At 42.7% G+C, this 144,179-nt stretch overlaps 1 protein-coding gene across 4 annotated transcripts; it reads left to right on the top strand.

The window, feature by feature from the left end:
• The first annotated feature begins 35,299 nt into the window (after nucleotides 1-35,299).
• On the top strand, nucleotides 35,300-125,978 carry PIK3C3 (phosphatidylinositol 3-kinase catalytic subunit type 3). 4 transcript variants are annotated; one of them, XM_054178105.1, is made up of 25 exons: nucleotides 35,300-35,429; nucleotides 37,198-37,386; nucleotides 37,875-38,018; nucleotides 40,177-40,306; nucleotides 41,793-41,879; nucleotides 46,088-46,183; nucleotides 49,389-49,460; nucleotides 50,511-50,615; nucleotides 70,012-70,104; nucleotides 70,736-70,921; nucleotides 71,851-72,005; nucleotides 74,085-74,124; nucleotides 75,277-75,344; nucleotides 76,883-76,988; nucleotides 77,809-77,925; nucleotides 79,284-79,415; nucleotides 80,882-81,010; nucleotides 81,335-81,404; nucleotides 82,342-82,406; nucleotides 83,100-83,184; nucleotides 84,373-84,447; nucleotides 96,059-96,227; nucleotides 101,891-101,981; nucleotides 116,171-116,296; nucleotides 125,199-125,978. In XM_054178105.1, the coding sequence occupies exons 1-25, from the start codon at nucleotides 35,362-35,364 to the stop codon at nucleotides 125,211-125,213; spliced, it is 2,613 nt and encodes an 870-aa protein (XP_054034080.1). In that variant the 5' UTR covers nucleotides 35,300-35,361; the 3' UTR covers nucleotides 125,214-125,978. The 4 variants fall into 4 exon arrangements, with proteins under 4 accessions (XP_054034080.1, XP_054034079.1, XP_054034081.1 ...); XM_054178104.1 differs by having other exon boundaries at nucleotides 74,037-74,124; XM_054178106.1 differs by lacking the exon at nucleotides 49,389-49,460 and having other exon boundaries at nucleotides 74,037-74,124.
• Nucleotides 125,979-144,179: the final 18,201 nt, after the last annotated feature.

Below are 144,179 nucleotides of genomic sequence, written 5' to 3'. Positions count from 1 at the left end.
GACCCTCCCTGTCGTGTGAGCCGACTCTGAGGGCCGACCCCACGGGCTGACCTGGACCAGGACCGATCCCTGTTGTCTGGAGGGAATCGACCAAGTCCTGAAGGGAACCTGCTTCCGAGCTAAGCCTAGGTTCCACCATTCCCTCTCCACTGCTGCGGAGAGAGGAGCCAGTAACCCAACGCCACTGTCCAGCTTGACTAGGAACCAGTCCAGCGACAGTAGTCTTCCAGACCTCCACTTTGCTACAAACAACAGCTACAGAGTATCTTCCATGGGTTTTCCATCCACTAGCACTCAGTTCAAAGTATCCGCGTCTAGCAGAGTAATTGCTGACATATAGAAAGAGGGGCTCGACAGGCTGGACAGATGGGCAGAATCCAACAGCATGAGATTTAACACATCCAAGTGCCGGGTTCTGCACATTGGCCACAACAACCCCATGCAGAGATACAAGCTGGGGTCAGAGTGGCTGGAGAGCAGTCAGGCTGAGCGGGACCTGGGGGTGCTAGGTGATGGTAGACTGAACATGAGCCTGCAGTGTGCCCAAGCAGCTAAGAGGGCCAATGGCATCCTGGCCTGCATCAGGAACAGTGTGGCCAGCAGGAGCAGGGAGGGCATTCTGCCCCTGTACACTGCACTGGCTAGGCCGCACCTCGAGTACTGTGTCCAGTTCTGGGCCCCTCAGTTTAGGAAGGATGTTGACTTGCTGGAACGAGTCCAGAGAAGAGCAACAAAGTTGGTGAGGGGTTTGGAACATAAGCCCTATGAAGAGAGGCTGAGGGAGCTGGGGTTGCTTAGCCTGGAGAAGAGGAGACTCAGGGGTGACCTTATTACTCTCTACAACTACCTGAAGGGAGGTTGTAGACAGACGGATGTTGGTCTCTTCTCCCAGGCAGCCAGCACCAGAACAAGAGGACACAGTCTCAGGCTGCGCCAGAGGAGGTTCAGGCTAGATGTTAGGAAAAAGTTCTATACAGAAAGAGTGATTGCCCATTGGAATGGGCTGCCTGGGGAGGTGGTGGAGTCGCCATCACTGGAGGTTTTCAGGAGGAGACTTGATGGGGTGCTTGGTGCCGTGGGTTAGTTGTTTGGGTGGTGTTTGATTGGTTGATGGGTTGGACGCGATGATCTTGAAGGTCTCTTCCAACCTGGTTTATTCTATGTATATGTATATTCTATGTATATTAAAATGAGATCCCATTGTGCATAGCTCCAACAATGCACAGTCAACAATGCTCCAAAAGAAAGCTAGTCTTAATAACCTGTTTTGGCAAGTGGGGATGAGGACTTTTATCACAGTATCACAGTATAACTAAGGTTGGAAGAGACCCCAAGGATCATCAAGTCCAACCTGTCCCAACAGACCTCACGACTAGACCATGGCACCAAGTGCCACGTCCAATCTCCCTTTGAACACCTCCAGGGATGGCGACTCCACCACCTCCCTGGGCATGGTTAAAAGTCCATGGTTAAAAGTGCATGGTTAAAAGTCCATGAACTGATGAACAGACTCCCAGAGCCTCTCCAGACACATGGTACTCTGTTTACTAGACTAGTTTTAACTCACTGTCTTCCCACATGACCCACACCTTTGTTACCATCATTTACTACTTAAGTCTGAGCATGACCATTACTCAAGAAAATTAAGGGAAAGGACTTATTTAACATGATGCTCTTCATGTAACGGGTATGGCAGAGCTTATATGCCTTGGAGACAGATAAAGATCTACCTGGGTAACAAAAAAAAAAAAATCTCACAGAAGGCAGGTAATTGCGAGATTGTGAGATAAAGGTATCATCTCTGCACATATTGAGGAACGGAGTATAAAAATGGCAAGGGGTGACTCAAATAACTTCAGGGAAGAAACATGCCTCTGCCTTGGCCCACAGGAGGGCCTCTGCCTTGGAGAGCATCACCCCAAGATGGTGAGTCACAGGAACGCTTCTCTTGAGCACCACTAAGACAGAGAGCACAGGGTCCACAGGAAGAGTGTTTTGGGATGGAATGGGACTTACTATGGCATGTTTAAGAAAGAAAGGAAAAATTGAGAAAAAAAGAAAAAGAAAAAGAAAAAGGGGGAAATGGAAAGATCAACGTGGTTTGGGAGAGCCAAACAAGGGACAGCTGAAGGAAAAAGGCAAAACATGGCTAGCTGTGAGTATGTAGTTCAGCACAGACTGAGTTTCTGAGTTCAGACACTGGAGAACTCTGGTTTTATACATATGTGTATATTTTGCACTGATGGACTTCTAACTTGGTCAGCTGGAGCATGGAAATGATGGGGCTGATTGTGCTGATTGTGTTTGTAATCACAGTATTCAAGGTCAGAATTTAGACGTTTGGAGAGGACACTATACAGCAACACCATGTTGGTAAGTTTCACCAGCTAGATCTAAGGATATGAAAGAGAAAATGTGGTACCTTTGGACAGGCCTGGACAACTGCTGGAAACAGTGTATGGTGCAAAATGTAACAAATAAGAATCTAAAGTAGAAGAACTTTTCAGATAAAAACACACTTCTCTCTTTCCACAGGCTGATGTTGGTGCTTTCATTTTCTGACAGTCTTTACATCGAAGCTGACTGAGATGTCTCTTGATGATGGCACTGAAACAAGTAGCAGTTGGGTGTCTAAATACCTCTGGATATCTCTGTAGATGTAGCTCTGAAGATCTCAAGCACTCAGAATTCAAAATGGGGTTACATTTCTCCAGATGTGGAACATAACTTTTATAGTCCTTTTACCCAGACAGCTTCAAGTCCAGAATTTGAGTCTTTAATGAGACATTTAGAGCAACTGAAGTCATATTCTTCTGAATGAGGACAGTCTGAAACCCAGGATATCTCACTTTTTGGCTAAATAGCAAGATGTGTACTCTTTATGAAAGGAGCCCTGACTGAAGTGTCCTGGTTGGACATGACTAGGCCTAAACCAGGTTTTAGTAAGAGCCCTGAGGAGCTGGGGAAGATAGACAAAGGAAAAGATGTACCAATAAAAAGCCAGCCAAATCTGTTTGGCTGTTATCCTGACCACTCACCGCTGTGCTGATGCCCGGAAGGTGATTGGCGAAGTTTCAAATTACTTTTCTGTCAGTGGTCAGTTTTGTTTCAAAACAGCAGTTAAATAGAGGGGTTCTTCAGTAACCCGGCCCTTTTTTTTTTCCCTTTGGCTCTGGCTTGTCTTCAGCCTGCGAGGTGTGGGCTACTCGCCCATCCCCCCTCCACCAGCATCCAGTTTCGCTTTCAGTGTTGGGCAACATGCTTGGATCCTATCTTTTTACTTTTCCTTGGCTTTACAAAATTATACTGAGAACAGAGTTCTGGATTATAAACTTCTCTAACTGCTGCTCTCAACATCACATCTTGGACTGATTCAGAATCTCCGGACTAAATATTGCTTCGTAAGTGATTCTGATTATTGAATTCATAAAGCATAATGGATATTAATTTCCTTCTCACCCTCTGCCTTTGCTCCACCAGGGAGCAAAGGAAACCAAATTTGTTACTGAATCAAGAATTGCGGCTCCTCGCTCTCCCTTCGACTGTGAGTTTGATATCAGGAGTATAGTTACTCTAGATCGAATCCTTCCTCCAACTAAAGTGTTCACATCATTAGAATTACCAACATTTTGTGTAAGTGATTCCCCACCGGATACCCGAACCTAAACAAATTGTAAATAAGTTTATTAACGTTTGGCGTGGAAAATTGTTATTAATAAATTAATCCCTTCTGTTAATTGATCATCCCACTTATCAAGCATTAGTAGCCTTATTTTCTGAATTAATTCAATTCATGAAGTAAGGCTTTATGCTGAACTTGAAGACATCAGGAATAGTTCAAGTTGTACCTACTAGGTCCAGATGCTTAAATTTGCCTAATTCCTGGACTTCACAGTAACTGAGGCAGAGGTTGGCCAGCTCTTCAGATTTAGGGATGCTCAGGGAATCTTTTCAGGGTAAAAGCATGGACAGACAGAAAGTTTATGATTCTCATGGATGAAACAGTTGAAAGAAGGTGTGGCTTGGATAACAGTTTGAGATGACATTTGTCACCAAATTCATTTTGGGGAGTGCTCCTGAGATGTATTTGTGAGCAACAGAGCAATGAGCTTTGTAAGCACTATTTGCATCTAGGAAAGGTTGCATCTCACCTAGTTTTTCACATTTCACTGAGTACCACTGAACCTGGAGCTACCTAAAGTCATCTGAGCTCCGTAAGTGACGCAGGAATGCAGAAAGGACTCCTTCTTCTGTAGGCTACACAGCATGAATTATCTTCTTCACACTTTTGTCTCTCTCCTGTAAGAGGGATGTTACTATAGGAAGATCCCCTATAAGCTGGGTGCTCAGCTTAGAACAACAAAAGGGAAGGCAGAAAAAAGGAATCTTGCTCAATACAACACTCTTGACCCAAAGCCCTGTCCTAACTGGCAATGAATTTAAACTAAAAAAACCTGATCATTCATTTCAAAATCTTATAGTATAATTGGAAGGTGTTCACTAAAACAATACAGCTTGTTAATTACAAAGCAGTAAACATGCAAGGCCATATCCTGACATCTTGACAGTGATGGCAATCTCGTATATAAATAGTCCTGCTGCAATAAATTGGACCATTTGTGCAATGGGATCTACCCAAGGCTACAAGTGACTCAGTATGAATCCAAATCTAACACCTAGTATTTATAACAGGGGACCAGATGACTCAGGGCTTCATAACAAAACACAAAGATTTTCAGCTTCTGGCTACTTGCTTTAATCTCTCCACTGTCGACTGTGACAAAAAGTCAGCACCACATGACAGCTGCTCAGAGACATCCTAATGAGCTGATGATGTCAGAGATCCTGGTGGACATCACCTGAAAGCAGTGCTATGCTCAAGCCTCTGCACTGGCAGATGCAGCAGAGGAGCAGTGCCATCCAGGTCAGGGTTGGAACATGTCAGGTGGCATAAAGAAACTGGCACTGTCACAACTCTTAGAGCATCTGCTTGAGGAGAAAGACATGTCTCAGCTCTCTGGGCACAGCGAGGACAGAGCTTCCTATCAGTATGCACAACTAAAAATAATCCCAACTTTGGCTCACCAGTGAGGCCTAAACCATGTATTCTTCAGGGAGCTCAGCAAACCCGGAGACCATAATTAAAATATGTTAATCTACATTGGGCACTTACCCATGGATAAACACTTCCATTTGGCACAATTTCCAACGATCTTCTTCTGAGATTTGAGATGATCTCAGAAACCCACTCCTTTCCCTCGACATTTTTTGTCCTATTTTTGAGCTGAAAATACCTTTTAAATAAACAGACAAACAGACAAATAAATAAATAAGGAAGGAAAATGAGAGAGAGAAAGAAAGGAAAATAAAAATCAACACTTGTTTTCTTCACAAGCTTTGTAATTTCAGTTTGGTTTTATTGGGTGTGGGGAATGATGCAGCTAAACTATGTGTTCATTACAGCCAGAGGGAAAAACGAGGTTGGCTCCCAGTTTTGCTTGTGTTGTTGAAAGAGCCTCTGAAGCTGCAGTTCTGGAACAGGTCTCCTCTTTCGTTGAAAGCATGCTGTTTGATAGACTGTCATTTGTCCCCTCCTTTCAGAAGAGCCAGCTGGCAGCTAAGTGCTAAAGCCAGTGACTTGCATGTGTTTTTCTGACATTTAACAAATGGGAACAGCTTGCAAATCTGCATTAACTCACTCCGTCTCACAAATAATCATCGACTACGTGGTGTAGACATTCGGAACATTAGCACAAACAAAAAACAGAGCAGGAGTCTGTGGAAAAAAACAAGCTGGCAAATAAAAGATGTTTTACTAAGGGACAGATCCAGCTTTTTGGTTCAGATGGAGAGTTCAGAGATATAGATCCAGGAGGGTGGATGGAGGCAGAAGAGAAGTGTAGTGAAGGGATCTAATCCTCTGCCTCAAACCGTAGGGGACGCTATCAGATTTGCACCTGAAATGAGAGCTCCTTTTGCCTACCATTCATAAGTGTTTATCAGTGGAGCATTATAATTTTGCAGTCACCACCTGAAACACTCTGAAGAAATTATAGAAAGCATACCTAAAGACAAGTTGTTTCATCATTAATATGGTAGGTTATGCATGTCCCTGAGTTTTTCCCTTCATGAATTAACCATAAGAATCTGTTACTAAGATAATGAATACTATGGCATGGCTCAGGTAATACAGGAGCAGGGATAAATCTAACATATCATCAGTTCTGAAGCTAAACTACAGCAAGCAAAACTTCTACTTTATAGGCTTACATCAGACATTTTGAATTTTCACTTGAAAAATAAATGGAAGCTTAATCCTTTAGCTTATCTGAAAACTATGGCCACAGTTTTTAAAAAGTGAAAGAAAAATCCAGCTGTTATGTCACCTTAACTGCTTTTTTTTTCACTCTTCTGGGAACTGAGATAGGCACATTGCAGGTAACAATGTGGACTTTTCCCCCTGCTCTAAAATAAACTTTCCTTTACAGGTTCACACTCTTTTAGGTCATGAGGAGATATAAACCATATGTAAAATAATAGAAAAGCCTCACATACAGGCCATATTAGTTTTTATTATCTTCCTTTGAAACAGCATGCAGGCTAGGACTTCTTCATTTAGGCTAAAACACCTCTCTTGCTGAAGCTAAGTCTTGTGCCTCAAAGTCATCACACACTTGTGGCACCTACAGTGAGTTGCAACAGACTTTGTCCTTCTCCTAGAACAGAAGAAGAAAACTAACACACCACTAGCACAGCTGAGAGAATGCTGAGGCAGGTTATGATGTTAAATAGACCTCTGTTTAAAGAGTGCTTCCAAAGGAAGATCAAATTCATACCTTGTGTAACTGCCTTGATGTCACTCAAGTTTTACCATCATAGATGAGTTTGGCCCTTTCAACCAGGGCTCTGCAGTGGTTACAATTTATACATGAAACAACCCAAAAGATATTCCTTTCCAGACTGTGAAGCAGCAGATCAGGCAAACAGAGCAACAGACAGACAGGAACAGATAGGATTTGTCCCGAGAAAAAGAAATGGAGAGTACTTTCATGGATGAGCCAGGAGTAATGTAGTTCTGGGGGGGAAAAAAAAATGGAAAAGAATTTCAGGGACTTGGAGGCAATTATTGAGATAGAAGTTAGCAGATGGAAGTAAAAGCAAAGTATTCTTAAATATGCTTGCATTGCTTCCCATGCTTGAACCCTGTGATGTTAATAAACACCAGTGTGTGACTTCTGAAGATGCTGTAGTGCATCTTTATAAAATATCACAGAACAAAATAAAAACTGCCCAGAACTTTACTTCTGAACAACCTTGTTTCTGGAAAATAAGAAACTGCCTGCCAGCAGTTGGTCAAGTTCACAAATTGCAGAGTGAAATTCCCATTCAAAGATTTCACACATGGGCTGAGAGAAAATCTCAGACATGAGATCAATGCTACAGCTATTCCTGAAACTTTGTTTAGTGAAAAAAAAAATCCTACTCACAAATGCTACCATGAAGAAGCAGACAGAGACTCACTTTTTCCTGTAGAAAAGTTAGGCCTTAGTAACAGTCATTCTCTCCTAATCCTCTGGATGATCTAATGCTTTATAACTTTTATGTGCACCTTTACAACCTTAATGTCATTCACAGCTGGGTTTGTTTGTTTGTTTGTTTGTTTGTTTTTGTGTTGGATAATAAGGGATTCCAAACAAATATTTGAAGGTTTTAGAGCTCAATGGCACCGTGTACCTCAGAGACAAGCCATTTCAGATACTGTTAGAAAAAAAAAAAATTAAAAAATTTAAAGAATAAGAATCAGTCTAACCTTTTCATGTACATTAAGCAATAGTATTGATCTGCATACCTCTGAGAACAGTTTATAGGCAGGAGAGATCATGCAGAAATGCTCCCAGCTGCACAGCAGGGTGTTCAACTGAAGGAACTACAAGGAGGTATTCATCATTCACAATTTTCTGGAAAATGTCACTGATCTCTCTTGTACTCTTCCTTACCATAAAAAATTGTGTAGGGAATGAATGCAAACCAAAGCACAAAATGAAACTACGGGTCCTAGGATGGAATGGGAGAGGTTACCCAGCACAGAGTGTATAAAAGTTTTGAGTACTAATGCTATAAAGTTTGATTGAAAGTCCAAAATCTGCAGCCAGTGTACATTTTCAAATTTTCAGTTATCCACTGTAATATATTGTATCATTCCTACTGATGGAAATGTTTCCCCCAGCCACTTCTGGAAATAGATTGTCCTTTCTGGAAAAAAAAAATAGCAGCTGCAATACAGCCATAGTTTATCTAGATCCTATTCCCTACCTCTTCCAGCCTTTTCCCCAGAAAATTTAACATTTGTGAAAAGTCAAAAAGTAACACATAGGCACTTATGGCTGTGTGGCATGTGTTTGCATGCTAGTGAAACAGGGAGATGGGGAGAGGATTCTTGCCCCTGAAGTGTGATTAAATCCAGAGCAGGTTGATAAAGGATCTTCTGTACTAGAATGTATTAAAAAAGGAGAGTTATTGCTTCTTCCCAGCTGATCAAGGTGATAAAGTAACTGATCGCACAGAAGAACTGCTGGAACTGCATCCAATTCTACTCTATGAGTAAACAGAGTCTTGTGGCTCATTCAGGAAGCTATAAATTAAAGCTTAGTATTTCAAGTCTATATCTAAAGAGTGACAGAACCTCATATCTCCTGATTTATCCAGAAAGAATGAATCATCTTTCTGTACCAACCTAATCAAGAACATTGTTGCCATGTCCAATTTCTTTTTAAATCAAAAAAGAAGCAGGAGAGGTTTGTTCTTTTCTCTCTCTTGGTTTTTTTCCTCCCTTCTTTTTTTCTCCTATTTTTATTTCACTTTTATTATTTTTTTTTCCTCCTGGGTACGGGAAAAATAAAACCAACCTCGATACAGGTACCCTGACTACACTTCACACATTTGAGCAGTTAATTTCAACCCTGTGCTTTAAGTGGCATCTAGTGGTTACAAATATATTTGCATGTCTGGTGGAGATTGGATTCAAATTTCTAGATGAACTGGTCTCACTGTTTTCTGAAATTAAATTAAAACAAACAACAAAACCAAGCATTTATCATTTATCTTTCATTAAAGAAACTAAAATCTTCATATCTTTACCCACCACACTTCCACCAGAAGCATTGTAATATTTTGCAACTTCACAGAAAAAAGGGTTCAAGAAAATTATACTTGTACCTTTTTTCTTTCACAGAGAGAATATAAATGTTAATTTATGATCTTTGATCTTTCATTTCCTTATATTAAAAAAAAAAACCAAACCAACAACAAAACAAACCACCAAACTTTTTTTTTTTCATTAAGAGTTCAACTCATATGTTTCTGAATACACCTTTGAGAATTGCTTAATTTTGAAAGCATTGCTCTATCTGTCCATCTTAAATTAATATCACTTTATGTATGCTCCTCTTTCCATGTTGGCCTGCCATCTCTTATATGATCACTGAGAGATGATGCTTGGTTCATTTGTTTGGTTAGTTACATTGTTTTCTGTTTCAGTAGACATTGGTTAAACATACCTATGGTGTTGTTCTCCTGGTGTCAGCAAAGTAACACCATAGACATGCAGAAGCGATCACCTCCTTCTTTCCAGCAAATCTATGTGATTCTTTCCTAGCATAAGGCTCCAAATGTTAGCTAAGTTTTTGCCAGTCCCCTTTAAATAGTTGTTTGCAAGAAATTAGATTCTGTATCATAAAATAGCCAATTATGATAAATTAAATTTAAATGTTGCTTGAAGCACCTGTGTTTTCTCTTGATTATAAAGGGAGCTCATTGATGCAGATCATGTGAAGCCTGTTGACTATGATTCAGTGCACCATTATTGATGTCCAGCATTGGTCAAGCTCTCCCAGTCAGGAAAGAACTCTCAGGAGATGTGCCTTCTCTCTGACCAGTAGTTGAAAGCCAGAGGGTACTAACAGTATCTCAGAGGGCCTGAAATCTAACAGTCTGAGTTAAGTCATTTCATGCCTAGGCTCACCTTACAGATAAGGGAAGACCTGTAGGTGCAGCCTGTAGAGACAGGTGACAATGCCACACAACAGGCCCAATAGCTCCCTAAGCAGCACCAACAAGATCCTTAAGCTATAAGGACAGCCTAAATGACAGCCTGAGCATAAACACCCGGAGGTCTCTAAATTGAGGTATTCTACCTATGTACACCCTCCCACTTAATATTTTAGACAGCTAAAATCTGGCAAGACAAGTTCCACCTTGAAAGGTTGCTAATTTCACCTGGCAAGTCTAACTGGTAAGTGATGTGAAAAAAATAAAGAAAATAAAGCATTTATCATTCTCAAACTGCCTCAGCACAGGTTATTACCCTCTCAGAGTTTGTCCCCACAAACATTCAATTTGGTGTTTGTCACAAGAGATTGAGCAGGACTGTGTAAAGAAGGTCCTGCTGCTGATACAAAATATTTCTGTCTCTGGTTCTTGGTCCCAGCTGATTATTCCCTTTTCCCAGCACTGGGGATTTCCAGTCAGTTTTTCATGTAGTCATATTGTAGCTCTAGCAATATCAAGAATCATAGAATCTTAGGGCCTGGAAGGGACCTTGAAAGATCATCTAGTCCAGCCCCTCCCTCCCACCTCTTTAGTCAGAGCAGGAACACCAAGAGTAAGTCACACAGGAGTACGTCCAGGTGGGTTTTGAATATCACCAAAGAAGGAAACTCCACACCTTCTCTGGGCAGCCTGGTCCAATGTTCTGTCACCCTTACAGTGAAATTTTTTTTTCTTATGTTTGCATGGAACTTCCTGTGCTCCAGATGACACCTGTTGCCCCTTGTCCTTTCATTGGGCATCAGTGAGAAAAGCCTGGCTCCTTCTTCCCGGGATTCACCCGTCAAATCTTTATAAACATTAATGAGGTCACCCCTCAGCCTCCTCTTCTCCAAGCTAAATAAACCCAGCTCCCTCAATCTTTTCTCATAAAGGGAGATGTTCCACTCCCTTAATCACACAGAATGTGTGCATGGAAGGAACTCTTATATGATAGTTTAAACAAGTCAGTTAAGTACCTAACTGAGAAAAGCCAGTATCAATTAACTAATTTCTATTTGATAAAACTTAAGAGACTAGCTCTTTTCTTGTTAGAATTGCTGCCTAATGTTGAGCTGTGAAGTTTCATCCTAGGAATTCTGCTGGAGAAATTTTGACACACACAGAAGATTTATAGCTGGACAGCTGGTGGATCTGATGTCTGTCATGACAGATATTCTTTTTTCAAATGAGCATGATGACACTAAAAAGAACATGATCAACCTTAACATCTCTGAAGTCTCTTTCTGTGAGTTGCAGTTGTGCCCACATGCAGATTTCTGGGGAATCCCCATCAGGCGATGTAGCAGCAATCACATAAGGTTATTGAACAAGAAAAATGTACATGTTTGTTTTATCAAGCAAGTGCATTTTGCTTGTAGGAATGAGGGGTGGGAGCATGTGCTGGGGTCCCAGACTGATATTAAACCAGTGGGGAGGTCTTGCTGTTACACTAGAGGATATTGCACATCTACACGCTAAAGCACAATTCTGTTATGCTACCCAGAGAGGATAGTTTATTACGTATCATTACCTCTGAACAACAGATGATCAATTCGGTTGTGTCCTTATTTACCTGGACAAACACTGGAAGGCTTTGCAATTTAATGGCGTAACTGTTTGTTAGAACAAATAGACCTATTCAGTTCTGAGATCACAGTCAATCCGACAGTTTATAGCTGGTTGGTTTCTGCTTTTGAAGTGTGAAACCCTGATTTGTTTTCAAGGAGTAAAATTAGCAGTAACATTTTCACATGCTAACAGATAAATCCCTTATTGAAACATATGACTGCACTTGTTCATTGCAGAGTGAAAATAGTCTTGCTCAAAAACCCAGCACAAAGCCTGTGGCCTGCTTGAATGTCACAAAAGCCTTGATGTGATGGCAGGTGTGAACTGACCTGAACACTGGCTGTGTGCACAAAAGTAAATTTCAGCTATTAATTTACAGATTGAAACAGGTTTTCCATTCATTATTACATGGTATCATTTGTATACAGCTCTGCAAAGCACCAATGGGTTGCTGGAACCAGACATGGGCCTTTAAAACAGAAATTTTTCATTTCATCTCTGAAATTATTGGCCTTGGTAAATCATTCTGAACTCTAAAAAGGAGTGTTAAATCATGTCCCCTTGGTTTAGCAATACATTCTACCTTGTGCATTACACCAGCATAGATAAGCACAAGGGTGAAAAAATAAGAAATATCTCAACACAATCCTCTGCCTTCAGATCTTGGAAGTCAAAGGAGTCAGAATAACATATAAGGAAAGGAAAAGCAACAAGGGGAAAAATGCATTTTGACATGTTAATGTGTTGGTTACTATTTTCTGTTTAGTTAGGTAAGCCAAGCTAAATATTCATAATCAGAGAGACAAGGTAAATTTTGAAAATACCGAATTACCCTTCAGCAAGAGAGCTGAGGACGGCAAAAGAGAAAGTCTGGCAAATGAAGCAGGTTGCAGAAGCAGCAGTTTCAGTGAAAAGCATCAGGTCTGGAAATATGCTTTTTTGGTCAGTGTGGAATTGGTTGCTGTTTCCAGTGGAAACATCAACTTATCCAGCAAAATCCCTACATTAATCTGTTTGTGAGACTTCATTGGAGTTTGGACTTAAGTTATTCAGACTTCTAAAGAAAACAACGCTTACTGGGATGCACTGAGTTACACATGTGGTGTGTGTGTGATAAAGAGATACTACAGAATATACAGTGATTTTCAAAGAGAATGGTTCCAAGTGCCTCCAATACTCTGTCCAGAGGACAGCTGCACCCAGCTATGCAATTTACCTGCACCTATCGGCATTTGTCATTGTTTTTCGTTAACAGGACTATCTTCTTCCTCCTTCCAGAGATTTATCTCCATGAAGAAAAATAATTACACGGTAGTAACACTTCTTTTCTACCTTGCCTTGCCCCTTTTGGTTTCCAATCTTTCTACATAAAATAGATTCTATATTCCCATCTTAATTTAAATAGTCCTTCTCTATACCCACTCCATTTTGGGTTTATACTTTGTGGCCATCAGCACCTCCAACTTGCTGTTAGAATTGTTTTGTACTTACCTTTCTTTTAGCTGCATCACTTTAATTATGGACAGACATCAGCCAAGTTCTAGATGGGCAAAGTGTTTCACCTTTCTCAGTAATAACTGATTATACCTCTGTTTAAACCAGAAATGGCAACTCCTTTGATGCTTGTGAATGATACCACAGACATTGTTCAAAAGGGATCTTATCAGCAACTTGAAGGAAAGGCCTACATCCAACAAAATGTTTTGCTACGTTCCACTTAGGTCTTGGGTGTCTGACCCTTGTCCATGCTGAGATGGATTACTCTTTATTTAATAAATGTTCCTACTTAAATCATAGAGATTGAATATAACAATTTGTTGAATTTTGTGCTACTTAATCACTGATCTACAGAGCACAGATGCCATATTTGATATATAGCAAGCCCCTCAAGGAGGTTGCATGTGAGAAGTAAAACTGCACAAGACTCACAGAATGTAACTGTCCCAGTGGCTCTAACTCAGACAGAAGCATTCATGAACTTTGAATTCTTTATTGCCTTATTGAATTCCCAGTGACATCATGGTATCCTGGGGTGCATTAGTAAAAGTGTGTCCAACAGATTTAGAGAGGTTCTCCTCCCCTAGTACTCTGCCCTGGTGAGATCACACCTGCAATACTGTGCCCAGTTTTGGGCTCCCCAGCTCAAGACAGTAATCTACTACAGAGAGTCCACCAAGACCTATGAGGATAATATTGAGGAACTTGTGAATATCTCTCCTATGAAGAAAGACTGAGAGAACTGGGACTGTTTAGTCTGCAGAAGGCCGAGACGAGATCTTATTAATGTCCATAAACATCAAAGGGGTGGGTGTCCAGAGGAAGGGGACAAGGTCTTTTCAGTGGCACCCAGTAACAGGACAAGGAATAATGGGTATAAACTGGAACACAGGAAGTTCCACCTCAACATGAGGAAAAACTTCTTTACTGTGAGGGTAAAGGAACAGGCTACCCAGACAGGTTGTGGAGTCTCTCTAGAGAGTTTCAAAGCCAGCCTGGAAGTATTCCTGTGAGGCCTCCCCTAGGTGATCCTGCTATGGCAGGAGAGATTGGACTCAATGATCTCAGGAGGTCCTTTCCCACCCCTAACATTCTGTGATTCTGTGATTAACATCTCTGTTTAATGATTCCATCATTTAATCATAAAGCTATTACCCACTGTCACTTAGATTTCCCCACCACAGAGGCTGAAAACACTATGAATCAGTGGTATTTTGCTTACTCTTCTAACACCTTATATATTTTTTTATTTTCAATCTTTAACATATGCAATCATATTTGTCAGTATTTTCTTGCATTTTCAATTGAAAATTTTCATCAAGTGGGAAAATTCTACAGTAAATACTTCTTCTCTTATTACCATTATCATTAATACTGTCATTGTCATTACCTAACACAGAAATTAAATGCTTTAGCTCTTTTTACTAAGGCTTCTTGCCTCAGAATATCTGAGTGCCATAGGTAAGCCTCTTAGTGGTGCCTCTGAATAAACTTCCAGAAACATTTTTGGACCAGAGTGCTATGAGGATTTATTGAGTTATTGTCAGGGATTCATCTTTAAATTAACTGTGCCTTTTTAGTACTAAAATTCTGGGTTTTTCATTAGTGACATAGCTAAATTGCTTCATAATCAGTGGGGGAAAAAAAAAGAAAGAAGAAGAAAGAAAAAGAGAAGAGTAGCAAATACCTGCCTGACTTACCCACATTAAGCAGCATGGTGCAGAATATAACTTAACAGTCCAGTGAACTGTCGGTGGCAGAAGTAATTGGAAATTGGTGGGATAGTTCTTCATATGATGGGGATGGGAGTTTTTCATGACTATTTTTAATGGGCAAATAGCTCTCAGGGCAGCTTCGTATTCTGTCATTAATTTGTAAAGATCCCGTATAGAAAAGTTAAGATAGCAGGAAAAAAAAAAATCCAATTACATGTTTAATGACTTGGCATTTGTGGTAATGCTATCTAGCACTAATTCACCTGTTAGAAAACAGTCTATCTTTTATCCCCTGGGGTTAATAGAGTGCAAAAGCCTAGTCTTATCAGAAGGTGGGAGAAAAGTGATTAATTTTTTCCTAAAAGTAAGAAAGAAAAGCAAGAATGACAAAACTGATTATGAGTTTTCAACTTGCTTTTTGAGCTTAGACAATTTATTAAATTTCTAAGAAAACAGTGTCTATCTTACCCTCAATATTTTGCAGGGGGGCATAGGAGACTTCAGTCCCTCTGTACCCAATGCGAACGTCTACTGAAGTTAGGCATATACCTGTGTCATGCTATGGGGCTGCAGCAATGATACTATATAGTCTGCCATGGAGGTCAAGACCTTCTGTCCTTCTATATGGAAATGTGATCCATAATAAAAACTGTAGCTTGTTGATCAATAGGTAGACACATGGATTTATCTTGTCCTCAGCTGCATACTCATAACTACAATGAAATCAATAGCAGGTGCTTAAATGTAACTAAGAGTAAAATTTGGTCTACAACAGCAAGAAAATACAGTTTACATAGACATCCATATTAATTTACATGTCTGTCTGTATCAGTCACTGCTATATTTGCATCTCACCCTGGATAAAAGGTTAACAAAGGCATTTGTAATGAATCCTTCCATTTTAAAACATTTAAATAGCCTGTCCTATAAATTACAAATTCTAAATAACTGCTCCAGTGCGATTTTTCTGAGTCTACTGAAAGGAAGTGAGGCAGTATTTACTATGCTTATGCACCATCTTCCTTTGCTTAATACCAGATTTGTCTGACTCAAACCTAAACCAGGATTAGCAGCAGAAATACAAATTTATATTAGAATTAATTCATGCAGATGTGTCTAGCTCATGTAGAACATGGAGATACTGGTAATATTAAAAAAAAAAAAAAAAAAAACAACCACCAAACAAGCCAAAACAAATAATTGTCATCAGTCCAATCTCTAAAACTAGGAGTTTCACATTAAAGATAAGTACTGTCAAATGGCTGGAAAACAAGCCCCAAAATCAAAGCTTATCTCCTCTGTTCCTAACTCAGCTCATGGTTCACCTGTCAGGAGCTAATGAAAGGTGAATACTGAGTATCCAGAATACTGAAATTCAGTGATTTTGTCTGGAATGTTGAAACTTTGTGTTGTCTTTTAGCATCAGTTATGGTTTTGTCATTAGCTTCTGTGGTGGTTTAGGCTGGGTGCTGGCCCAGATGCCACTGCACAGGCCACACCTGGGAGGTCCTAAGGGGTGGGCCCAGCCCAGGGGGTGGGCACAGGAAGCCAGGTATTGCATTTCCCATAATGCCCTGCTCCCCTATAATAGATCAGCATGGGGTCTTCACTTCCTCTTTCGTCCCCTGCTGCTGCCTAGGTAAAATGAGCCGCCTCCCTTGGGCCTGCCCAGGCCAAGGTTGGGTTGGGGGGGGGGGGAGGAAAGAGCCCTGGGGGGTTTGGGTGTACTCCCAGGTGGGGATGGGATGTTCTTGGGTATGTTCTGGGATCTCTCTCTCTTTTGTCACGGTGCTTGTGGTTCTCTGTAAAACTTTCATTGTTGTTTTTTATTGTTTTCCTATTTAAACTTTCCATCACTTTTGCAATCCGTTTATCTGAGTCGTTATTTCTGCCTGTGGTGGGGCGGGGATCTGCCCCAACCCATTACAGCTTCATATGAAGAAGAATCCATTAAACCTTATGTTTCCCACACCTCAGCACCTCCTATCTGTGGCATGCCAGCAACAAACAAAAAAAATTTGTATGTTTGGTGCCTACTGTCCTGAAGGGTCAACCCCCCAAACATGCCCTAGCCCAGGCAATGGGCTAAGCACCTGCAAATGTGCAAATCTGGACACTTCCTGGGGTCCCAATAAACATGCACCATGTGTAATTAACTTTGTAACACAGCTATGAACTGTGTGTGCCCCTGGCCATGTTCGGATATGCCCCATCCCATAGGTCCCGTTATCAGGGTTCTGTGTTACCAAATGGAATTAATTGTCTTAGGACAGTATTTAAAACAGCCAAGAAGTCAGGCAGCTTGCCTTGTTCTCATCCAGCAAGCAACTAGAGCCAGATGCTGCCAGAGTAGCAGATGAGGGCCACCTTAGCACAAAGAGACAAGAGCCAAATGCTGCCCAAGTAGCAGCTGGAGAACCTGCTCTAGCAGACCAACAACTTCACCCAGGCCTTGCACCTGGACCAAGGCAGAAAGGGGAAAGCTCCAAGGGAAATTAATCCCAGAAGAGGCTACAGCCCAGTGACAGAGCATACAAGAGAGAGGCCCCCTAGCCCTCTCTAAGCACAGGGCAAGCTCCAGACTGTACTGGGCAGAACAGAGAGAGGCTCCTTCTCCCTCTCCAAGCCAAGGACTGCTCAAACCATAGCCACAGCATCTGAGGAGATACCAGACAGAGGAGCAAATCGTGAGTACCTGGCCAATCTGCCATGGAATCCCATTTGTGGGAAACCCACAGATCACAGCACCTCTATTTCCAATTTGAATTGCTGTATTGGAAATGTTAGATCTGCGCTGAAATCATTTAACTGTCTCTATATGTGCAGTGTAAGACCCACAACCGAATAATTGAACCTGTGAATACATTTTGTAAATAAGTTACAGTGGTGTTTGAAGATACCACCACCAGGAAACATTGACTATAAAATATTTTAAAATATACATTTTTATTACACCCACAGAACTAACACTTGCAATGTGCCCTTTACAGATCTGGTAGCGACAGACAAAACCCATGAATTTTCACATAAGGTTGGGATTTACCTCATTTAATATTAGCCATATCATATCACATCAGTTTAATACAAGTAGGTCATCTAGGTTCCTTTTACAATTTTTTGAGAAACGGGATTGTAAAAATGGAGTATCACAGACTCACACAATTATTGAAGGTAAATGTGATTACATTGCTCTTGAATGCTACTGTCTTCTTCCCTTGACTCTAAAGCAAGTGGATGGTAGCCTAGACAATTGCATATTCCAATAAAGTAATTTAATTTTAAAGAACTGAATAATCCTTTCTTTATGCCCTGAAGCCTTATTTGTATTCAGATACTAGGAAAATGGAGTTCTTTGTAAGTGGATGGGTAGATGGGTGGGTTAATGAACAGACAGTTGGATTACATCTTGTCTTTACATGTGTGGTCAAAACTTGTAGGTTTTGTTGTTGTGGTGATTGTTTTTAAAAAAAAGTTGCTACTATTGTTGCTTCTTATTTTGAACAACTTATAAGAGATGTTCAGCTACTTTGGGGAAGCATGGGGTACATGTGAAAATGTGACCCACACTTAAGAGTCAAACTTGGTTTTCCTAAGTTAGTTGAAAGTGATGTGCCCTCATTCCTACAGCATGGAACATTTCCTTTCATACAGCTGACAAGTTTTTCAAGGTGTTTCTGCACATCCTGTAGGGAAAGCAAATTGTCATCAAAATTGAAAATTCAGAATATGTTTTTTTCCCCCTGAAGGTCCTTAGGGCTCTTGAAATGCTAAGTAGAAAACTGTGCTCAATGCATATGGAGGAGATTTTCATATTTTAAAAGACAGACAGTGTCAGCCAGCAGACGCAGCAACTCCAAGAATCTTCAAAAAGGCAGAAGCAGAAAAGTTTACTGCTTGTTTAGTGGACACATTTATTTTAGCCTGCGTTCTGCAGATTGAGAGGCAGATTGCCTAGGGTCAGAGGGTGACCCTGCCCTGAATTGTAAGTATTACCACCTTTTGGGGGTTTTTTATGTGCAAATTTACATTTGACTGCAACCTGCTCTCTTAATGATGGATCAGCCTTTTGTGCAGGTATAAGCTCTGATTGATGGTGCACAGGGATAGGACAGGAGAATGGAGAAAACAAGTTTATAAATTTGACACAAGATTTGAATCACAGCAGGAACTGCCAGTCTCCTTAGGCATAAAATTGGACTGGCTGGAGATACGTACTGCATGTGTGATGTTTCGGCACTTATTGCTTTCATTATATCTTCACATACTCGGTTAACAGACTACTGAACTTGCAAAATGTGGCAGACTGGACTTTTTAAAATAAACTTTATGATGGGAGGGGGAGGATGAAATTTAAAAAAAGTTGAAAATTACCTATGAGATCTTCATCTGGTGTATTCCATTATCATTTAATTGATTTCACTGGAGTTACACTGATTTTCTTCAGCTGATGGCCTGACTCAGAACTTTTTGTTGTTGTTTTGGGGGTTTTAGTTTGTTTGGTTGGGATTTTTTCTCCTTCAAAACAGGTTGTGTTAACATTTCATGTTACCTTCTATTATTATTATTATTTCCCTTTCTTTATTTTGGGAATTATATGTCTTATTAACACAATTAAAAAACAAAAGTTAATGGGCCACACTCTTCTCTGGTCCAACTTTATAGAGTTCAAGTTATCCAGAGATGGATGCATTCAGAGTCTCCTGCAAAGAAGGTAATAGCAAAGGCTGATTCTATAATAAAAAGGGAGTCCACAGCTTTGTTGTCATTTTGAAGAAAATTAAATCATAGAATCAATAAGGTTGGAAAAGACCTCAAAGATCATCAAGTCCAACCTGTCACCCAAGACCTCATGCCTACTAGACCATGGCACCAAATGCCACATCCAATCCCCTCTTGAACACCTCCAGGGATGGTGACACCACCACCTCCCTGGGCAGCACATTCCAACAGCGAACAGCACTCTCTGTGAAGAACTTTCTCCTCACCTCGAGCCTAAACCTCCCCTGGCACAGCTTGAGACTGTCATCTTGTTCTGGTGATGATTGCATGGGAGAAGAGACCAATCCCCTCCTGGCTGCAAGCTCCCTTCAGGTAGTTGCAGACAGCAATAAGGTCTCCGCTGAGCCTCTTCTCCTCCAGGCTAAACAATTCCAGGTGCCTTGGCCTCTCCTTGTAGGCCTTGTGCTCAAGGCCTCTCACCAGTCTCATTGCCCTTCTCTGGACATGTTCCAGTAGCTCAACATCTTTCTTAAACTGAGGCGCCCAGAACTGCACACAGGATTCAAGGTGTGGCCTAACCAGTGCTGAGGACAGGGGCACAATGACTTCCCTGCTCCTGCTGGCCACACTATTCCTGACGCAGGCCAGGATGTCATTTGCCTTCTTGGCCACCTGGGCACACTGATGGCTCATGTTCAGCCAGCTGTCTCACTACCCCCAGGTCCCTTTCTGCCTGGCTGCTCTCCAGCCACTCTGTCCCCAGCCTCTAGTGCTGCATGGGGTTGTTGTGGCCAAAGTGCAGCACCCGGCACTTGGACTTGTTAAATGACATCATGTTGGACTCTGCCCATCTATCCTGCCTGTCAAGGTCTCCCTGGAGAGCCCTCCTACCCTCTAACTGACCAACACCTGCACCCAACTTGGTGTCATCTGCAAATTTACTGATGACTGACTCAATGCCCTCATCCAGATCATCAATAAAGATACGGAACAGGATGTGGCCCAGCACTGATCCCTAGGGGACACCACTAGTGACTGGATGTCAGCTGGATGTGGCACCATTCACCACCACTCTCTGGGCTCAGCCTCCAGCCATTTCCTAACCCAGCACAGAGTGCTGCTGTCCAAGCCAAAGGCTGTCAGCTTGGCCAGGAGTTTGCTGTGGGGGAACGTGTCAAAGGTCTTGCTGAAGTCCAGGCAGACAACATCAACAGCCTTCCCCACATCCACCAGGTGGTTCACCTGATCACAGAAGGAGATCAGGTTGAAGAGGCAGGACCTGGCCTTACTAAATCAATGTTGGCTGGGCCTGATCCCTTGGCCATCCTTCAGGTGCGCAGTTATTGCCCCCAAGATGATCTGCTCCATAATTTTCCCTGGCACTGAGGTCAGACTGACAGGCCTGTAGTTTTCAGCTTCCTCCATCTGACCATTCTTGTAGATGGGCATCATATTGGCCAGTTTCCAGTCATCTGGGACCTCTCCATTGAGCCAAGACTGGAGGAAAATGACGGAGAGAGGCTTGGCCAGCTCATCTGCCAGCTCTCTCAGCACCCTAGGGTGGATCCCATCCGGTCCCATGGACTTGTGAGTATCCAAGTGGCTCAGCAAGTCTCAAACTAATTCCTCATGGATTTCAGGGGTACTACACTGCTCCCTGACCCCATCAACCAGTTCAGGAGGCCAGTTATCCTGAAGTCCTCCTGCCTTTCTGTTGAAAATGGAGGCAGGCAAAGAATGTATTTTGAATCTCAGCAAGAAGTCCAGTGCTTTCATCTCCAACTGATATGATGAATCCTGAATGTATTAAGCACAAAAATGTAAAATTATACCTCAATTTAATAGATTAGAATATCATTAGGAATTATATAATTAATATCATTATGAATGTACTTAATAATATTTCTGTTCATGTCTACTAATTCCTTGGAACACTCTAGGTTGTATGGCCAACCAAAATGGCCATCTTCTCCACCATATGTCTACCAACAGCACCTGAAGGACAGTCTTACTGACTGATATGACACCTGTCCCAGGAGCATGATGAGACTGTGAGGATCTGGCTCCTTAAAATAGTAGAGATGAAGCACCATTGTAAATCAGGCTTAGAGAGAACCAATTCTTACAGGTGGGACTAAAAAAATCAAAGGTGGTTCCTAACCAGGAATGTTGTAGGAAAACTTTCTCATGATTTTAGTAGAGCCAAAACCTTGTTAGTTTATAGAATACATAGAATACATAGAATAAACCAGGTTGGAAGAGACCTTCAAGATCATCGCGTCCAACCCATCAACCAATCCAACACCGCCCAAACAACTAACCCACGGCACCAAGCACCCCATCAAGAGACAGTCTGAAATAATTAGTGCTGGTAATAGGAAAAGACAGGACTGAATGTGTGAAGAGATACCTGGAAGTCCTGGGTTTCTTTGAGCAGCAGAAGGCTGAGGAAACAAGAACTTGAAAAATTCGTTGTTCAGTAGTAGTGTCACTTGATGAGAAAAGACCTGGCACACATTATAAAGAAAATACTGTACTTCTTACTGTAGTGTTTCAGAGGTGAGTCTTGTAATAGCAAAGCACAGTAGAAATGCAGAACAGTAAACAGCTTCTTCCTCAAAGAACTCTAATCTAAATCTAACAGTTTTTAGTTGTGGAAAATTATAAAATCAGCTGGAAAGTGGACTTTACATTCAATTATATTAGGTAAAACATTATTGAAACTAAAGTTCATAATTAAATATTAGAGGGGTGCAATGAAACTGTTCAATGGTCTGGAGAACAGGTTTTATCAGGCATGACTGAGGGATCTGGGGTTTAGTCTGGCAAAATGGAAGATCATGCTCTTTGCTTTTTGTAGGGGCTTATTGCTCAGTGCAACTACTTGAAAAGAGATTGTAGCGAGGTGGGTGCTCTTTTCCCTAGTAACAAGTGATAGGATAAGAGGAAACAGCCTGAAGTTGTACCCGGGAGGTTTAGATTGGATATTAGAAGAAAACTCTTCACTGAAGGGGTTATTAAACATTGGAAGAGACTCCACAAGGAGGTGGTTGAATCCCCATCCCTGAAGGTGTTTAAAAGATGCACATATGTGGTGCTAAGTGACATGGTTTAGCACCAGACGTGGTAGGCAGATAATGTTTGGACTTGATGATATGACAGGTCTTTTCCAACAAAAAATGATTGTATAATTCTCTTGTGGTGGGTTCAGAGGCAGACCCCCTCCCCACAACAACCATCCTCTGCTACCAAGAATGTGCTGGGTTGAGGCAGCCCCCTCTCTCCCCACCACGGGCAGGAATAAAACACTCAGATAAACGGATTGCAAAAGTGATGAAAGTTTAAATAGAGAGCAGTGAATGTTACAGAGAACCCAAAGCGCAGTGACAAAGAAAGATCCCAAAGCAGACCCAGAGGCATCCCATCCCATTCCCACCTGAGGGTACACCCGAGACCCTCAGGGCTCCTTCTTCCCCCTCCCTCTGCTGGGCTAGTCTCAGCTGGCCAGGCCTGAGACTGCCCATCCCCCCGTGGCCTTGGGCCTAGCCAGGCCCAAAGCCAGGAGACATCTCCCCCAGTTACCGGCTGGCGGAGGAGGAAGAAAAGAGAACGTGCTAGACTCCGCACTGGATCTTATAGTGGTGCAAAGAATTATGGTAGGAAATACACAATTTCCTGTGTCCATCCCTCTGGGCTGGACTTCTGGACACAGGAAGTGAACACACCAGGGGGGCACCCAGCTCAAACTGCAACATGCCACCCCTGTATTTCATACCATAATCTCTGCACCTAAACACATCATCAAATCAGAAATCTTCTGATGACATGTCCGGCGAAGTCCACATCTTCATCTGGGTGTCCACTCAACCAGTCTCTCCTTCAGGCTCAAGTGTCAGTCCATTCCAGTCCTTCTCCTCTCATCTAATGGAGCCTCCCGCGATGCAGAGTTCACTCTTCTGCGGTGCAAGCTCTTCATGGATCCGTTGGACATCCTGGTCACCTGGAAAGAACCTCACAACTTCTCAACCAAACCATCATTCCCATTTCTATCCACTCAGCGGCATATTTCCACCCCTGGGGCAAGCCAGTCAGAACAATCAGGGTCTGCTGCTTCTCCACCCCTCCAGGAAATAGCACGCTGAGCCTCTCTCAACACCGCACGGACCTATCCAAGCCCAGTGCTGACCGCTTCCAGCCGCGGCCCGAGGCTCCACAGACGCATGCCACAGGTACACCGCCCCTCCACTGGGCGTTCGCGTACCGCAGATGTGGCAGCTCCAAGTACACAGCCCCACCCCGGGAGGGGAGGGCTGCTCCACAACCTGCTGAGAAGGAGGGAGGTGGAGCCAGGTGCTAGGCGCCATTTTCGGAACTCGTCCGAAAACGTCGGGGAAGAGAACAGGGCTGGCCCCGCCGCCGCTCCGAGTGCACGGCCCGAGCCGCCATCGCCGCTCCGAGCGCACGGCTGGTCCTCCGGCGCCGCAACCTGAGCATAGAGCAGGGCTCCAGCCACCTCTACCGCCGCGGTACAGAATCAAAATCGCCTCCACCCCTCGGGCATTCAAACGGCTCCTCCAGAGAAAGCCATAAACGCGTCCCCAGGGCCCTTGAGAACAGCTTTCGAACTGAGTTCCCGTTCGCCCTTCCTGGGTATCGGGAGCCGGGCTCGCCCGCTCCGCCGCGGCTGGCCCTACCCCGCAGCGAGAACGGACCTGACTTTGATCTGCTCGCCGCTGCCCCCTCCGCCACTTCACCCCCCGCCGCTTCTGCCGCTCCGCAGAGAGTAAAAGGTGGAGGAGGGGCAGGTCCCGCATTCTTAAGCGATGCCCCAGTTCCGATGGTTAAGAGCCACCCCTGCTTGAAATAGCAGGAGGGGCTCCGTGCCACCGGCTACGCACCAGGTATCCCCCGGCAATCCACGAGAACTCGCACAATCGCCCCAACAACAACAACACTTGAGCCCCAACTGCCAGAAAAGCCAGAACGACGCCCAGAACTAAATTTAAACTCTCTTATCTTTTGCAATCCGATCTGCAGAATGCACAATAACAAACTCCTCTCCTGGCTGGCTCGCCAAGAATGTGGTGGGTTCAGAGGCAGACCCCCTCCCCACAACAACCATCCTCTGCTACCAAGAATGTGCTGGGTTGAGGGAGCCCCCTCTCTCCCCACCACGGGCAGGAATAAAACACTCAGATAAACGGATTGCAAAAGTGATGAAAGTTTAAATAGAGAGCAGTGAATGTTACAGAGAACCCAAAGCGCAGTGACAAAGAAAGATCCCAAAGCAGACCCAGAGGCATCCCATCCCATTCCCACCTGAGGGTACACCCGAGACCCTCAGGGCTCCTTCTTCCCCCTCCCTCTGCTGGGCTAGTCTCAGCTGGCCAGGCCTGAGACTGCCCATCCCCCCGTGGCCTTGGGCCTAGCCAGGCCCAAAGCCAGGAGACATCTCCCCCAGTTACCGGCTGGCGGAGGAGGAAGAAAAGAGAACGTGCTAGACTCCGCACTGGATCTTATAGTGGTGCAAAGAATTATGGTAGGAAATACACAATTTCCTGTGTCCATCCCTCTGGGCTGGACTTCTGGACACAGGAAGTGAACACACCAGGGGGGCACCCAGCTCAAACTGCAACACTCTGATCATTACATATACCTAAGTTATTGAAACTCAAATAGCTTTCTGTTATCTGAATGAGAATCTACAGGGTCACCTTTGTGAGAGACTCAACTCTCTACAGGGTTATATGATGCCGACTTAACATTCTCTGTTAGACTTTGAACATTTGTATGTTACAAGAATAGGCTATAATTTTGAGAAGGATCAGTTTTTGGACCCAGCCGATACTACTAGGTTTAAGTCGAGATGCAAATTAATGGTTGGGGTTTGGTTTTGTTTTCACCTGCTTTGAACACTTGAAAAGTTTTGAATACTTAGAAATATGATCTATAGTATACGAATCAATGAAATTTTATTGCATCTACAACTAAATGTAAAACATATGTGATGAAAGGGAAGGTCTGTTCTTTTCTTAAATCCCATTCTTATCCATTTTTAAAGGAAATATGATAACCACCATCCTGACCACCTCTGCATTGTATTTCTGAAACCCTGCTCAACATTGTGGAATCTGAACACTGGAAACTTTCTCTGCTCTACATCCAGCATGTAAAGTCTTTCTCAGGGTATCACTAGAAGGAAAAAGGCAGTTACCAGTTCGGTTTTTTGTTTCAGTTTATTAGTGAGTGAAAGTCATTACCATGTGACAGAAGTACTAAGGCTTATGTATAGCCTTTGGTTTTCTCAATCAGGTTTCTGGTGGATGGATGTCCACATTAAGAAAAGAGGAAACAATGCAAGTCTGACAGCACCGCTACTTTGCTGAAAGTCTTTATTTACCAAGAACATAGACTTTGCTGAACATCTGATCAGTCCTTGTGCTTGTAGTGGTAGTCCCAATAGCAGAAAATAGATGGTCTATAAGGAAGCAATGCTGTTCCCTGGAAGACAGTATATATTTCTTATTAGGATTGAGAGGTTATCCATTTCTCTGTGGCTATCAATCGAATATGAACTGCAAGTGATACTTCAGCTTCAAACAAGAAAAATAGCTCCATTCCCTACAAAGAGAATTGTGTCAGCAGCAGAGCTCTCTATTCCTTCAACTGTTTTCTTGATGCTGCACCTCATCAGGATTGTGGGACATGACAAACCATCAGACTGAAAAAAGGAAAAGGGATATGGGAGATTTTAATGCATGATCACAGCAATAAAGAGTGTCAATTTCAATGCTTGCTGCAGGTTTTCCATTTACAAGAATAGCATAATATGAGCAACTAAATCTATATACAGCTACCCAGTTACTTATAGTCTTCATGAGAAAAACAAAACAAAAACCCCAAAAACCCCTTTGTGTACCTTTCTTCAGAAAGTTTACAAATCTTTACATATGTTCAATTAAATTGGTGTTTCAAGACCAAACTTGCAGGTAAATGTTAGGGTACTCACTGCAAGAATATGTGTTTGGGCTGTGCTATGGCAAAAAGACAAGAGGACATGGTCTCAGGCTGCGCCAGGGGAGGTTCAGGCTAGATGTTAGGAAAAAGTTCTATACAGAAAGAGTGATTGCCCATTGGAATGGGCTGTCTGGGGACGTGGTGGAGTCACCATCATTGGAGGTTTTCAGGAGAAGACTTGATGGGGTGCTTGGTGCCATGGGTTAGTTTTTAGGTGGGTTGGATTGGTCGATGGGTTGGACGCAATGATTTTGAAGGTCTCTTCCAACCTGGTTTCTTCTATGTATGTATTCTATGTAACAACCCTATGCAGCGCTGCAGGCTGGAGAGGAGCCAGGCAGAAAGGGACCTGGGGGTGCTGATTGACACCCACCTAAACATGAGCCAGCAGTGTTCCCAGGTGACCAAGAAGGCCAATGGCATCCTGGCCTGCATTAGGAATAGTGTGGCCAGGAGGAGCAGGGAAGTCATTCTGCCCCTGTACTCTGCATTGGTTAGGCCACACCTCGAGTCCTGTGTCCAGTTCTGGGCCCCTCAGTTTAAGAAGGACATCAAGACACTTGAACGTGTCAAGAGAAGGGCAACAAGGCTGGGGAGAGGCCTTGAGCACAAGACCTATGAGGAGAGGCTGAGGGAGCAGCGATTGTTTAGCGTGGAGAAGAGGAGGGTCAGGGGTGACCTCATTGCCCTCTACAACTACCTGAAAGGTGGTTTAGCCAGGAAGGGGTTGGTCTCTTCTCCTAGGCAACCAGCACCAGAACAAGGGGACACAGTCACAAGCTGTGCCAAGGGAAGTTTAGGCTTAAGGTGAGGAAAAAATTCTTCACCGAGCGAGTCATTCGTCATTGTAATGGGCTGCCCAGGGAGGTGGTGGAGTCACCATCCCTGGAGGTGTTCAAGAGGAGATTGGACGCGGCGCTTGGTGCCATGGTCTAGTCATGAGGTCTGTGGTGACAGGTTGGAGTCGTCACAGTATCACAGTATCACAGTACAACTAAGGTTGGAAGAGACCTCGAGGGTCATTGAGTCCAACCTGGCTCCACAGACCTCATGACTTCTCCCTCGAGAGACCTCGATGATCCTCGAGGTCTGTTCCAACCTTAGTGATACTGTGATACTACGATACATCCAGGGTTGGTGACTCAACTACCTCCTGGGCAGCACATTCCAATGCCTGACCACTCTTTCTGTGAATTTTTCCCCCCTAATATCCAGTCTAAAGCTACTCAGTCATAGCTTGAGGCCATTCCCTCTTGTTTCATCACTGATTACCTGTGAGAAGAGACCAGCGCCAGTATCTACACAATGTCCTTTCAGGTAGTTGCACACAACGATGAGGTCTCCCCTCAGCCTCCTCCTTTCCAAACTAAACAGCTCCAGCTCCTTCAGTCTCTGCTCGTAAGACTTATTCTCCAGAATCTTCATCAGCTTTGTTGTCCTCCTCTGCACTCGCTCCAGTACCTCCACATCTCTCCTGTATTGAGGTGTCCAAAACTGGACACAATACTCAAGGTCTGGCCTCACCAGAGCTGAATACAAGGGGACAAGCACCTCCTTACTTGTGCTGGACACAGCATTTTTGATACAAGCCAGAATGCCATTGGCTTTCCTAGCCACCTGGGCACAGTGCTTGCTCATATTCAGTTGCTTGTCAATTAGAACCCCCAGGTCCCTTTCTGGCAGACAGCTTTCCAGCTACACTTCCCCAAGCCTGTAGCGTTGCTTGGGGTTGTTGTGACCCAAGTGCAGGACTTGGCATTTGGCCTTGTTGAAGCTCATCTCATTAATGCTGGCCCTTTGATCCAACCTATCCAAGTCCCTGTAGAGCCTCCCTACCCTTGTGCAGATAAACACACCTGCCCAACTTGGTGTCATCTGCGAACTTACTGATGACACACTCTAGGTCTTCATCAAGGCAAAGAATTAAGTTCTCTGAAGTAAGTAAGTGAGGCTACATTTTCTGCCTGAAAGAAGCAATTGTTCTGTTTGTGTCCTGACCTTGTAAGATAAACGGAAAGGAATGTGAACTTATTACTGAAATGAGCTGGAAGTTTTGTTATCTTTAACCATATATTATGCCAGTTCTGTTAGAATGTTCTAATTAGCTCAACCTGAGTACTATGTCTTTTATGGGTTACATCAGTCTCTTAGATATACTGCATTACAAAACTTCTGCTTTTGCTATATAGTTAATTTTAACTTACTTGCTTCTATGTATGCAAAGAATTTTAGACAGGTCAATCAAAAGTGTTGTTCTATTAGAAAACAGAAAGGGGAAGCCTGCTCCTGTGCCTTTAAGACTTCTCTCTTGAAGTATGCCCAACTTTCCTGGACTCCTATATCTTTCAGGGTGGTCTCCCGGGGACTTTGTCAATCAATCTCCTGAACAGGCCAAAGTTGACCCTACAGAAGTTCAAGGTGGCAGTTTTACTAACCACCCTCCTTGTTTCCCCAGGGATAGAGAATTCAATCATCTCATGATGGCTGAACCCTAGATGCCGTCCAACCTTTACTGCACCCCCAGGTTCTTCCCTGTTCACAAGAAGCAGGTCCAGGAGGACACCTTCTCTGTTTGGCTCACTCACCAGTTGTGTCAGGAAGTTATCCTCCACACACTCCAGGAACCTCCAGGACTGCTCTCTCCATAATGTATTGTATTCCCAGCAGATATCCAGGAAGTTGAAGTCATCCACGAGAACAAGGGGAAGCGATTGTGAAACCTCTCTCAACTGCTTACAAAGATTTTCATCCATCTCTTCATCCTGGTTGGGTGGTCTGTAACAGATTCCCACCATGATATCACTCTTGCTGGCCCTACTCCTGATTTTTACCCATAAGGACCCAACCGTGTCATCACCTTCATTAATTTGCATGGTTTCATATGTTTCCCTAACATAGAGGCCACTCCACCAGCTCTTTGTGCTTGCTTATCCCTTTTGAAAAGTTGGTACCCATCAATTGCAGCACTCCAGTGTCATCCCACTAGGTTTCTGTGATGGCTACTATATCATAGTTTCCCTGTAGCACCATGGCCTCCAGCTCCTCCTATTTATTGCTCATGCTGTGTGCATTGGTACATAAACATTTCAGGGAGGGAGATGTTTTTCAACCTTGAGGTGGGGTAGAACTTCTGGTTCTATAAGATGCCAACACAGTGCTCCACAAGTGTTGGGCTACTACACCCAGAGTTCTCGGTGGCAAGGCCAGCTGCATCCCCATACCCTTTTAAAAATAATTTTAAGCCTTGTCAATGAGCCCAGCTAACTCATGTGCAAGGATTCTTGTCCCTTTATGGACAGATGAACTCCTGTCTGCTGCCAGTAGACCCAGAATCAAAAAAACTTCCCCATGGTCAAAAAACCACAAAGTTCTGTTGGTGGCACCAACCTCTAAGCCATGGGTTAATCACATGGATTTTTCTCTTTCCTTCAGTATTATTTCCTGTCACTAGAGGGATTGAGGAGAACATCACTTGTGCTCCTGAGCCTTCAAGTAATCTCCCCAAAGCCCTGAAGTCATATAGAGATGCTGCTGTGAATGTCAAGTGCCCAGAAAGATCCACAGAAATGGCAGTAGAGAGTAAATGGGATAATGTCCTTATTTAGCACTGCATCTGCTCTGTACCAAATGGCCAGGTTCAGCTGTAGTGTGCTACCTCAGTTTTAGAAGCATGGCATGTCATACAGATAATGTACTCTGTCACCTCTGGCAAGATCTGTGCTAGCAATGCAGGCAATGATTCCCACACATACATGGTATGCCCATGATTGCATTTTCAAAGCACTTCAGGATCCTTCAAGGTGAAAAATACTGTACCTGCCTCTACAGCAGTATTTGAGAACTTTACATTTATAAGTTATTAATATGTAAGAGTAGTATAAAGTGACAATTTTGACTGAAATCACACCTTTGTATGATTTGACAGAATCAAAAAATCATAGACAGGGCTGGAGGACAATTCTGCACATCACCTAGTCCAATGCAATTGGCCCTTTTGGCTAGCTGTCTTGGGAACGCCACTGGGACCAGCATGCTTAAGCTGAGACATTTCTATTTTGGTTTCTTTCTGGGGCTTTTCAGGGCAGGAGGACCTTGGCAGTCAGTGAGGACCAGCAGGATTGTCCTCTTGCGTGCCTGCTCGAGATCGTGATGTCAGTCGTGGGAAATTTAACACGCAGCAGGGCTGTCCTGTGCGATGCCATTTTGGCTAGAGAGCTAGACTTCTTGCCCGATTGCAGTCAGTGGTGCGTGCTGGGTCAGACGACAGAGTACAGAAGCCTCTGTGGTAATTCAGACAAAATATAGCAGTTAGGTGGAATATATATATTTAACAACAAACAATAAACCCCCTAAGCTAAATTTCACCTGCATGAATGGATCCAGCCATGGTAACAATGTGGCCAAAGGCTATTAAAAAAAACAGTAGGTACCCAGACAGAGTTGGTGCACAAGCATACAGGTGTGCAGGCTGCCAGCTGCAGAGAGTGCTGGAGCCTGGCACTTGGAATGGAGGGTGAAGGAGACAACACCTGTATGAGGTGTGACCAGGTGAATTTTCTCCTCAATCTGGTGGCTGATCATAAGGATGAAGTGGCTGAGCTAAAGGATGAAGTATCAAAGCTCAGAACTATTAGGGAATGTGAAAGGGAGTTAGATATGTGGGAGCAGGCATTACAGACCTCCCCTGTTGAGGGAGGTATCCCCAGAAACAGGCAGGGATGAATACAGGTCCCTATTAGGAGAAGCATGGGGAATCCATCCCAGCCCTCTTCCCCTCTCCTGTTGCCCTTGCATAGTAAGTATGAGGCCCTGCAGGCTGAGGGCAATGTGGATGAGAAGACAGAAGTGGTACCATCTGAGGGGATGCATAAAGCAATGCAGTCCCCACCAACCATCAGCTCTAGTGCCAAAAAGAGGAGGGTAATTGTTGTTGGACACTCTGTCCTGAGGGGAACAGAGGGACCCATATGTTGTCCCAACTCATCCCACAGGGAAGTCTGCTGCCCACCTGGGGCCCAGGGTAAGAAACATCACCAGGAAACTACCAAAGCTAATCCAGCCCTCTGAATATTACCCATTACTGGTAATCCAAGCAGGCAGTGATGAGATTGATAAGAAGGGCACCAGGACAAAGGAATTAAAAAAGGAATTCAAGGCCCTCAGATAACTGATTGATGGGGTGGGAGCTCAAGTGGTGTTCTGCTCACTTCCCCCAGTGGCAGGGGTGTACACTGAAAGGAACAGGAGAACCCATGCCATCAACAATTGGGTCAAGAGATGGTGCCAGCAGTGGAATTTTGAGTGCTTTGATCAAGGAGCAACTTTTACTGCACCTGGCCTGCTGGACCTAGATGGGTGGAATCTATCTAGAAAGGGCAAGAGGGTTTTAGCACTAGAGTTGGCAGGGCTCACTGGAAGGGCTTTAAACTAGGTCTGAAGGGGGTGGGTGAGAAAATCAGGCTCTTTGGAGAGAAGAGAAAGAGACATAAACTAGAGTTAGATGAGAAATCAGCAGCCCAGCTGAAGTGCATGTACACCAACGCACGCAGTATGGGTAACAAACAAGAGGAACTGGAAGTCTTGGTCCACCAGGAGAACTATGATATAATTGCCATTACAGAAACATGGTGGGATGATTCATGTATGTGGTGGTTTAGGCTGGGTGCTGGCCCAGATGCCACTGCGCAGGCCACACCTGGGAGGTCCCAAGGGGTGGGCCCAGCCCAGGAGGTGGTCACAGGGAACCAGGTATTCAATTCCCATAATGCCCTGCTCCCCTATAAAAGGTCCATGCGGGGTCTTCACCTCCTCTTTCGTCCCCTGCTGCTGCCTAGGTAAAATGGCATGAGCTGCCTCCCTTGGGCCTGCCCAGGCCCAAGGCTGGGTTAGGGGGGGAGGAAAGAGCCCTGGGGGGGTTAGGGTGTACCCCCAGGTGGGGATGGAATGTTCTTGGGTATGTTCTGGAATCTCTCTCTTTGTCATGGTGCTTGTGGGTCTCTGTAAAACTTTTATTGTTGTTTTTTATTGTTTTCCTAGTTAAACTTTCCATCACTTTTGCAATCTGTTTGCCTGAGTTGTTATTTCGGCCTGTGGTGGGGAGGGGATCTGCCCCAACCCATTACAACGTAACTGGAGTGCTGCATTGGTGGGTAACAAGCTCTTTAGGAAAGACAGCAAGGGAGAAGAGGAGGAGGGGTGGCCCTGTATATCAGAGAACCTCTTGATACTGCAGAACTTGAGGTTGAGGATGAAAGGATTGAGTGCCTGTGGGTTAAAATCAGAGGGAGGGCTAACAAAACTGACATCCTGATTCGAGTCTGTGATAGACCACCCAACCAGGATGAGGAGGCAGATGAAGTATTCTATAAGCCACTGGAGACTGTCTCAGGATCATCAGTTCTTGTCCTTGTGGGTGACTTTAACCTGCCAGACATCTGCTGGGAACTTAACTCATCAGAGAGGAAGCATTCCAGAAGGTTCTTAAAATGCATGGAGGACAGTTTCCTGATGCAGCTGTTAAGTGAGCCTACCAAGGGTCAGGCTGTGCTTGACATACTATTCTCAAATAGAGAAGGGCTGGTGGGAGACAGGATGGTAGGAGGCTGTCTAGGGTGCAGTGATAATGAGATAGTGGAGTTTTCAACATACAGGGAGGAGGAGCAATAGCAGAACCCTTACTTTGGACTTCCGGAGGGCAAACTTCAGCTTGTTTAAGCAGTACTGGGCAGGAAAGGCTTCCATTTTATGATGTTTTGCCTGGGTCATTGTCTTCTGGCTTTGTTGTTGTTGTTGTTGTTGTCTTGTGGTTTTTTGGTGGGTGTTTTTTTTTGTTTGGCTGGTTTTGTTTTTTAGAAAAAGGAAGATAAAGATCTTCCAAGCACTGCATCTGGGGGGTGGGAGGTGAAATAGTGCAGGGGTGAAATAGTCCTTCTTTCCTAAAGGAAGGGTTCCTCCCCTGCCTTGGCCCCTTCCCCATTGTTCCTGACTTGCAAGACAAGACTGCTAGGTGAAACTACATCCTTTCACACCCACTTGTTAACAGTTCTTGCTGTGAAAAAGGAGAATGTGATGGTTCCAAAGTACAATTCCCTTTTTTACGAACAGTGCATCTGGGAGAGTGCACCTCTCTCCTGATGCATCCTCAGGACTAGCATTGCTGTATAAACACCACTTTTTATAATTTTGTTCACCTCTGTTGAGTTCAGCATAATACAAATATTTCAGTTCATAAAACACAAACCTCTTTAGTCAGCCTCAGCTGCTTTCCATACATAGCCAGAATAAGCATAGGATCACACTGTTTTCAGAATGGGCTTTAACCCACTACACATGTATATTTTTGTCACTTACAAGATTCTGCAATCCTTACCAACCCTCAAAACACTAAAGATGGTTTAAAATAATCTGATTATTTATGATTTGTAAGTGTGGGTGATTTTTGATTGTCTATGACAGATGTAGAGTGATTCTGTGCTTATATTCTATAATTTTGGGTTTTATTAGGTGATGATCATTAATCACCTACTGCTGCTGACAGCTGAAGCTTCAGAAAAAACATGACAAAAGAACCAAATCTATGCACAAAGTAAGTGTGGTCGAACTCATAACAAAATCACCTCTATGAGTTCGTCAATCAACCGGTATTGTGTCCTGCACAATGTTTGCTGCACAGTGACACAAGGCAACTGCCATTTGTGCTTGGTGACATCTTCAAAGGTATTAGTAAAATAAAGGTAGACACACTGCCCCTGGAGAAACATGAAGTGTACACTATGTATGCCTCAGAGGCACTACCCACCTTGCCAGGCAAAGCAGTGTTGCCCATAAAAAGGATTCTTCACCATATGTGCAAAAATGCAACCCACAGTTGAGATTATTTGTCTTTATATCTGTTCTGCAGGCATCTAACAACAACCATCACACCCATTATTGCAAGGTAAACAATATTTATAATAGCATGTGACACTTGTTAGTCATATTTTTCTGTTTCATACAACATACATATGCATGCTTTTTAATGATTTTAGGGAGGTTCAGGGATGCTTCTTAATTAGCATGCTCATTATTCCCTTGGTAGTGTGTGTTTTAGCACTGCAATTACCCAAGGTCTCTTTTGAATACACTCTTGGCTCATCTTCTGTGTGGAAGTCATATATTTTGTTATCTTGCATCTAAATCAGCAACAAAAGAACACGTGAAACACATAATCTTGTTTCACATCCTATTCAAGGTTAGATACTTTCCACGATCCCTCAACTATGTCCCAACCAAAACTTCTTAATAAACTCTTAGGCTTGTTCTTTCAATATCATAGTCACAGCTTGAGAAGCGCGACTGTGAAATCCCAGTGCTACTGGGTCTGCCGTTAGAAATCAGCCAAGAGCAGAACCTTGAAACCTTCCAGTGTATTACTCTGCGGTATTGTCCTCTGTCCCAGCCACCTCTGCCGTCCGCTGGGACATGCTACCATCTCGTACCTAGCTGCGGCAGCAGACATCTCGCACGCCGTTCAGCAGGGTCGCGCTGGGTCCGCCCATTATGCTAACTTAGGCTGGCAGCCATTTTAGTAAGGGGCCGGTACAGCGCGAGGCGGCGGTTTCTCAGCGCCTTCCTCCAGTAAGCAAGATGGTGGCGGCGCATGCGCAGAGTGAAGTGGTGGTGACGGGGGCGCTAGGGCGGCGGACTCTTAACGCGCGCGGGTTGTTGTGGGGAAAGGTTCGGCATCCTCTGAGGTGACGGGCAGGAATTGTCCGCAGCTATGGGCGAGACCGAGAAGCTTTATTATGTTTATAGCTGTGACCTAGACATCAACGTGCAGCTGAAGATGTGAGTGAGGGGAGAAGGGGCTGGTGGCGTTCTTTGCTCCGTCGCGGCCGGTTGGGGCTGTGTGGGAAGCGGCCCGGCCCTCTGCCGGCTTTGGCGCGTGGGGGTGGGTCTACGCTGCGTGCCGAAGCCTGGCTTCTCCGTAGTTAGACGGCGGTTCTGGCTTTTTATTCCCAACGCCAGCACTGAGAGCGCCTGGTTGCCGCCGCTGCCCGTGCCTTTTGGGGCCTCCCGGCCGGGTTGAGGCAGGGAGCCGCGTCGCTGTCAGCATCCCTTGCCGCCGAGCATTCCCGGGGAGTAGGGTCGGGAGTGGTCGCGGCGGCAGCATAACCAGGGCTGTAAGTTTCACTCTACAAGCCTTACCAGACATACATGGCCTAGGGTACTACAGTGCGGGCCGGTGCTTTTTAAGTTCAGCGCTTATGTCTCCGATAACCTTTCACGTGTCACAGCTCACTTCTCAATGTTGGGGGAAGCAGATAAACTGGAGACATTTTTTACTCCTTGTTTGCTTTCTTCATTGAAAGCAAGTTGCTCCTGTTCAAGTTCATTGTGTAGGCAGGTCCGGCTGCTGTGATGTGTAAGTATATTCCTAACTGGACATGAGCAGGCACTCTTACTAGAACTGGCATTATCACGCACTGATGTATTTGGTTGTTATTTTTTAATCTTTTTTTAACCTTTAATGTGTTTTTTCTGTATCACAGCAATGAGATGTTTACATTTGTATCGGAGGGACATGGTTGGCTCTAAAAGTGCAGTACACTTAATGTTGCTACATTAAGGTGTTGGTTATTGGTGGGGTTTTGTGTGTGTGTTTTCTTTTTTTTAAACTGACTCAGCAAAGCTTGTTTGGGAATTGCCTTCAATGGCAGATGATATATGAAGTCAGATGCAGGTACCTTTTTTGCTAATTCACTTTGGCTAACAAAAATATAGCAAAGATTAAATTTTTGTTGTTTGTGCATTAGAGTGTATGTTGTTCTCAAATGTGCTGCCGTCGTTTCTTGCAACAAACTTTTTCATCTCTGAAGTGGTTTTATGGTACTGATAGATTTTTATTGGCTCAAAGATAGATTTTTACATGCTTTCTCAACACCAACACTATATTTTTTTGTTGTTGTTTTGACGTGATATTTAATATGCATGGTTGTTTTCATCATGACATAACTGAGGACTGATAAATTATATCAATTCATTCTAATACAGTCATTCTGAAAGTTGTTGCAGGGCTTTAATCAAGTTTGATTTGAACAGTTTACTTAGTTGAGCTTTGTGTTTTTTGCTGTTTTGAAAGAAAATTGGCATACAAAGCCAGTCCTATGTTTCTTATTTCATACAGCTTAAAAACAAGATTTTTCTTAATTCTCAAGTTGTGTTTGAAGAATATGTTATCTTATTGTTGCCTTGGTTAAGGTACCTCATTTGATTCTGTCTGAGAATCTACAGGTTGTACCAGAAGAAGGTATTGCCATTGAAAAAAGAAGCAAATCATTTATCTTGTCTATTCTCCCTCCACACTCCTAAATCAATATGTAATAGTAAATTCTATATTTGTTCATTACTTCACATCCTGAGTTCTTCTCCAATATTTGGATTTTGCTGCCTACTATTCATGCAAAGTGAAAATAGCCTCTGTACTGGGTAGTCTAAATTTCTATGGAAATAGAATAGGATATTTACTGGGATTTAAAAAAAAATGTGGTTTATTTGTTCTACACCCCTCCACCTCTTTTTTGGTGTTTGTTTTTTTTTTTTGCTTTCTATGTAGAGGAAGTCTGGAAGGGAAAAGAGAACAGAAGAGTTACAAAGCTCTCTTAGAAGATCCAATGCTGAAGTTCTCAGGACTGTATCAAGAAACTTGTTCTGACTTGTATGTAACTTGTCAGGTGTTTGCAGAAGGGAAACCTCTTGCTCTTCCAGTTAGAACTTCCTACAAAGCTTTTAGCACTAGATGGAAGTAAGTAACTGCCTTTCTTCATATTCTTCTTAGTTTCCAGGGTGCCAATTTACACAGATAGGTATCTGGTTCTTATTTGTGTCAAAATTATTTCTATTGTCGTCTTAAAATAACTTAGATTTCCTCAGGTCTCAATATGATTGTTTCTCTGGTAGCACAAAGCCAATGTGGTTTTTTTTGGTCATGGGTAAGTAATAAAGTTGTGGCTTATTACTTATATATTTTCTGGGGCCTTAACAAATCTACTTTCATACTACTTACTGGACAAACCAAATCTTTTGTACTTAGTCATCAGGCTAGAATATTTTTTTAATTTGGTCTCTAGTGTTTTTAACATGTTCAAAGAGAGGAATAGTTAAAACCCAGAAGAAAGTTATCTTATCTGTCCTTAGAAATTCACATTCTAATGAGAATCTCGGTTCTGTAAACTAATGTGAATTAACATGAATTCTCAAGTTTTGTGACTAATTAGAAGTGTTTCTCTGCAGCTGGAATGAGTGGCTGAAACTGCCTGTGAAGTATCCGGACCTGCCTCGCAATGCACAGGTGGCTTTGACCATCTGGGATGTATATGGACCTGGTAAAGCAGTTCCTGTGGGAGGAACAACGGTCTCACTCTTTGGGAAATATGGGTATACTGCTTTTTTTATTGTGATAGAGATTTGGGACTCATTTGTCAATAGTAAGATAGCAGTGGTTAGGAGATTTTTTTTTTTTTAATTTTTTTTTTTTGAGTCAGCTTAACAAGTCCATGGTTAAATCATCAGACACATAGATGACTTACTTTGTTACTTTCTGAGTGCAACTCCATACAAACTACAGTGTTTAAAAGAAGTATATTCTTGTATAATACCAGAATTTAGACTTTTTTTTTTTTTTAATCTGTGAGTTTGGATTTTGGATTTTAGCATAGCAAGTGCTGAAATCAGTAGTTGCACAATGCACGGCTGACAATGACTGCTTAAGATAATTTACTGAACTGTGGTGCTATTGTGGTATTATGAGGAGTAATGTATAAACTAGTAATTTTCCAATTAATCCTCTGTGATCCAGGAGAGAATGAGTTCAGTAAATTTGTGGATGATAACACTAAGATGGGAAAGACAACAGGATTACAGGTGTGCAGAAAGGTGACAGTACATCAAAAGGATCTTGAGTGCAAAGGGACTGAATCAGAAATAGGATGCAGTTTAAGGAAAGGTATGAGATGTTGGTACTATCTTGTAATTGATGGTAGTCACATGCCCTGGAAAAGAGAATAGATTGATAGTACGTTTTCAGTTTTACACAGTTCATTATCGTGATGCTGTTTTGAAACAACATCAAATGTATGAACAGTCTACTAGCACGCTCATCATGGACAATGCTGTATCCTCATTCTCTGCTTGTCTGCTTAGCTCAGATATGTTCAGTTCTGTATAACTGACTTCAGGTTGCTTACTACTGGGAATCTGAGGGAGTCCATGTAATTGACTGTCAAATCAATGTGATAGAAGAAAAGTAAAGACTAGTAAAGCTGAACAGGACACTATAGGAACGCTTTTTTGTTATGGAAATAAATAGTTGTCTTTTTTCTCTCTTCTTTCTGTTAAGTAACAGCTAAATGGAAGTGGAGGAAAATTTTAGGTTAACATTAGAAAACTTGTTCTAGTGATACTTGAATACAGAAAATTAGCGAGGCTGTATCTCTGTCATTAAAGATACTGATTTGATAGAATGATGATGTCTTAGAACAGAAAAATGAACTGAATCTATTGTATGGTGCCACATAGACTACTGGTGGTTTTTCATGCGTTAGAGCACAGTTCCTGGGAAAAAAAGACAAAATTTGTAAGTCAAATTTACTTTTATTTCCACTATGTAGGGCTTGGGGGAAGTAGATGGACAGAAAGCAACAAATAATTTGAAAACTTTTTATTTACTTGTAAATGGAAGCCCTTGTAATAGTATTCCATGAAGTGGCATATATATTTGAAGTCAGATAGTCCTTCCAATTAATACTTCTCATTTTTAATGGTTGATTATTTTTTAAAAAATGTTCCATCCAGGTGTATTTACTCAAAGTTGTTAGACTTAAGTAATCATCTTTTATTGGCAAAAATAATGCACTTGATTTCTTAGGGTATGCTTTCTTAGGTGAGTAAGCACAAATACACAGAGTTTTGCAGAGAAAGTGTGGTCAGTTACCATGCAAAGTTGCTCATCTCACATTTTTAATTATTAATTCAGATTCAAACAGATGAAGAAAATGGTGTTTTGAGGGTTGTGGTGTGGATGTTTGGTTGGTTTTTTTTTTTTTTTTTTTTTTTTTTGCAATTACTATTTTGCAGCACAGAAGGCTGCTTTTTATCAGTTTGCCTTCAAATGAAATTGAAGTAGTTGTCATTTTTGGTTTCAATTTTTTTTCATTTTTTTTTTTTTCAGACTGATAGACCTAAGGTCAATAATACAATTCGTAGGTCAAGAGGAATACTTTCTGCCACATTACAAATAATGAAATTCTAAAGGTTCATCTCTGTCTTGAGTTTGTGCTTGTAATACCCTGCTGACTTCAGGAATTACTTCAGACATTGATTTTTCTCCGAATTCTCTGTACCAATGAAAAAGAAGGCTGTAGAGGGCACAAGGTGCAGGGCACTTGTGCAGTTCAGTTAAATATGCATGGTAGTCCATGTCTATAGGTTTGGCAGAGGAAGCTAATTCATTTTCTCAAAACTTCTGCTGTACTTTGATTCCTGACAGTTGTAGTAGTTTGCATTTACTGAAGTGATTCTGCATTTATCCCTGCAGTATGTTTCGTCAAGGAATGCATGATTTGAAAGTCTGGCCCAATGTAGAAGCTGATGGCTCAGAGCCCACCAAAACTCCTGGGAGAACCAGCAGCACAGTCTCTGAAGATCAAATGAGCCGCTTGGCAAAGGTAATGGAATAATAGCAAGTAACTTTGAGATGTGTGAAGAGCTTGCACTTGACTGGAGCGAAATGAAGACAGGCTTCATATGTTGTTTTCTCATGTGAAAGCTATCTTCCTTTGATTGTTTAGGTGTTTCACAAGGTATATACAAGCAACTAAACCAGATCATTCTCATCTGCTTCTAAAGTATTGTTAAAAGGAGATATATAAATAGGTTTTAATACAGCATTCTGCTGTAAAATTTAGTGTCCTACTTCTTTGTAAAGAATTGGAGATGGGAATGTGCCTTGAAGATGATTGAAACCAAAATTTCATCAGGTTCAGTGAGAGCCACTCCTAAATTTAACTTACAAGGACTAGTTTCTTTAGGTATCCATCCTTTAGACTGAAGACTGTGCACTGTGTGGTGTACAGATGTGTATGACATACCTCTGCATTAGAAAGAATTTGAGTTGGTTGCATCCAGCATTCTGAAATCTTCCTAGGGATTATCCTTCACTCACCCTGTCCTTCCTTTTCCTTTTGTACTGTTAAGTTTCTGAAGGTGATAGAAGCTAATCTGAAGATTAAGTGTTTCAGAGTTCACTGGAGACAAAACAAATTAAAGGCTGCATTGTATACTGTTCAAATTTAAATACTGGCTGACCACAGAACAAAGCTGAGGAAGTACAAGTTGTAATGCTTCCCTTAATAGAAATAGTTTTGAGGGTCTTTTCACTGACGGATCTCTAGACAGGTGCAAACTTCTTTAAAACATGAAAGAACTTGATGTATTCAAATTCCTTTGCATGTCTTCTTGCCTACATAAAGGATTACTAATTTTTTGGGGAACACTTGTCATTTCTTAGGAGCTGAAAAATTAATCTTGCTCTTAGTCCCATGGTCCTCTGCTCAATTTTTCATAAACTATAGTGTTGGTGCATTTGCAGCTACAGATAGCATGGCTGGTGTTGTTTTCCACTCCTCTACTGTTAGGTAGTCCTTTAAGCAGCTCAATCTCCTTGCTGTTTTTAAAGCAATTTGTAGATATAGGTGTAAAACCTGAACTATTTTTAGGATGATTAAAATGAAAGGGACAATAAGCTGTCTCTGACTTCATGTAAGTCTTTGGCTGAACCTTTCCCTATGTGGAAGTCCCACTTTGAAAACTTTAGTTAATGCTAATAAAGGCATTATTAGTCTTAGACCGATTTAAAAATAGTTTTTTTGTTTGGCTTGGTAAGTTTTACTATATGAAACTTAGTAAAAGGTATCTTCATGTGACTTTGAAATACAGATTCCTGTTTTTAATGTATTAAAAAGGCAGAGCTGATGTGCTTGGCATGACTTAGCTCTTTACATTGATCTACTGTATGTGTATCACACAAGCATTTTTTCCACTTACCATATTTTTTCACCTAATGTCATGTTAGTGTCTCTTAAATTTTAACTGTCAACACACTTTTTCTTCATCTGAGTAATTTAAATACTATTATTGTTCATTTTCATGCAGCTCACCAAATCTCATCGGCAAGGTCACATGGTGAAAGTGGACTGGCTGGACAGACTGACTTTCAGAGAAATAGAAATGATTAATGAGGTAGGTTGATGAACATGAAGATATTGATGAATCATTTTATAGGCAGCTGAAGGCTGTCTCAGGATTGCCAGACCTTGTTCTCATGGGCAACTTCAACCTGCCTGACATCTGCTGGGATCTCAACACAGCAGAGAGGAGGCAGTCTGGGAGGTTCTTAAAGTGTATGGAGGACACCTTCTTATCCCAGGTGCTGCGCAAGCCTACCAGGGGTAAAGCTATGCTTGACATCCTCTTCACAAATAGGGAAAGACTGGTGGGTTATGTGGTGGTCAGAGGGTGTTTAGGGGCCAGTGACCATGAGATACCTGAATTTTCAGTACTCAGTCAATCTAAGAGGGGCAGCAAGAAAACCTCCACTCTGGAGGGTGGACTTCAGGTTACTTAAGGAACTAACTCAGAAGGTTCCTTGGGAAACGGCACTTATAAACACAGGGGTCCAGGAGAGCTGGACCTACTTCAAGGAAGAACTCTTGAAGGTGCAGGAACAGGCTGTGTCACTGTGCCAGAAGATGAGCTGCCAGGGCAGATGGCCAGCCTGGATGGGCAATGAACTTCTAAAAGAAGGGTGCACCATCTTTGGACGAAAGGTGAGGCAACCCAGAGAATGTTTAAGGATGTTGCTAGGTGATGTAGGAAGAAAATTAGGGAGGGAAAAGCCCCTTTAGAGCTTGGACTGTCCTTGGCTGTGAGGGACAACAAAAAATCCTTCTATAAATATATTAATAGCAAGAGGAGGGGCAAGGACAACCTCCACTCCTTGGTGTACACGAAGGGGAACATAGTAACAAAAGATGAGGAAAAGGCAGAGGTACTTAACACCTTCTTTGCCTCAAATTTTAATAGTAGGACAGAATGTCTTCCAGACAGCTGGCCTGCAGAGCTTGCAGAAGGAGCCAGTATAGTTCCCCTGTGTTCCAGGAGGAGGCAGTTAGAGATCTCCTCAGCGTCTTGGATCCCCACAAGTCCATGGGACCAGATGGGATCCATCCTGGGGTGCTGAGAGAGCTGGCAGATGAGCTGGACAAGCCACTCTCCATCATTTTTCAGCAGTCCTAGCTCACTGGAGAGATCCCAGATGACTGGAAGCTGGCCACCGTGGTGCCCATCCACAAGAAGGGCCAGTTGGAAGAGCCAGGGAATTCCAGGCCTGTCAGCCTGACCTCAGTGCCAGGCAAGATTATGGAACAGGTCATCTTGAGTGCAATCCCACAGCACTTAGAGGATGGCCAAGGGATCAGCCCCAGCCAGCATGGATTTAGGAAGGGCCGGTCCTGCCTGACCAACCTGACCTCCTTCCATGATCAGGTGACCCGCCTGGTGGATGTGGGGAGGCCTGTGGATGTAGTCTACCTGGACCTCAGCAAGGCCTTTGACACCGTTCCCTATAGCAAACTCCTGGTCAAGCTGTCAGCCCATGGCTTGGACAGCAACACTCTGGGCTGGGTTGGGAACTGGCTGGAGGGCCAAGCCCAGAGAGTGGTGGTGAATGGTGCCACATCCAGCTGGCAGCCAGTCACTAATGGTGTCTGCCAAGGATCAGTGTTGGGCCCCATCCTATTTAATATGGTTATCAATGATCTGGATGAGGGTATTGAGTCCAGCAGTAAATTTGCAGATGACAACAAACTGGGGGCAGGTGTTAGAGGGTAGGAGGACTCTGCAGAGAGACCGTGACAGGCTGGATACATGGGTAGAGTCCAATGGCATAAGGTTTAACACATCTTAGTGCCAGGTTCTACACACTGGCCACAGCAACCCTATGCAGTGTACAGGTTGGGGTCAGAGTGGCTGGAGAGTGGCCTGGCAAAAAGAGATGTGGGGGTAGTGGTTGACAGTAGGCTTGAACATGAGCCAGCAGTGTGCGCAGGTGGCCAAAAAGCCCAGTGGCATCCTGGCCTGCATCAGGAATAGGGTGGCCAGCAGGAGCAAGGAGGTCATTCCGCCTCTGTACTCGGCACTGGCTAGGCCACACCTTGTACTGAGTACTGTGTCCAGTTCTGGGCCCCTCAGTTTAGGAAAGCTGTTAAGTTGCTGGAACGTGTCCAGAGAAGGGTAACAAAGCTGGTGAGGGGTTTGGAGCACAAGCCCTATGAGGAGAGGCTGAGGGAGCTGGGGTTGCTTAACCTGGTGGAGGCTCAGGGGAGACCTTATTGCTGTATACTACTACCTGAAGGGAGGTTATAGCCATGTGGGGTTGGTCTCTTTTCCCAGACAGCTTGTGACAGAAGAGGAGGACACAGTCTCAAGCTGCACCAGGGGAGGTTTAGGCTGAATGTTAGGAAGAAATTTCTCACAGAAAGAGTGATTGCCCATTGGAATGGGCTTCCCAGGGAGGCAGTGGAGTCACTGTCACTGGAAGTGTTCAGAAGGAGACTGGGTGGCTCACTTGGTGGCATGGTTTAGTTGATTAGATGATATTGGGCGATAGGTTGCATGCTATCTCAAAGGTCTCTTCCAACCTGGTCAATACTGTTTTGTTCTGTACTTTGGCGGTAATGAGATTCATAGAATCATCAGATCATTTGGCATGGGAAGGACCTTTAAAGGTAATGCAGTGCAACCCCTCTGCAGTGAGCAGGGATATTTTCAACTAGATCACAATGCTGAGAGCACCCTGTCCAATCTTCACAGTATCACTAAGGTTGGAAGAGACCTTAAAGATCATAGAGTCCAACCTGTCACCACAGACCTCATGACTAGACCATGGCACCAAGTGCCATGTCCAATCCCCTCTTGAACACTTCCAGGTATTGTGACTCCACCACCTCCCTGGGCAGCCCATTACAATGGCTAACAACTCTCTCTGTGAAGAACTTTCTCCTCACCTTGAGCCTAAACCTCCCCTGGCACAGCTTCAGACTGTGTCTCCTTGTTCTGGTGCTGGTTGCCTGGGAGAAGAGACCAACCCCTTCCTGTCTACAACCACCTTTCAGGTAGTTGTAGAGGGCAATGAGGTCACCCCTGACCCTCCTCTTCTCCAGGCTAAACAATCGCAGCTCCCTCAGCCTCTCCTCATAGGGCTTGTGCTCAAGTCCTCTCACCAACCTTGTTGCCCTTCTCTGGACACGTTCAAGTGTCTCAATCTCCTTCTTAAACTGAGGGGTCCAGAACTGGACACAGTTACATGGAAAGTTTCTGGGTATGGGGTGTGTACCACCTCTCCAGCAAACTCATACTAGTATTTCACCATCTACTTTGCGAACAAGTTTTTTTTTTAGGTCTAGTCTGAATCTCCTTTTAGTTTAAAGCCATCATCCTGTCACATCAGGCACTGCTAAGAAGACTGCCCATCTTTATAAATCCCCTTTTAAGTAATCAAAGGCTGAAGTAAGGTCACTTCCAGGCAGATGAACCTGATCTCTTTCAGCCGTTCTTTGTAGGAGAGGTGTTCAAGCTCTTTGATTTTTGTGGCCTCCACTGGACCCACTCCAGCAGATCCGTCTCTTTCCTGTGCTGAGGGCTCTAGAGATACACACAGCACTTGCAGGTGGGATCTTGCCAGAGTGGAGTTGAGAGGCAGAATTGCCCTTCTCAGTCTGCTGGTCCTGCTTCTTTTGATGAAGCCCAGGATATGGTTGGCCTGGTGTTAATGACAGGGGTTATGTATAATTTCTTATTGTGTCCTACCTAGATTACTAAATTCTAAGCACTTCTTCCAGGTGAAGCATTTTGAAAATGCATGCATGAATAGATCTTCTGAAAAGAATGAGCTGCAAATTGGGTTGGTTGATGGGTTGGATGCGATGATCTTGAAGGTCTCTTCCAACCTGGTTTATTCTATGTATTCTAAGTCTGATCATGCAGTCCAAGTTTGTCTCTGTCATGATTCCTTCTAAAGTAGTGATTGATATATGTAATGGTTTTAATTATTTAAAAAACAGCGATGCAAAAATGAACACAGAAATCTGTATCAGCTGGTTATTCTTAGCTGCCTTTTTGCAGACCTTTAGTCCACAGTTGCAAGCCACTGATGAAAACAGCATGATTATATCTGCTATATGTTGATGTTTATTGCGAAGTAGGAATGTAAGGAAGTAAAAATGTCAGGAAGAAGGTGATATGGTCTCAAGTAGTGGTATGAAACGATTAGCTGAATAATTGTTACCACAACTGATAATCTAATCAGTAGGGGTGATTGCTGTACTGAGAATGTTGAAGATTGTTGTGCTTTAGTATATGATGCGTATCTGTGGTGGTTCTCTTCTCAGAGGGAAAAGCGAAGTTCCAATTTTATGTACCTGATGATTGAATTCCGTTGTGTCAAGTGTGATGATAAAGAATATGGAATCGTTTACTATGAAAAGGTATGTGCCTTGCAGGCTTTATGATCGTCTTTAAGAGCAATATACATACCTGAAATGCATATTTTTCTTTTCTACTGAGGTGAAATATTCTGCTGCTGAATAGTGGCAGAGAGCTGCTGGTGGCAAGCGTTCACATTCATACAAATCAAATAGTATAGATGCAATACGATTGAAGTCAATCATTTGTGTAATGCAGTTCAAGATGACAGAATTTAGGAAGTGTGAGCGATTAAAAATCTTAAAGATTTGTGGTACCTTCATTCATCCAGATGTACTTTTCAGAGCAGCTGTATGTAAAATTGTCAGGAGCAAATGTCTACTTTATAGATGGTAACTGTGTAGATGGTATTCAAACTGCACAGGACCTCTGCTGCTGGAGATTTTCTCTAATATGAACAAATAGAAAAGTTTAGTTGTTCATGTTGAAAGTGTTTTGGAAGTCAATTAAGCAAAAGACTTTGGGCTTGAAATGTCTTGCATCTTTTCTATCTGTTTACAAGGCAGATCTCAAAAGCAGTGCAATCAGATGTTTACATTTTTCATATATTGAAATTTAATGAATCAAAGGATTAACACTGTGCTTAAACAAACATCGGTATAGATTTGGAATACATTATTTGCCCTTCTGTGTACCTCTTTGTTGTAGAAAGACCTACTGAAATAGAAAAAATGTAGTGAAACACTGAGAAGAGGGTTTTTCTAGTTCTTGAGCTGAATAAGGAGAACTTACCAGCATAATCTAGCTACCTTTGAGAAAAGGAATTAAAAGAACAGTTACTTTTTTGAAAGCTTCCAAAAAAAAGGATGCCAGCAATGAGTTTTAAAAGAATTCTTTAATACCCAATTGCCCATCTTCATTTTAGAGGGCATTATATATATTTTTATTTGAAAAACTGGAAGGTTTCATGCATTTTTGAAATACGCAAATTTTAGGCAATTGTGCTTTTGTCATTCTTGTTTTAGTAAGTTCTGATTTGGTAATAACTGTCATAGGCTTTTAAAATGGTGGGGTAAGTATGTCCTCTTTGTCCTCTTCATTGTTTCTATGTATACTTTTTAAAGACTAATGGGAAAAGCAGATGTCATGTTTTGGGACTGTTACCAGCCACAGTCAGATTGTCTGTATTTCCTTTAAGAGTGATGGATGTGGTGTTAGTGTGATCATTTTGACTGTAAAATTGTTGCTTCAGAAAGGAATATATATAATACATATAATGGAAGTGTGTTCCTGAATGTGCGTTTAATAAGAGATTTTTCACTGTAGTCAGGAACTCAGAATTTATGTAGCTGGAAGAAAATGTTTCCTCTGATATGGCAATTCTACCTGTATGATGATGGATTATACTGTTCTTGATACGAGCCCCTCACTTCTTTTAAAGCTACCTTTGAAAAGTATAAAAGGAAAGCCATCTGAGGAGGCAAGTGTTTGGAAAAGCTGGAAGGAAAATAGAGGAGGGTGGAGGTAGAAACAAACCTGAGCAAGTTATCTCAAAACTTTATATTTTATTGCTGTGTCAACCCCCCCCCCCCCCTTATTCTGATCTTAAACTTAATCCAAAATAAATGAGGAAAAAACTCAGTATAAATACAGCATAGCATGTTCTCTTGGTTTAAGATGATGGGCCTCACTTGCAGAGATGAAGGATGGGGTCTGAGGCTGTGTACACCCCAAAGCAAGCTGGATCATACATTTTACACCATGCTAGCTAATGCCATGTTTAGTGCATGAAAGGGGTTGGGTGGCTTTCATAGCTTATAAAGTTTCCTGTTCTGGGTTCTTGTGTGTGTGTGTATGTCTTTCCCAGGTTTCTGGGATGGGTTTTGCCCTTTTTATTCCAGTTTTGGTTTGCTCACAGCAGGGTAAGTTTTTGAGGTTTTGTCTGCTGTGTAGGCTGGTAACTTTTCTCCTGCTTCCTTTGTTTTCCTTTTGTGTAGTCTGGTAGCCTTGCAGTAGAGTAGTAAACTGCTCACATCTGGGCCTCCACCTCCTTTCGTCCTTGCCCACAAGGAGAGGGGAAGGGAAGGAGAAACCCCTCATTTGAAACTGGACTGCTGGGGCTCAGCAAACAAAACAAAAAAACAACTAAAGGCAAAACCCCAACCAAACAAAACCCCACAACCCAAAAAACCAAACCCAACCAAACTGGTCAGGATAACTGGGAGAGGGAAACACTTGCTGATTTTTGTCCTGTGGTGGAAGGCTTTGTATTTTTTCCTTCCTCTTTCTCTTATTTATGCAGCAGCAGATTAGATAGTCCTAAGGAACACTAGTGGGGTCTTCTCATAGTGCTTCATAGAAGCACAGCACAAATGTCTAGAAGACAGTGGAAGAGACACAATACTTAAGTGACTTAGAGAAAGACAAGAGACTCAGTAAGTCTCTTGTATTATGCTTCTGTTTCAGTGCTGGACACAGGTAGGATCCCTTCAAAAGACCTGTGTGTCTTCAGAGTTTTGTGCAGGCTTATATACATGATGTTATCTGTCTAAAATGACAGAGGTACGTTAATATTTCACAGAAAAGGCCAGATGTTTTCTAGCTATACAAAGGTTATCTATCTAAAAACAAGTATGCATAATATCCTGATGTCTTCTACCTATACAAAAGATCATCTAAGACTTGACAGAAGTAAACTACAGAAAAATCCTGTTATTTCTTATCTATGCAAATGCTATCTGGCTAATCCTCTACCCCCTTCCTGCATTCCAGCTAACAATGAGGAGTTCCTTGTCACTTCTGTTACTGTGTTAAGCTCTGAGATTTTTAAAAGAAATTCCTGCTCATCATAAGGACAGATGTATCTTTCTTAATTTGTATTTTTATTCTATTAGGAGACATTTTCTGCAACATGGTTATTTGTGAGATAATTCTTTTCAGTGGAAGTACAAACACTGCTTTGTTTTTCTCTTTGTGGTGTAATAATACTGTCAAATTTCTTTGTCACTTCTGTGTCCTAATGTAGGGAGATGCCAATCGACATCTATTAGAATGAACTTTCATCTGTTTTCCCCCATTGTTTATTACTTAGCAAACCCAATAATAATATTTCCTATTTTCTTTTTTCCCTTTATAACTATCAAAAGTCAGCAAGATTCAATTGTGTCATTATTTCACTGTATTATGATTACCAGTACTTTAATATGACATGGGCTTTCTTTCTTAAAAATTGAGATGCTTAATGCAACATTAACTCTTGTCATTCAGGATGGTGATGAGTCATCTCCAATTTCAGCAAGTTCTGAAATTGTTAAGATTCCAGATCCCCAAATGTCTATGGTAAGTCCATATAATGCAGTCTATATTACAGTACTTTAGTTTAAGTTTTCATAAATGGAGGTGAAAGCCTACCTATATTGCAGTCTTCAGTGTTTTTAAAAATTCCAGTGGAAAGTTGTGTTTGTCCAGACATGGGTGTGATTTTTGTTTTTTTCTGCTTCTAGATTAAAATGCAAGAATTTATTTAATACTTACGTTTGTATATTCCTTTCCCTACCTAATATTCTTGCTTCTGAGGTGTAGGAAAGTAGAGAGGGGATTGTTGGCAAAAGAGGTCAGAGGGTGGGAATGCAAGGTGACAAGAAGTAGAAGACGAGAGATTTAGAGAATAGTACACTAAGTCTTCATCGCTTTGTCTGTTAAATATTTTCTCCCTACACTCTCTTATATGTTGTCTTTCATGTAGACAGTGCCTAAGTACAGTTCTAGAAAAGATTACCATTATTGTGGATGCCAATTCAGTGGGACAGGTATTGGCAGCTTTGGGAACCTTAATGTAAGTGGGCTTCTACTGGCAACACTGTTTGAGCACTGTGTAATCTAACACTGCAAGAGCAAGTCTGACTGCTGAAAACTGCCTTGGCTGCTGAAATCTCTTTGACACTGTGGCTCCTATTGTGGCTCCTACTGTTGCTAACATGGTATTAACAGTGGGAAAATTTTGGAGATGTTTTTCTTGCATAGAAAGCTTTATACTGCAAATATCAAACTAAAAAGTGTTTATGAAGTGTCTAGCACATTGAAATCACTGATACGTTGACTGAAATGCTTATGATTTGCAACAATTTACCAGTAGGTGAGATAGTGTTTGTAAACTGTATGAAACAAAAAAGCAAAACAAAACATCATCAACCCTCCCTATGGTATTAAAGGGTTTTCTTCTGAAATAACAACAAATATAAATTCAGAAGATGCTGTAGTTTAAGGTATAAGTAGTTGCCATGCATTATTCAAGATATCGGTGAGTCTTTGCTAGGTGGGTTTTGTTTCAATAGTAATTTTCTCTGGAGCTTAAGTAGTTAAAAGTACTGACTTAACCTCTGCATTTAGGAGAATTTAGTAGAAAGCAAACATCACAAGCTTGCTCGAAGTTTAAGAAGTGGACCTTCTGATCATGATCTGAAGCCTAATGCAGCTACACGAGATCAGCTTAATGTAAGTCAGTCACATGAACGTGAAATTCAGTTTTATTAGGTAGGTTGGTGTTGCTTTTTTACAAGCTAATTTCTTGAGGTAGGCAAGACGACCTGGTCCGGGGGAGGGATGGGGGATGTGGCAGCCAGACCCAGGCTGCTCGGACCATCAGCACACTGACACAATGTGGTGGATGGCAAATGGTTGTTATCACCTTTTATAACCCTGGGGTTACAATGTCACATCCGTCTGCTTACATCATGGCCTGAGTACCATAGGCTAGAGAGAAACCTTATCTTTCCATCCAGCACGAGAACTTCCGATCGCCGGTCCCTAGCTACCCACATTTCCCGCCTCCTTATGCTTAACAAAAAGAAATGTAACAATCCTAAAAACTCTATTCCAGTGTTAAATCCTTCCAGTGTTAGTACCTTATCATAATCTTAAAAAATATATGTCCTAAATCTACATAAAAATATAAAACACTCTATACCTAAATAAAGAGGTCATAAAAATGTAGTTTCACACAAGAAATATAAGGCACACTAGGCTAGTAGTGTTCAGTGCATAGCTAAAAATAGCCAAAAGTGCTAACCAGTGCTCTTCTACAAGAGTGCGTAGCTAAAATTAGCTAAAAAGTGCTAATCAGTGCTTTTCTACAACAACTGGTGGGTTTCTACTAACATAATGTTGACCTTCTCCAAATGGCTCTTGATAACACAAGCCTGTTCAATATGCAAGGTCCAAAAATCAATGCCATCATGATCATTACAATTGGCCCTGCAAGGGTAGATACCAGGGTGGTTAACCATGGAGAATGATTAATCCATGAGTCAAACCACCCTTGTTGGGCTTCCCTATCTTTCTTCCTCTTTTCTAAACCATCTCTGAGTTTGGACATGGAATCTCAGGCAACTCCAGTGTGATCTGCATACACACAGCACTCCTCTCCTAATGCAGCACACACTCCCCCTTGTTGTAAATACATAAGATCCAATCCTCTGCGGTTCTGTAAAACTACCTCTGACATCGATCTCAAGGACTTTTCAAGGGCACTTATCGATTGTTCAGTTCTAGCCAAATCTTTATCTACTGCCGCTCTAAGAGCATGAAATTCTTTACTTTGCTGTACCAATGAGGTTACTCCAGTAGCTACTCCTGTTCCTCCTAGAGCTATTAACATTGCTATTGTTAGTGTGGTAAAGGGTTCTCTTTTAGACAGGTGGTGGTCCAAAGCGACTTGTATATCATAGACAGACTCTGCAGAGTGATAAAAAATTTTGGAGACTACTGCTACTTGTACACAAAATTCTAAAGTTTCATCAAAATAATCTAAGGCTAAACAAGGTGTAACTCCCAACAGTGGAACAGACCCACTTACTGTTTTCAGCTGGTAATAACCATTTCGCAGGTCTTCTGAGCTTATCAGAACCCCTTCCATCATTTATACACAATTTTCTCTTCTCCTCAGGAACCTTACCTACACATACCCCTCTCCCTCTCACATGCGTTAACATTATTCCTTGCCTCTCTATCTTCCATTTGCATTGTGCCAGGTTGATATCGTCCATGTACCGGACTGGTGTTGCTATTCCCACGGCTTCATAAAAAGGTGGCCTTGTCCCATAGCACAGCCAACAATGTTCTGTAAGATTTGTATTTGTTCCATTTAACACGAAATAACTAACCTGCATTAATTTCCACAAAGATTCCTCCCCAAAGCTCTCATCTGAGGCTGGGACAGTTGGAACTAGGGGTGCTTATGGTTAGGCTTTTGGTGTTACTCGTAGATTCTACCATCAAAACTTGATTAGGACCTACTGGCACAGGATCATTTTCAATCGGCTCCTTCTTAATAGTAATCAATCCACCTCTGTCCTTCCCTGTTTCAACATACCAAAATCCCCAACTTCTCCCTACAAGCCAACTGGGGTTCTGAAATTGGATGACATTCAAGCTCCATGTCTTACAATCCCGCACTGCAGTGTGAAATCTTCCCTTTTCATCAAAAGCACACTCCACTTGTGGTCTGCATCCAACGGGATACTGAGCTACATTTAAATAAGGATCAAGGGGCTCTGTAATCTATGTGGGGGCAATTGTCTCACAACCCCAGTATGCACAAAAATAGTGTCCTGGCTGATTACAATATGGTCTTCCGGGGTTGGAGCTAGGACGCATGTAAAACAATGGTGTTTCTTCATCACATGCTCCCTTTGCGTTAACTAGCTCACACGGTGTAACCAGGAAGCTAGGACCCCCCACCGTTATTATGGTTCTCATGACCGATCGATCCCCTCGAGACAGTGTCCATTTAAATGGTTGATGGGCCTGGTGACTGCGGTAATCTGATTCTGCCCGCCCTACAGCAATAGGTGCTAGAATCCAAGATCACACAAAGGTATCGCAACCCTCTTTTGCAAAGGTTATTCTGCTGTTGCCTGGGTTCTGCAAGTGTTGGTCTCCCAGGCTTGGATGGTGTATCTGGTGGCTCGTTGGGCTCTCCTGACAGTGGGATACACGGGTCACGGGGGTGTCCAGTGATCCAATCCTGTGAACAGAAACGCACAGTTTTCATTAGTTTTATTCTGAAGATCTGGTTTGATAGACTTAAGTGGACACCATTTAACTCTGCCTTCTTTTTTGACTGCGGCATACCCTCGCCCTGTCAGGACTAGTTTCCACCCCTGTTCCCATTCTCCCAGCTCATTCCTAACTGTAACTGATGGACTCTCTTCCATTGCTCGAGTAGCCCAATGTTTTTGGGCAGGGCTATTCTTCTCCTCCCCTCTGGGAAATTGGTTCAGTGCTAGCAAAGCAGTTGCCAAGAGGCGTGCCTGGTCTCCTGAGGGAATGACATTGACAAAGCCTTTTGATTTGGCTAATACCTCCAATTTGGATTTTTAGGTCTGATTTGCTCATTCTACTATGGCCTGTCCCGTGCTGTTATATGGGATACCATGTGTGAGGGTGATGCCCCATTTCAGGGCAAATGCCTGGACTGATTTGGACACAAAATTTGGGCCGTTGTCTGTTTTGATCTATTTGGGAACACCAAGCCATGCCATAGCTGTCAGCCAGTGTTGGATGGTTGCTTTGGAATCTGTCTTAAGATGCTGGGTAGCTACGATCGCTCCGCTGTAAGTGTCTACCGTGACTGCTAGCCATGCTCGAGGTTTCAGCAGCTGACAAAGTGTGAAGTCCGTCTGCCACAGCTCCGAGGCTTTAAGACCTCTGGGGCTGACTCCGCTGGACCACAGTGGTGTTTTCTGACAATGGGGACATGTAGCTACCACATGTTTGGCATCAGTGGCTGAGATCCCACATCTCTTTGCTAGTGCTTTAGCTCCAATGTGGAGAGACTCGTGTAGCTGACGGGCGTCTCTGAGTGTCCACACTCCTCTTGCAGCGGCGTCTGCTTTGTCATTGCCTGTTTGGTAGAATCCTTTAATTGGGTTGTGGCTGTTGACAGGGATGACTGATATGGTACCTTTTCTAGAAAAGAGTGCTTCTTCCAGCATCAGGGCTGCTGTAGATGTTGGCATGCCAGGGCCTGACATGGCTAAGCAGAGTTTGGCCACAAACATTGAATCTGTGACTATGTTGAGGTGTTCTGTTGGGAACAGTCTGCAGGCTAGTACTATGGCCGTCGCTTCTAGCTGTTGGACTGAAAGAGCACAGTCAGTCATTTTGGTGCAGTGCCACTCCTCACCTGACTGCCATACTGCTGCTGCGGTTGAGGTTGTTGAAGATGCATCTGTGAAGACTGTTGGTCCCGGTTGGGGTTGGTCCATGATCTTCTGTGGGAGGTCGATGTCGACCACTGCTAGCATTTGAGTCCACGGGGCCTTTGCAGCGTACTGGACTTCTCCACCAAATCCGACAAGGGCTATGGCTAGGTACTCTGACATCACCACTGATTGTATTGGGAGCTGTTTGCGGAAGGGTAGATATATCCTGGTGGGTTCAATGCCTAGATGTCTCAGGGCAAGTTTTCTGCCTTTCATGATGAGCTTACCAAGGCATTCAACTCCTGGAGAGAATGCACGTGACGGTTTTTCCCAGGACTATCCACTGTATGGGTTGAGCTTTGTCAGGGGGCCCTTGGGCTAGTGCCCCTACTCCCCCGCCCTCTGTGAAATGTACATACAGATTGAGTGGTGCATCCGGGTTCCACCTGGCTAGTGTGCATGATGATACCTGTTGCTCGATGAAGTCGAGGGAGGTCATTGTTTCTGTTGTCAGGGTTTTTGGTTCTCAGGGGTTCTTTCCTTTTAGAAGATCATACAGGGGGGCCATGGTTTCAGGAGGGATCAGGATGATGTTACAGAGCCACTGCAAGGATCCCACTAGCTGTTGTGCGTCATGGAGTGTTTTGATGTCCCGACGGATTTTCACTTGGGGGGTGTTACGTAAAAGCTTGTGATTCCCACCCCCAAAAAGCTGACACATGGCCCTTTTTTGATTTTTGCACTCGCGATTTCAAACCCACTTGCTTTGAGAATCTCTGAGACTGTTGACACCAGCAGGTCTACCTGGCTTCCTGATGGTGCGGCGATCAGAATGTCATCCATGTATTGAATGATGGTCGCAGTTGGATCACTGCTCCGGACCGGTGCCAACGCCAGATCCACTGTGATCTGGCAGATGGTGGGCGAGTTGGCCATTTCTTGAGGCAGCACTTTCCACTGGAAGCATAGGTTGGGACGCTGGCTGTTTGGGAACACAACAGAAAAAGCAAACCGCTCCCTGTCCACCTCATGCAGGGGTATTGAAAAGAAACAGTCCTTAGTATCAACAACAGCACAAGGTTGTCCTTCTGGGATCATAGAGTTCATGGGCAGCAGTGTTTGGACAGGTCCCATTGGTTGGATTCTCTTATTTACCTCACGCAGGTCATGAAGGAGGTGAAAACCCTCACCAGATTGTTTGGGTATTACAAAAACTGGGGTATTCCATGGGCTGGTGGAAGGCTCTAAGTGACCTTGTTGTAACTCATGGTCAACTATCTCAAGAAGAGTATCCATTCAAGGCTTGGATAGGGGCCACTGCTCAACCCACACTGGGTCAGACAATTTCCACGTCAATCTGATTGGTAGGAGTGGGTACACAGCAGCGGCCCCTATGATATTTGTCACCTTGATCTTTAGCAAAGCTAGAGCATCCCTCCCCAGCAGGGGCATGGTACATGGCAGGACATATGGAAAAAGGGTGATGGTTTTCTCCGGTCCCTTTTCAGTGTGGAGTGTAATTGCTAGCAATTGGGTGCTCTTCCAGGCTCAGGATACTCCCCCAACTCCACCCACCATGGGGGCTTTCTCCAGTTTCCAATGTGGGGGCCAATTTGCCTCAGGGATTACTGTAATATCTGCTCCAGTATCAATCAGAAAGGGAACACTAATGGTGATGTCATGTGGGACACTGTAGAGGGAGCAGGTTCCCCACACTACTGGCAGACTGTCACATTTTACTGCCAAGGCCACCCTGGGGTCTCACCACCAAGGGATGGTTCCTGCTGTTCCTGAAATGTAGGCAGGTTCGGCTGGGCTGTTGGTTGGCCCATTGGCTGGGCTATTGGTTGGGCCATCAACTGAGCTGCTGGTTGGGCCATATAGCTGGCTGTTTCCCTCGGGGACAGCGGGTTTGTAAATGCTTTGCCCTGTCCAGGGTTGGCATAGTTGGGCCGCCCTATATTCCAAGTGGGAGGGGGCTGTGTGCGGCCCAGATACCCCCTCCCCCTCCCGTTTCCCTGAACCTTGGATCTACACTCCTTAGCCAAATGTCCCTTCTTTCCGCAGGTCCAACACGGTCCCCTGAACTGGTTTCTGCGCGGGGGGGGGTAACATTGATGGGTCCTCCGGCTGAGGGCAGTTTGCCACAACATGGCCTGTCTGGCCGCATTTAAAACATGCCATTAAATTGGCCATTGTGGCCATTACCACCTGGATCAGGGCCAACTGTTCTTCTTTTACAACATGCTTAATCATGTCTGCAAGGTTCGCCGCTGCTGGCAGTAAGATTCCTCTGGTTACTGAGTTGCTCTGCTGGCATATGCATTCCTCTGTGAGCGGACCCTTGGCCTCTGCAGGCAGGTCTGAGGAACCAATAGCTGCATGGAGGCAATCCACAAACCGCGTAAAGCTCTCACTTTCCTCCTGCCTTATTGAGGACCATGACAATGGCCATAGAGACTGTGCGAATAGCCTCTCTAGCTGCACGGGTAGTTGCCATAACTTCAGGGGCTCGCAGGCCTTGAGCCTGTGCCTGAGGGGTAATCATTGTTGGATCTGTACCCATTAGCCGCTGCAGATTAGAACCATGAAGTGGGTGGTCTGGCCCAGTTATTCTGGCTAGCTGCCTTTCACACTTATCCTCCCACTCTTGCTTAAAAACGATCATCCCTGCCCCATTAAAAATCATTCTGCAGACTTGCTTTATATCAAATGGAAGCATTCATCTCCCCCAAAAACTCCATCTATGAGAGTGGAGACCATGGCAGAATTAAGCCCTTTGTCTGCAATTGCTTTAACAATCGCCTGCACATCCTTGGGATTTACTGGTGAGTAGGCCCTTTGACCCCCGTCTACCACCTGGACCAGGACTGCTAGGTTATCAGCAGGAGTCACAGTATCACAGTATAACTAAGGTTGGAAGAGACCCCAAGGATCATCAAGTCCAACCTGTCCCAGCAGACCTCGCGACTAGACCATGGCACCAAGTGCCACGTCCAATCTGCCCTTGAACACCTCCAGGGACGGTGACTCCACCACCTCCCTGGGCAGCCCATTCCAATGATGAATGACTCGCTCAGTGAAGAATTTTTTCCTCACCTCGAGTCTAAACCTCCCCTGGCACAGCTTGAGACTGTGTCCCCTTGTTCTGGTGCTGGTTGCCTGGGAGAAGAGACCAACCCCTTCCTGTCTACAACCACCTTTCAGGTAGTTGTAGAGGGCAATGAGGTCACCCCTGAGCCTCCTCTTCTCCAGGCTAAACAATCACAGCTCCCTCAGCCTCTCCTCATAGGGCTTGTGCTCAAGGCCTCTCACCAGCCTAGTTGCCCTTCTCTGGACACGCTCAAGTATCTCAATGTCCTTCCTAAATTGAGGGGCCCAGAACTGGACACAGTACTCAAGGTGTGGCCTAACCAATGCAGAGTACAGGGGCACAATGACCTCCGTGCTCCTGCTGGCCCCACTATTCCTAATACAGGCCAGGATGCCATTGGCCCTCTTGGCCACCTGAGCACACTGCTGGCTCATGTTTAGGCGGGTGTCAATCAGCACCCCCAGGTCCCTCTCTGTTTGGCAGCTCTCCAGCCACTCTGACCCCAGCCTGTAGCTCTGCATGGGGTTGCCGTGGCCAAAGTGCAGCACCCGGCACTTGGACTTGTTAAATGCCATGCCATTAGACTCTGCCCATCTATCCAGTCGGTCGAGGTCCCTCTGCAGAGCCTTTCCACCCTCTAACCGACTAACATATGTTCCCAACTTGGTGTTATCTGCAAACTTGCTGATGACTGACTCAACCCCCTCATCCAGATCATCAATGAAGATGTTAAAGAGGATGGGGCCCAGCACTGATCCCTGGGGGACGCCACTGGTGACTGGTCGCCAGCTGGATGTGGCACCATTCACCACCACTCTCTGGGCTCGGCCCTCCAGCCAGTTCCTAACCCAGCACAGAGTGTTGCTGTCCAAACCACGAGCTGACAGCTTAGCCAGCAGTTTACTGTGGGGCACAGTGTCAAAGGCCTTGCTGAAGTCCAGGTAGACTACATCCACAGGCCTCCCCACGTCCACCAGAGGGGTCACCTGATCATAGAAGGAGATCAGGATGGAGAGGCAGGACCTGCCCTTCCTAAATCCATGTTGGCTGGACCTGAGCCCTTGGCCATCCTTCAGGTGCACAGTTATTGCTGCCAGGATAATCTGTTCCATCACTTTCCCTGGCACTGAGGTCAGGCTGACTGGTCTGTAGTTTCCGGGTTCCTCCATCCATCCCTTCTTGTGGATGGGGACCACATTGGCCAGTTTCCAGTCATCTGGGACCTGTCCAGTGAGCCAGGACTGGAGGAAAATGATGGAGAGTGGCTTGGCCAGCTCATCTGCCAGCTCTCTCAGCACCCTAGGGTGGATCCCATCCGGTCCCATGGACTTGTGAGTATTCAAGTGGCTCAGCAGGTCCCAAACTAATTCCTCATGTATTTCCAGGGCGGGCATCACACTGCTCCCCGACCCTATTACCCAGCTCAGGAGGCCACTCATCCTGGACTCCTACCTTGCTGTTAAACATCGAGGCAAAGAAGGTGTTCGGGACCTCAGCCTTTTCCTCATCTTCAGTCACCGTGTTCCCCTCCAGGTCCAATAACGAGTGCAGGTTCTTCTTGCCCTTCTTTTTAGCGTTGATATATTTGTAAAATTGCTTTTTATTGTCTTTCACAGAGGTGGCCAGTTTCAGTTCCAACTGGGCCTTTGCCTTTCTAGTTTTATTCCTACATAATCTAACCACTTCCTTGAACATACCTGGAGAAGCCTCCCCCTCCTTCCAAAGGTGATACAGCCTCTTTTTTTCCCTTAAATCCTCCAGGAGCTGCTTGCTCATCCAGGCTGGTCACCTTCCCCTCCGGCTCATCTTTCGGCACGTGGGAACCGCCAGTTCCTGTGCCTTCAAGAGCTCCTTTTTGAAGTAGGTCCAACCCTCCTGGACCCCTTGGTTCATGAGGGTTGGTACCCAGGGAACTTTACAAATAAGTTTCTTAAAGAGGCTGAAGTTTGCCCTCTGGAAGTCCAAGGTGAAGGTTCTGTTGGTACTCCTCCCTATCTCCCTGCATATTGAAAATTTCACTATCTCGTGATCACTGCACCCTAGGCAGCCTCCCACAGTCACATCTCCCACCAGCCCTTCCCTATTGGAGAACAGCAGGTCAAGCAGAGCCTGTCCCCTGGAAGGCTCACTTAACAGCTGCATCAGGAAGCAGTCCTCTATTCGCTCCAGGAATCTTCTGGACTGCCTTCTCTCTGCTGAATTAAGTTCCCAGCAGATATCCGGCAGGTTGAAGTCACCCACAAGGATGAGATCTGATGATCTTGAGACAGCCTTCAGTTGTTTGTAGAATAATTCATCAACCTCGTCATCCTGGTTGGGTGGTCTATAACAGACTCCAACCAGGATGTCAGATTTGTTAGGCTGCCCTCTGATTTTAACCCACAGGCTCTCAATTCCCTCATCTGCCACCTCAAGTTCTGTGGCAGAAAGTGTCTCCCTCCTCCTCTTCTCCCTCGCCTATCCCTCCTAAAGAGCCTGTAACCCCCCAGTGTAGCACTCCAATCATGCATGTTATCCCACCATGTTTCTGAGATGGTGACTATATCATGGTTGCCCTGGTGGATTAGGACCTCCAGCTCCTCTTGCTTATTGCCCAGGCTGCGTGCATTGGTGTACATGCACTGCAGCTGGGCTCCCGACCTCTCAGTTGACCCTACCTTGTGCCCTACTCTTTCCCCTGCAGAGGGACCAATATCTTCACCCACCCCCTTCAGACCTAGTTTAAAGCCCTCCTAATGAGCCCTGCCAACTCTAGTACTAAGACTCTCTTGCCCCTTCTAGATAAATGCACCCCATCAGGACCCAGCAGGTTGGGTGCCGTAAAAGTTGCCCCACAATCAAAGAAACCAAAGTTCCTCTGCTGGCACCATCCCCTGAGCCACTTGTTGATGGTGTGGGTTCTCCCGTTCCTCTCAGTGTACTCCCCTGCCACTGAGGGAACTGAGCAGAACACCACTTGCGCGCCTGCCCCATCAATCAATTGTCCATGGGCCCTGAACTCCTTCTTAATTGCCCTGGTGCCCTTCCTGTCGATCTCATCACTCCCAGCCTGTATTACCAGCAGAGGGTAATAGTCAGAGGGACTGATGAGCTTGGGCATTCCCCTTGCAATGTCCCTTACCCGCGCTCCGGGTAGAGAGCAGACCTCCCTGTGGGATGGGTCGGGACGACATATAGGTCCCTCAGTACCCCCCAGGAGAGAGTCCCTAACAACTATAACCCTTCTCGTTTTCTTCGTGGAGCTGGTCGTTATAGCTCGTGGGGACTGCTTGGCCTTAGGCTTGGCCTTAGGCTGCTCTCCGGAGCTGGTCATTACAGCCAGCAGGGACCGCTTGGCCTTGGTCTCTGCTCTGGATGGCTGCTCCTCAGCCCTCTCATCCCCACCGCCCTCGGCCTGCAGGGCCTCATACTTATTATGCAAGGGCAGCGGAGGAGGAGGAGAGGGCTGGGGTGGATTTCTCTTGGCACCCTTGGCAGGGACCTGTGTCCATCTGTCTCCATTTCCAGGGGCCCGTCCCTCAGCAGGGGAGATCTGCAGAGCCTTCTCCCACAAATCTAACTCCCTTTTGCTTTCCCTTATTGACCTCAGCCTAGACACCTCCTCCTTCAGCTCGGCCACTTCATCCTTCAGCTCAGCCACTAGGCTGAGGAGAAAGTTCACCTGCTCACACCTGACACAGGTGTCCTCTCCCTCTCCCTCTATTCCAACTGCCAGGCTGAAGCACTCTCTGCAGCTGGCAGCCTGGACTGCAGCATGCTGGAGAAACAACTCTGTCTGGGTAGATGCTGTTTTTCTACCCTTGGTCCGAGTAATGACCATGGTGCAGTGTATGAGTGAAAAAAATTTTTTTTGTTTTGTTTTGCAAGCAGCCGATAGGCTGGCTATCAAGCCAAACTGGCGCCGCGCGCACAGCCTGACCGGGATTTAAATCTCCCGCGACTGACGTCAGGCACTTGCTCCCGTGCACACTTGCGAGAGCATGAGCTCGCCTCAATCCCTGCCCCCCCCAGGAGTCCTCCCGACCCGCTAAACCCCAAAAGCAAGGCTAAAAGCCAAGCCGAAACTCACAAAGCGAGCGGTGCTGTCCCGAGGCAGCGGTTCTGACCGGCTATTGAGCCAAACTGGCGCTGCGTGCACAGCCCAGTCAGCACATGCCATTTTTATTTTTCTCCAATCAGTGAGGGGAAATTTTTCCTTGTTATAGATGGGGATGTTTTGATTTTTCACTCTGCCTGTCTTTGTTTCCTCTTCTTCTGCGCTATACTCTGATGAGTACCACTTGTACCAACCGGGGTCTGATACGTTCCACGAGCCAGAGCTTGACTGACTAGTTATGCTCCTGTTCCGCCCACTACGGGTGGTATCTGATCCAGAACTTGACCGACTGCTTGCTTCTGGGTCTCTGTGGCGTTTGGCTGTGCTGCGGCCCCGCCTAGTTCCCTTGTGGGTGGGCTGTTCCCTCCCCCTTGGGCCATCCCGCCTCCTGCTCGGGCTCTGGTCCCGCCCACGCCCCTTGCGAGCGGGTCGGTCCTTCCCCCTTGGCTTGCCCCACCTCCCGCTTGGTGGGGTGGTGGCTCCCCGCCCCTCGTTCATGCCCCATTCCATCCACTTCTCTCGCGGACGGGCCGCTCCTCCCATTTTGGCTCACCCCCACCGCTTTCCCCCTTCTTGTTCTCCTCCCCCTCCCGCTAGTGCATGCTTGATAGCTGTAATGCCTCTTCTCTTTTCTCGCCCCAGGCATCCCTGCCCTGCCCTTCCCTTTGTCTGTCGGCGCCATCTTCGGGTGCATAGGGCGGTGGCCTCCCCCCAGCTTTCACCCTCCTAACATCCTCAGCTAACTCACCCCAGGAGGGCAGGGCGTGCCCCTGATTGTCCTTATAAGGGCTGGTGCTTGGGTGTTGTGGGGACGGAGGGGGTGTGCCACTCTCCCGCGGCTGTTCGAGCTCTGCAGAATCATCGCCATCTGGGAGGCTCTGAGTCTGCGTAGCTGCCCTGACTCCCACCTTTGGAGTATTTCTCAAATACTCCCTTGCTGCTTTCCAGGTTTCCTGTTTTTGCCTGGCTTTCTGTAAAGCCTCCTCAACCCTCCCCCATGACTTAAGATTTTTCCCACATCTGGAAGACTTTGCTTCGTCAGCAAGCGCCTTAGTGCACTTGTCCCATGCCTGCGGGTGGAGGATATCTACTGGCTGGCTAATGAACCCAAGTTGTAAAAGCCTCGTCACAGCGAGAGTAAAATCTTTAGATTTACAATCAATACCCCACTGCCTGTGCAATTCTGATACGACCTGCATAAGAGACTCCATTGTCGTTGGTTCCAGGGAATTCGACTCTTCGCAAGACGACCGTCACAGGGGTTCCCCTCCCTCTGTTGGTCCTTGAGAACTTATATCCTCGATTTCTTGCTGGTCCTGGGGGCGTCCACCCTGCAGCAGTGGACTTCTGTCAAATCCAAGGATTTTCCCGGGTTCAGCGCCACTTGTTGCTTTTTTACAAGCTAATTGCTTGTGGTAGGCAAGACGACCTGGTCCGGGGGAGGGATGGGGGATGCGGCAGCCAGACCCAGGCTGCTCGGACCATCTGCACACTGACACCAATGTGGTGGATGGCAAATGGCATTTATTGCTGGTTGTTACCACCTTTTATAACCCTGGGGTTACAATGTCACATCCATCTGCTTACATCATGGCCTGAGTACCATAGGCTAGAGAGAAACCTTATCTTTCTGTCCAGCATGAGAACTTCCGATCACCGGTCCCTAGCTACCCACAGGTTGGTACTAGTGTGTGGTGACAGTTTAAGGAAAATGCAGTAACAGCTCATTGATGAAGAAATGTACAGAACACAAAATTAACCAGGTTGGAAAAGATCTTCAAGATCAAGTCCAACCTATCACCCAGCACCATCTAATCAACTAAACCATGACACCAAGTGCCTCATCCAGTCTCTTTTTAAACACTTCCAGTGATGGTGACTCCACCACCTCCCTGGGCAGCCCATTCCAATGGACAATCACTCTTTCTGTGAGGAATTTCTTCCTAACATCCAGCCTAAACCTCCCCTGGCACAGCTTGGAGACTGTGTCCTCTTGTTCTGTCACAGGTTGTCTGGGAGAAGAGACCAACACCCACCTGGCTACAAACACCCTACAGGTAGTTGTAGATGGCAAGAAGGTCTCCCCTGAGCCTCTTCTCCAGGCTAAGCAATCTCAGCTCCCTCAACCTCTCCTCATAGGACTTGTGCTCAAGGCCTCTCACCAGCCTTGTTGCCCTTCTCTGGACACACTACAGCATCTTAATGTCATTCTTAAAGCGAGGGGCCCAGAACTGGACACAGTACTCAAGGTGTGGCCTAACCAGCACTGAATACAGGGGCAGAATGACTTCCCAGCTCCTGCAGGCCACACTATTTCTGATACAGGCCAGGATGCTGTTGGCCTTCTTAGCTGCCTGGGCACACTGCTGGCTCATGTTCAACCTACTGTCAACCACTACCCCCACATCCCTTTATGCCTGGCCCCTTTCCAGCCACTCTGACCCCAGCCTGTAGCACTGCATGGGGTTGTGGTCAGTGTGTACAACCTGGCACTTGAATGGCATTTTAAATCTTATGCCATTGGACTCCAACTATCTGCCTAGGCTGTCAAGGTCCCTCTGCAGAGCTCTCCTATCCTCTAACAGATCAACAGCTGCCCCCAGCTGGATGTCATCTGCAAATTTACTGATGATGGACTCAATCCCCTCATCCAGATCATCAGTAAAGATATTGAACAGGATGGGGCCCAACAGTGATCCCTAAGGGACACCACTAGTGACTGGCTGCCAGCTGGATGTGGCACCATTCTCCACCGCTCTCTGGGCATGGCCCTCCATCCAGTTCCTAACCCAGCCCAGAGTGCTGCTATACAAGCCGTGGGCTGATAGCTTGGCCAGGAGCTTGAAATGGGGGATGGTGTCAAAGGCCTTGCTGAAGTCCAGGTAGACTACATCCACAGCCTTCCCTACATCCACCAGGTCACCTGATCATAGAAGGAGATCAGGTTGGTCAAGCAGGACCTGTCCTTCCTAAATCCGTGTTGCCTGGGCCTGATCCCTTGGCTATCCTGTAAATGCTGTGTGATTGTACTCAAGATGACCTGTTCCATAATCTTGCCTGGCACTGAGGTCAGTCTGACAGGCCTGTAATTCCCTGGCTCCTCCTTCTGGCCCTTCTTGTGGATGGGCATTATGTTGGCCAGCTTCCAGTCATCTGGAACTTCTTCAGTGAGCCAGGACTGTTGACAAAAAGATGGAGAGCAGCTTGTCCAGCTCATCTGCCAGCTTTCTCAATACTCTTGGATGGATCCCATCTGGTCTCATGGACTTGTGATCCAAGTGGCTGAACAGGTCTCTAAATGCTTCCTCCTGGGTTACACGGGAACTGTACTGCTCTTTGACTGCTCTGCCAGCTCAGGAGGCCAGTTGTGCAGAAGACAATCTATCCTTCTATTAAAAATTGAGGCAAAGAAGGTATTAAGTACCTCTTCCTCATCTTTAGTTACTATATTCCTCTCCATGTCCAGTAAGGAGTGGAGGTTGTCCTTGCACCTCCTTTTGCCATTAATATATTTATAAAAGCATTTTTTTTATTGTACTTCACAGAAGTAGCTAGTCTAAGCTCTAAATGGGCTTTTGTCTCTCTGATTTTTTTTTTTTTCCTATATGACCTAGCAACATCCTTAAATGTTTTATGGGTTGCCTCACCTTTCTTCCCAAGATGATACACCCTCTTTTTTTCCCTTAATTTGCTCAGAAGTTTATTGCCCATCCAGGCTGGCCATCTACCCTGGTGGCTCATCTTCCAGCACATTGGCACAGCCTGTTCCTGCACCTTCAAGATTTCTTTCTTAAAGTAGGTCCAGCCCTCCCTGGACCCCTTTGTTTGTAAGGGCCATTTCCCAAGGTACCTTCTGAGTTAAAAGAGGGTAATTGTTATTGGCGATTCACTTCTGAGGGGAATGGAGGGCCCCATTTGTCAGCCAGACCCATCTCATGGGGAACTCTGTTGTCTCCCTGGAGCCCAAATTAATGATGTTACCAGAAGGCTGCCCAGGCTGGTACAGCCCTCTGACTATTATCCTTTGCTACTTATGCAGATAGGGAATGATGATGTTGTAATCAGAACTCCCAGGGCTATCAAAAATTATTTCAGGGCCCTGGGAGATCTGGTTGAGGGGTCAGGTGCTCAAATAATTTTTTCCTCAATACCCTTAGTTGCAGGAGGGAATACCACAAGGAACAGGACAGCAGCTATAGTTAACAAGTGGCTTAGAGGCTGGTGCAGCCAAAAGAATTTTGGGTTTTTTTGATCTTGGTAAACTTTCTACTGCACCAGGCCACCTGGCAACAGATGGAGTACATCTGTCCCAAAGAAGGGGAAAGGTCACAGTATATGAGAATGGCCTGTCCCCCAAAGGTAAAAAGATTCTGGGGAGGGAACTGGCAGCTCTCATCGACAGGGCTTTAAACTAGTTTTGAAGGGGGAAGGGGCTGAAACTAGTCCCCTCAGGCAAGAGTGTGGGGGCAGTAAGCTAGGGTCAGAGGCCAAACCAGCAGCCCAGCTGAGGTGCATGTACACTAATGCACGAAGCATGGGAAACAAACAAGAGGAGCTGGAAGCCTTGTTGCAGCAGGAAAGTTATGACGTAGTTGCCATCACAGAGACGTGGTGGGATAGCTCACATGACTGGAGTGCTGCAATTGATGCCTACAGGCTCTTCAGGAGAGACAGGCAAGGAAGAAGGGGTGGAGGGGTGGCCTTGTACATCAGGGAGGCACTAGATGCCATTGAGCTGGAGATTAGGGACGATCAGGTTGAATGCTTGTGGGCAAGAATTAGAGGGAAGACCGGTAGGGCAGACATGCTGGTTGGAGTATGTTATAGACCACCCAACCAGGAGGATGATGTCGACGAAGTGTTCTATAGACAGCTTAAGGCTGTCTTAAGATCTCCTGACCTTGTCCTTATGGGCGACTTCAACCTGCCTGACATCTGCTGGGATCTCAACACAGCAGAGAGGAGACAGTCTAGGAGGTTCTTAGACTGCATGGAGGACAGCTTCTTATCCCAGGTGCTGCGTGAGCCTACCAGGGGCAAGGCCATGCTTGACCTCCTCTTCACCAACAGGGAAGGGCTGGTGGGTGATGTGGTGGTCGGAGGGTGTTTAGGGGCCAGTAACCATGAGATAATTGAATTTTCGGTATTTGGTCAAACTAAGAGGGGCAGCAAGAAGACCTCCACTCTGGACCTCCGGAGGGCGGACTTCAGGTTGCTCAAGGAAATAATTCAGAGGTTTCCTTGGGAGAAAGCCCTTAAAAATAAAGGGGTCCAGGAGGGCTGAACCTACTTCAAGAAAGAACTGATGAAGGCTCAGGAGCAGGCTGTGCCAATGTGCCGGAAGAGGAGCCGCCGGGGTAGACGGCCAGCCTGGTTGTGTAATGAACTTTTAATAGAACTAAGGGAAAAAAAGAGGGTGTATAATCTTTGGAAGAAAGGTGAGGCAACCCATGGAATGTTTAAAGATGTTGCTAGGGCATGTAGGAAGAAAATTAGGGAGGCAAAAGCACATTTGGAGCTTAGACTGGCCTCTGCTGTGAAGGACAACAAAAAGTCCTTCTATAAATATATTAATAGCAAGAGGAAGGGCAGGGACAACCTCCACTCCTTGGTTGACATGGAGGGAAATGTTGTATCACAGGATGAGGAAAAGGCAGAGGTACTTAACACCTTCTTTACCTCAGTTTTTACTAGCAGGAAAGAACGTCTACCAGACAGCTGGCCTGCAGAGCTGGCAGAAGGAGCCAGGGAGCTGCATAGCTTCCCTGTGTTCCATGAGCAAGTGATAGGACCTCTCCTCAGAAGCTTAGACCCCCACAAGTCCATGGGACCAGATGGGATCCATCCTAGGGTGCTGAGAGAGCTGGCAGATGAGCTGGCCAAGCCACTCTCTATCATTTTTCATCAGTCCTGGCTCACTGGAGAGATCCCAGATGACTGGAAGCTGGCCAACGTAGTACCCATCCACAAGAAGGGCTGGTTGGATGATTCAGGGAATTATAGGCCTGTTTCCTGACCTCAGTGCCAGGAAAGATTATGGAACAGGTCATCCTGAGTGCAATCACACAACACTTAGAGGATGGCCAAGGGATCAGGCCCAGCCAGGATGGATTTAGGAAGGGCAGGTCCTGCCTGACCAACCTGATCTCCTTCTATGATCAGGTGACCCGCCTGGTGGATGTGGGCAGGCCTGTGGATGTAGTCTACCTGGACCTCAGCAAGGCCTTTGACACCGTTCCCCATAGCAAACTCCTAGCCAAGATGTTAGCCCATGGCTTGGATGGGAGCACACTGAGATGGGTTAGGAACTGGCTGGAGGGCCGAGCCCAGAGAGTGGTGGTGAATGGTGCCACATCCAGCTGGCAGCCAGTCACCAGTGGTGTGCCCCAGGGATCAGTACTGGGCCCCATGCTCTTTAACATCTTTATTGATGATCTGGATGAGGACATTGAGTCCATCATCAGTAAATTTGCTGACGACACCAAGCTGGGGGCAGGAGCTGATCTGCTGGAGGATAGAGAGGCTCTGCAGAGGGACCTCGACAGGCTGGGCAGATGGGCAGAGTCCAACAGCATGAGATTTAACACATCCAAGTGCCGGGTTCTGCACATTGGCCACAACAACCCCATGCAGAGCTACAGGCTGGGGTCAGAGTGGCTGGAGAGCAGTCAGGCTGAGAGGGACCTGGGGGTGCTGGTTGATGGTAGACTGAACATGAGCCTGCAGTGTGCCCAAGCAGCTAAGAGGGCCAATGGCATCCTGGCCTGCATCAGGAACAGTGTGGCCAGCAGGAGCAGGGAGGGCATTCTGCCCCTGTACACTGCACTGGCTAGGCCGCACCTCGAGTACTGTGTCCAGTTCTGGGCCCCTCAGTTTAGGAAGGATGTTGACTTGCTGGAACGAGTCCAGAGAAGAGCAACAAAGTTGGTGAGGGGTTTGGAACACGAGCCCTGTGAGGAGAGGCTGAGGGAGCTGGGGTTGCTTAGCCTGGAGAAGAGGAGACTCAGGGGTGACCTTACTACTCTCTACAACTACCTGAAGGGAGGTTGTAGACAGGTGGATGTTGTTCTCTTCTCCCAGGCAGCCAATACCAGAACAAGAGGACACAGTCTCAGGCTGCACCAGGGGAGGTTCAGGCTAGATGTGAGGAAGAAGTTCTATACAGAAAGAGTGATTGCCCCTTGGAATGGGCTGCCTGGGGAGGTGGTGGAGTCGCCATCACTGGAGGTTTTCAGGAGAAGACTTGATGGGGTGCTTGGTGCCGTGGGTTAGTTGTTTGGGTGGTGTTGGATTGGTTGATGGGTTGGATGCGATGATCTTGAAGGTCTCTTCCAACCTGGTGTATTCTATGTATTCTATGTATTTAGTTCCCTAAGTAACCTGAAGTCTGCCCACCAGAAGTCCAGAGTGCAGGTTTTGTTGCTGCCCCTCTTAACTTGAGTGCATGTTGAAAACTCAGTTTGTCACAGGACCCCAGACAGCCTCCAACCACCACATCTCCCACCAGCCTCTCTCTATTGGTAAAAAGAAAGTCATGCTAAGCCTTATCCCTGGTAGGCTCACACAGCACCTGTGATAAGGAGTTATCCTCCATACACTCTAAGCACCTTCTAGGCTGCCTTCTCTCTGCTGTGTTAAATTCCCAGCAGGTTAAAATCACCCATAAGAACAAGGTCTGTCAATCTTGAGACAGCCTCTACTTGCCTATAAAATAATTCAGCAACCTCTTCATCCCTGTTGGGTGGTCTATAACAGCTTCCAACTAGGATGTTACCCTTGTTGGCCTTCCCTCTAATTCTCACACACAGGCACTCAACCTGATCACCCTTAATCTGTAGTGCCCCGGTGTCTAGAGCCTCCCTGATCTACAGGGCCACCACTCCACCTTTTCTTCCTCTCCTGTCTTTCCTGAAGAGCCTGCAGCCCTCAAGTACAGTGCTCCAGTCATGCGAGTCATCCCACCACGTTGTTGTGATGCCAACTACATCATAACTTTCCTGCTGTAACAAGGCTTCCCGCTCCTCATGTTTGTTACCCATACTGCATGCATTAGTGTACATGCACTTCAGCTGGGCTGCTGGTCTCACCCCCTGACTCCAGCTTACCACCCTCAGATTCCTGTCTGCGGGGACTGGTTTCAACCTCTTCCCCCTTAAAAGTGCTTAGTGAGTCCAACTCACAAAGTAGTAGAAGGTATTTATTTTTATGTGAAACACTTACTGGGGGGGATTAGAATGCATATTGTGAACATACGTAGGTGTTAATGATAGTCTATAAGTAACTGTGCATTTGCCTACACTGCCAGTTCAATCAGCCACATATTTGAGGAGCATCACCATGAGAGCATGAGGCCTTTGTCCTGAAAAGCTTTTTTTTTCCTACCTATTTTTGTCGTTGGTATTGTGCTTTGTCACAGTTATAGTCTGCTAGTTTGTTAATTTGCTGATAATGCCTGTTGATGCCTTCAAACTCACTTTCTGACTATGTATCTTATAGATCATTGTGAGTTATCCACCGACAAAGCAGCTAACCTACGAGGAACAGGATTTAGTTTGGAAATTTAGATATTACCTTACTAACCAGGAAAAGGTAAGTCAAATGATTTTGGAGGATTTAGTGATGCAAGACGTGCCTAATCTGGCAGTCGTTCTTCTATGTCCTTTTGTTAAAGAGATAGAGCTTCAGTGTCTTAGAAGCTAGTGAAGATTAACCTTTTCTACAATTTTACGTTTTTTTTAAATTAACAACCGTAATTTCCCACCCTTAGATCATGTGAACTGGCTATTACTGCATCAGTCTGCAAACATTGTCTGCTTAAAATACCCCTGTTGACAATTTTGTCTTTAGCAAAGAAAAACTATTAAAGAGGAGATTTTTAGATGAGAGTTAGCATTGTCAGAATAAGTAGTATCACACTAGAAGCCAAAGGAAATTAAATAACTGAAGAATACCCCAGGAGCAAGCATGTTTTCGTGTAGTGGTAATTGTGGTACATCAGTAACCATTGACTTTGCATTTTGCTTCGAAGTCAACTGAGCTTCAGATTTTTGGGACATACTAGAACACTTCAATATTGTATTGTCACATCAATAAGGTGCACTAGGTCTGTGCTTATGTAAATACAGTCTGAATTTAGTACTAACCTGGTGTGAAAAATCCATTCTTTCAAAAATTTATCTTAGCTTTTCATTGATGAATTGTCCAATCTCTTTCTATTTAGGCCTTGACAAAATTCTTAAAATGTGTCAACTGGGACCTACCACAAGAGGCAAAGCAAGCACTGGAGCTCCTGGGCAAGTGGAAGCCCATGGATGTGGAAGATTCTCTGGAACTTTTGTCCTCTCAGTTCACCAACCCAACAGTTCGGCGCTATGCTGTTGCCAGGCTTCAGCAGGCTGATGATGAGGTATTCATTTGTCTGTAGGTGCATGTGCAAGTCAGCTGGTCTGAGTATTTTTCATCTCATTGAGTACTTGAAATGCAACTTTGAAAGGCATTTCACTGAGTAATAGTGATAGAAAAATAAAAAATACAATGAAATTCAGTGTGATGCTGTTTACTATAAACTCTTTATGGAGCATAATATTTATTAGGTAGCATTCATTGATAATTGTCTTAGTGTGAGCAGCTAGTGGGGTAGCTGATTTTGCCAAAAAAAGGTGAAATGACAGAAACCAGTTGATGGATTTTGTATGTTAACAGGAGTGCTCTGAAATTAAATAGCCTACTAAAAGATTTCTAAGGAATCCACACAGTAAACTGAAGAGGTACATTTTCATATTCTTGCTGAAGAATGTGAACAGGAAAGCATATGGGGAAATAAGAGGATTTTAGTTATATACTGGTTAGAATCTGATGAGCTGTCATTTGTGGGTAGAGCCCACTTAAGAGATGCTAATTTGTTGAAGTTTATCTATATATTTTCACTGAAAGCAATACTTGGAATGTATTATGGTAATTCTTGAATCCTTGGCAATCAATGGAGTATAAAATAAGGAACATAAATACATCAAACTTTTAAAAGCCTACTTATTTGACTTAAAAAATGTATCTTTTATGGAATATTTGAAGGAAACTAAACAGCAAGGTGAACATTAGAGGAAAGAAATTAATTGTAAACAGCAAGTGATTAATATTCTGTTCAATTGAAAATAAGTCAAATGTGGGATTAAAAAAAGTACATAGGAGAGAATCTGGATTCCCAATTTCCATATCTTTATAGGTCACTGTAATCAATCTGACTTAAGTTTTTCTATAAACTAGAATTTTGAAAATGTAGAGTCCTAGTCAGCTTTGACTGATCAGTTGAATTATTTATTGTTTTTGTTTCATGAGGATTTACTGATGTACCTGCTACAGTTAGTCCAGGCATTGAAATATGAAAACTTTGATGACATCAAGAACGGATTGGAACCTAGCAAGCGGGACAGTCAGGGTTCAATGGCAGAAAGTATGACAACATCTGGAACTAATAGTGCAGAAATAGACAGGTAAGAAACCTTAACATTTCTACTAGAAAAGCAGAAACATGTAATTCTTCAAATTCTTTCTCCTTTTTAGGGACTATAGCAGATTCAGCATCCTGTTTTATAGATTGAAGCATAAATGTGGAAGAAAAAATAGATTCATATCATAGATTTTCTAACTACAGGTGGTTTACAGAGTGAACAATCTTGTAGCTGTGGTTGTTGACCTTAGAATTCTTTTGGTTGGGAAAGACCTCTGAGATTGAGTCCAACAGTCAGCTGGACACCACCACAGCCATTAAGCTGTGTCCTAAAATGCCATGTCTACATGGTTTTGGGCATCTCCAAGGTTGGTGACACCTCCACCTCCCTGGGCAGCCTGTTCCAATAACTGACCACTCTTTCCGTGAAGAGCGTTTTCCTAAAACACAATCTGAACCTCCCCTGGCACAATTTGAGGCCATTTCTTCTATTTCTGTCACTTGATTCTAGGGAGAAGAAACTGACCCCTACCTCACTAAAACCTCCTTTCAGGCAGTTGTACAGGGCAGTGAGGTTTCCCCTCAGTCTTCTTTTCTTCAGATTAAACAATCCCAATTCCCTTAGCCACTCATTAGAAGACTCTTTTCCAGACCCTTTACCAGCATAGCTGGCCTTCTTTGGACACATCTCAGCAACTCAGAGCCTTTCTTGTAGTGAGGGGACCAAAACTGAAAACAGTACTCCAGGTGTGACCTCAGCAGTGTTGAGTGCAGGAGCACAATCGCTTCCCTACTTCATCTGGCTGTGCTATTGCTGATATAGGCCAAGATGCTGTTTGCCTTCTTGGCACACTGCTAGCTCATGTTCAGCTGACTATGAAACAGCACCCCTAAATACTTTGCTGGGCAGCTTTCCAGCCACTCTGCCCCAAGCCTGTAGCATGTATGAAGTTGTGACCCAAGTGCAGGACCCATCACTTGGCATTGCTGAAACTCCTACAACTGGCCTCAGCCCATCAAGGCCGTGTGTGCAGATACCTCTGCAGAGCCTTCATATTTTCGAGTAGATCAACACTCCCACCCCATTTGCAGATAACACCCCATTTGGTGTTATCTGCAGACTTACTGAGGGTGCACTTGATCCCCTCATTGATACCACTGTCAGAGTCTAATAGAATGAGATCTAACATGTCTAAGTGCTGGGTTCGACACATTGGCCACAACAACCCCATGCAGTGCTACAGGCTGGGGACAGAATGGTTGGAGAGCAACCAGGCAGAAAGTGACCTGAGGGTACTGGTTAACAGCCAGCTGTGTGCCTAGGGTGAGCAAGGTGGCCAATGGCATCTTGGCCTGTATTAGGAATAGTGTGGCCTGCAGGAGCAGGGAAGTCATTCTGCCCCTGTATTCAGTGCTGATTAGGCCACACCTTGAGTACTGTGTCCAGTTCTGGGCCCCTCGCTTTAAGAAGGACATTGAGATGCTGTAGTGTGTCCAGAGAAGGGCAACAAGGCTGGTGAGAGGCCTTGAGCACAAGTCCTGTGAGGAGAGGTTGAGGGAGCTGGGATTGCTTAGCCTGGAGAAGAAGAGGCTCAGGGGAGACCTTCTTGCCATCTACAACTACCTGTAGGGTGTTTGTAGCCAGGTGGGTGTTGGTCTCTTCTCCCAGACAACCTGTGACAGAACAAGAGGACACAGTCTCCAAGCTGTGCCAGGGGAGGTTTAGGCTGGATGTTAGGAAGAAATTCCTCACAGAAAGAGTGATTGTCCATTGGAATGGGCTGCCCAGAGAGGATATGGGGTCAGTGTCCCTGGAGGTGTTTAAGAAAAGACTGGATGAGACACTTATTGCCATGGTCTAGTTGATTAGTTAGGGTTGTGTGATGGGTGGGACTTGATGATCTTGGGAGTCTCTTCCAACCTGGTTGATTCTGTGATCTTCAAATACTGCTGTTCTAATTTTCTGAATTTGTAATGCTGCAGAAGAAATGCATTGCTATTCCCATGCATGCCAACTGCCTCCCCCAAGCAAAAACTTTGAATCATGCCAATTTGCATGCTTTTCTTTGTGTAGTTCCCAGATCATGAGTCCTAATCCACCTGTTTCCTCACCACCTCTTAGTTCTAAGACAAAGGAGTTTGCAGAGAATGAAAACCTTGATGTAAGTAAAAAGCTTTCACTTGTATTCCTTATATTTTTGTTCTTATATTTTTAGTGACTTAGTACTCTTTTTAGGTTTTGTTGTTGAATGTTTGAATCTTTCTGCTGTATCTTCCTGTAAGAATACATATAAATGTACGCTAAATGCTAACGAAATAGCAGCAGCTTAACTGATTTTTTTTTTATAGGCTATCTGCTTATGTATATAGTCACACTGGGCATGGAATTTTTCATAATTACTGCAAAGGTTGGGCAGGCTGATTAGATACAATTGGATGTGTTTGAAAACCATTTTTTTAATGTAAAACAGTCACAGAAATGTTTTAATCTCTGAAATCTGTTCTTTCTGTAGTCATATTCTTTGGTATAGGTGTTGTATTTGTGGGGTTTTTAACCTGAGAGAGACACTGTTTTGATTTGCATCTGCTAAGGATTGTGCTTAATTTATAGCACAAGTAGTAGAGTAATAAGAATGGGACTGGAGGGAGGGAGAGATGGAATTTAAAGACTTTGTTTAGGGAATCTGATTTTAGTGTCACGTGTCTTTAATTATGTGTGAACTAAATATCTATCCACTTGTTAAAAATCTTTCTTTTTGAGTCTCAGTACTGCACAGAAAATAATTCTCAGTTTCAGTATATCAGTGATGATACACAGATTTGTTCTTAGTTGGGATATTAAACCTTGAAAAAGATGCCAAATGCTGTGTATCCTCTACAGATTTTTCTTCTTTGTGTTAAAGCATGCAACATCTGGAAGAGTTTCAGGTGTTCTGGATGCAAAATAGGATGGAATATCCTTTTCAGGGTTGACTCGTACAGCAAGGAATAATTGCCTAGAACTAAAGTCTAATATATTGTAAATGCAAACTTTAAAAATTGGGTATTGGAGAACTGCTTGTACTTGTTGAGATGCTGGTGTGTGTGTGTATATATACATATATATATATATAAACACTCCAGATTTTTCTTTACTTGTGCTACTGTTGCTGGATTTGGAGTAATAAATTTAAGTATTAGTTTGAATTTGTATTTTGGGATGGAATGTATCAGTCAAGACTGCCTACAGTTATTTGGAATCTTCCTTTAACTTCATCTTTCTCTCAAGTGATTAGACTTATTTATAAATTCTGCTTTTATTATATCCCTTCCAGCAAGATCTTTGTACTTTCTTGATATCACGAGCATGCAAAAATTCCACGTTGGCAAACTACTTGTACTGGTATGTTAGAAACTATTTATTTATACTGTATCTGCATCTTAATTGAAATCAGTCACTACAGAAATTAATGCTACTGGTTTTTTTCTGTCTGTTCTTTGGATTTATGAGACACTTATCCAAGCATAAAGCATTAGTTTTCCTTTGTGTTTGAAGATATGTGTGAGAAACTGTCTGGGGCTTTTTAGCAAAGGGAGATGTTTTGTTTTTTTTCTCTGAAGTTTTTATGCACAGAATCAGAAATACAGACTAAACTGATATGCATGCTTCACCTCCCCTGTGAGGAAAGGAAATGAGAGTTGGGGTTGTTCAGCTTGACAGACACTCAGACGACCTTATAGCAGCCTTCCAGTACTTAATGGGAGCCTATGGTGAAGATGAGTAGAGGCTTTCTATCAGGCACTGTAATGATAGGATGAGGGATAACAGTTTCAAACTGAAATGTGATAGATTTATGTTAGATACTAGGAAGAAATTATTTACTGTGAGGTTGGTGAGGCACTGGAGAGAAGCTGTGGATGTTCACTCCCTGGAAGTGTTCAAAGCCCAGCTGGATGTAGCATTTAGCAACCTGCTCTAGTGGAGGCTGTCCTTGCTCATGGCAGGGGGGTTAGAGCTAGATGATCTTTAAGGTCCCTTCCAATCCAAGCCATGCTGTGATTCTCTATACTTCATTTATAAATAAAACCAATAAAATACAATTAGCTGCAAATAACATATGTCTAATATTGCCCTATAATCATTACTTATACAGAACTTCTGCAACTTACATAAGGAATGGGTAGGCTGTCAACATGAAGTCCAAGAGTGTTTGAATGTTTTCAACCCAAAAGCAGTGTTTGAAAATTCACTGATTTGCTAGTTTCTTCCTTTTGTTCATAGTGAGACTATGTTTTTACTAGGTATCAAGAGGTATGTTGATCAACAGCAAGAAGACCTTCTGTGCGTAACTGCTTTATGCTTGCAGTGCTGCAACCAGAAATAAGACCCAAAACATTGCAAACAACTTCTTAACATACCAAAATAAATTTTCAGTGTTACTGTCCCAAATTGTACTGTTCAGATACTGTACATGAATAATAATTTTAGCAATGAAAACTCAATTCTGCAATGTAGACCTTGCAGAGATGCTTCAGGACCACTATAGTAAAACAGGAAACAGGCAGGGAGAGGTTATTCTTGGTTTTGCAGGTATACTTCATTATCAAGTTTGCAGCCACTACATTATTTATAGGATAGTAGCACAGTGGAATGCCTACCCCTTCCATGTGTACTGCTTGATTGTAGTGTTTATATGATTTGCTTTTTTATTTGTCCTGTTTGAGTGATGTTACTGTAAGTGAAAGACCTCAAACTTCGATAGGTTTTCCTAATGCAAGTGGGAATTTGTGACTGCAGTTTTGAAAAGTCCACCTCTTGGTTGAGGTAGAGATCTTACTCAAGATAGGCTTTACTTTCAGGCCTGTAGTACAGTGCTACAGTATTAATTAAATTGTATAGCTGTGGACTACAGCATAACTTTGGTTGTTTTTATGCTGCAGGTATGTAATAGTGGAGTGTGAAGATCAGGACACTCAGCAGAGAGATCCAAAGACTCATGAAATGTACTTAAATGTGATGAGAAGATTTAGTCAGGCTTTGCTGAAGGTAATACCTCTGTGATAGAAATCCATAGTGATTTGAGATAGTCATCCTTTAAAAAGGCACAAGTGTCTAGGAGGACAACAGGTATTTTTAAGTCATATGCATGGAAATTTTAAGAAAGGTTCTACTTCTGCTTGAATTTTGAATTTGTTTTATATCAAAGAAACGACTGGAAAAGAAATTAACTACCAAGAACTCTTTGCTCTGCTTTATTTCTTGTTCCTCTTTGTAACATGCTGGGCCTGAAATCCTCTGCCTTGTATAATCAGTCTATTTTTTAAACTATACCTTTAATGGAAGCGCTTGTCCTTGCAATGAATGTTTAGACAAGTCTTTTGAAGTCAGTGTCACTCTACGTATCAGCAGCAGAGGGTGCTGGAACAGCAGGGAAATAAAGGAGAAATAAACCAAAGAAAAACCTTTTGAGAATTGCAGGCTATTATTGCAGTCTTTCCTGACTTTTGATGTATCTCACGCTTCATTTTAATTCTTATTTTAAGGATGTTACTCAAATCTACTTGTATGCTTCGTAAGAGTATTCCATGTGCTTATCCTTACTAATTTATTTTGATTTTGTGAATCTGTTTGTCATGCATGGCAGAAATTGTTGATGCAAACTGAAGTGCACTGGTGGGATGGATAATTGATTGCCAGTTACAAGTGATTCTGATTATATTTTACAGAAGATACTTTTTGAATTGACAGGAAATTGATCATTATTCAATTGCATCTTAAATGCCTAAAGGTCTAAGGATAAAGGAATAATTTCTAGATAAAATAATAACTGAGCAAAGGCTAATTTTGTTGCTTTTGATTTGCTTAGGGTGATAAGTCTGTCAGAGTTATGCGTTCATTGTTGGCAGCCCAGCAGACATTTGTAGATCGACTGGTTCATGTAATGAAAGCAGTGCAGCGTGAAAGTGGAAATCGTAAGAAAAAGGTAACTAAAGGATTAGAAAACTTTTCTGCCTAGAACTTGACAAATAGGAATGTTAGCTTTTCACTGAGAGTTCTTAGTATTGAGACTTGTAACACATGCTCATCTGTCTTGTAGTTTTGTTTTAACAAATTTAGGAGAGGTTTAGGTATGTTGAAGTTCTGAAGTGTTCTAAAAGTTTGTAGACAATAAGCATGAGGCCATTGAGAAAAATTTAGGGATATTTTGGCAAAAGGAAGATAGGAAATTAGTTGATGGTGTAACAGTGAGCAAGTTGTAGGGGATACTGGGAAGGTATCAGAATTCTAAGAATTATGCGAGAATAGATAATGAAATCCGACTAGCAGTAAGATTACATTTATTCTAAGAGTAGCAAAACATGTTATTTTTTTTTTTAAGATAGATGTTTAGCACAATGTTGCCTTCTATGGTGTCTTGAGGAAAATGATTGCCATCATAAATGCATTTTAATAAGCTTTGTTCTTCTTGGTTAAAATATTTTAAGGGAATTTTAGAGATGTGTATGGGGGGGAAGGCAGTAATGGCAAAAGGATTTCTATTGGTGTATTTTTCTCTGACACACATCAGTGTTTTTAAACAGGAATTTTTCAGTGTAATGATTTTTGTCACCATCTTTAATTGTATGGAGTATATTTGTGCAGGAGAATGAAACATTTCAGCGTTGCACCATTTTTACAAAATTTTGTGAATGTTCTATTATCAGTAACAAAGGTAAAATGACTGAAAGAGGAGAGCTTTTCAGTTAATAAGAATGTATTTCCAGCTTGTGCATACCAGTTGTGCACAATTGGTAGTGTTCTGTCATACATTCTTTTATAGTTGCCAGGATATTCCTGTAAAATTAAGAAACTTAAAACTTTAATTTTTTAATTAATTAGATTAATTTAGATATTTACACATTTGACCTTTATTGTGTAGGACACCCAGTATAAAGTACTGAAAAATTAACTGGTATTGTGTTTCTGGGAACTGCAGATGAGGGAATGTAGAGCAGCCCCTGAAATTAGATATATGTAACCTGTAACACTGCTACTTGTGCAGGCAATTTAGAAATAAAAAAATTTTGAATTGTATTATAACTGGCAATTAAAAATTGTTTGGTTATGCTCAAACTAGAGGGAATATCAGCTTCCTTATTCAGATTATGGCAAATAGAGAATTTTTATTTCATAGTATTGTAATAGTGAAGCCATGATTGTTTGAAAGAGTAAAGAACTGAATAAACTGAGTACTTGATTAATACTATCTTTGTTAATTTTTTTTTTAATTGTTCATATATACCTAGTATGTGTTTTTTGATTGTTTTAAAAAAACAAGTTTTTATTCTTCTAATTGTTTAGAACGAGAGGCTTCAGGCACTGTTAGCAGATAATGAAAAGATGAATTTAGCAGATATGGAACTTATCCCACTTCCTTTGGAACCTCAGGTGAAAATTAAAGGTATAATCCCTGAAAAAGCTACACTCTTCAAGGTAAGTCAGATGTTCTGAACAGGTGAATTACAAATGAATCTTATGAGCACTAAGCTTAGAAGCATCACTTGAAAGATGTAAAGTGCCTGACATAGTCAAGCCAAAATCTAACGGTAATTTATTCTTACAGCAGTTAAAAATCGCAAAGAAAATTAAGATCTGTTTTCTTTTTAAGTTAGGATGTAAAATCAAAAGGTATTGTAAGACACCCATTTTATAAAGTTTTGCAAATGTAGGTCAACTTTCAGCAAGAATATGATTTTAGGGTTGAGGGAAGAAGGTTGACTAAAAGACTGCTGGAATAGCAACTAAATATTTCCTGCCAAGTAATAGCATAATTTGAGAACAGTCTTCTACATGTTTGTCTGTAGCAATGTAGGAAATTCAAGACCAAAAACTATGAGATATAACTTGTTTCAGAATCAGTTGGGTTGGAGTTGAATCTCCCATTCTGTATTATGAAATAAGAAACAAACCCAAAGAGAGAATAATGACCAGTTTTTGGTGCTCTTACACATCACATAGTCATACAAAAGTTGCCATTTAAAGAATAATTTTTCTGTTATTTATCAACCTTAACACTTATGAAACATCTATGACATAAAAAAATATAATATAGCTGCACAAATATGAAACAATATATCCTTGACTTTTTTGGTTGGTTGGTTTTGAGGGAAGTGACTTGGTCAGGTGTAAGATGAAATGATTCATCTAGGTGATTGAGCCCCTTCAATTAATTTTATGATGAAAAAATGGCGACCAATTAAATTCTTTTTCTCAATAATGTAAAAAGGTATTTTTGCTTTTACTAAATAAATTAAGGAAGCAATTGTTTAAGATGTCTTGCTCCTAACATTTCTTTGATGTTTATCCTATAATTATCTTTCTCTTTGGTCAGTTTAAATTAGTTTTGTTATGACCTTCTGCATAGTGGTTCTATGTTTACTGGAATTACATGCATTGGAAAAAAAGCTTATTACTCCTGTCTTCTTCTGGTGCTTGGAAAGGTGTGCTTGGAGACAGGAAAAGTCTCCTTCACGCTCCTCATTTAAACAAACAAAACCCAACCCCCCTCCCAAAAAAAAAAAAAAAAAAAAAAAAAAGCAAAAAAAAAGCAAAAGCATGCCTCAATTGCACTTCTGGTATCTGGAAGTGATATGTTATAACTATTTAGTCCCAGACAGTGAGTAATTGCTTTTAGAAACTTTAGAATTGCTTCTTTCCTACCAAAGTAAAGGAACAGGAAAAGACCTCTGATGCTCACTGCCACACTGTTGGCATTCAAATCAGAGAGCTCTAAACCTTATTGTAACTGTGATGCTTGAATCCTATGACCTGGTACTTCCTTAATTCACTTCTGATCTACATCAGTAAACATAGATTTATGTTTTGGAACTCCACTGTAGCAATGTGTTAATATGAGCATTGATGTGAACCATCTTAGTAGAATACGTTTCCTTTTCCAGAGTGCCTTAATGCCTGCGCAGTTATTCTTCAAGACAGAAGATGGAGGGAAGTACCCTGTAATTTTTAAGCATGGTGATGATTTACGTCAAGATCAACTTATTCTTCAGATTATTTCTCTCATGGATAAGGTGATAGTTGCCAATCCACATTCTTGTCTCTATTTATTCTCGATTATGCTTGTTCATAGCAAGACTGTTAAAACCTGTTCATGGAGCTTATGTTTGTAATACATTTCAAGGTTCTCTGATCTTAGGTGTGTTTTTTTTTAATTTTATAGACGTGCAATGAACTTGTATGAATTATAAATAAATAATCAAACAGGCTTTCACTCATTACTGTTTTCAGTGAAGGGTAGTGGAGATCAGTGTACAATACTTGTCTCTTAGAAACAGAAGCTGCTTCTGTCTGTTCAATACATTTTTGCTTTTGTATGTTTTTTTTTTTTCTTCCAGCTGTTAAGGAAAGAAAATTTGGATTTGAAGCTAACGCCCTATAAAGTGCTAGCAACTAGTACAAAACACGGTATGAATACTTTCATTTTGTAAAAATACAGTATTGGAGGGAATATTCTCCCTTTGTTTGTAGACTGTGTTGCAAAATTCTGCTTTAAGGAAGGATGTTTAGCTTAGTAAGGCATTCTAAAAAGGAGCTCAGATGTCTTAAGAAAACCTTATTGCAACACAAGTCAGGGTTACGAATAACCCGAATAACCACAATGTTGCATAGTTTACACAGGAATGTGTCCCCACTGGTTTTGAATGTCTCCAGAGAAGGAGACTCCACAACCTCTATGGACAGCCAGACAGTTCCAGAGTTTTGTCACCCTCATAGCAGAAAAATTTTGTGGTTTTTTTTTGTTATGTTTACATAAATGTCCTGAGCTCCAGGTTGGACCCATTGCTCTTTATCTTGTCATTGGACATCACTGAGAATCATAGAATGAACGATATTGGAAAAGACCTCAGAGAAAAGTCTGGCTCTGTCCTCTTGACACTTGCCCTTCACATACTTATGAATGAGGTCACCTCTGTCTTCTCTTCTCGAAGCTAGAGAGACCCACAGCTTCCTCCACATTTTCTCATAAGGGTTATGTTCCACTCCCTTAATCATCTTTGAGGCTCTGCACTGGACTCTCTCAAGCAGTTCACTGTCGTTTTTGAACTGTGACAGAACTGGACACAGTATTCCAGATGCAGACTTGTCAGGGTAGAGTAGATGGGGAGGAGGGCCTCTCGACATACTAACCACACCCAGGATGCCATTGGCCTTTTTAGTGACACGGGCATATTACTGGCTTATCATCCTTCTGTCCACTAGGACCCCCAGGTCTTTTCCCTTACACAGCTGTCTAACAGGTCAGTCCCTGTCAGTGTAGTCTCTGCTGCCAGCTTGCTGTGATCTCAAACAAATGGCTTTTATCACTGCTATTAACAGATCCTTTGGCTGTTCTGTTTCGCAGGCTTCATGCAGTTTATACAGTCAGTACCAGTTGCAGAAGTTCTTGCTACTGAGGAAAGTATACAGGTATATGATGGGGGATTTTTAATCTTGTTTTTGGATCAAACAGTATAAATGTCAGATCTTATACCAGAAGTCTTACTATCTCAACTGATTGTTGTGTTTATTATTAGAAGACAAATTACAACTTAAAACGTAACATTATTTACAGAAGATTAAAAAAAAAAACCAAACAAACCAATCTTAAATCACCACATGAGTACCTCACATATCCTGTGATATGTGATAAGTCCATTTGATGACTTAGCTTTCCTTTTGAGCTGCAGGTAGTATTGAGGAAGGTGGAAACATACAATGGTGATAAACCTTGTGTCTATATACAAAATGTAGTTACTAGTAATCTGTTTTGTGTGTAAATAGTTTCCTGAAGAAGCATTTATACTCAAAGTTAGTAATTTGTAACTTTTGAATGCATTGTTATCTTTCTGAAGATGTTAATAAAGAAAACTGCTTCTCAGTTTGAGTTCAGATCTGTTTCTTTCAAGTGTAAGAACATAATGATTAAGAAATATGTAAAGTCATACACAATTAAATAAAATTTTCCTAGGTTTTTTTTTAAGTGGTTGTTAGTTCAGTAGATTTAAATCAAGACCTAAAATGGACATTATTACAATCTTTTTTTTTTCCCCCTACCAGTTCTGATGACCTTATATCAGGTCATATGGAGAAACTAAACAGGTTAATGAACTTTCCTTCCAGAACTTTTTTAGAAAACATGCACCTAGTGAAACTGGCCCTCATGGAATAAGTGCAGAAGTGATGGACACATATGTGAAGAGTTGTGGTAAGTTCTGGTGTTATGGTTGGTAACTTTGTAACTGAACTGTAAAGCACAGGCATTAAGATACAGAACATAGAAGACATTAAAGGAGGTTTTGGGACAGCTTAGATGACTGCAGACAGGATAGTGTGCATGTACTTGTTGTTTGAATCCCTGTGAAAAAAACAGTTTTGAACCTGGGATTTCATATACAATTGCTCTCACTGGCCTTTTTTTTCTTTTACTTGACAGAGACTAGAACTTAACTACTTTGCTTTCTAGCAATAGTTTTACCTCTGCTCCCTCTGCACTGGGAGTTGGGACCTTTATAATTAATTCAGGGAGAGAAAAGTGTTTATGTATAAACATTAAATCATCTGTCTTCAAGATAGAGCATTTTAATTTATTTTAAAACATCAGGGGCTTGGGGGGTGAGGCTACATTCAACTTCGTGTTCTACATGAATGTTACAGAACCATAGAATGGTTTGGATTTGAAGGGACCTCCAAAGGTCATATAGTCCAGCCCCCAGAGTAGTAGTGTAGCCCTTGTTTGGTGAAGTGATGGCAAAGTTAAAATACCACACTTGCTGTCCAATAGTTTAAAAGCAACCTCATCATACCAAAAAAAAAATTAAAAAAAAAAAAAGAATCCAGTTGCTTCACAGTATCTTGTCCTTTCCCCTTTCTGCTAGTGTATTCTTTAGACCTGCTTCAAACTGGGTGAAAGTAACAAAACAGGTCACTCACTGCTTGGCTTTTTTGCTTAGCTTGTGGAAACTGCTGATGTGTTCATTCGGTTTCATCGCAATATCTAATGCTTGTTTACAGTTACCTTTAAAATATGTCTTCATTGTAAATTGTATGTATGTTTGCATTTTACTCACAGTACTTTATTGTCCTTTTAAGCATCTTAATATTGAATGAATTTAAACTTTTAGTGTTAGGCATATAATTGCATAGTAAGACATTAAATCTAGGTAATACCGAATAAATTTCAGGGTTTTAATTTATTGCTTTAAATGTTGTTCATATTGCTAATAGTCTTTATTATTCTTCACCAGCATCACCTCTTCCCCTGGTCTCTATGGTATATTTATTGCTAGTGAACAAGTGAAAAAAATAATGCCATATGGTATTGTTAGTTGTATGGAACTCGTTGTTTTGAGAAGGAAGGGTACTTGTATTGACGTTTGCAGTTTACTTCTTACAGCTGGCTACTGTGTAATCACTTACATCCTTGGAGTTGGAGATAGACATCTGGATAATCTTTTGCTAACAAAAACAGGTAATTCTTTTTATCAGTATAATTTTGTAACAACTAATACTTAATTTCTTAATTGGTAGTGTTTGTCTTCATTTTATTTGTGTATAACCCACTGAATGGTGTAGATACAGCTCTCTCACCCTCCTCTGGACACAAAGGGTCCAGAGGGCCATGTGTAGCCAGCCAGCTATCTCTACGCTGCTGTACCCTTGCCCAAATAAAATTAATGAGGCAGCAAGATCACAGGCAGAGCAGCAAATGAAGAAGCCAAGCAGCAGCCCCAGAAAAAGAAACAAACAAGCTGGTGCTGCAAAATGTAAGATATTCAGCAGTCCAATGATACAAGATTAACTTATCTGGCATTATTATGTCCAGCCCCTAAGCCTGTCCGTCCTTAGTCTCGAATTGCCTAGAAAACTTTATTTACGAGTAAGACATCATCTTACAACTAGCATTCCACCCCTTTTCTCTCATTCCATTGTCTATATCAAGCTATTCATCTAACTAAAACCCTTATCAATATAATGAACAGAAAAAGTTCAGGTTTCAGTTCATTCTCCATTTCAGCTATCTCAGATGTAGATCAACGTGAAGTTCAGAAAACAGGAAAGAGTCTGTCTCTCAACAGGATCTCCCAGGTGATACAGGGTTCATGCTCATGTACTGTAGATGCCTTTTGGATTCTTCTTTGGACACCACATTTACCTGAAAAGAGAACTCAAGAAATTCCTAACAACTTATATTATATGCTGTTAACTTAAACTCTTTCAGCTAGAGTTAGATTTCTTTGTGAAACACACTGAACTTCACCATTTTCTTGCATGACCCAACATGTATGACTGGGACCTCCAACAGATACCACCTGTTAGACAGGTTTGCCGTCGCCTAAAGGAGAAAATACCCAAACAGTTTTTCTTAATAGATTCTTTTCATGAACAGCAGGAACTTTATCGCCTTCTACAGTTGGTAACGATCTGATTGAGCAGGTCCAGCTTGATTTCCAGAACCTCTACTATTTAGCAACCAGGTTGCTTGTGCTAGGTGCTTGTCCCAGTTTTTTTAAAGTTCCACCCCACATTGCTTTCAGGGTGGTTTTCAGCAAACCGGTATAGCGTTCAATTTTTCCTGAAGCTTGTGCATTGTAGTGAATATGGAATGCCATGCTCTTCAGCCAGTCTTTTAGGAGATTTTTCTTAAAATGAGTTCCATTGTGTGGGTCAGTTCTTTCTGGAGTACTGTGTTTCCACATGATTTGTCTTTCCAGACCAAGAATGGTGTTACATGCAGTAGCATGAGGAACTGGATAGGTTTCCAACCATCCAGTGCTTGCCTCTACTATCGTCAGTACATACTGTTTACCAGTCCGAGAATGAGGCAGAGTGATGTAATCAATCTGCCACGCTTCACCATACTTGTACTTGGACTATCACTCACCATACCACAAGGGCTTCATTTTCTTACTCATTTTCTCCTGACTAGCAGCACAGATGTCACAGATACGTATGACTTGTGTGATGGCATCCATGGATATGTCAATTGATCTGTAATGCGCCCATCTCTACCTTGATGTCCTGATGAATCTTATGCCCACTGAGTGAAGAACAGTTCACTTGGGTATTTCCAGTCTAAGTCACGATCACACAGTTTGCATCTACTTGAGAAACTCCGGCAGCTAAATCTGCCTGATGGTTACGTTGGTGTTCCTCAGTAGCTTTACTCTTAGGCACATGTGTGGCAGTGTCTCATTTTCACTGGAATTCTCTCCAAAAAAGCATCAGTATCGTTCCACAGGTCAGCAGCCCAAACAGGCTTTCCTTTTCTCTGCCAGTATTATTCCAGTGAATCAAAGCTTAGGTTTAAACTATTGGCATTATGGAGTAGCAGTTGAAGAATAAGAAAGAGAGTAGGTTAATTGCTCCATAAACCTATTAGTAGGCAAGATGTGATATAATGTCTATCTGATACACAGTTTTGATGTCTGTTCAAGAGCCATTTGTACATCTGTATGTAATGGAAGTCCAACTTCACAGAATGGCAGAATACATCTGGTTGAAAGAGACCTGAAAGATCATCCAATCCAATCCTCAACTCAGCACTGAAGGGTCAATACTAAACAGTGTCCCCAGGTGCCAAGTCCACATACTGGGGATGGTGTTTAAGCCCAGCACTGCTGTGGGCAGACCATTCCACCTCAGCACAAACATGTTTATAAACACTGAGGGATTTGTGTGGTTCTAAGTTGGCTTATTTTAGTCTTGTGTTCTACCATTGCATTTTTCATACTGAAAAATGGACCTGTAAGCTGTGGGTTTGGGGTTTTTTAACACAATTTTGAATGATGCTCTCTTCTGTTTTTGCAAGCAGTGTGGGCATAGTACACAGTAAAATTTGGGTGCCTTTACCTGGGACAAAGAAATGTTTCACTCTTAGCTTAAACTGAGCTAAAATAATTATGGCATTTTTCTCAGGACTCCTGATCCAAAGCTGAGAAAAAGGATGCATTAAAAATATTTCTAGAACAACTCCAACCCCAAACCTCATAACTGTTCTTTATCAAACCATTTGATTTTTAATTAAAATGTTACATTCTTGTTTATTATCTTTTTAAATATATTGTCAGAAGGCAAATTCAAGATCTATTAATTTGACACCAGTTGTGTGCTAAGAGGTGTCAAATAATTCTGCTTTTCTTTGTGTGCTGTCCAAATCCACTAGACGTTCAAACAAGTATTAAATGTATTCACAAGGAATTGGGTATAATCTTGACTGAGATGTACATGCAAATTCTTATCTCAAATTTTACTTTTTTTTTAAATGAAATGGTTCTGTGAGCTTTCTAGGTCTGTATGTTTTTTTCTAAGAAATTCGTGATGTGTCCCAGAAATGGGATTGTCATGTGAGACCTGTCAAAGAAGGATTCACTTCAGCACTTTCTATTCCCTGTGAGCCTTGTCTTCTTGATGAAATCAAACCGCTATACACCAAAAATCCAGGTGTTTTATTGTCACCCCAACTGAGCTGGCTGGATTTGAAAGCTACACTTGAAATTATATATATAGAGATAATTAGATAGATAGATATGCATGCAATTTATTGTTGTTTTTTTTTTTTTTAAAGCCTTTTCTAAAAGCGAAGAAGGAAATAGACTCTTCATATTTCTGCTTACTACATTGACAACTAGGGGAGAGAAAGTAGTAGAAGTTACTATCTACCATACAATCAAGTACATCTGTCAGCAGTAAACCCTGTGTATCTTGGAAGTGCAAAACAGCATGTAAACATTGTGATTCTCCCTACCTTTAGGTGTTTTGCCACTTGTATGGATTAATATCCATCCAAGTAGAGTGCATAATCCTAGTGATGCTGAATAAATAGAATATTTTTCTTATTTGAGGAAATAAATTATTTGAAAATTAAGCTGCTTCAACTATTAGAATTGGTACATTAGAGTAGAAAGAAATTCAGAAGTTGTTGAAAATTATCACAAAATTTTAACAAAGATTTGTAGTAGGAGAAATAAATATTTTTTGTTAGATTTTTTTGTTTGGGTTTTTTATCATCATTTGCTTACTTCTGAACTGCTTCCATTAGGGTTCTGGTGCTTGAAAAGTATATTGTATCTGTGAAGCACTAGGAGGTGTCATTCGGTGTTTATAATGAAGTGAATGAAAAACATGTAAACAAAAAAATGTTACTTGGGGAAAAGAGGAACATCCACTTGGAAAGCTTGTTACTTTCCAAATAAAGCTGAAGCTTCTGTTACTTTAGTTGGCACACTTTGTATGAAAGAGTAGAAAATTAACCTTAGGGCTTTGATTAGGATAAAAGAAACTTCTTTCCTAAGCACACAAGGGAACAAACAAAAAAATTATGTATTTTTCCTTAACTGATTGACAATGTACAAACAGACATTCAAAAAAAAACCCCTATCTTGAGAGGTTCTTACTGTTTATCTGAAGTGAAGAGTATAAATCATGTTGCAGCAGGAATCCTTTAGTTTTTTGATTTGGCACGGATTGCTCGTTTAAAAAGTAACAGCAAAGTGGTTGTTTAGGTTAGTGGCGTTATTTAAGCCGTACAGCAGAGGGCAGTGCATATCCACGGTACCTTCTGAGTCCGATAGCGTTTTCATCTGCCTATCCTGTGTCACATACTGAGAGGTTTTCTAAGCTTTCAAGAGAAATTCTTGTTTGAAACACAAAAGGCTTTCTACAAAGACGTATTTCTTACTACTGAGAATCCCTTTAACTTAAGTTAGAAAAAGCTAAGTTTACTTTTCTCTTGAAGAATGGAAACTGTAAGTACCTTGCTTCAAAGCAGTATGATCATGGATGCATCCTTTCTTCACGATACTTATTTAATTAATTGAAGTTTTCCAATAGGGTAAAGAATTCTGGGTACTAGCTGAGAGTTCAGGTACTTTTCTTGGATTTGTATGGCAATATATATGAATCTTTTTTTGGCTCTACCTTTTATTTTTTTGGATGTAGCCAAATCTGTGTTGGACTCCTAACAGAATCCTTGCATCAACTTATAATAGGTGATGCTTATAATAGATTGAGTATAATTTAAATATTTATCAATAGATACTGAAGTTTCTGAAACAAAATAGTTTCTCACTCAATGTTAGAAATGTATTTTTTTTTTCTAACTATAGAACAGAGTGTCTCTTGATAGAAAATCACAAATAATAGTAGGGCTTGGGAGGAACCATTGGGGGTCATCTAATTCAACCACCTTGCTAAAGCAGCTTCACCTAGATCAGGGTGCACAGAAACATGTCCAAGCAAGTTTTGAAAGTCTACAGAGGAGACTCCACTAGCTCTCCTAGCAGCCTGTTCCAGTTCTTCATCAACCACAAAATAAAGAAGCTTTTCCTTATGCTGAGGTGGAACTTTGTGTTCCAGTTCATGCACATTGCCCTTTGTCCTATCACTGGGCACCACTGAAAAGAGTTTGGCCCCATCTCTTGACAGCAACCCTTTAGATATTGATAACCATTGATAAGATCTCCTCTCAGTCTTCTCCAGTCTTTTCCTTTCGAGCCCCAGGTCTCTCAGCCTCTCCTCATAAGAGGAATAATCCAGTGAAGTCTCATGTATCATTTGAGGTATTTTAGTAACTTCACCTTGCTTTATAGACAGAGGTTTCACAAAAGTCCTGTCATATTTGCAGGCTAATGTGCACTTTTTAGGGTATTTGAGGCATTCAGATGGCATTCTTTGAGTAGCACTGCATGTGCGTATCTGACCAACTCTCCTCCTAGTGACTGGACAGCTTAATCTTCCTATTAGGGGCCTGCATATAAATTCCAGTTTCTTTTATAGGTTCCCTAAATACAGGCACTTTGATATGAATACTACATGTGAGACTGCTTTGTAACAGTAGAACATAGTGCTCCATGGATAAAATTAGGTTATTAATATCTGAAGGCAAATAAAAAACTTAAGGGCTCAGAACTTGGAAAACACATTTGCTTTTAGCATCATATGCAAGATAAATGAAAGAACCGGACCATTTTCACATTTATTGCTTAGAGCTGTCTAGGTAGAGGTCTTTTAGGTGTGAAGTGCGCCAACTCTTACAATTGATTCTTCAGTCTCAGTTAGAAAGGGTTTGTAGGTAGGACAGTGAAAGTCTGAACAGTTCCGTATGTGAAAGGACACCATGTGTTTGTATTTCTGGTGCTTTCCAGTTAAAAGCAGTTTTGGAGATGACAAAAATGGGTGAGAATAGGATTCAAACCATGCTATACCAGTGCTTCTATAAGCACATTGGTAAATATGTTTATTAATGTTGCAAACTACTGTAGTATTAAAATGCAGTGGAATTTTGTAATATGTTTTTAAATGTTATTAGTCATCACAGAAGAACATTTTCTTACAAAGAAAAATGACCAAATCTAACACACACTCTTACATTTTAGATTTTTCTCTACAGCTCACTTTTCTGTGATACATACCAAAAGGAATATAAGCTTGTAACTCCTGGTCTGCTAAAACATTCTTTCTTAAAGGTATTTTGATCAGTGTTTCTCACTTAGCAGTGCATATTTGACATCTTTTTTTCTTATAGAATGCTTTCATGGAGTGTATTTTGAGAATGAAAATTGGAGGTGCCAGGGGGAAAAATTGCACTGGTTATCATAACAAGGGCCCTTATCCATTGTAAATGACAATGATAAACTTTACCTCCAACTGTTGCTGCATACTTTTAAAATCAGCACCTTTAATAAGATCTTAAGAATTCATACTTTCTTCTATTTTTATGTATAATATGGCACTGTTCAAAATAATGACAAATTTAGCTTTTTTTTTTTTTCCAGCATGGCAGTGGTCTGTTAGCAAAGGAGAAATTTTGTCAGTAACATCAGAATTTGATAGAAAGCCAGGAAACCACTCCATCTGTCCACTTACTTTAATCAGAATTTTAATCCTATTGCTTCAAATTTAGGACAGGAATTAAGTTAAAAGTCATTTAAGTACACTACTCATTTTCTTTATGACTCGGGCTAAATTGGTTGTGGTAGTTCGAGTTTTAGCTCAGATCTCTGACGGTTTTGGTTTTTGGTTGGATTATCTTTTCACCTCTTCCCAAAAATGGGAACAAGTTTGTTTAATGCCATTTGTAAGACTTTCTTATCTGTTAAAGGAGAATTACCACCAGGTTTATTTTGTTGTAGTAATTACAAGTAATTTGCTTTGCCTTCTGAATATTTGTAAGGTTTTTCAGGTTTTCAGTATTTTCCAAATAGTTCTCTGATGAATTAGAGTAGTTTCAGTGCTACTATGTGAGAACTGTCTCCTGTTCTGACATCTAGGCATTAGCACTAAAAGTGAAAGACAATCAGCCTCTCCAACTGCAGTCAGATATTATTGGCTATTGCAAGCAGTAGATACCAATTTTTAGTCTCCACAAGTCCATGCTTCACTTAATCCAAGATTGCTTCTCTCTCAAGGCTGAGAGGAACTCAGACTTTGAAATCCCTCATACCCTAACTACTAGTCAGGCAGAATTCTGCATTTGATGCCATTTTCTTGAACTTTCCAAGGGCCTGCCCTCTTTATTCCATGTTATCAGGTCAGGTGTTCTGTAGAAATACATAGTCAACCTTAAAAAATTAAAAACAAACAAAACCCACCACCAAAAAATCCCCCACAACCCTCCCCCAAACAACTTAGAAATACACAACAGCATCAGCTTTTCAGTTCTGAATTAAATAATTTTGTGTGCATAATGCATTCCTGCATATTCTTGAAACATTTCATCCTCTTCCAGTCAGTAAATGCCTTGGCTCTTGCTTTTTCAGTGAAGAGGGATTATTAGGGCACTGTAAGAGGCTATTCCAGCAAAGAGTTTTCCTGCCTCCTGGAAAATTCTGATGTCGTCTTAGACTTTGAGAAGTGCACCACTTTCAGCAAAAGAAAGTTCTTCCAGAGCTATGTATCTTGAACTATATGTGGGTACCTACATAGCAGTCCATCTACTAGTTTTGAAGTTGGGCAGAAAGTTCTTGCATTCTTGTCTGTGGTCTCGAGGTGTTTCATCAATTACTGTTTTGTATCCTCAGATGCTTGAAACCTCCCCATTTATATAAGGAACACAAATTTCTAAATAGACTCTGAAATGTTTAAACACCTAAATTTAAAAAATCCAGAACATTTATATGTAGCTGTACAACAGTGTAAGAAGGGTGTTGTCTTAGGTACTTCTCTTTTAGTTTAAAACATGACTTAAACAAAAAACCTCTCACCTGTATGGTTCAGCAGCCGTTCAGGATATAAACCAAAAGTAGAATCATTGAATGGTCCAGGCTGGAAAAGACCTCCAAAAGTCACCTAGTCCAACCTCCCTGCAGTCGCAGGGACAGGCTAGACTAGGCTGCCCAGGGCCTTGTCGAGCCTTACCTTGAGTATCTCCAGGAAAGGGGCCTCAACCACCACCCTGGGCAACCTCTTCCAGTGTTCCACCACCTTCATAGTGAAGAACTTCCTGATATCCAGTCTAAATCTGCCCTTCTGTAGTTTGAAGCCATTGCCCCTTGTCCTGTCACTGCAGGCCCTTGTAAACAGTTTCTTCCTATCCTTCCTGTAGGCCGCCTTCAGGTAGTGGAAGGCTGCTGTCAGGTCTCTGCAGAGCCTCCTGTTCTCCAGGCTGAACAACCCCAGCTCTCTCAGCCTGTCATTGTAGCAGAGATGGTCCAACCCCCTGATCATAGCCCTCCTCTGCACCCTCTCCATCAGATCCATGTCCTTTCTATATTGAAAACTGCAGACTTCTACACAGTACTCCAGGTGAGGTATCACCAGAGCAAAGTGGTAGAATCACCTCTCTGGATCTGATGGCATTACATCTTTTGCTGCCCAGGATGTGATTTGCCTTCTGGGCTGCAAGCATACACTGCCTGCTCATGTCCAGCTTCTAGGAAGTCCAGTTTTATCTTTAATTTATAAGTATTTTTAATAATGAAGAGCTGGTTAAGATGTAATAAATCTGAATAAGGTGTTCTAGAAACTGAGTTAAAATTTTCTTAAGAGATCAGAGTCTTATGGCTTTGACACATATGCTGATGGAAGAAATGTAATTGTTTTTTAAAACGTGGAAGTTTAAAGCCTTCAAGCAAACTCATATTATACAAAGTTCACAGGCAATGTAGTTTACTGGAAGGATAGATGACAAATGTATGTAAATACCACACTGAGTATTAATTATTGCTCACATTGAGGATGATGGAGCAGTGTCACAGGTTACCCAGAGAGGGCACAGAGTCCCCATCCTTGGAGAAATTTGGAAACTGTCTGGACATGGTCCTAAGCAAAACAACTGGCCCTTGTTGACTGGAGGTTGGACCAGATCTCCTCCAAAGGTCACACTCACCATCAACCATTCTGTGAAATACAGGTTTTAAAAAATTACCTTATGAATTTAGTTCTGAAGATGTGCTTCTTATCAGCAAAATTATACAGCTTTCAGGAACTTTCACGTAAGCTGCCCAAATAACATGCTGATTGTCCTAGGATTACTAAATATTGGGGTTTTAAGTATTGTCATACCTGAGGCTGACAAATTTGAAATTAGTATTTTTTTTGAGGAGCTGTGTTCTGTAGGGGAAAAAAGTTAGTAAGTTGACAAAAATCCTCAATTGGTACTGGGGGATTTTACCTCAGTTCTTACAGGTGTCTGTTAGGAGTAATGGCCATGTTAGGAGGCTTATTATGCTGTTTACAGTGAAAGTCAATACTGGCACAGTAGAAACTCTTAGTAAAAGTATTTTGTGTCCTCTTAAAAGTACATCTGCAGTAGAGCAGTTTCTGGATAAAAGTTAGCTGTTTCGGTTGTTTTGTTTTGTTTGTTTTTTCCTTTGGAGTACAGGTAATCTACAACAATTGCTTTATACAGAGCATTCAGAGCTTTATACAGAGTATTCAGGTACCTATTTTCATCCTGCTCTTTCTGAACCTAGTTGGTATTTTCTGGCATTATGCCTTGACACCTTGACAAATAGGTACCAGAAACTTTCTCCAGCCTTATTCTCACGATAGAATCTATGCTGAGTGATAGTCTAATCATCGCATTCATTAATACTGTCAAAGTTGGGTGTTCAGTGTTACAATCTGACGTGAATTTTATTTACTTGGGATGATCACTTCATGTACTTGCAACCAAGTACCAAGAGAAGCTTTTCTTCTCTGTATTCTGTAGGAGCCACACGAATAAAAATGAGTTAGGTCTGTGTACTAAATACATATAGTTAATGTACTTAAATTGAAGCTTTTGTCAGCGTTTTAAGTCAGCTTAAAAATTTTGAAGTACAGCTAGGGAAGCTCTAAATGCAGGATGGCCTCATCACACACTTTGTGTAATTCTTTCCTAAAAAAAGAAATTCTTTCCTAATTATTTTACGTGAATATCTATCAATCATCTAAGATATTTCTGAATGGTTTAGATACATCTTTGTTACCAATTTAAATTATTAATTATTGCTGCTTCTTGTTACCTATCCAGAGACTAAAAAAAGACTTTAAAAAAAAAAAAAAAAGGTTAAGATTTAATTACTGCCAGAAGACTTGCTCTTTTATTCAAAGTGTTGTCATTTGGCTGTTCAAGGTAGCAGGTTTGAATAAGTGAACATGAAACAGACCTCAAAGTGGTATGTATCAAAGTGCCTATTTTAAAAAGTTGGTGTTAAAAATGAGCTCTAAAAGTAACTCCTGTAACTGCATGGAAAAAAAAACCAAGAACATTGAAAGAAGGGAATTTTTTAATTTTCTTTTTTTTTCAGCACAGTTAGGTATGCAGAATGTAATGGTGGCATTTATCAACTAGCAAATGCACTGCAGTCTGTCTCCATAAGAGAAGTGCTCAAACCCTCTGACAATCCTCATGACTCTTCTTTGGATGTGTTCCAGCACAACCATATTTTTCTTGTAATAGGGGCTCCAAAACTGGACACAGTACTCCAGGTGGGGTAGAGAGAGAGAATCACCTCTCTCAACCTGCTGACTACACTCCTCTTGTTGCTGCCCAGGATGCTACTGGCTTTCTGGGCTGCAGGTGCACGCTGGTGGCTCATTTTAGCATTGAAAAAGTGTAAAACAGACTTTGACATATTTGAAGTACTATTTCAGATGTAAAATTGTAGTAATGTTTCTTTAAGATGTTTGAAAACTTGATTAAATAAAAAAATTTGAAAGAGCTTTAAAATCTGGCTGGTGGTTGGGAAGGTTTATTTTACACACTGCCCACTAAATACTTGGGTATTCAGTGACTTCAAAAAGACATTTGTAGAATCATGAGTCTTAGTTTCTCTTTGGTAAATTCAACACACAAATGAAATGTTTCATGCCACAGCAACCAAATGGGATAATAAAACCAGTGGCTCTATTAATATTTTAATTTGTTAACACATTACAAAGAAGACACAATAGTAGCAATGGTTATTTTTTACTTCTTAACACTATTATGTTCATGTTGCACAATTTTGAGAGTAAAGCTATGAAAATAAAAACTAGGAGGCCAATTTCTTTCGGTGGTGCACAGGAATAAGAGAAGGAACAATGGGTACAAACTTGAACATAGAAGATTTCACTTCAACATGCAGGGAAACTTCTTTACAGTGAGGGTGACAGAGCACTGGAACAGGCCGCTCAGTGAGGTTGTAGAGTTTCCTGCTACAGAGACTTTCAAAACCCACCTGGATACATTTCTGTGCAGACTATCCTAGGTGATCTTGCTTTGGCAGGGGGGTTGGGCTTGATGATCCCTGGAGGTCGCTTCCAACCTCTAACGTACTGTGATTCTGTAATAACCTGTTATAAAACTGTGCAGTTAATAGCTACTGACTGACTGCAATTGATTGTCTTTGCAAATTTATTCCAGATATTAATTTTAAAAAAAAATTTAAAATTGGGTTTTAGTACTCAATAAATTTGAAATAAACTTTTAAAAATTCATAATTTCAAATTGGCAGCCAAAGATATAAAATAACAGTTGTAAGCCTTACAGAAAACAGCTACCTGCATTTTTGAAGGCTGTTTAATATATTCTAGAGATTTCACCTAAATATTTTTTCCCCAAGTTCTGCATCAAGATTCGAGGCTGTGTGAAATGTTTGCTCTTCCTTCTTTGACAGGTAAACTGTTTCACATAGACTTTGGCTATATTTTGGGTCGGGACCCTAAGCCTCTACCTCCCCCTATGAAGCTGAATAAGGAGATGGTGGAAGGTATGGGAGGCACACAGAGTGAACAGTACCAGGAATTCCGTAAGCAATGCTACACAGCCTTTCTTCATCTCCGCAGGTAACAATACTATTTTTATGGTTAAATTTATTAGAGTCACTATAAATTAGAAGTAAAGGAATCAGAGAAAATATTTCTGCTAAAAATTCAAAACCTGAACTCTTGAGTGTAGACACAAGAATTTGTATGTAACAAAGGAATGAAAACATCCCAGCATTGCTGTATTGTGGAGGTTGATTGTAATGTCAAGTTAAAACTCCCAATTTTTGCTGGTTTAATAACTTTTTTTAATAACACCTGTACAGTATTAAATTATAATCTTGCTTTTGGACCATGTTTTTGCCCTTAAGCAACTTTTTGTCTGATTATATATGATCGAGTCGCTGTCCTGTACATGTAGTATGAAAAATAGGCAATTGGTGATACTAATCAAAAAAAAGGGCATAGTTCTTCATTTATTGATAGTGGAAAGAGCAAAGCATTGGTTTGCAAACTGACATTACTAATGGGTTAAAAACAACTCATAAGCAGGAAATAACAGCAGCATGTTAATGTCTTTAGAGAACAATCAGAAAGGCTAAGGTATATTCCATGTATATTTTGCTTATAACTTTCATAATACTGTACTTCTTATTTGTGAAGTACTTGAGTTGTTTATATTGTTTAAAGCTAGCTGTTTCAATGGAAAGGTCTGTTGTGTCACTGTAGAATTATCCTTTGAATTCATTTACATAATGATTTGCTACAAAGGCCATCACTAAACACAGAGAATAGCAGTAGTTTGTGTATATAAAACTAAACTGTAGGTCAGGTTGATTTCACTTTTGATGTCTGGGGTCATACTTAATAGGAAATAATTTTTAAATTTTCATTTTAAGGCTTCCAACAAAGACAGCATAGGATACTGTTAGTGTTATTATAATGATTACTTTAAGCAGCTAGAACTAAACATTGAGGGAAAAACCCACTAATTACAGGTGGAATAGCATAGTTCTAGCATTTCTACGTGTTGGCATAAACCTGCTCACTGATATTTTTGCTGGCTAAGTAGTGTAAAATCATGATCTTCGATTGCTAAGACAAATGCAAACTCTTGTCATCTCTATCAGTTTGTGTTTTGTTCTATTATTTCCTTAGGATAGAAACAGTTCTCTTCATATCTCAAGTTCTGTATCTCAGTTTTGCAGGATTCCTGGTGGAATGGATATTGCATTGTGAAAACACACAGTTTAAAACCTAAAAGTAGAAAAATAGTTTTGCTCATCATTCTAGTTTGGAATTAGTTTGGCATACTTTCGTTGGGATGTGGTTTTTTGGATTAGTTTTTGAGGTTTATTTTCAGGAGGTAGGGAAGCTTCTTTCCACTTTCTTGAGAAACAGTAATCAGTCATGTGTTTGTTAGCAGTGCTGTAATGAAGGAGCAGACTGTATTCTCAATGTGTTACAGAGAGAATTGTCTGGCAGCAGAATTAGTATCCTCACTGGGGTTGTACCAGACTTTTATACTTTTATTATATATATTGAGCATATTTAAAGATGTCCAAGCCTCTGCTGTGTGAGGATTCCCAGTTCACACATCCTCAGCAGGATCCAATCGAGAAGAATCCATTGGGTAGCTATCCAGCTTCTAGACCATGTTGTTCCTTCCCAAGTAAGGCAGCCTGTTAGTCACATGAGAAACTTGATACTTGGTTTAGTATATGTGAGCCTGGGCATAGGTAAGGATAAAGGAGTAGAAAGGAACCAGGGTTGGAATCTGAGGTTTGGGCTGAGGTTTGCTATGAATGGATGGGGACATGCAGCTGGCTGGACCAGAGGTCTTCCCCAGTCAGTTCTCAGTGGTATAGTGGACAGCCAAGGCCATATAGTTTTGAATGAAAAACTACAGGAAAGTGGAATGCCGTGACATCTCTTGAGATGAGCTCATTCTTTGGAAAGGTTGTAGCTAGGCAGTGCAGGGTCTGGATAGTCTTCTAAAAGTGGGGAAGAGCAAAGGTGAGACTGAATGAGATCAGTTTTGCTTGAGTCTGGACTGTGAAGGAATAATTTTGAACAAATAAATGCTGTAGTTTATTACAGCTAACAGGGATGAAAGAGTGACTGGGATATATATGTAGTCTTGAGAAGAAATGAGTCCTGGAAGGGGTTCCAGGTTGTACTGGAGAAAAAGTGATCACGTTTTCAACTTCAGAATTTTTGAGTTGGATCAGTTAAACAAGGCTTTTAATTTATGACTGCAGATAATTGCATGCTTTCCCATCCAGTCTTTGTAGCGGAAGTTTGTAGATTCAAAATTGATAGAGTCAACAGTAACATCAAAAGCCTAAGTATTTATCTGGTTTTGGACATGTAGATGAAAAGACCAGTAAATGTTGAAAAAATATGTAAAGGGGTATCTAGCATCAAGCATATATTTGATGAGGTACTAAGTGCTTAAAACCAAATTGCTGTCTTGCAGAAAAGATGTCAGTGAGAATTTGAACTTCTGTGAGATGTGAGTTTCTTTCTCATTACATATGGGGCCTTTTTTTTATAGGAGGAGAGGTATATTATTTTCAAAAAATTTACAGAACCTCTCTGCTGGAGGGTAGAGAGGAACTGCAGAGGGACCTCGACAGGCTGGACAGATGGGCAGAGACCAAGGGCATGAGACTTAACACATCCAAGTGCTGGGTTCTGCACATTGGCCACAGCAACCCCATGCAGAGCTACAAGCTGGGGTCAGAGTGGCTGGAGAGCAGCCAGGCAGAGAGGGACCTGGTGGTACTGGTCGATGGTAGGCTGAAGATGAGCCTGCAGTGTGCCCAGGCAGCCAAGAGGGCCAATGGCATCCTGGCCTGCATCAAGAACAGTGTAGCTAGCAGGAGCAGGGAGGTCATTCTGCCCCTGTACACTGCACTGGTTAGGCCGCACCTTGAGTCCTGTGTCCAGTTCTGGGCCCCTTCAGTTTAGGAAGGATGTTGACTTGCTGGAAGGTGTCCAGAGAAGGGCAGCCAAGCTGGTGAGGGGTTTGGAACGCAAGCCCTATGAGGAGAGACTGAGGGAGCTGGGGTTGCTTAGCCTGGAAAAGAGGAGACTCAGGGGTGACCTTATCACTCTCTACAGCTACCTGAAGGGAGGTTGTAGAGAGACGGATGTTGGTCTCTTCTCCCAGGCAGCCAGTAGCAGAACAAGAGGACACAGTCTCAGGCTGCACCAGGGGAGGTTTAGGTTGGATGTCAGGAGGAAGTTTTACACAGAGAGAGTGATTGCCCATTGTAATGGGCTGCCTGGGGAGGTGGTGCAGTCACCATCATTGAAGGTGTTCAGGAGGGGACTTGATGGGGTGCTTGGTGCCATGTTTTAGTTGATTAGGTGGGTTGGATTGGTTGATGGGTTGCACGCGATGATCTTGAAGGTCTCTTCCAACCTGGTTTATTCTATGTATTCTATCCTTTTTAGCTTGCATATTCAGACTGTTAAATCAGTCTCCATTGTAGCTGATTTTAAGTTCATTTATTTGTAAATTAAATTGTACTGAGCTTTGAGGAAAACAAATAATGCATTTATAGAAGAAGGATTTAAGGTGGAGTTTAAGTGCTTATTGAAGCTCCTTAAGGCTATAAAAACTGAACTCCTGATTTGTTCTCTGTGAATGCAGGTCAGCCATTCCAGAGGCTTTTGTAATGTAGATGTCAAAAATCAGTCATATGACTTGCCTGATAATGGTCTTTGATTTTTACAGGTCAGATTCCTACCTCAGATGATGCACCAAAATGTCTAGTTCTAGAATGAATTTGACTGTCAGATGGCCACTAGTGAATATCTAGGCATACTTGCCAAGGATATTGCCTATGGCAGGGATAACAGCCAACTGTCTAAAGTAGGAAGCTCTTTTCTTGTCAAGTCCTAGAAAATTTATTTAAAAACTAAATTGTGGAACTTGACAAGGATTCTAAAAAGGAGCTACAAATTTAAGGACTGAGTTATGTTTCATCCTTGGGCTGCAATCCAGTTGATTACTAAGTTAAAGATATGTTGAGGTAAAGGGCAGAGGAGAGACCTGCAGATAGTATATTGAGCAGTTGTTCCATAATTTTTGTTTCTTCACATTCCATATTCCCTCTACAGTTACCTATTGAATTTTCTATTGTTTTCAATGAGGTCCTTCAGCTGATCTTACATTTCCAGTGCTTTTACTTTAAGCACAAAGAACCAAAAGATTTCTTCACTGTGTGGAACAGAACCAGTTTGTAACTGATATCTGGCAATCATCACGGATCTTTGAATCTCATTTAAATAAGATTAGTAACCTGTAGTGCTCATCAGCTCTTATCCTGTATGTGGTTCGAGAGCAAAAGGGACTCTAAGACTCAACTCCTGGGTCAGTTCGAAGGGAAAGCCATCAATGGGAGCTACATAGGAAGAGACTTGAGAGAGTGTAGCTATTAGAATTTAAGTATGTTTAAAATGAGATTTATTTGTTTCAGGCAAGTAGGAAAAAGTTTCATTAAAATCTGTGGTGTGTGTTCCTGGTACCAAAGCAACCCAATTTCTGAAACAAAAGGGTAGAATAATTTCTTTACTTTTATCACAGATTGAAAGAAACTTTACCTCTTTCCCTTGAGAATGTTAAGGAGAACAGCTAAAACAAATTAGACACTGAAGATTTCTGCCCAAACTTAAGTCTCAGGTGTTTGTTTTGTAAAAAGTTAAAACTTACTTTGGAATGTATTAGGTATATTGCTAGTTCCAGAAAATAATGACATGTCTGGAATTTGGAACTAGATGATCTTAAAAGTCCCTTCCAACCCATGCTATTCCATGGATTGTTTTTCTATGGAGATTTTTTCTTGAGCAGTGTTCATTTGGTAAAATACAGCTACGAAGCAGTTCTTCTGTGTAGTTAATACTTTGTAATTCATGCAGTTGTCACATTATTTATATTTAGCAGCATGCTAAGAATGCTTTTTCTATCATCTATTGCGCTCCTAATGCTCATAGCAAATAATATTCCAGATTTTGAAGTCTGTTACATACTTCTCTGAATGGACACTAGATGTTTTTTGTAGTGCAAGGGAAGTTTCAGTTTACTTAAAGGAGCTTCAAAGTTACAGTTTCAAGAAGTACTTTCAGCACAATGTTAAAACTGAAAACTATACGCTGTCTTGTCTTTTTTTAAATAGTTATAAATGGCATTTATACTTCTAAGAGTAGTATGCCTACCAATGTTATTGCAGCTTAAGTGAGCAGCTTCGTGCTTGGATCTGGTTAAATCATATTGTTATGGCAAAAAAACCTTGCAGCAACTTGAAAAATGATGTCATGTAACGGTGAAGGCTTCAGCTGTTTGAATGCTAATTTATGCGATGCTACTCTATCACTAATACCCTTTTTAATAAAAAACAACCTTTGCAACAATATCCCAGGATATGTTTGGTTTACTGTAGTAGAATATGCCATAAAATCTTGCAATAATAAGAAATCTCTGGGGTTTTTTGATGTGTCTCGGAGTAAATGACAAGTTTTAGAAAATTTTAACAAAACCAGAGCGGTCTATTTATTGCTACTATCACGTATCATTTTTTAAAATATAAATGTTTTCAACTGAACTGTTATGAATGCACCTCTGAAGCATTACCAGTTCACAGTAAGGTGATGATGGTTTCTTAAATGAAGTTGTTTTCAAGATGTCTGTCATACAGTCTGCAAAGTGTGATATCTAATTTGCTCTTCTGTTTAAGGTATTCCAACTTGATCTTAAACTTATTTTCTCTTATGGTGGATGCCAACATTCCAGATATTGCTCTAGAACCTGACAAGACTGTGAAAAAAGTAAGTGGAAACCTTTCCTTGTCTTTCAGTAATTTGAGTCATCATATCATGAAACTTCCCATCTCTTATGGTGATTCATTTGTAACTGAAGTTACAGATAGAGGAATATACTTCTGAAATCACATCGCACATGCACAGAATTGCTTTTTGTCCATGTATCAGTGCACAGTCTACTCTAGCACTCTGTTCCAAGCATCACTTTAGCATTCTGCTAAGAATAGTGATTTCTCCCTTAGGAAGGTTTTTAAAAGTGAAGCAATCAGCACAGACTAGGTAATAAAAGAACGTTCCATCAAGTCCAGCATCCTGTAAGTCATGAATGGTTTTATAAAAGCAGTCTACTTGTAAGTACAAAGTCATTCTTCTGAAGATTTAAAACTAGCAGAGAGGTATATCTTCATCACTAAGAAATCTTCTGGTTATTGTGAAAACAAATACATGCCATGTAATTCTAACTTTCTCCATTTGCACCAGCCTGAATTCTTCTACATTTGATGCTTTGACATTAGATTACTTAAAAAAAAATACTGCATAAATGTTCACCTGGATTTCATTGCAGTTACTTTATGCAAATTGTGGCTTTAATATTAATTTCCTTGCTTAGAGTGAGTAGCTCTTTGTGGAGACTGTGTATCAAATAGAAACCAGTTCAGTGTAACTTTCATTTCAGCAGTTGATTTTCTCTAAAAGAGGCTGATCTCCAGTGCTTGCAATAAGCTATGATTTTTCTAATACAGTTCATTTAAAGAAAAAATAGTGATTCCAACCAATTTTTTCTTTTTGCCTGTAAGAATTTGAGCATTTCTGTTCAGGGTTTCTTAGTTTCAAGTCAACACAGAGTCATGTAGCTATTCAACTGCATTTCCAAGGAAGGCTGAGCTAGCCAGAAGTGGTGTATTTTCTGGTAAAGATGATAGCCCTCCTTTGACTTAATTGTTTTCCAAAGAATTGGCTAAACGTTTTCCTGTATCAATATTGGAGCATCATGTCTATCCCTAAATGCCTTGCAATAGTAAGTTACTCATATAGAACATGATAGATAGAGTCTTAAAGTAGGAAGACTTATCATCTTTCATTCCTTTATAAGTTCTGGATGTGGCTCTATCTTTGTAGAGAGTCTTTCTTTGGAAGGAAAAGAGCTTCCTAACCATATGCTAGCAACACACATCTGTGCATTTCATCATTACAAAGATGTGATTGGTTGTGCCTTTTTTTGCTTCATGATACTGGAAGGAGGGGAAACCCCTGGACTGTGGTGCATACAAATAGACACATAATCCTGGGAGAAACTGAAGTATGTATCTACCCATAGTACAGAGTCTAATTTTGGAAAGTTTGTAATTGTCTGAAATCATCATCAAGAGATGACACTGGTTCTACTGAATTCCAGAAATGCTGCTGCTTCCATGTTCTCAGCAGTAAGTCTGAGATTTGCTACATATTTTAATCTTACCTCTGTTGAGAGTTCACTGTCACTTGATGTAATAGAGTTCATTCATGCCTTGAATACTCTTTGTGAACTCTGACTTTTTTTTTTAATCAGTCTCCAATTCACTGCCAATTAACATGCAATAACCTTGTTTCTTATTAATATTTTGGCATTGTATTTTATGTTGGTAAACTCTGTAGAAAGTCCTGTCCAAAAACTCTAAGTTCAATTACAGAATGTAGATAATAGTGCCATATTTGCATGAGAAGAATGTATGATTAGTTGTTAACATGACTGATCATATGCAACAATTAGTTATTGGGATATTGAGCTCTGACAAAGCTGCAGTTTGGTGAACTGTGACTTTTGCCCTCATGGTAGATTAAAGTCTGTCTATTCACAAAGGCTTCAAAATGAGAAAAGAGCTAGAACTGAACCAGTTAGGTAAGTATTTCTGATCAGGATTGCAAATTGCTTTCACATTTTCAGATGTTTTAAGAGAAAGGTTATACTTTCCCAAGTTCCGTAAGTTCCTTTACAATGTGCTTGTTCCTGTAAAGACCAAAACAAAACTCTCACAGTATCACATTATCAGAAAGATAACCAAATTGTTTAGCTTGTTCAGCCTTCCTATAAGTATTGTTATTTCATATAAATCTTCATTTATTCTTACAGCTCAGATGTTTTAATTCTGTTGACTAGACAGACTTAGTTTATTTTGGTTAAAAAAAAAGTATTATCTGTTAAGTACACCTCTGGAATCTACAAAAAATAATAGATCAAAATGTGATTCCTGAAGAGTAGAAGGACAGAGGACTTCTCTATAAAGCAATTGTTAATGCTGGATGTGTACAACTGTGTTCAAGCCTCCTGTGATAATTGTTTTCTTCATTTCTCAGTTTTGGTTTTACTTTTTTGCTTTAAAAAATGTTAGCCAGTCAGCTGTAAATGGGCTAGGGTCCGAGTCAGCTTAGCCAATTATATCGTGTTGAATTAGTTCATTGCTATTTGTAAATAACGTGTTAGGAGACTTGTTTTGGACATCAGATACTCATTAACCTTTCTCAAATAATTTTTGAGCTTTGTTGGTACTAATTAAAAAAAAAAGGAACAAGGTGTCTTGCATCTCTTGGGCTGAGTGGCAAGTTTGTTCAGTCATTTAACAAGACAATATTGTACCTTGTAGGAAAATTGAATAAATAACTTTCAGCATCCGAATTGATTATTTTTTTCCCTCTGAAATCTTTGAACAAAAAATCCATATTTATTTCAACAGACTCAAATTAGCTAAAGGTCCTGCAAAATTAAATTACCTTTGTGTGAGCCAAGTCAATAGCATTTCAACCACGATAGCACTTTTCACATAAGGCAAAGGTGGAGATTTACAAATGTTTCTGTATCTAAGAAAGCATCCTGCTTAATAGTTTAAATGGAAGTTCATAGTCAGCATATTCTTTGTCATGCTGTACTAATAGTCATTCATTGTTCTGTGAAGCTCTCATTTTTGCTTTAGGGGTCTGATGAGCCAGTAAGGCTCTGATCTCACAAGCAGCTGAAATGAAGTCACTAAGGTAACTACATAGGTTACTTTTGTCTAAGTATGGTCATAAATACTAGATGATTAAACTACAACAAAAATATAGTAGGAAAAAAAATTTCTTGTCCTTAGACAGGTAAATGCTTCCTGAAGGGAATGTTATGCTTCAGTTGTTTTGCTGAACAGTTCATTTGTCTTGGAGTCTTCACTGCAATTTTTTAGTAGGTGCCGCTATACAAGAAAGATACGGATATGCTGAAGTGTGCCCAGAGAAAGGGCCACAAGGATGATCAAAGGGCTGGAGCACCTCTCCTGTGAGGACAGACTGAAGGAGTTGGGGATGTTCAGTCTGGAGAAGAGAAAGCTCCAAGGAGACCTTACTGTGGCCTTAAGGAGTCCTACAAGAAAGCTGGTGAGGGACTTTTTAGGGTGTCAGGTAATGAGCGATAGGACTCAGGGGAATGGAAGAAAAACGGAAATGGATAGATTCAGATTAGATGTTAGGAAGACATTCTTCAGCATAAAGGTGGTGAGACACTGGAACAGGTTGGTCAGGGAGGTGGTAGAAGCCCCAGTTGCTGGAGATTTTTAAGGCCGGTTTGGATGTGGCTCTGAGCAACATGATGTAGTGTGAGGGGTGCCTGCCCATGACAGGGTTGTTGAAACTATATGATCTTTGAGGTCTGTTCCAACCCTAACAGTTCTATGATACTGTAAAGTTGTAATCAAGTAGGCATGAAATATTTTTGGAATCTGGACAAGATGGATTGATGGGATGAGGCCAATAGTATGAGATTTAACAAAGCGAAGTGTGACTTCCTGCACTTGTTGCAACAATCTTGTGCAGTGCAACAGGTCTGGGGACACGATTTAGTGATGTACTTGGCAGTGCTAGGTTACTGATTTGATGATCATAAAGGTCTCTTCCAACAAAAATTATTTGATCATGCTATTCTGAAAATTCTTTCTAAAGAAAGAGTTTTCTTCAGTGGTTGCAGTTTTGATTCCTTAAAAGAAAAGCTTTGCAGTTAGATAGTAGCTCAATTTTCATTGTAGACTATCATCGCAAAGTTACATACTCACTTTTAACAGGCAGGGAGGTTCATTATATTGCAGAAAATATTTGCCTACTGATGAAAAAAGATGTAAAAAAAATTGCTAGTGAGCAATTGAGTGAGTGGCCCCTCAGTTTAGGAAGGATGTTGACTTGCTGGAGCGTGTCCAGAGAAGGGCGACAAGGTTGGTGAGGGGCTTGGAGCACAAGCCCTATGAGGAGAGACTGAGGGAGCTGGGGTTGCTTAGCCTGGAAAAGAGGAGACTCAGGGGTGACTTTATTGCTCTCTACAACTACCTGAAGGGAGGTTGTAGTCAGGCAGAGGTTAGTCTCTTCTCCCAGGCAACCAGTGCCAGAACAAGAGGACACAGTCTCAGGCTGTGCCAGGGGAGGTTTAGGCTGGAGGTTAGGAGGAAGTTTTACACAGAGAGAGTGATTGCCCATTGGAATGGGCTGCCCAAGGAGGTGGTGGGGTCGCCATTGCTGGGGGTGTTCAGGGCGAGGCTTGACAGGATGCTTGGTTGCATGGTTTAGTTGATTAGGTGGTGTTGGACATGATGATCTTGGAGGTCTCTTCCAACCTGGTTTATTCTATTCTAAAGTCACCTTTGGAAATATTTTAATGTTCCTTTTTTCAGAACTTTCAGAAAGTAATCTGCTGAGTTTTTAAAGCCAGAATGAAGGTTTAATCTCTTTAATATATACATGTTCTAAATAAAAATATAAAAAACTGTCGTAGTTTTAGGCTATGACTTTAAAATTTTGTTACAAAGATAGCTAGAATAAAATAAACACAAATGGAATAAAGACTACTACTGTCATTTATGTATAGCTTTATTTCTTTTGCTCTTTTTCATCTTTTCCTGTGATATGTTTATTACAACAGGCTGCTTCCTATTTAGACTAGTTAGAAAAAAATTATTGGAAGTAAGCGATAGTTGGACAGTCTTATGTTCAGACAAACAACAAAAACATAGCATAAAATAAACTTACATGGAACATGTGTTCAGTGGATGGGTTGTGATTTAGTTTTTTTAAATTTTTTTGCTATTAACAATTCAAGAATTTCCAATCAATATGTTAAATGAGACTTCCAGAAAATCTGAGAACTTTTAAGGAATATAGTAATAGCATGAGGAAATACAGAGAGTGCAGGTTCTTTATTGTTGGAGATCGGTTTTGACAAAGTATCAGCTACCTTCCAGGAGGAATATGAGATCCCAAGGAGATAACTGGCAGAATGTAATTGTATAATCAAGCTAAAATCTAACTGAAAGCATTTTGTTAAGTTGTTGCTTCTGTCCAATAGTTGTGAAATGTCTTGGGAGAAATAAACATCAAGTGAAGACAAAGCAAGAAAAAGTGTCATATGTCATGTACAAGTTTATATAAAATAAATACAGATTATACCTTGTTTGGCATGTTTTATGGCTCAGTGTGATGTAAGCAGAGCTGAGCAATCTGTTCCTGTCATCTGTGTCTACTTGCACATTCTTAAAAAAACAAGCTCTACACAAATTGATGTTACTTATCAGAAGAAGATGACAGTGTTCATGTTTTATTTCTTCCTTTTAGAGCAAAAATAACAATGGCTTCCAGTGAGTGCACCTGGAATTGTGGATTTAGACCATACCAGAACTTGATAGTACCTTGTTACTCACTTTGCGTAACGTTTGTTTTCAGAAATTAGTTTGGGGCTGACCTTGATGATGCTTTCTGACACCTAAAATTGGTATCAGAATGAGTGAGTCAGCATTGACCTGAAAATAAAAAGTTAAAAAATATTTGAAGTTTCATAGCTGTTGATGTGCATGGAAATACACATTTATTTATTTTTTTTCAATCCACTACCGGTTTTCACTATGTATACCAAATACCACTTTATAAATTACCTCGTACATTTAAGTTGTAAGATAAACTTACGGTGGTGACTCCCTCCACTCAGTCCAGTTTCAGTCACTACTTTTTCCCATAATAAAACCTAGAATACAGTGATCACCTACTACACAAAATTGGCCCCATCCTCAAAACCTTAGGAACTCTCTTCAAAGTCTAGGTGATTTGTTTAATATTAAAACATCTCCCAATTTTGACCAAGGAAATGTAGCTTCAGAGCTTAAAATTAGTTGTCTTTTTGATCCCTTTCTCCTTTTGTCCTCTGCCTGTTGTTTACAAAGAGAACTGTTGGTCTAGTGTGCTTCACTTCATGGTTTGTTACACCATCTCTTACTACCACTCTCTGAAAACCTGTTTGGGCTTAAAAAATGTCACAAAATGAAATTAAATTGAGTAGTGGAAGATTCTTGCATCTGCCTTTCCCTTTTGGTGGTCTCTTTAAATGTTCCATTCTTTGCCCATGCTTTCCGCTTCTCAGTTTTCAGGAAAAAGGCTGGACCAATAGCTCTTCATGAATTCACAACTGATAGCACAATGAGGATTTCAACACATGCCCATGAGGATTTCAACACATGCCCCTTTGTTTTGCCAGTGCTACTTGCTTTTTCATTTCCAATACAGTGGCTAATTGCTGGGGTTTGCAAATTAGGGAGTGCTATAAATTTAAGTAGTAATGACTAAAATCTGGAGTCAATTATATAGCCAGTTTTGCACAAGGTAGAGACAGACCATCACTCTTCAGATATAGCTAATAAATTCATTATTGTCACCATCTAATAAAAGAAGCTTTTGATTTTTTACAGGAAATTTAGATGGATTCTGTCTGTCCCTCATAGCAAGTTTGACCTTTAAATTAGAAAACATCAGGGACCAGTGATTCATTGGTGCACAAAGAATCAGCAGGCATTAAAGGACAGTGTCCTAATTGACTGAGCTATGTTTCAGGTGCTGCAAAGATAGAATAGAATTAATCAGGCTCGAAGAGGCCTATGAGATCATCCAGTCCAACCTATCACCTAACACCATCTAATCAACTAAACCATGGCACTAAATGCCTCATCCTGGCTCTTCCTAAACACCTCCAGTGATGGTGACTCCACCACCACCCTGGGCAGCACATTCCAATGGCCAGTCTCTCTTTCTGGGAAGACCTTTGCTCTATAATCCAATCTATCACTGTGTCTTACAGGCAAGGCTCTTGTGAAGAAAGGTGGCTGAAATTCCTGTTTTTCATCAAGCAGCAGGTATATGCTGTTTGTCCAAGTAGACCCTTTCTCTTTTGATAGCACCGTTGGCTATTGTGAATGGAGAATTCTCTAACTACTGAGTCTTACACTGACAGCACCTTCCATGTTTGCAAATCTATGCAAACTTTGACTAGGTTTCATCCCCCCTTAATAAGGAAACTAGTAGCCTAATTGCTTGGAAACTAGCAAGAAGAGAAAGCAGACATGTTATGTTTCTTTTACATTAAGCTTATCAAAGATGAAGGTGAAATACAATGTGTCTGGAGGTACAGAAAGAAACAACATTGTTCAGAAATTCTAAGCCCAAGTTAATTTTGATAGTGGATCCATGTGGATTGTAGGAAAACTCCCTGTTCTCTTTTCCCTGTCCTCCCTAGGAATCAGTCAACAGATAATTGGTAGTTCAATTGGCAAGTTTAGTGAAATGGAAAGGACTTCTAATTTGGTGGCTAATATGCCCTTTTAGGTAGTACATATCAGTCCCTTTTCACTGAACTAAAAATACAAGTATTTGCTAAAAGCTGGAGCTAGGAAAGAAATGTTTCTGAGATTTATTAATGCCATGAGGAAGTCTGTTTTTACAAGAAAAATAAACTCAGTTTTACCTGGCTAGAGTCTGTCTGTTTCATTATTTATGTGCTGCTCTGAGGAGGTTTAAGTGTCACTTGCCTTGGAGCTTATTTGCTTAGGCAGTCACTGACCTTTCTGTCCATTTGGGTTATGATTCTGCAGCTTCACATCCAGCTTTACTGTTTCTAGGATGTTTCCCTTGATGTTCTAGTTCCCCCTAACAAAAATTTTGGCACTGGACTTTCTTAACTCGAAATTTAAGATGTGGGAGTCTATTCAGTGTTTAATCAGAGTGCACCGTCATAGGATTCTGGCATTGTTTACTGTAAATGAACAACATCTTGTATTGGGTTGAGGTGTTCTCATTTTGGCACATAGAAGAAAAGAAGGTGTTAATTCTGATTTTAATTGGGGTCTCACAGAGTGCTGGGATCTTTTGGAGGTTTGGTGGCTTTGTTGTCCTCAGCAAAAGCATAGTTAGAACTGATACATGGTTTTGTTATTTTACCAGTCATCTGTCCGTATCATAGCATTTTGTTTAAACTGTTCTAGAAAGCATAGAATCATAGAACGATAGGCTTTGGAAGGGACCTTTGAAGAGCGTCTTATAGAGCACTTCAAATTTAACTGAAATATAATAAAATTTTTAGTCCTGGAGATTCATACAACTGTGTAATCCTGGTCTTTAATGTTTTGTTACTGAACTACCCACTGTGCAGGGGATAGGAGGTGGACAACTTGAAACCCTGAAGTTGAATGTCAGTGTCTTGAGGGCTTTAAATTAGGTCTGAAGGGGGTGGGTGAGGAAACCAGTCTCACTGGAGAGGAGAGAGCGCGGGACACAAATTAGGGTTAACTGAGCTGAAGTGCATGTACACCAACACACACAGTATGGGTAACAAGCAAGAACTGGAAGTCCTGGTCCACCAGGAAGACTATGACATAGTTGCCATTTCAGAAACATGGTGGGACAATCCACAATTGGAGTACTACACTGGGGGCATACAGGCTCTTTAAAAGAAACAGGTGAGGGAGAAGAGGAGGAGGGGTGGCTGTGTATATTAGGGAGTCACTCTTTGCCACAGAGCATGAGGTGGAGGATGAAGGGATTGAGAGCCTGTGGGTTAAAATCAGAGGGAGGCCTAACAAATCTGACATCCGGGTTGAAGTCTGTTATAGACCACCCAACCAGGATGAGGAGGTAGATGAAATACTCTATAAACAACTGGAGGCTGTCTCAAGATCATCAGATCTTGTCCTAGTGGCTAACTTTAACCTGCCAGATATCTGCTGGGAACTTAATTCAGCAGAGAGGAGGCAGTCCAGAAGATTCCTGGAGTGCATGGAAGACAGCTTCCTGATGCAGCTGTTAAGTGAGCCTACCAGGGGTCAGGCTCTTCTTGATCTGCTGTTCTCCAATAGAGAAGGGCTGGTGGGAGATGTGACCGTGGGAGACTGCCTAGGGTGCAGTGATCACGAGATAGTGACGTTTTCAATATGCAGGGAGATAGGGAGGAGCACCAACAGAACCTTCACCTTAGACTTCCGGAGGGCAGACTTCAGTGTGTTTAAGAAACTTATGCACAAAGTTCCTGGGTAGCAGCCTTTAAGAACCGAGGGGTCCAGGGTGGTTGGACCTACTTCAAACAGGAGCTCTTGAAGGCACAGGAACTGGCAGTTCCCATGTGCTGAAAGATGAGCCGACGGAGAAGGTGACCGGCCTGGATGGGCAAGCAGCTCTTGAAAGAATTAAGGGAAAAAAAGAGGGTGTGTCGCCTTTGGAAGGAGGGGGAGGCTTCTCGTAATGGATGTTGTTAGATTATGTAGGAGAAAAATTAGAGAGGCAAAGGCCCAGTTCAAACTTAAGCTGGCCACCTCTGTGAAAGATAATAAAAGCATTTCTACAAATACATTAATGCTAAAAAGAGGGGAATTGGACCTGGAGGGTAACACTGTAACTAAAAATGAGGAAAAGGCTGAGGTTCTAATTACCTTCTTTGCCTCAATTTTCAACAGTAAGGCAAGAGTTCCGGATGAGTGGCCTCCTGAGCTGGTTGATGGGGTCAGGGAGCAGTGTGTTGCCCCGGAAATCCATGAGAAATTAGTTCAGGACTTGCTGAGCCACTTGGATACTCACAAGTCCATGGGACCAGATGGGATCCATCCTAGGGTGCTGAGAGAGCTGGCAGATGAGCTGGCCAAGCTGCTCTCCATCATTTTCCACCAGTCCTGGCTCACCAGAGAGCTCCCGGAGGACTGGAAACTGGCCAATGTGGTCCCCATCTACAAGAAGAGTTGGATAGAGGAGCCTGGAAAATACAGGCCAGTCAGCCTGCCCTCAGTGCCAGGGAAAATTATGGAGCAGATTATCTTGGCCACAATAACTGCACACCTGAAGGATGGCCAAGGGCTCAGGTCCAGCCAACGTGGATTTAGGAAGGGCAGGTCCTGCCTCTCCAACCTGATCTCCTTCTATGATCAGGTGACCCGCCTGGTGGATGTGGGGAAGTCTGTGGATATAGCCTACCTGGACTTCAGCAAGGCTTTTGACACCATCCCCCACAGCAAACTCCTGGCAAAGCTGTCAGCTCATGGCTTGGACAGCAACACTCTGTGCTGGGTTAGGAACTGGCTGGAGGGCTGAGGCAAGAGAGTGGTGGTGAATGGTGCCACATCCAGCTGGCAGCCAGTCACTCGTGGTATCCCCCAGGGATCAGTGCTGGGCTCCATGTTCTCTAATATCTTCACTGATGATGTGGATGAGGGGATTTAATCAGTCATCAGAAAATTTGCAGATGACACCAAGTTGGGAGCAGGCTCTCCAGGGGGACTTCAACTGACTGGACAGATGGGCGGAGTCCAGCAGGATGGCATTCAACAAATCCAAGTGCCAGGTGCTGCACTTTGGCCACAACAACCCTGTGCAGTGCTACAGGCTGAGGCTGGAGTGGCTGGAGAGCTGCTAAATAGAAATGGACCTGGGGGCAGTGGTTGGTAGCCAGCTGAACATGAGCCAGCACTGTGCCCAGGTGGCCAAGAAGGCCAATGGCATCCTGGCATGCATCGAGAATAGTGTGGCCAGCAGGAGCAGGGAAGTCATTTTATATTACATGGTTTACTTTGGAACTCAAGAGATTTCAAGTAAGAATTCCTGTTTGTTTTGTTATACGAACTGTAATTCAATGTCTTAGTTTGTTACTGCTGTTGTATCACAGTAAGTACTTTCTCATCTTGTTATGTTTCATCTTGGCTATATTGCAGCAGTCAGTTTGAATTGTGATGCTGAAAAACTTTCATGCAAAGATCTAGTACTCAGCAGTGCTTAATCCTGCTGTTAATTGCAAGCTGATTTTAAGACCTAACTGGGGGTAAATTTCTTTCCATATATATCAGTGTGCCAATCTGCTCCTGGGGAAGGTGAAAACTGAGTTTAAATAGTCATTAATTCCACAGAATGAAGCTGCATCTTAACAGCACTATTTGGAAGACATCCTGAAAAGGTCATCTGTGAACAAATTAGAAGATCACTCAGTGCTTGATTACTAGAGTTGTTTATTACACAAGTTCATTACACTGATGATTTTATTTTTTTTTAATTTGAAACTGGAGTTGGCAATTTTACTCAACTTTTAAATCACTTCATTACATTACCTTTTCTACAAGACTGAAAATACATCTAGTGGGAGTCTGTGCTCTAGTTTGAGGAGGTGTTTAGACTTGTGTGTAACTGCCTTCATGTGAATAGTCCATTAAAATCATCAGGATTCTGCTGTGTGCTTCATAGGCTGTCAAACATCTAATATGTCTGTGGGAGATAATAAAGTTCCTTCTCTTCATGTTTCTTATATAAAGTTCTGTAATGTTAGCCAGAAATATCATTTAAATTTCTCCCTGGTACTTGCTTCTTTGAGAGTTGAAATTTTTGCCATAATCTGTTCTTTCAGACTAATCAAACTTCTTTTGAGGGTAAATAGAAAGAAAATTTGCTTATTTCAACCATATCAGCAACAGAGTTATGACAGTATTTTGCATGAAGCAGTATTTTCTTTCCATACTTGGCAGGCTAATTTACCTTTTTTATTGCCTCATTGAAGAACAGTATTCTGGAATACATTACCTTTTAAGATAATGCAAAGTAATACTAAACTGAAATCTTGACTATTTTGCTATCATAAAGAGGGAAGTGTGGTAAAGGAGCCTATGCCCAAAATTATGCCCCAAATATTGCCCAAACTTGTCCAAACATGTTTTGCTCACATCCCCCCTTCCCCTTCCTTTCTGGAGTGGGTACTCAACCAGAGAAAAGTAAACAAAGGGCCAGAAGTCCCCAAGTTGGGATAAACAACCCAACCTGCCTTTTTTGGAGTAAACAAGCTCATGCACCCACCTTGCAGGATGCTTGTGCTTCTTCCAGGTTTGGGCATAATTCTAGCCATATGCTTTGTCATTTCCTAAAGGTGTTTACCAAGTTTGACTGTTGGCTAAATCCAAGCCTTGAGCACATTGGAAGTATTACCCACATTGTAAGAATAGAATAGAATAGAATAGAATAGAATAGAATAGAATAGAATAGAATAGAATAGAATAGAATAGAATAGACCAGGTTGGAAGAGACCTTCAAGATCATTGTGTCCAACCCATCAACCAATCCAGTCCACCTAAAAATTAAACCATGGCACCAAGCACCCCATCAAGTCTCCTCCTGAAAACCTCCAATAACGGCGACTCTACCACCTCCCCAGGCAGCCCATTCCAATGGGCAATCACTCTCTCTGTAGAGAACTTCTTCCTAACATCCAACCTAAACCTCCCCTGGCGCAGCCTGAGACTGTGTCCTTTTGTTCTGCTGCTGGCTGCCTGGGAGAAGAGAACAACATCCACCTGTCTACAACTTCCCTTCAGGTACTTGTAGAGAGCAATAAGGTCACCCCTGAGTCTCCTCTTCTCCAGGCTAAGCAACCAATCCAACCCACCTAAACAACTAAGCCATGGCACCAAGCACCCCATCAGGTCACCTCCTGAATACCTCCAATGATGGTGACTCCACCACCTCCCCCGCATTTTTGCTCTTTTTCTACTAAGCTCTTTATTGCTTTTGTGCTGTTCTGCTCCGTGCACATGTACTGCCTTTGCAATCCAGAGAGAAGCCTGCTACCTGGGAAGTGCCAGCATGTCTCAGTTTACCTAGAAGCCTGCAAAAAGTCCTTTGCAAACTGTTCAACAACTGCAGTCAGCCTTTTGTCATATCCCAGTCCTGCTGGTAGGAAGAAGCTGCCACCATGCCCTAAGGGAATGAGCCCTTCTGGTAAGGGTACCCAGTTGGAGAGAGAACTAGCCTGCACCTTTTGACAGTTGTAACAGTGCCTGCTACAGCCACAAGACTGCAGACCTGCAAGCCAAAGCAGCCCTTCACATGCCTGCTTTGCAAAGTAAGACCATGAGCAGCCATGGGAGAAGGAGCCTCTACTCACTGTGATTCAGACACATTGTGCTCTGACACTTTGTCTCGTCTTGCTGTTTAGCAGCTGCAAGTGTCTTGTCACCATCTGGTGGACAGGCAGTGGAATTGCAACCTTGGTTCTTAATTGAATAACTTTTAGTTTTCTAATTTGGTTTGAAATTGTTACATTGTACCAGTTCATGGGATATAGCCCACAACTGTGCACTAGAATCGGCATGTAACAATTGTTTAAAGGTTATTAATAATGTTACAGTAATAAATAATAATTATTATGTTTTCATCATTCATATAATTAATAACCTTATCCATCACAGGAGGCTGTATATGCAGTGTCCTTGCTGCATAGAAGGAACACAATGGCAAGAGATGGTAATATCATCTCACAAATACGACCTTACTAAAAAGTTTCTTGCATTTTACTTGCTTTTTTGTCAATTCTTAAATAAAATGAATGGATGGAAGATGTTCAGGGAAGATTTAATTCTGTTGTAGAGTCAGTCTTCTACGTCATACCCAGGAGAAAGCTAAGAAGCAATGTAGATGTTTGGACAGAGGATATGGTGGACAGTTCTTTAATTAAAGAAGTTTTAATGAGCTCAGATGAGAGGAAATTGGACAAATTCAGATAGGACTTAAATAGGCCAATTAATCACCAAAACAATTTGCTTAGGATCTGAAGCATTTTGTCTCAGTAGAAAGACTGTGTAAAAGAGATTCTTACAGATAAACTAGAATTCACATACTTGATCTAGAAATTATTTGATATTGTTTTACTTAGCTCATTATGCAAGACTAAAGTAGGTGAAGATAAGGTTCTCCACAAGTGCTCATATCATTTGAAATACGTCTTTCTGGAAATAAAGCGTAATAGTTGGTAGTAATTAGTTTTCTACAAGTAATGTGAGAATATCTAGTAACTAAATCATTGTTTGCTGCTGTGCATTTCAAATACAATAGTGTGTGTATTATTATAGTCATCTCCACCTCTTTTCCAGGTGCAAGACAAGTTTCGTTTGGACCTGTCTGATGAAGAAGCTGTGCATTATATGCAGAGTCTAATTGATGAAAGTGTCCATGCCCTCTTTGCAGCTGTGGTAGAGCAGATACACAAATTTGCACAGGTGAGATATTGTATCAGTGGTTGGTCTCTGTGGAAGCAAAATAAGGTGAGAGATTGTAGGAGGTAAGTTCAAGACTTAACCATTGCTTATGATGTTTTAGTTAATTTTCAAATAAGTTAAAAGTGTCTTCTTGCTGCAAAAACTGGTTAGCATGCTTTTAGTGGCCCTAGAAAATTTTTTCACACACCTTAGTAATCATACTAAGTGGGACAAAAATTGGAAAGCTGGAGTTCTGAAAGAGGGATTTAGAGCTGCCTTAGCTTTCATTCCCAAAGTAAATGAGTGAAAATGAACTTCTTTTCATTTGTACCTTTGCTAGACTTCCTTACCTGTGCATTGCAGTGAGTTATTCTGATCATTAATAGATGCAGCAGATTGTATAGTAGGGGACATAGATGCTGCTCATAACAGCATCTATGTCTTGTGCAGTGCTGAGTCTACCCCAGAATATAGTCCCCAGTGGCTATGTAACTCCTCTTCCATGTGTCTGTCAGAGACCTCAAAATAGATGAAGATCCTGACAGATAATCCAGCTGTCCAAATTGGGGACTTCAGATGCTGGTTGAGACCTCTTGTTGGTGCAGTGGAAATTGGGGTCCTTGTAGGAGGTGTGCAGTGGTGGGATGTCTAGTCATCAAGTCAAGAAGCTGTTAGAGGAGATCAGCAAACTGCACAATATTGTTGCTGACAAGAAAGAAGTTGACCAGATCTTCTGCAAGACTGAGAATAGAAGATCGTGAATTTCCAGCAGCACTGAGGGAGGGTCAAGAATACATTGTGCTTATTGAGATAGGAAATAGAGAATCACAGTGTGGTGATGGATGGAACCTTGAGGTTTTTAATATTAGGAGGGATAGTTTCTGTTCTACCTGTTATAAATTCAAGGTGACTGGGGGTAGTCAGCATGGATTTACAAATGAGAAATCACGCTTGACCAACCTGATAGCCACTTAAGGTAAAATTGCTATCTCAGTGAACTGAGTGAGAGTTGTAGATACACTTTATCATGTGTTTCACAAGGCTTTGACACTGTCTTCTGTAATACTCTCATAAACAGACTGGTTCAATGTAGACAAGAGAACTGGGCATTGACATGTTGGAAACTGCTGGGGCTTAGAATCTTGTAATCAGTGACACAGACTCCTATGTGGAGGCCTGTCAGTGGTGGTATATTCCAAGGGCTGATACAGAGGCCATTAATGACCCGGATTACAGGATGAGGTGCACCCTCAGCACATTCACAGACAATGGAGAACTGTGATGAGCAGCTGACATACCAGAAGCATGTGTTGCCACTCACAGGGACCTTGACAGGCTGGAAAAATGAGTGTACAGGAACCTCAGGAAGTTCACCAGATGGAAGTGCTAAGTACTGCACTGGATGCAGAGTAACCCCATGCACAAGTAGGGGCAAGTAGGGCCAGTGATGAAGTGGGAAGCAGCTTTACAGAGAAAGTCCTGAAGGTTTGGTGGACAGGTTGCACATGCTGGTGACCAGTAGCAGTGATCAATGGATCAATGCCTGGATGGAAGTCAGTGGCAGGTGATGTGCCTGAGGGGTCCATATTGGGAGCCGTAGTGTCCTCATCAGTGATACAGTGAGACTGGGTGCAACCGTAGCAAATTTGCAGATGTCACTAAGCCAAGTAGTGCAGCTGACGCACCTGATGAAAGAGGATGCCATCCAGAGGAAGTGAAGGCTTGAGGATCTTCCCAATGTGTACAAATACCTGATGGAAGGAAATAAAGAAGGTGAACTCCAGACTCTCTTCAGTGGTGCCTGGTGACAGGACAAGAGACAGGGTGAACAAACTTGGACAGAAAACTTCATCTAAATGTAGAGAGATTTTCACAATGATTATTATCAAACACTGCGACAGGTTTCCCTGGGAAGTGTTAGATTCTCCAGCTATGGACATACTTAAAATCCAACAACACAGTGTCCAGGACAGCCTCTTTCATATTTGATTCTGCTGGAGCAGAATCATTGAATTGTTAGGGTTGGAAGGGACCTCAGGAATCATGTAGTTCCAACCCCACCTGCCACAGGCAGGAACCTCTCACACTAGATCAGGTTGCTCAGAGCCACATCCAGCCTGGCCTTAAAAACTCCAGCAATGGGGCCTCCAGCACCTCCCTGGGCAATCTGTTCGAGTGTCTTACCACCCTGCTAGTGAAGAACTTCTTCTTAACATCCAATCTGAATCTACCCTTTTCTATATTTTTTTCCGTTCTCCCTAGTCCTGTCATTACCTGACACCTTAAAAAGTCTCTCCCCATCTTTCTTGTAGTCCCCCTTCAGATATTGTAAGGCCACAATAAGGTCTCCTTTGGAGCCTTCTCTTCTCCACACTGAACATCCCCAACTCTCTCAGTCTGTCCTCACAGGAGAGGTGCTCCAGCCCACTAATCATCCTCATGGCCCTTCTCTGGACATGGTCCAGTGTGTCCAGATCCTTCCTGTAATAGGGGCTCCAGAATTGGACTCCAGGTGGGGTCTCGCCAGAGCTGAGTAGAGGAGGAGAATTACTTCCCTCAACCTGCTGGCCACAATTCTCTTGATGCAGCCCAGGATGTGATTGGCTTTCTGGGCTGCATGGTCACACTGGTGGTTCACGTTAAGCTTCTCATCCAGCAGCACCCCCAAGTCCTTTCCTTCAGGGCTGCTCTCTAGCCAGTCACTGTCCAGCCTGATACTGTGACATAGTTTGTTCTTATCAGGGATTTAGGAAATTTCAGTGTTTGCCTTCAGTATTAGACGTACGACAAAAAATGAAATTGAGACGAAGAAGGCAGACAGTCATTATCCCAGGCATTTTTATTGATTCTTCAAATGAGTGATCAAATTCCAATGTAAAATGAAGAGAACTGTTTTTATGGCTATCCATTTTGCTAAAGATCTTCCAATTAATCTCGTTTCCTGCAAATTTCTTATTGCATCTGCATATATATTTAATAGAAGTGAGCTTTTATGGGACATGAAAAGGAGTGTAATTATAGGAAAATGTGGCAAAACTTGTTGTCATTTGTTATGTATTACTTTGATTATGATTAGATGGAGAATGGTAATTTCATAAGACATAGTGAAAAATGCCTGGCATCTATCTTGGGATTCAAAAAAAACCCAAACAAAAATGTCATTAGCCATTGCAGAAACTCACAATTAGTTTTAAGTGGCTCCATTATGTGGACCTTTCTATTAACTACACACGGACAGCCACTCTATTTAAAACATGTCTTTTTACTTCATAACATCATAGAATTGTTTTGGTTGCAAAAGACATTTTAGATCATCGAAAGCAACCATTGTCTTGCTCTGTTAAGTCTGGTGCTAAACCATATCCCTTAGCAGCACACCTATACTCTTGTGGTGATAATAATAATAATAATAATAATAAACCAGGTTGGAAGAGACCTCCAAGATCATTGTGTCCAACCCCTCAAGCAATCCAACCCACCTAAACAATTAAACCATGGCACCAAGCACCCCATCAAGTCTCCTCCTGAACACCTCCAATGATGATGACTCCACCACCTCCCCAGGCAGCCCATTACAATGGGCAATCACTCTCTCTGTATAGAACTTCTTCCTAACATCCAACCTAAACCTCCCCTGGTACAGCCTGAGACTGTGTCCTCTTGTTCTGCTACTGGCTGCCTGGGAGAAGAGAACAACATCCACCTGTCTACAACTTCCCTTCAGGTACTTGTAGAGAGCAATAAGGTCACCCCTGAGTCTCCTCTTCTCCAGGCTAAGCAACCCCAGCTCCCTCAGTCTCTCCTCATAGGGCTTGTGTTCCAAACCCCTCACCAACTTTGTTGCCCTTCTCTGGACTCGTTCCAGCAAGTCAACATCCTTCCTAAGTTGAGGGGCCCAGAACTGGACACAGTACTCTTTGGAGAGAATTAGAATTATTAGAATTAGAATTAACTAGGTTGGAAAAGACCTTTGAGATCATTGAGTCCAACCTATCAACCAACACTATCCAATCAACTAAACCATGGCAACAAGCACCCAAGGTGCACTCGAGGTGCAGCCTAACCAGTGCACTGTACAGGGGCAGAATGACCTCCCTGCTCCTGCTGGCCATACTGTTCTTGATGCTGGCCAGGATGCCATTGGCCCTCTTGGCTGCCTGGGCACACTGCAGGCTTATAGTCAGCCTACCATTGACCAGTACCCCCAGGTCTCTCTCTACCTGGCCACTCTCCAGCCACCCTGACCCCAGCCTGTAGCACTGCATGGGGTTGCTGTGGCCAATGTGCAGAACCCGGCACTTGGATGTGTTTAATCTCATGCCGTTGGATTCTGCCCATCTGCCCAGCCTGTCGAGGTCCCTCTGCAAAGCCTCTCTAGCCTCCAGCAGATCAACTTCTGCCCCTAGCTTGGTGTTGTCTGCAAATTTACTGATGATGGACTCAATGCCCTCATCCAGATCATCAATAAAGATGTTAAAGAGCACAGGGCCCAGCACTGGTCCATGGGGCACACCACTAGTGACTAGCCGCCAGCTGGATGTGGCACCCTTCACCACCACTCTCTGGGCTCAACCCTCCATCCAGTTCCTAACCCATTGCAGTGTGCTCCCATCCAAGCCATGGGCTGACAGCTTGGCCAGCAGTTTGCTATGGGGAACGGTGTCAAAGGCCTTGCTGAGGTCCAGGTAGACCACATCCACAGCCTGCCCCACATCCACCAGGTGAGTCACCTGATCACAGAAGGAGATCAGGTTGGTGAGGCATGACCTTCCCTTCCTAAATCCATGCTGGCTGGGCCTAATCCCTTAGCCATCCTGTAAGGACTGTGGGATTGCACTCAGGATGACCTGTTCCATAATCTTTCCTGGCACTGAGGTCAGGCTGACAGGACTATCATTCCCTGGTTCATCCAACCGGCCCTTCTTGTGGATGGGTACCACACTGGCCAGCTTCCAGTCATCTGGGACCTCTCCAGTGAGCCAGGACTGATGAAAAATGACCACCTCCCTTGGGAGCCTACTCCAGTTGTTGATAACCCTTTCTTCTTGTATCCAGTCAGAACCTCCCTGGTGCAGCTTGAAGCCACTTCTTCTCATCCTGTCACTTGTTACTAGGGGAAAGAGGCCAGCATCCGCCTTACTGCACCCTCCTTTCAGGGAGGTTGTAGAGAGCAATAACATCTCCCCTCAGCCACCGCCAGTCTGAATAATCCCAGTACCCTCAGATGCTTCTCGTAGGACTTGCTCTCTATGCTTTTTACCAGCCTTGTGGCCTTCTCTAGACCCACTCCAGCACTTCAATGTTTTTCTTTTAACTAGGACCTAAAACTGAACATGGTATTCAAGGTGGGATCTCACTAGTGCAGAGTAAAGGGTGCCAATCACTTCCCTACTCTTGCTGATACACTGTTGCTGATACAGGCCAGGATGCTGTTGGCCCTCTAGGTCACCTGAGTACACGGCTGGCTCATGTTCAGCCATCTGCCAAACAACACCCCCAGATATTTTTCTGTCAGGCAGCTTTCCAGCCACTCTGCCCTAAGCCTGAAGCATTGCATGGGATTGTTGTGTACTTAGTGCAGGACTCAGCACTTGGCCTTGTTGAATCACATACAACTGACCTTGACCCATCAATGCAGCATGTCCAGATCCCTTTATAGAGCCTTCCTACCTTCAAGCAGATTAACCCAATTTGGTGTCACCTGCAGACATACTGAGGTGCACTCCCTCCTCTCATCCATATAATTGATACAGATATTAAATAGAACTGTCCCCAATACTGAACCATGGGAAACACTACATATGACTGGCTGCCAACTGGGTTTAATTCCATTCAGCACCATTCTTTGTGCCTGGTCATGCATCTAGTGTCCATCCTTCCAAACCATGAGCAGTCAATTTCTTCAAGAGGATTCTGTGAGAGACAGTGTCAAAGGCTGTACTAAAGTACCCATTAGCAGCATTCTCAGCCTTTCCCTTATCCACAATGCCAGTCACCTTGCTGTACGAGGAGATCAGGTTTGTCAAGCAGGACCTGCCCTTCATGAATTCATGCTGACTCACCTGCTTGCCCAGCACATGCTGTATAATAGCACTCAGTATGATCTCAACAAGTATGACCTTCCCTGGCACTGAGCTCAGACTGACAGGTCTGTAGTTCCCTGGATCCTCCCTCCACCCCTTCTTATAGGTGGGACATCACATTGGCTAACTTCCAGTCAGCTGGGATCTTCCCAGCTAGTCAGGACTATGGGTAAATGATGGAAAGTGGCTTGATGAGCACTTTGCCAGCTCCCCAGTACCCTCAGGTGTATGCCATCTGGCCCCATATATTTCTCTGTGTCTAAGGGGTGTAACAGGTCATTAACCAACTCGTGTTGTGGTGGCTTCATTCTGCTCCCTATTACTGTCTTTCAGCTTAAGGATACAAGTATTCAGCAAACAACATGTCTTACTACTAAAGACCATTGAAGGTGTTGAACACCTCAGATTTTTCCTCATTGTTTACAACTGTTTCCCCCTGTATCATGACCTTCCCTCTTCATGAGTTCCCTTTCATTTGTTTTGGATGACTGATGGACTCTCACAGATAATTGTTAGTGCACTTGTGAAGTGGTATTTGTAAGAGTTCAAGGGTTTGATTTAGGTGACCATTTCTTCTTCTGTTTGGACTTGTTCTTGCTTGACCTTTCTTCAGCACTTAAAACTGCTTTTACAACAGCAAGACAGATTTGTTCAGAATATCTGAAATTACCCAAGTACTTAAACCTCAGACTTTTAGCTCCCAAGATGGTGTTTTAAGTATCAGGCACTGACTGAATTTTCCATGTGTATTTTGGGAATTAAAAAACAAGCCCACAGTGTGTATTGCACTTTGAATGCCAAATAAGCAGGTGTGAGCACCACTTATGCAGGCCTGATCCAGTTACCTCCTTTTTCAGTTTTTATCTCTTCAGCAGTCTGATGGCCAGTTCCACTATGGAGACTTCAGGGTTGTTTTCTGTGAGACCCTGAACTCTTCTCTGGCATGCACTGCTGCTGAGTTTGCTATTACGTGCTTTTAGCTTTCTTTTTTACTTTTGGAATTGGGTTCCTAAACTGAAAACACAAGTGTGTTGCTTTGTAAGTGCTTACATCATCTCTTGGATCCATGTGATGTCAGATTCTTTGTGTGTCTTGGAGTTCACCTTACTGCCTTCACTCATGTTTTGTAAACAATCACACTTGCAGGCTTGTCCCTTCTGGGACACTGGGTGTTTTAAAGTGTGAATAGGATACCAAAAGAATAGTCACAAATTGTAGTTGACAAGGCTTAAGTATTTGAGCTCTATTTATATTAAAAAGAGGAAACAAATTACAAGCTCATCCATCAAAATGTAATTAATATCTGCTCTCTTTATATAACAGATGAGATAAGCTATATTTTAGTGATGTTTATTACTTCATTAGTCAAAATTGTCTTTTCTCTGAGGAAGTCTACAACAATTTGCTGCTGGAGTCTTTACAGAGTCTGTAAATTGTTGAACAAATGAACAATTAATGAATCATTGAATTTGCTGTAAAGGGGTCATCTTACACAGTGGCAAATTGAAGCTTTCAATTTGTTCATGTAACAAGCTGCATTGAATTGGCTGCATCTGTGCTTAATAGTAATATGAATTGTCTGGGGAAAAAAAGAATATCTAAACAAACTACACAGGTCTTATAGCACATGCTTAGCAACATAATTGCCACCAATTTTTTTAATTTGAAATACTCCTTACCAATTTTTGTTGTTGTTGTTTAGCAGTAGGTGCTCTATTACTGCCTCCTAAATAGGCCTGTATGGAATCTGTGGTGTCTACTACAGCAGTTAAGAGCTTTTTAATAAGGTTTGTTACTATAGTAACAGTTGTGTATCGCCTTCCTTTATGTTACTCTCTAGTTAGTAGACATAAACCAATCTGGATATTTTGGCTTCAGCTTGATACTGTTCTTTTGTAACAGTATTGTAAATGGAGTTTAGCTCAAAGCAGCATTCTGAAGCATTTAGTTTCTAATGTATTACTAATTTATTATCAAATTTATTATCAAATACACAGATGTTTTTATGTAGTACGTCTCCTTAATTACTTTTGAGACAACAGATTTTTTTATTATCATTAATAGTTAGAATATGTTAATGGTGTACAATAGTGTGTAAGAGGAGGAAATGTTACTTTATACTATGAAGATTTGACAAGCCATTTTTCCCTTGAATCATTTTTATTTTAGGAGCATTATTTATTTTGAAGAAGGAAACAATCTCCAGTTGAAGCAACTAATTTCACATTTTATTTCCCTTTTATATTGTCAAACCTGTTACAATGAAGTCTGATGTAAAGTTGTGATCAAAAAAGGCTTAATCTTGGACAATAAGGGGTGTCCCACATAAAATGTAGCTGCAGAATTTGGCATTGTACTAATCCTCAGCTGCTGTCTGCTTAGGAGCAAACTTGGTTTAAGCAGTATATTAGAGTATCTTCAAGCCATGATTCTACTGCTGCTCTATCCCAGGATGCAGCTGTGGTTCCTTTCCTTCAAGATAGGCCTTCTATTTTCCTCCTTTTGGATGCCCAAATGAAATAGGGAACATCTACCAGCAGGATTGTGTAGATCAGGTGAAACCATTTGTCAAAGGATTGATAGAGTTGGTTTCCATGTTTTTTTTTAGTCTGAAGGGTTGTGAAAATCATGTCTTGAGACATTTCACTATTTTCAAACAGAGAGATAAGTTCACACGTAATTATCGTTATTTGATAGTAAAGCAAATGGAATAAATGCTGTCCTTTGTGTGTGTTTGTTGGTTGTTGGTTTTGGTTTGGTTTGGGGTTTTTTGTTGTTGGGTGTGTGGTTTGGTTTGTAATTTTTGTTTGTTTTGGGGGTTTTGTTTTGTTTTCTCTTAGTACTGGAGAAAATAAACCTTTTGCCTGCCTGTGGTGGAAACAAGCAAATGCTCAAGAGACTTTCTCAAGCCCTTGTGGACTTCACAAGCAGTTTTGGAAGGCAAAACCTGCAGATCTGAGAGCATGGAAAACTGAGTGCTCAGGAGCTTTTTGAGGCTGTGTTCACTGAAGGTTTAAAAACAACCAGTTTTTAAAAGAAAATGGGGTTTTGTACTGTCTTTGGAGCTCAGATGCTATGGAATTTCTTTTCACTGAAAACATTCAAGCTTCAAAGGTTGAAGTAAGCAACTTCCTCTCAAGCCAAAGATAACTGGAAGAGGCTGGATTTGATGGTAAATTCTTGCACCTATTAATATATTTTCTTATTTTAAAATATAAATAATTGCTGTTGTGAACATGAGTATGTACAGAGTTACAGCTGTAAAGCTACATTTCCACAGTGCAGAAAACCCACAAAATTACGGCAGTCTTCTCCTTTCCCTTCCCATTGGCTTTGTTCCTTGAGGGAGTTTTAAATGTAATTTGTATAATACTTTATTCCATGCCATAGCCAATGCTATCCTTTAGAAAGGACAATCATTTCTTCTCTGCTTACAAAAATGTTTTTAAGTGCTGATAAGTTAACCAGCTGTGGGAAGCCAGTTGCATCATCACTAACAGGCTCAGCAACAGGAATGCACAGTGAGCTGTTTGGTATTTCACACTTTAACTCTGAATGTTTCTGTACAGTGATTATATATTCTTGATTCTAATAAACTCTTTGTTGTTGCAGTCGTGAGTGTTATATTTATAAGAGGATAAATTTCACAGAATCACAGACTGTTTTGGGTTTAAAGGGACCCTCAAGTTCATCTAGTTCCAACCCCCCAGCTATGGGCAGGGACACCTTCTACTCATCCAGGTTGCTCAAGGCCCCATCCAACCTGGCCTTGCACACTTCTCTTTAGTAAGAGATAAATAACTTTTGTGTTCTAACCGGTGCTCAGAAATGAGAGCAGCTTGGGGAAGCTTGGATTTACCTCTTAACAGCTATGCCAATTATTGCCATGACTGTAGGCCCAAAACCAGAAGCACCAACAGCCTATCTGCTGTAGGTCCAACCACATTCTAAAGAAGCAGTCAGGTGCACAAATAGTATGAATTATTCTTAGGCAACATAAATTCACTAAGCTACAGAACCATGATATAGCTTTAAAGTACAATTACAGTCAGAAATGATCTCCTGGAGAAGCACCTGAGGTATAAGGTCACAAATCTTAGCAAAATCCACCCCTTTTTTTTTGGCAGGGGAAGGAGACAAACCCATTGATCTGTCTTTTGGTGTCAAACTAAATTCCCTCCAAATGAGATATGAAATTGGTGTAGTATTTATACCTCATTATCTACTGTTGTGCAGTGTATAGGTGGGACTGTGGTCATCATCATTCCTGGTGGTCATCAGTTGTTTCTTTATCAGTTGCACAAGACAATTCTTGGTTTTGGTGTAACTCATCTGGTCATCAGTGTCACAGATGGTAATTGGAAGAATGGGATGATGGGCCTCTTTTGCCCCTCAGTTCTTCCCAGTACCATGGCAGCACAGACCACCTGGTCTCCACCCTGTCCCTGCTCGGGTCACCATGTGCTCATCAACAATGTTGGTCTTTTTCAACTGTTGTATGGTCACCAGTGAGCTATTCTGCCAATACATGATATACCCTAGAACTATTTGTACCTCTTTGCTTTTTGCAAGGATTTTTACTTCTCAGTTTGCGTGATCACAAATCAGGACTTTTGTGCCACTTGAGTTCATAATGAATCTCTTTTGAATTATCAGCAATGTAATTAGCTCTTCATAAGTCTGTGAAAAAGGTGTATTGGGTTCAAAGGTGTATTGGGTTTGGGCTGAGCTGGAGTTAATTCTTCTCAAAGCATCTTCAAGTGCTGTGCCTTGCAGTGCTGCAGCTGAGCGTTGATAACACACCAGTGTTTTAGCTACTGCTGAGCTGAGCACACATACTGTGCTTTTCTGACATTTCCCCACCTCAAGAGTATGCTGACCCAAATTGGCCAAACGAGTATTCCATGCCATATGACATCAGTTCAGATATAAGAACTAAGTGAAAGAAGGAAATGTGGGGGATTCATCCATGCCTTCTGTCCTCCAGAGGAACCACTATTTGTAGAGAGCCCTGCTTCCCAAGACCAACCACTGTTCTGCTGGTGAGAAGTAGAGATTAACACCTCTCCTTGCTTTTGCGTCTGTGCAGTCTATCACTTGTGCTTGTTAGTATCATCAATTTGCTTCTATCTTATAACTCACTTTTGTTATATTTTCCCCTTTCTCCTGTCCATTTAAGAAGGGAAGTGATAGAGTGGCTTTGGTGGGAATTTGTGTACAAGCCAGGGCCAGACCACCACAAAAAGGCACTTCTACATTCCAGTACTTTTTAAAATGATTTAAGTCAAGAAGAAATCCTTCCTAGTTATGAATATGAGGACTGACTTGAATCTGAGTCTGACTGATCTTTATCAGTCAGTCTTACAGTGTGCTTTTACTAGCAAACACCAGAAGAACTTTGATGGAGGAAAGGCCATTAGGGTTGTGGTGGGCCCCTAGTTACTTCAGCATTACCCAAATTTGCTAGATAAGCACATCACTGGTTCAACTCCTGTTTTCTTCTGTATGTGCAACTTAGAGGAGGTATATGACCCTGGCTAATTAGTGTTTGTGTTAGTTGGCAAAACAATATCGCAGGATCCACATCAGTAGCTCTTACCATTAGCTGACTCTTGCTTGGAGAAGTGATATCTCATGTTCTTGTGGATTTCATTTGGTGTTTATTCATTGGAAAGAAATACATACTTCTCTTACTACCTCCATTTCACAGAATCACAGGGCATTAGGAGCTGGGAAGGACCTCAAAAGGTCCAAACCCCCTGCCAGAGCAGGATGACCTATACCAGATCACACAGTGTTACAATTTATGAAAATTTATATGCTGGTAATATAAAATATGAATTATTATTTATGAAATAGCAAAAAAAAAAATTAGGCTGGTTTGCTTGGTTGATGATAGCTAATTACACACAAAATGTGTTAATAACAGTAGGAAAACAGTCTAGGAAAACCCACAAACTAAGAATTAAGGGGAACAAATAGGAAGAATCATATATGTGATAACAAACTGCAATGCCAATTTAGGTCACGAGATGGACCCCTCAGCTTAAAAACGGAGCCAAGCAATAGGTAAAGCTAAGATTCAAAACCTTTTAGAAACGATTCGGGAAATTAGCTGAAATTACATAACTGCTGGGCTGTTACTCAGCAGAAAGTTTGCTGGGTAATGCACTATCCAGAGTTGTGATTTGTAATCCAAAAGGCAAGGAAAATCCAAAATGGTAAACCTTAAAACAGAGGAAATGTGAGAGAGCAAACTGCTATGTTGAAGAGCTTTGTAGCTGGGACACATTTCCACTAGAGCAAAGAGCTGTTTGTCCTGGAGACATGAACACAGCACGTCCTCAATGCAGTCCAGAATCCACTAATGGGCTTTTCAAATCATCCCCTATAAATTCCCCTCTTGAAATGGCCCAATGGTAGGTTACCTATTAAAATTTAAACAATCAATTCAAAATGTTGTGCAGAGCACAAACTGCACACACATTCTCAAAGCTGGCAGTCACATGTGTTACAGATTACATGAAGCATGGGGCTTAGTTCTCACTCTCCCCAGCCAGGCTTGATGGCATCTGCCTGTTGTCTGCTTCTCCACTTCACCCTGGAGCCTGTAATGGCACGGGGGAAGGAGGGTGGTAGTGGCAAAACACATCTGACTTGTTGGTGCCTCTCCCAGGATCACACAGGAATGTATCCAGACAGGTTTTGAATATCTCCAGAGAAGGAGACTCCACAACCCCCCAGGGCAGCCTGTTCCAGTGCTCAGTCATTGCAGTGAAAAAATTTTTCCTCATGTTTACATGGAGCTTCCTATACCTCAACCACTCATTGGCCCTCCTCCATTGCCTCCAAGAAGAGCCTGACTCCATCCTCTTGGCACACACCCTTTACATATTTATAAACATTAATGAGGTCACCCTTAGTCTCCTCCAAGCTAAAGAGACCCAGCTCCTGCAGTCTCTCCATGTAAGGAGGATGTTCCACTCCCTTAATCATTCGTGTGGCTCTGTGCTGTACTCTGTCAAGAAGTTCCATGTCCTTGAACTGAGGGGCCCAGAACTGGACATAATATTCCAGATGTGGCCTCACCAGGGCAGAATAGAGGGGGAGGAAAACCTCTCTTGACCTACTAACCACACCTCTTCTATTACACCCCAGAATGATGACCCTCTGTAACAGTCTCACCACCACACCCTCTTGGCCCTCCCTCACTGGAGGGGAGGGATGCCATCCAGAGGGACTAAAACAGGCTGGAGAGGTGGGCACAAGCCAACCTCTTGAGGTTCAACAAGACCAAGTGCAGGGTCCTGCATCTGGGTCGAGGCAATCCCAGGCACAAATACAGGCTGGGCAGTGACTGGCTGGAAAGCAGCCCGGAGGAGAGAGACTTTGGGGTGCTGGTGGACGAGAAACTCAACATGAGCTTGCAGCCCAGAAAGCCAATCAGATCGTGGGCTGCATCAAGAGAAGTGTGGCCAGCAGGTCAAGAGAGGTGATTCTCCCCCTCTACTCAGCTCTGGTGAGACCCTACCTGGAGTACTGTGTCCAGTTCTGGAGCCCCTATTACAAGAGGGATATGGACGTGCTGGAGCGTGTCCAGAGAAGGGCCATGAGGATGATCAGAGGGCTGGAGCACCTCTCCTATGAGGACAGACTGAAAGAGGCTGTTCAGTCTGGAGAAGAGAAGGCTTCGAGGTGACCTAATTGTGGCTTTCCAGTATCTGAAGGGGGCCTACAAGGAGGCTGGGGAGGGACTTCTTAGGATTTCAGGTAGTGATAGGACTAGGGGGAATGGAATGAAGTTGGAGGTGGGGAGATTCCAACTGGACATGTTGAAGAAGTTCTTCCCCATGAGAGTGGTGAAACCCTGGAATGGGTTGTCCAGGGAGGTGGTTGAGGCCCTGTCCCTGAAGGTGTTAAAGACCAGGCTGGATGAGGCTCTGGCCAGGCTGATCTAGTTTGGGGTGTTCCTGCCCATGGCAGGGGGGTTGGAACTAGATGATCCTTGTGGTCCCTACCAACCCTGACTGATACTATGATTCTAAGAGCGCACCGCTGGTTCATGGTCAACCACTAGGACCCCCAGGTCCTTTTCCCCTTCACTGATCTCCAGCAAGTCAGTCCCCAACCTATACTGATACCTGGTGTTGTGCTTGCCCAGGTGTAAGACTCTACACTTGCCCTTGTTGAATTTCATTAAATTCCTCCCCACCCAACTCTCCAGCCTGTCCTAGTCCCACTGAATGGCAGCACAACCTTCTAGTGTGTCCGCCACTCCACCTAGTTTGGTGTAATCAGCAAACTTGCTGACAGTGCACTGTTCCCTCATCTAGGTTGTTGATGAATATATTGGATAGAACTGATCCCAGTACTGACCCCTGAGGGACTCCATTAGATACAGGCCTACAACTAGACTCCATCCCATTGTCCATGACTCTCTGACCTCTTTCCTTCAATCAGTTCTCAATCCACTTCACTACCTGATCATCCAGATTTCCTCAGTTCAGATGCAAGGATGCTGTGGGAGATGGTGTCAAATGCTTTACTTAATCAAGATAAACCACATCTACTGCTCTACCATCATCTATCCACCTGGTTATGTCTTCATAAAATGTCATCAGGTTGGTCCTATGAACTCCTTCTTCATAGATTACTTTGTGGTATCTTTCAAAGATATTTCTGAGAGCATGAGTTTTTCAGACATTCAGAGGAAATTCTAAAAGAAAAAAAATCTTTGAAGGAGGATCTGGCATGTTCATGTATGATGTAGAATCTTAGAATCATAGAATGGTAGGGGTTGGAAGTGACCTCTGAAGATCATCAAGTCGAACCACCCTGCTAAAGGAGGATCACCTAGGGCAGGTCACACAGGAATGCATCCAGGCATGTCTTGAAAGTCTCCAGAAAAGATTCTACAACCTCTCTGGGCAGTCAGTTCCCATGCTTCATCACCCTTACAGTAAAAATACATAGAATACATAGAATACATAGAATAAACCAGGTTGGAAGAGACCTTCAAGATCATCGCGTCCAACCCATCAACCAATCCAACTCCGCCCAAGCAACTAACCCACAGCACCAAGTACCCCGTCAAGTCTTCTCCTAAAAACCTCCAGTGATGGTGACTCCAATGTTTTCCCTCATGTTGAGGTGGAATTTCCTGTGTTCCAATTTGGCCCCTGTACCCAGCACTGGTTAGGCCACACCTTCAGTACTGTGTCCAGTTCTGGGCCCCTCAGTTTAAGAAGGACATTGAGACTCTTGAATGTGAAGGGCTACCAGGCTGGTAAGAGGCCTCAAGCAGAAGCCCTATGAGGAGAAGCTGAGGGTGCTGGGATTGTTTAGCCTGCAGAAGAGGAGGTTCAGGAGAGACCTGATTGCTGTCTACAACTGCCTGAAGGGTGGTTGTAGCCAGGAGGGGGTTGGTCTCTTTTCCCAGGCAACCAGCACCAGAACAAGAGGACACAGTCTCAAGCTGTGCCAGGGGAGGTTTAGGCTCGAGGTGAGGAGAAAGTTCTTCACAGAGAGAGTTGTTGGCCATTGTAATGGGCTGCCCAGGGAGGTGGTGGAGTCACCCTGGAGGTGATTGGATGTGGGTCTTGGTGCCATGGTTTAGTAGTCATGATGTCTTGGGTGACAGGTTGGGCTTGATGATCTTTGAGGTTCCAATCTTATTGATTCTATGATTCTATGATTCATTGCCCCTTTTCCTATCACAGGACACCACTGAAGAGAGACTAACACCTTCTTGACATCCAACCCTCAGATATTTGTAAACATTTAACAGATGTGCTCTCATTCTTCTGAAGAATAAACAGTACCATGTCTCTCAGCCTTTCTTATTAAGGCAGATGTTCCAGCCTCTTAATCATTTTCATAGCCCTCCATTGGAAACTGTAGTATATTCCTGTCCCTCTAGAGCTGGAAAGCACAGAATGGAACACAATATTATACATGTGGTCTTACCTGGGCAGAGTAGAGGGGGAGGAGAACGTCACTTGGCTTTCTAGACACAGTTTTCAATGCACCCCAGGATGCCATTGGCCTTCAAATATTCCCTTGGAGGTAAACCAACACCCAATAGCTGATGAGGTAGGTTTATCTGATCCAATGAAAACTCTCTGTCACTTGCACCTTAAGGACACTTGACTGGAAGAGAGGAGAGGATAACAACAACAAAAAAGAGGAGATAAGTAAGAAAGAAAGATACCAACACTCTTGGATCCAATGACACCTTCACAGGATTAGTCCAAGTCTTTGATGGTGGGTGTAAATCCAGTCAGGGATTCTGTGGTAGATGCAACACTCTGGATGCAAAAGGTTGCTGTCCTTTCATACCCTTGAGGTATGGGGTGGTGTGAGAAATTGTTTTTAATATTTGGCTTTTGCAAGGGGAATTACTGGGGACCGTGGGGTTCCATCGTTGGGCTGATTGGTTGGTGATGGTCTGTATTGTGTGGGGCATTGGGAGAGAAAGGTGAGGCGCCAACATGTCTAAAGACTGGCCAGGTCAAAAGTGCAGGTTTTGTCTCAGTCCCTATGGAGAGGGGTGGGAGCATGCTGGGGAATATATGAATATGTTTTAATATATTAATATGTATGCTTGCTGTCCATATAAGTTCAACTTGTGTTGTTAAGGTGCGCCTCTAGCAAACTCGCTATGCGCCCAACGCTGTGTTGCCTTTATTTTATAATAAACTGGTTATAAATTTCAGCAGCAAGTTCGTTTCTCACAGTGGCCTTCTCAATTCACAAAGGGAGGTCATGCTGATTTGCAGGAGGTTGTTTCTGTGTAAAGCCCATCTCAGGTATTTCCATGGAAGTTGCAGTGGTTTAGAGCAATGCAGAAATTGTCTCTTTCCATTGTTAAACCATCTACAGGAACAGTTCTGGCTAGTATCCTGAGAAAGGAAGTCACAGAGCCATTAAGGGCCATCAAAAGCCATTGCCTTGTCTATTCAGGCCAGATATTGCCACGCATTGTTTGAGACAATAGAAAGTCAGGCTCTCACAATCATTTTTGGCAGAAAATGTCCCTGTTCTTGTAGTCAGTTACCAGGCTTTGTTGTTCTTATGTACAATCTAAAATAAAAAGCACTTTCACAAAGCTTTTGGGAAATACTGGCTTTGGAAAGGAAGAGGAACAGAGAATGGCAGTCTTACCTCCTCTCGAAGTGGGGGTAGCAGCAAAGAAAGGATATCTAAATGGCTTTCCTTTTTTAGTCAGCAGAGGTTTTATCTCACAAGACCCAATGTTATCAGTGGATGGTGAAATACCATGGTAATTATGAAGTATCTGAAGCTGTACATTTAAGGAGTCTTAAGGGAGTCACTGAAGACAGATTGCAGGTGGCTTGTGTTAAAATACATTTTTGTGAGCTCTTCAGCTGATGTGATGATTCTTTCTGATACTGAAGCTACTTGAAGTGCAATAATTGTGTCCTTCTTTCCTTCCAAGCATCTGTGATTTAGACGGGAGCCAGCCAGCATTACCAAATGCAGCAAAGAACATTCCCTAAGACCTTTGGGGTGTTAAAGATCGTGTATTCATTTATGCATTTATTTAGGCACTGGACACATAGGGGATCCCTCCATCTAAGTGTCACAAAACCAGTAAAATTCAGAGAAAATATGCTTACATCATACAAATATATCTACAAATACATTTGTAGCAAGAGGAGGGGCAAGAACAACCTCCACTCCTTGGTGGACACTGAGGGAAACATAGTAACAAAAGATGAGGAAAACGCAGAGGTACTTAACACCTTCTTTGCCTCAAATTTTAATAGCAGGACAGAATGTCTTCTGGACAACTGGCCTCCTGAGCTGGCAGATGGAGTCACGGAGCAGTATAGTTCCCATGTGATCCAGGAGGAAGTAGTTACAGACCTCCTTAGCCACTTGGATCCCCACAAGTCCATGGGACCAGATGGGATCCATCCTAGGGTGCTGAGAGAGCTGGCAGATGAGCTGGACAAGCCACTCCATCATTTTTCAGCAGCTCACTGGAGAGGTCCCAGGTAACTGGAAGCTGGCCAATGTGATGCCCATCCACCAGAAGGTCTGGAAGGAGGAAGCAGGGAATTTCAGACCCATAAGCCTGACCTCAGTGCCAGGCAAGATTATGGGACAGGTCATCTTGAGTGCAATCACACAGCACTTACAGGACGGTCAAAGGATCAGGCCCAGCCAGCATGGATTTAGGAAGGGCAGGTCCTGCCTCACCAACCTGATCTCCTCCTGTGATCAGGTGACTCACCTGGTGGATGTGGGGAAGGCTGTGGATGTAGTCTACCTGGACTTCAGCAAGGCCTTTGACATTGTCCCCCACAGCAAACTGGTGGACAAGCTGTCAGCCCATGGCTTGGACAGCAGCACTCTGCTTTGGGTTAGGAACTGTGTGGTGAAGGCACATTATGCCCAGATACTGAATCTTGTCCCAGCGTGTGGACAAGTTACCCCTCCTTCAGGAGGAAGACAAAAGCCAAGGCATTAGCCAGGCCAGCATGCACCCAGCACATGCAGTGCTCGTGCAAACGCCAAATATGGCAGAATTCTAGCTTCATGCTTTCCATAGGCTGAAGCTAGTTGTTTATGAGCGTGCCCATTGGTCAAACCCAGCCTCAAGGAAATCTATAAGTATCACTCCAGGTGGTAAACAAGTTGCCCCCTCTTCCACTTTGTCTCTGTGCTTGCTCAAGAGTGTAACTCCAAGCCGCAGCCTCTGCCATTGAGTTTATTGCTGTTTAGCTTCTGTTATACATGCACGCATACTAAAAGCCTCTGCATCATGAGAAGCAGTTGGAGAATCATCTCCACAGAGGGAGGATGCTTCGCTGAGCCCGAGGAGCCCAGCATTGCCACAGCCAGTCGTATTGACCGGAAGAGCCCACCATGCCACCGGAGGACTGGACCAAGCCCTGAGGGTAAGACCTGCCCAGTTGCTGGGGAGAAGGGACTTGATTGAGATCGAGTCCACAGTTGCCTAGCCCCGCGGTAGCGGGAGAGGAGCCGCGTAAAGCAGCTGCACTCTCTCTCCGAGGCTGTTTACCTCAGCCCCAGAATCTGCTGTATCTGGGCCGACCCCGCAGCCTTGCCTGCTGCCGTGTCCTCTGAGCCTGCCTGCCGGCAACCATCGCCCCGCCCTGTTGTGCAAGCCGACTCCTGAGGGCTGACCCTACAGCCCGACCCCGACCAGGATCGATCCCTGTTGTCTGGAGGGAATCGACCGAGTCTGAAGGGAACCTCCTGAGCTAAGCTCAGGTTCCATTATTTTCCTCTCCACTGCTGCGGAGAGAGTAGACAGTAACCCAACACCACCATGTAACTCGACTAGGAATCAGTCCAGTGACAGTCGTCTGCAGGACCCCCACTTTGCTACAAACTAACAGCTATAGAGTATCTTCCACCTGCCACCCATGTTAGGCAGAACTGCGGCGGAACTGCACCCTTCGTTATACTTAATAGAAATAATTTGTAACTAGTTCAATTAAGTTCTGATTATAACACAAAGCCATTTGTGGAATCTATTTCACGAACGTGCACTAGAACATGTATATAAGTTGGTGATTCATTGGTTATTAATAATTTTATAATTAATAAAAATAATATTTTCATAATTCATATTTCATATTAATAAATTTAATAATCTCTTTACCACAAACTGGCAGGAGGGCCAAGCCAGAGAGTGATGTTGAATGCTGCCACAACCAGCTGGCAGCCAGTCACTCGTGGTGTCCCCCAGGGACCAGTGCTGGGCCCCATGCTCGTTAATATCTTTATTGATGATCTGGATGAGGGGATTGAGTCAGTCAGCAGTACATTTGCAGATGAGACCAAGCTGGGGGCAGGTGTTGATCTGTTAGAGGGTAGGAGGGCTCTCCAGAGGGACCTCGACAGGTTGGACAGGTGGGCAGAGTCCAATGCCATGAGATTTAACACATCCAAGTGCCGGGTTCTACGCATTGGCTGCAATAACCCCATGCATTACTACAGGCTGGGGTCAGAGTGGCTGGAGAGCAGCCAGGCAGAGAGGGACGTGGAGGTACTGGTTGATAGTAGGCTGAACATAAGCCTGCAGTGTGCCCAGGCAGCCAAGAGGGCCAATGGCATCCTGGCCTGCATCAAGAACAGTGTGGCCAGCAGGAGCAGGGAGGTCATTCTGCCCCTGTACACTGCATTGGTTAGGCTGCACCTTGAGTCCTGTGTCCAGTTCTGGGCCCCTCAGTTTAGGAAGGATGTTGACTTGCTGGAAGGTGTCCAGAGAAGGGCAGCCAAGCTGGTGAGGGGGTTGGACCACAAGCCCTAAGAGGAGAGACTGAGGGAGCTGGGGTTGCTTAGCCTGAAGAAGAGGAGGCTCAGAGTAGACCTTATTTCTCTCTACAGCTACCTGAAGGGAGGTTGTAGCCAGGTGGGGCTTGGTCTCTTCTCCCAGGCAACCAGGACCAGGAAAGGTTTAGGCTGGATGTTAGGAAGAAGTTCTATACAGAAAGAGTGATTGTCCATTGGCATGTGCTCCCCAGGGTGGTGGTGGAGTCACCATCACTGGAGGTATTTAGGAAGAAACTGGATGGGATGCTTGGTGCCATGGTTTAGTTGATTAGATAGTGTGGGATGGTAGGTTGGACTCCATGATCTTGAAGGTCTTTTCCAACCTGGTTAATTATTTTCTATTCTATTCTATTCTACTCTATTCTATTCCATTCTATTCTATTCTATTCTACTGATGGCAGGTCTCATCAACAGGGCTTTAAACTAGATTCGAAGGGGGAAGGGGCTGAAATTAGTCCCCTCAGGCAAGAGTCTGGGGGCAATAAGCTAGAGTCAGAGGTGAAACCAACAGCCCAGCTGCAATGCATGTACACTAATGCATGAAGCATGGGTAACAAACAAGAGGAGCTGGAAGCCTTGTTGCCGCAGGAAAGTTATGATGTAGTTGCCATCACAGAGACATGGTGGGATGACTCACATGACTGAAGCACTGCAATTGACAGCTACAGGCTCTTCAGGAGAGACAGGCAAGGAAGAAGGGGTGGAGGGGTGGCCCTGTACATAAGGGAGGCACTAGATGCCATTGAGATGGAGATTAGGGACAATTGGGTTGAGTGCTTGTGGGTAAGAATTAGAGGGAAGACCGGCAGGGCAGACATCCTGGTTGGAGTCTGTTATAGACCACCCAACCAGGAAGAAGATGTTGACGAACCATTCTATAGCCAGCTTAAGGCTGTCTCAAGGTCTCCGGACCTTGTTCTCATGGGTGACTTCAACCTGCCTGACATCTGCTGAGATCTCAACACAGCAGAGAGGAGACAGTCTGGGAGGTTCTTAGAGTGCATGGAGGACAGCTTCTTATCCCAGGTGCTGAGTGAGCCTACCAGGGGTAAGGCTATGCTTGACCTCCTCTTCACCAACAGGGAAGGGCTGGTGGGTGATGTGGTGGTCGGAGGGTGTTTAGGGGCCAGTGACAATGAGATAATTGAATTCTCGGTATTCGGTCAATCTAAGAGCGGCAGCAAGAAGACCTCCACTCTGGACTTCCGGAGGGCGGACTTCAGGTTACTCAAGAAACTAATTCAGAGGGTTCCTTGGGATAAAGCCCTTAAAAATAAAGGGGTCCAGGAGGGCTGGACCTACTTCAAGGAAGAATTGCTGAAGACGCAGGGACAGGCTGTGCCAACGTGCCAGAAGATGAGATGCCGGGGCAGACGGCCAGCCTGGATGGTTAATGAACTTTTAATAGAACTAAGGGAAAAAAAGAGGGTGTATCATCTTTGGAAGAAAGGGGAGGCAACCCACAGAATGTTTAAGGATGTTGCTAGGTCATGTAGGAAGAAAATTGGGGAGGCAAAAGCACATTTGAAGCTTAAACTGGCTTCTGCTGTGAAGGACAACAAAAAGTCCTTCTATAAATATATTAATAGCAAGAGAAAGGGCAAGGACAACCTCCACTCCTTGGTTGACATGGAGGGAAATGTTGTATCACAGGATGAGGAAAAGGCAGAGGTACTGAACACCTTCTTTACCTCAATTTTTACTCGCAGGACAGGACGTCTTCCAGACAGCTGGCCTGCAGAGCTGGCAGAAGGAGCCAGGGAGCTGCATAGTTTTCCTATGCTCCATGAGCAAGTGATTGGAACTCTCCTCAGCAGCTTGGATCCCCACAAGTCCATGGGACCAGATGGGATCCATCCTAGGGTGCTGAGAGAGCTGGCAGATGAGCTGGACAAGCCACTATCCATCATTTTCCAGCAGTCCTGGCTCACTGGAGAGATCCCAGAAGACTGGAAGCTGGCCAACGTTGTGCCCATCCACAAGAAGGGCCGGTTGGATGAGCCAGGGAATTATAGGCCTATCAGCCTGAGCTCAGTGCCAGGAAAGATTATGGAACAGGTCATCCTGAGTGCAGTCACACAGCACTTAGAGGATGGCCAAGGGATCAGGCCTAGCCAGCATGGATTTAGGAAGGGCAGGTCCTGCCTGAACAACCTGATCTCCTTCTATAATCAGGTGACCTACCTGGTGGATGTGGGGAGGCCTGTGGATGTAGTCTACCTGGACCTCAGCAAGGTCTTTGACACTGTTCCCCATAGCAAACTGCTGGCCAAGCTGTCAGTCCATGGCTTGGATGGGAGCACACTGCGATGGGTTAGGAACTGGCTGGAGGGCCGAGCCCAGAGAGTGGTGGTGAATGGTGCCACATCCAGCTGGCAGCTAGTCACTAGTGGTGTGCCCCAAGGATCAGTGCTGGGCCCCATGCTCTTTAACATCTTTATTGATGATCTGGATGAGGGCATTGAGTCCATCATCAGTAAATTTGCTGATGACACCAAGCTGGGGGCAGGAGTTGATCTGCTGGAGGATAGAGAGGCTCTGCAGAGGGACCTCGACAGGCTGGACAGATGGGCAGAGTCCAACGGCATGAGATTTAACACATCCAAGTGATGGGTTCTGCACATTGGCCACAACAACCCCATGCAGAGCTACAGGCTGGGGTCAGAGTGGCTGGAGAGCAGCGAGGCAGAGAGGGACCTGGGGGTGCTGGTCAATGGTAGGCTGAACATGAGCCTGCAGTGTGCCCAGGCAGCCAGGAGGGCCAATGGCATCCTGGCCTGCATCAAGAACAATGTGGCCAGCAGGAGCAGGGAGGTCATTCTGCCCCTGTACACTGCACTGGTTAGGCCGCACTTCGACTCCTGTGTCCAGGACTCAGTTTAGGAAGGATGTTGACCTGCTGGAAGGAGTCCAGAGAAGGGTAACAAAGTTGGTGAGGGGTTTGGAACACAAGCCCTATGAGGAAAGACTGAGAGCTGGGGTTGCTTAGCCTGGAGAAGAGGAGACTCAGGGGTGACCTTATCACTCTCTACAACTACCTGAAGGGAGGTTGTAGACAAACAGATGTTGGTCTCTTCTCCCAGGCAGCCTGTACCAGAACAAGAGGACACAGTCTCAGGCTGCGCCTGGGGAGGTTTAGGTTGGATATTAGGAAGAAGTTCTCTACAGAGAGAATGATTGCCCATTGGAATGGGCTGCCTGGGGAGGTGGTAGAGTCGCTGTTATTGGAGGTTTTTTAGGAGGAGACTTGATGGGGTGCTTGGTTCCATGGTTTAGTTGTTTAGGTGGGTTGGATTGGTTGATGGGTTGGACACAATGATCTTGAAGGTCTCTTCCAACCTGGTCTATTCTATTCTATTCTATTCTATTCTATTCTATTCTATTCTAATTTCCCGTCAGTTTCTGTAAGAAGTGATTACCATATTCCAATTAGTTTATGGAATATGTAAGAGACTAAATCTTGTCTCTTGATGTGAATCCACAAAGATAAAATCACCTTTGCTCACAGACAACAGAAATGTGCAATGAGCAGAGGCCACTGGATAACGAGTCTCTAGAAGGTGCACACACAAGATCATCTCAATCCATCAACTACCCCAGAAAGGCAGGATGGTGAAAAGGACAATAAATTAGCCCCTGATGTGTATTGTGTGTATGAGCAGGACTAAAAAAATGTCTATAATACCTGAGCAATGCCTGCTCAGGAGGAGAAAAATGGAGAATATGACACCATGCAACCTGGAAGCAGTCTAGGAACCCTCTCTTCACCACCACCAGCAAAGCTGTGCCGTGCCCTGAGTTCTGCCTGCTGTAACTCATGGAGAAGAATCATAGAATCATAGAATCAGTCAGGGTTGGAAGGGACCACAAGGATCATCTAGTTCTAACCCCCCTGCCATGGGCAGGGGCACCCCACACTAGATCAGCCTGGCCAGAGCCTTAGCCAGCCTGGTCTTTAACACCTCCAGGGACAGGGCCTCAACCACCTCCCTGGACAACCCATTCCAGGGCTTCACCACTCTCATGGGGAAGAACTTCTTCATCACATCCAGTTGGAATCTCCCCACCTCCAACTTCATTCCATTCCCCCTAGTCCTGTCACTACCTGAAATCCTAAGAAGTCCCTCCCCAGCCTCCTTGTAGGCCCCCTTCAGATACTGGAAAGCCACAATTAGGTCACCTCAGAGCCTTCTTTTCTCCAGACTCAACAGCGCCAACTCTTTCAGTCTGTCCTCATAGGAGAGGTGCTCCAGCCCTCTGATCATCCTCGTGGCCCTAAGGGAAGGGAAAAGAATCTTTACTGAAGACGCTGTATTTTGGAATCTGCTCAGAGAAGGCCTTGGACTTAGACTTTGGGATTTCTCCCTCCCCTCCTTCAGGGTGGACAGCACAAGCTAACCAGGATGACATCTCCTTCATGCCAAAGCATCAGTGCCCTTCCTTGGACCCAAACTGTCTTGGAGGGGTGGTGGGGTGGTAATATAATGTCTTTCCTGCTCTCTCTCTCTCCCCCCCTTCTTCTGCTCCATCCACTTTATTCTGTTAATGAATAGCCTCACTATTGATATTTTGGCTTCATTTCATAACACAGAAATGTTCAAAAAGAACCTAGTCTCTTTCCCTCTCTAGGCCAAGACACATTTTCTCAGACACAGGCTCTCATTCAATTTGATGCAAAGCAACTTGCTGCCCTTATGTAATCTTGATTTTACAAATAATAGGAGTAAGAAATTTAGAGACATATATTCTGACCAGTTCAGTAAAGATGATTAGACCCTACACAGAGACTTTTCTGTATGTGTCCTGTAAAAGGACCTCAGAAACATTGAGTTAACATTGAAACATACTGTTATATGATGTATTCTAAAGCAATCAGTCCTTGTAGGCTGTTTTGAGGCCAGGCACCCAGGGATGAGTCTTAATGGCAAAAAAGCTGTTGAAGATCTGGATAGGAAGCCCAGCTGTCTCACACTGTCATACCTGCACAAGTTGATGACTTGAGCACTTGTTAGAGTTGACTGCTAAAAAGATGCTTTTTCTCAATAACCCATGCAACACAGTAGGATTAAGCCTGTATATATGTAGTTTGAGTTTGTTAAACTCCTATGGCCTTGAGTTGCACCAGGTGAGATTTAGAAAAGCTTATTAAGCACTGGACTAGGATCCCCAGGGAAGTGTTTGAATCCCCATCACTGGAGCTGTTTAAAAGATGCAAAGATGTGATGCTAATGGACATGGTTTGGCAGTAGACTTAGTGATTAGACAGTGGTTAGACTCAATGATCTCAGAGGTCTTTTCCAAGAAAAACAATTATATGACTCCACAATTCAAAATGCTTCCCCTTCTGTCTGAAGGAAGAACATGCTCTTTGTTTCCTTTACTACTAGGATAATTGCAGTATAGTAAGACACACCAGGCAGGTCAGAGCAAAGCTTGTTTGGTATTTGAATTTCAACTGCACATTATGCACTTGCATTGCAATGTATTCAAACTGACAGCATCATTATGGTGAATTAATCTAAATTATGTCTAGACATATATTTACAACAACAAGCATCATAGAGGCTGTTTGGTGGCTGACAGCTCAGAGGAATTAAACAGGACAACCCATTCTCCCAGGCAACCAGCACCAGAATAAGAGGACACGGTCTCAAGCTGCACCAGGGGAAGTTTAGATTCAAGGTGAGGGGAAAGTTCGTCACAGAGAGAGTTGTTAGGCATTGGAATGTGCTGCCAAGGGAGGTGGTGGAGTCACCGTCCCTGGAGGTGTTCAAGAGGGGACTGGACGTGGCACTTGGTGCCATGGTTTAGTAGTCATGAGGTGTTGGGTGACAGGTAGGACTTGATGATCTTTGAGGTCTTTTCCAACCTTATTGATTTATTCTATGAATTCTATTGATTCTATGATTCTATATGTAAATCTCCTGGAAGTGTGTTCATTATGTACTGTGGGGGTCCTCTGGTGATTTCTTGGAGGGTATCCATCCCCTTCCTCTCATGGCCTTTAACTGAATTTCCTTGAATGTGCTCTCTAGGCTGTCTGATATGGTTGATGAATCAAACTGACTGCAGAACCAGTTTGTTCTTCTTAATTACTTCTTTCCCAAACCTACACTTACAATTTCTTACTGTTTATACAGTTAATGATTCTTAGTTTATACAGTAGATACTATGAAAATCACACATTCCTCAGTGTTCCTCAGTACGGTATCACCAGGGTGGGAAAAAATTTTGCTTTTTGGGGTAAAATACAAAACCCTAGTTGCATCTACAATATTGAGCAGTGATGCAGTCCACCTGCATGGCTTCAGACCTGGAGAGGAACATTGCTTGGACATGGATACATAGCTCTATATGGGGGGGATGGTCCTTTCCAAAGTGGATTAAGCTATACTACAGGGAGGTACTTAAATTTTGAGTTAAAATTCTCTGTTTTTCTTGTGCAAAAGTTATCAGAGCCACTTTGAATTCCTTCCCTTAGTTGATATTTGTTGTCCCTATTTTTTTCCCCCATGCCCCTCAGAAGGATGTCTAATCCACAAACTACAGTGTATGGAAAGTAAAGTGATCTGAGGGGTGGGCTGAGCCCAAGTGGGGGACACTTGGGGATTGCTGGAATCAGTTCTTCTGTGGAAAAATCATTCCACTTGCTCTAGTCTGTAGTACTCAGTGACAGTCAAATAATGGCACTTTCCCCATCTCACTAGATGCTTAGTCATTAACTGGGATACTGAATGGGTAAGTCATACAGATACATATTCCACAATGTTGAATTAATTGCCTCATCTTTTCTCAATCTATAAAATAGGAAAACTTTTTGTGCAGTCTTTCCTTCATTTTTTTAAAATAGATTTCTGGCTGTCATATATAAACAGTTTCCTAGCTGGGAAGATGTGAATTAATTAGGGAAATCTCTGCATGTAACAAATCATTCACAAACTACTTCCTTTTGAATTTTAAGTGGAGTAACAAGCTCTGTGTCTGCATGCAGGTACAGAGAGGTGCCTACATGTCTTGCCTAGCTAACATTGTAGTGCTTTGTTACAGGGACACTGTGTGACAGTCACAGGTGTTTGGTTTGTTGTTGGTTTTTGTTGCATGTTGGTTTTTTGTGTTTGTTGTTGTTGTTGTTGTTGTTTGTCTTCTACTAAATATGGACTGAGTTTTCTCCCTGTGTCTGCTAATGACAGCTGTACTCATTCAGTCCAATCAGTTGTCTGTCACCTTTCTAATGCTGTATCACCATCAACTGATATATAAAGGAGAAATTTGTGATGAGCACAACTGATCTAGCAGCAGTGTCTCTTCCCTGAGATAAGCAGCTTCCATTTTAGCTTAAACTTGGTGGGGGGTTGGCTATCCCTGCTGGGAGCCACTTTTGGGTAGATAACTTCCTCACTTCTGACACTCAGGTCTGATGATGCAGTGACTGACTCAAATACCAAGTTTTCTGACTCAGCAGAGGTGAAGGGGAAATGGTTGATGCTATA

The sequence above is a fragment of the Dryobates pubescens genome, chromosome Z (genome assembly GCF_014839835.1).
Source record: "Dryobates pubescens isolate bDryPub1 chromosome Z, bDryPub1.pri, whole genome shotgun sequence".
Classification (NCBI taxonomy): Eukaryota; Metazoa; Chordata; class Aves; order Piciformes; family Picidae; genus Dryobates; species Dryobates pubescens.
The sequence above is the reverse complement of the archived record's forward strand: the minus strand, read 5'-3'. Positions and strand labels throughout refer to the sequence as shown.

What these genes read in the sequence shown, in the direction of transcription:
- PIK3C3 (XM_054178104.1), top strand. Translation starts at nt 35,362, where the DNA reads ATGGGCGAGACCGAGAAGCTTTATTATGTTTATAGCTGTGACCTAGAC. An exon ending in AAATGAGCCGCTTGGCAAAG is followed by an intron (nt 40,307 to 41,792) that starts GTAATGGAATAA and finishes ATTTTCATGCAG; the next exon opens with CTCACCAAATCTCATCGGCA. An exon ending in TTAGTCAGGCTTTGCTGAAG is followed by an intron (nt 76,989 to 77,808) that starts GTAATACCTCTG and finishes TGATTTGCTTAG; the next exon opens with GGTGATAAGTCTGTCAGAGT.